This window comes from Ruditapes philippinarum, unplaced genomic scaffold (assembly GCF_026571515.1).
Source record: "Ruditapes philippinarum isolate M1 unplaced genomic scaffold, ASM2657151v2 ctg1409_1_1_1_1, whole genome shotgun sequence".
NCBI lineage: Eukaryota > Metazoa > Mollusca > Bivalvia > Venerida > Veneridae > Ruditapes > Ruditapes philippinarum.
Window position 1 is genome coordinate 48,863 of NW_026866658.1, and position 127,911 is coordinate 176,773.

Consider the following 127,911-nt stretch of genomic DNA (forward strand, 5'->3'; position numbering starts at 1 on the left):
TTAGACATAAAATGATGTATTCTTGTAATTATTTCGATGATACAATATTGCAACTCAGTCTGCTTTTAAAAAGTTACAATCTTAATACAAGAGCAAGATATCTGAAAAAAATTATAACAACAAAACATGTTACAGTAAATTAACAACAAATATTTTCCTTCCAATTTGGCATGGAGTGATTGAGAAAAAATTAAGTTTGCTTCATTTTTTTTAACAAAAAATATTTAGATAGTTTGTGATTTATATATTGATAATGAAATGTACCAAAACGTCAGATTGAAGAATAATTTTGCAGAATAACAGCATTTACTTTTTACTATAATATTTGTGGTAGTCATTAGTCATTTATATATATATTGCACCATTCAATTAAATCATTTATTAAGTTCAAAGACTTTATTCATAGCCTAAGTGTTTTAAAAAATTCACATGTGCTACAATATGCTTAGACTTAAAACAATGTCATGAACTTGACTAATTATGGATGTAGCTTATCATTGTGATAACTAATATTATCGTTAAATGAATTAAGCCTCATAATTTGTTCAACCTATAACCTGCTGTGTCCAAAAGTGATTAGCCATTGCTACCACGCACTCTTTCTGCTTTAATGCTAGTGCTAATGATAAGTGCTATTTGATTTTTTTTATTAGGTTGAGTTGGGTATATATATATTTTCTTTTCTTTTTCTTGTGATTATAATAGTATCATTGTGTTTAAACGTATTTATATCCCATTTCCTTCTGTTTATTCCACTGTATATGTTGAAAATTTTCACTATATTTTGTATGGCCTTTTCTATCAATTTTGCGTTTGTTTTCAACTTTAATTCCACACACCAATACTGTATACAGAATTACATTTATTTTCAGAGGAATACATTAGCAAATTAATTTTAATAAATGGTTTACAAACTTTAAACGAGTTTTAAAAATATTAATAATTTTGTAATTTACAATTGTTGGCTTTTCGATTACGTGATATTAAAGGAATAAAATAACCAATTATTTAATGATATATCGTTGACAGAAAACATTTTACTGCTATACTTAAAACAACGCATATATAAATATTTGAGTGTTCGCCCATGTATTTATTTTAATCCCATCAAATATTCAAATTTTATGTATCTGCTTGGCAGAAACTCATGTTTATGGTCTGTTTGATATAAGCAAACATTATATAAAATAGTCCTGCAGAATTAATATTTCTACTACTTTAGTATAAATATTTCTACCACAAAAATATTAAGGCCGAAAAAGAAAATATAAATGTCAATGGCTGAAAACATACAATTTAATTGTGAAACTCAATTCTAGAATTTAAAGTATAATTAGGTGTGGCAATAAAATTTAAAATATTAATTCCACAACTTCTAATACCAATGTATGTCAATATATACAAGATCCAGTGGATCGATCTTCTTCCTTTTTCATAAATAAAGAGCGTCTGACAAAACATACAAATTTGGGATTTGTCGAAACTCAATTCATGGAAATAGTATTAGGCTCAATCAAAATCTTCCCTTTTTCATACAAAGCAGAAAATAAAACGTCGCCAAAAATAGATTAACCACATTTTGTGGCATTCTGTTATAACGTCCTATCTTCAATACAAAATGGAAATGAGTATTAGGCTTTGGAAATAAAATAACAATAAAATTACTCTATTTTTTGCCTGTATAATTTGCTGAATTATGTTAACTTTGTCTCTTGTTTTCATGGGTATACAAAGAAATAATTTGCAATATAATAAGTGAAATACTTATATACTTTCTAAGAAGATTTATATGTCATCTTCCTTCTTTTTGTTCACTCCTTTTCATATTTATTTGCAAACATTTTTGTTTGGTTTATATTTGTTATATTTTACACTGGCAAGTTTTTTTGTGTGAGTGAACTGTTAACATAATGTGAGAATAATCAGGGCTGTATGTTGTTATCCTCTCAACAGTTTAGTCATTAACGTTGTGTAAAATTTATAAATTCATAAAAGGTCAAAAATCTTCATATTCTTAAGAAGTCATCGAACGTATTTATGTTAATTAGCCTGACACATTTACTAACGGTAATTCTTGTATTTGTTTGTATGCCATACTAAAATTAATTTGAATAATATAAGGACATAAAATATCTTTCTTCAGATGTGAAATGATTTCTGTTCAAGTTAATATTAAACAACGTTAACGTATAATACCTAAGCTATATACGACTTGTTTTATTGTACATGCTGATAGAAAACGTAATTGGTTCATTTTATTCTAATTACATGCTGGCCAAGTGTTTGTGCACGGAAACATCGTGCATTTCACCGCGACATGAATATATAATTCATATTAATAACCCACATGGTCACGTGCAAGGGGTGTTCGAAATATTTCACACTTTTGGCAATTACTGTAGTTTTGTCACGCAATTCGTATTTCTGTGTCGCATTCTTAACAATCATAAAATGTCGCATAGATCACGTGAGCAATGGCGGAACTGTCAGCGTCAACGGAACATGATACTTAGTCCACGGATATTCCTGACATTCAAGTCTTGACGACCATATGGTGTAGAAATTTTGTGTTTGGTGAGATAACTTCCTTAATTCATTGAATTGTCAGCATGTTCTTTGTAGGAGGGGCAGCGGAAACGAAGATTATCCGGTCTGTTTGATTATGAAAAAAGCAAATTAGATAAAGTGTCTGTTAATTTTAATTGAAAGTTATTTGATGATAGCGAGTTTATTAATTCGATTTTTTATTGTAATTGTGTTATGAAACCTACAAAAGCGACACTATTTTGTAAAATTTACAGAAATGCAAATCATGACATTTACGAAATGTTACTTTAGGGAGGCCATATAGATTTACATTTTCAACATTTACTTTTTTCGGCCATAGGCTCTTTGTTCTCAGTTTGGTTTTCGGTAACTATATTTTGTATATACATTTTAGAAGAGGTTAATAACCGCCTATTCACTATCCTTTTACTGTACCTGATTTTCCTTTGCATTGTATCATTTGCTAACCCTTAACCTGTGTTTTTGCGTTATTAATTTAGCCTGCCTTGAATTTGGATCAGATCACTTGAAATGTAGACGATTTACCAAAATACAACAAAAATTGAGCTTCCAACAGTATAAATTCTGTTTAAAATGATAGAAAATGCAAGCTTGTCTGGTTCTATACCGATGGCAAAAGTTGATCACTTTTGGTTCCAGCATATCAAGCGTTATCATAATTATTCGTTTAGTCATATATGATAAGTAATGTGTTATAATAACCGAATAATGTCTTTAAATAACAGAACAACTTATTCATTGTATTTCGTAGGGCAGTAAAATTGTTTATGTAGCTAAAATTTGAAGCATTATTTTGTGTATGAATGCGCAGTACTCAAATAAAAATCGTCGGCAAAATGAAACCAAACGAAACAATAACTAATTATATATAAATGATAACCTGTTAACTTCTGTAAAACTCAGATAACAAAAATCAAAACTTCTTGATTATAAAAGATATTGAAAATGATACAACTTCGACAAACAAATTCGTCATAAATAAAAAACATACATTTCTTATAGAATATTAAACATTTATCACCTTGCTTTACACATGGAAATATATAGCGTGTACATTTCAGTGCATTATCTAAAAATAACAAAGTATAACAAAACACGGAAAGGTGATAAAGTGCGAAAAATGTCGATGCAAACAATATTATCAGAACGCGATTTTGGACAGGGATGAAATAGTATGGAATATATTTCAGATGATTTAAAGCGTTTATTTGAATAGTAACAACTGTCTTATCTTCAATGAATTATTTCTTTCATGCCGATTTTATCAAACTTGATAGTGTCTCCGAAGAGAATTTTAAGTTAGGAACATTTTAAACGTAAATATGAATTGCTTCTGATATATATAAGCGTGGGCATAAAGAAACAAGTGATGCATTTTGTTTATTTGCCAATATATACTAATGGACGTGGCATAAAACTACGAAGGTTCAAACAGCTACAAGAGTAACAATTACGTAACAAAAGACAGTCTGAATATATGCCATAATTCTAATTAATAAAGGGGCTTTTGGGTTTTGTTTTTTATTTAAGAAGGTTTAAAACTCCCTAAATGATTTGTTTGATTAGTAACACGTGCTTGATCAATTGAAATATTATTACTTTCAAAATGCCACTTTAAACTTTATTGTTTAATGGCCAGAAAGAAGCATTTTGAAGTTTAGATTAAATTTAAAGTTTACATCCAAACTGTAATAATGAATTATGAGTTAAAATTACAGTTAACGAATTTTGACTTTTATTGATATATTATAACCCCTGACGGCGCATCAAAACTGAACGGTAGGTTTCACAACAGCTCACAAAGCTTAGTGAACATAGATTGACGTACTACAAACAGACTATTACATGAAATATCCCAAAAATTATTCTGTGAATTTCATATGTGTTGCTGCAGTGGTTTTGTAAAATAAAATATTTATTTTGACAGATTTATGTTGTTTATAAACAAGCAGAAAAGATATAACTATCTTGAAAACTGGATTGTGTATATATAATACACATAGAAAAGTTACTACAATGAAAAAAAGCAAATAAATTACTAATGAATTTAATTAAAGATTTATATACTGAATGTAACGTTACCATTTGAGCGGCAGAATAATTTGTGTGTTCCTGTAACAAAGTTGTATATGTATGTCTAACATACAACAAAATGTTTTGTCTTTTTTAATCAAGATCGATGAATGAATTGAAATATAATCAAATAAAGCATACATTACAAGCTTTCAAAATATAGACCCTGTAGACATGTAAACATGTTTTGTTTTCAATAGTACAGGGCAACCTTATAATCGTGTAAAATATTATATGCTTCAGGGGAAAATGGTATGTTTAATTCCTGAAAACTAGAAATAATAGAGACAGAAAAAAGAATACTTAGGCTTACATGTACAGCACAACGTCATAATTTTACGTTTATATGTACGAATATTAACATTTACATTGAATAAAATATGTCAACATTTGATTTTGATAGTAATCCAAGTAATCATAATGTCAATGTCAAAGTGACAATGACAGTATATAGGGTAACAGTATTTCACTAGGGGTGATATTTTTACTGTTACTCACAAACCCATGTGTTATTTATTTAATTACCCCGAAAAAATTATTTGAAAATTTCAACTAAATCTAACTGTAACAAAATTGAACCAAGAGTAACAAGAAGTCAACTATCCTTACCTTGCAAGCTGACAAAAAAACAACACGTGGTCAAATTTTTATACTGTTAAAATTACTGTTTCCCTGTAACAGTACACATGTCTTAGTCACATTGTACACTTGCTTTAACAGAATAACTCCTACTGGCCTATGGGAAATTACAAAAAAGTGATAATAATAATTCTGGATTGAAATTTAACAATGCAAATTTAACAACTTTAAACAATGAAATTTTGAAACATTTTCATGTCACACAATCCTTATATTAGAAACATATTTTAATGGAAATTTTAAGATCCAAGATACAATTTTCTTCTGTTGTCCCTATAAATGATTTGTTTGTTAAGTAAACGTTGCTTTTTTGTATTTTTTAGAAAGATCTGAAAGTTATATCGCTTACTTAATACTTTCTAAAACCACTTTTATTTATTTTGTTATCATCAAGCCAAAACGATAGGCATTTTGAGTAGTTTTCTAGATAATGTAACTAGTTGTAAAATTTAAAGTGAAAGTCCCATTATGGTCATAAGATAATAATATGTAAATGAATATATAAAAAGACATATTCAAAGATAGGTCTATAGGAATGTCATAGAAACTGTGGACCGAAGTAACGAATTTTTGCAGCATTTAATTGGTAATAGACACTTGGTAATAATGTGCTCTAGGTAATGGAAGGGTTATTAAAGCAAAAAATATAAATGCATCTTAACATAAGTTTTCATCTGGGTAGACAATAAGTTATCATTTCCCCCAATTTTCATATGCTGAATAACAAAGGTGGGTTTTGCATTAAACTATTTTATACAGTGAAATCAAACCTGAATAACTGACTGAATATAAATAAAGATGGAGATAAAATAACAATGCTGCGAAGAGAGAAGTGAATTGATTCATTTTCAAAATGATATTATTTTTAAAAATCGTATTTTGAAATGTACTTTCATTTCATATTAGTTCCTATTATTTCATATTTATAAGAATCTTTTTATCACAAAACGACAGGAAGTAATGCATTTTCAATCAGACTTGACAATCTCTATTCCTTTTAGAAATGAAAATGAAATCTATGGATGTATACGATGTCGGAGTGATATCTAACTGTCAGGAACAGTAAAGTTCCTTTAAACTTGAAAGATCAAACCACAGTGTACACGTGAGGTTGTAATTTGTAGTCTTTGTTGTGAGATATTTACCAACATTATTGACTCTTTAGTAAAGGTTGGCTGCCTTTGACGTTTGTATGAAAACATTGCAAACGTGTTCATCAATTCCTCACTAATTATTCCATCAAAAGTTATAAATTCCATTTCTCCACTTGTCTGCTCTTTCATACACTCGTTATACAGCGTGCTGGGATAGTTATTACTAATATTTTGTTAAAATTGATATGTGGTCCCGATGCGTTCGTAGGGGGCCGCTGCCGTAAAATGTAATCTCGCGCTGTGGTCCCCAACGACCCGTGAATTTGACGAGATTTCACTTGCCTATGAAAAGCATGGACGCTATGATAACTATCTCATCAAAAAGAGAAAATTAGTTAGCCGTACCTAAACACATGTAAATGTGAGAAATGAGTCGCATTCTGAAGGCATTAGCTTCTAGAATTCTAGATCGATTCTTGCAGTCAATGGTAAAGCTATTACAACGGAACGATTTAAAAACAATACCAAGTACCTGTTAATGCATTTTCTTGCAATCTTTTATCTAAATCTTATCAAAAGATGTAGCGATATTTCACATCGCCCGCGTCTCACGTTTCCTTGTTTTTGCAGTCATTTGTATCATAAGTGATTTTTTTCAGACAAGTAAAAAAGACTTGCTTATCTTTTCGCGTGTAAACATTTGTTTAAATGTTCAGGAAGAGATAACTATCTTATGATGGATTCGTTATCTCTAAACGAGGCGCAAAATACCTCATTACATTTTCTGCTTGATTTCTAAACTTTATGGGAACGTGTACGATATAATGAACGACCAAGAACCGTTTTATAATGACATTCTTTGTCATTGATTTGTATCTTATCAAAATATAAGACAGCTTATAATTCTTATAATTATATCTGATCAACAGTGTGATATAACCAATTTGTTTTTTTTGTATCATTACAGTTTACGGTCATGGGTCTGATTTCAACGAACTATTTTTTTCGGTTGAAGGAAAGATCTAAGCCCTTTTAGAACAAGCGAGCAATAATACCAGATCCAGTAAGATTTCCGGCGAGGGATCAACGTTTGAAGATGTAATTTTTATTTCAAGATCTAAAGACATTTATTTTTTAATGATCTTGTACTGAATCTGAAACATTGCCATGAACTATATATGCTATATATATGATTATAATCAAGCATACTACATTGTAACATAATCATAAAAACAATCATAAATTTGATATCTTTACTTACACAATTTTGTTATTTGCTTGTTATATGAAATCAATACTTAAAGATATATGACATTTGATATATGTTTTAACTGATTTTGTACCTTTGTTCTTGTTTATGGTTAAATGTTTGTCCAAAAATGCATACATAAAATGTAATACATTTTTCTCTTAATTGTTTGAGGTTATTATAGGACTGATGTTGCAATATAAATCTGGCATTATCAACGTCAGAATCACGAATTCCATCATCTATTCCGCTTAAAATTATCTTCAAAATTTGTTACTATAATGGAAAGGAATTTGATTGATTCGGAACTGTTTCGGTAAGAATCAAACGCAGCTAGCAGACGACAATGAAGCGCTATATGACAAAAACTTGATAATAATTCTTTACAATGAGAACTAGTGCCCGGATGATTGATGGACATGGCCTCATGGAAATCTTATTTTCTCCTAAATGTTCTGACAATTAGGGAAAATGTGCCAGGGTTTAGACCTAGAGATGTCGTTTGGGACTTCATTAGCCGCGGAAGCAGAAGAGCCGAATGTGCGACAGTGGAAGGTTAGTGATGCACCGGGGAGTTGACAATCGAATCATCCGCAACATTTATCAAGACAAAAAGTAGTTCGTGCCAATTTTGTTGCAGATTTATGATCTCCCTGTATGGCAGACCAGGACAGGAGTAAAATGCCAGAAAAAAGTTTGATATTAAGTAAAAGGTTCGCCTTAATAACATTTCAGCAAGGTAAAGTGTGATTACCCGAGTATTTAAAATAAACCATAGAATTGCGCCAATTTGTTTCGTCTATATTTTTTATTTCAAAATCAAACATCTGATTTCATTTCTACTGTCAATGGTCTAAGATATCTAAATTAACAATCACTTGAAGTGTCACTGGTGAAAGAAAACTGAAGACCGCTATGTTTCTGCATCGTCAAGTAAACTGTTGTATTAAAGCTGGATATACAAATTAGAGTATTTATATATGATTTGAACCACGGCTTATATAGCATTCTGAAATACAAATCTTTAAAAAAGAAATATTCAATAATTGATATAAATAACAGTTTTTGAAGTTCTATTTATAAAACAAGTAAATGGATATCCTTATATTTTTTTTCATTGGCCAAAGATGATTTTTTATGTATTTTTTATGTATGTTTCTGTTTTAATAGGACACGGAATAAAACTATTTAAGGCTAATTTATTATTTTCTTAAACACAGCTTAAAAGATGTAGAATTAAGAGTCAGGCTCATTTTACAGGCTTACACGACAATCATAAATTTTACCAGCCGTAATTACATGTCTAAATGCTTTCAGGGTTATCTTTCTACAAACAAGGATACGGTATTTGAAAACGAGAAAATAAGAGGTTATTTGTTTAAAATAACGGGGATACGATCTCAAGTCAATAAGTTACAAATCCTTCTTAAATCGGCTTAACCCCACGAGAGCGTAATGACGCGAGATCACGCGAGATCACACGATATCCAATGGCTACATTGGCCTTCCTCATTAAACAAGGCTTTTGTCTTAAGCAGAAATATTCAAATAAATCCCAAATGCCACCAGAATGAGATATATTTCACGTAGGAATTTAAAAATAATATGGGCCATAAAACCGAAGAATCAGAAACTTTGGCGTCTTAATAAGATCACGTGGGACTTTGGTTGTCATCGTCCACAAATGAAAGCTTCACGAGGGCACGTGCACAGGAATGTCGTCTGCGACAAAAAAATCTACAAATCAGAAACATTTTACAGAAATGAAAAAAAAGAATCAAATTAGTTATATATTTTCCGTACAATATTATCGTACCAAATCAAATATGTAATGAATATGGAAAAGTTATCTTTTTTGTACCAAAATCTTGAAGCATACTGTATATATAAAATAGTTTTACAATAATGATGGTTATTATTATTATTTTCAACACAAAAATATAGAAAACGTCTGTATGATAGACATATATCATTACATATAAAATTGCGCTACCAACGCAAAATCAAAGTCAGTTTAAATAGAACCAAACAAAATTCATGTCTATAGATACTGATAAGTCTGTAAAATATATCTAAATCAATATTTATTCTCCAGTAATATTGAGCGAACAGCCATAAAACATCTTTTCTAAGTTTCAGAAGTCAGTTATGAAATTGTGTGTATTGATTCATATTATGTTGCTATGGAAACGGAAATAGAATTCATAAAGGAAGTAAATTAAATTTCCTTTCTGAATTTTTCTTTCTAATTGTTAAAGGAGATAAATATCTGTGAGATAAAATTGAACTTGAACAGTCAATAAGTACAAATATTCATAAGTAACTCATATTTTAATATGTTTTCATATTCTTGTCAATGATAATCAAGATAAAACAGCACTTCTTAAAGAGTACATTTAATTATTTTTGGTTTGGTACAAGAATACGCTTATTGTCCATTTCATTAATAAGCAAACTGAAAAACCTTGTTTCAAAGTGGCATTCGAAAGATAGAAAGCAAACATTTTGTGTTTTTTGTTGTTGTTCTTTTGCATGGCGGAAGATTGGACAATACATATAAGTTATTAAATGATTTTAAATTATTAATTAATAAATTAATTAATTTAGAATTATTTTATAACTTAAAGGAATACTCCCATCTTCCGCCAATTAATTAATTAGTATTGTAAAATTATTTAAAAACTCATGTATGCTCCCAACTTCCGTCACGCAAAAATAACAATAAGAATAAAATAAAACAACACTAAATGTTTGCTTTTTATCATTCATTCATTTATTTATTTGTTTATATTTATTTATTGTTATCGTAACTGTGGGTAACATAACATCTCATTTTAACTATATTGTACAAATATAATATTTACATTTTACAACTATATGTTGGGAACAAAAAACATGTAATAATCAATTCCTCTTCAACTAATATAAATTTTCAAAATTGAGATACAAAGACTTTGCCTTAAAGAGACTAATAAAGGAATTGTCTGTGTTAATTGAATTACCTTTAGAGGGTCAAAGGTTATAAAATATATTTTCTGAGCTCAAACTCAGATCCCTGATATTTGATTGGTCATAAAACAGCACAGAATGTTTGATAACCAATGAAAACCCTGAGTTTTGAAATAGAACTAAGAAAAAGAAAAACGTTTTATAACACCGGGAAGGTCGAGGTTATTCATATCGGCAGCAAAATGTGTTACACGACGCATTTCTGAAATACAGTTAAAGACCTTCTGGAATATAAGTTGGCTTTCAACAACGGAGAGATCTAGCAAAACAACGTAAATCAGTTTGAAATCTCTGAGGACACTGTAACAGAAAAGAAGAGTAGCGGGTTCTATTGATCAACAAGAGCATGTTGAGCTATACACAGTAGACCTTTTATATAAGGTCCTCATTTAATGAACTAATTTTAACTCTGCAAACAAACCCTGCTTTCACTAACATTCTCAAACAGAGACAATTCTCAACTGATCTAATATTCTCACAAAGGCGACTAACCTGAGAAAATCCTTGTCTTTTCCTAACGTCATGAGCCAATATCATCAAGCTTCCCTCGAATCGCCCCTAGTTATGACTTAAAACGCAAGAGATTATTTTTCATATAATTTGTTGATAATTATGTTACACAGTTTGTGACTACACTGTCTCTATTACATTTCTTTTAGTTCCTCATTTACGTTGCCCAATACTACATAAGCATATACAAGGAATATGCGGACGAGAGAAAAATACAGAATTGCTTAAAATTTCTCCAGGCCTTATCATGTAATAGGCCTTATCATGTAGGTTTCTAAACAGGCATTATCAGATAAAATAACACGGAAATGTGCTTTTACTTGAGCTAGAGTTGTAACGGGTTGTAAGATAGGAAATTTTAGACAAACTCCTTAAAATTCATCGATTCTTTTTTAGATGGATTTAAAGAAACAAGTCAGATGTTGGCCAAAGTATGTATTCTATCTAGGTTTCTGCAATACGTTGATTATCTTCCATTGTATACACATTGGTGCGCAAGTCACGAGGACGAAGGACTGAGCCTTGATATGTTCCCATGTAGATGATTCAATTCGATACTGGACGCTTTGACGCCAAGAAGTCAGAAATAAGTGGAAAACAATTGAAGAAGTGATGCATTTACACCTAATAAAGAAAGCTTGATAAAATGACCATGATATCAGGTGCATTTAAATGACTTTGAAACATCGTAAAATACAACACTGGCCTTCTTTGCCTTCGTCAAGGGCATGACAACCATCATTGTAAAGGTAATTTACCATGGAATGACCTCTAATAAAATTGTTTGATACGGGGTACGCAAATTAAAATGACGAAGTGGTTATACAAATGAACATATCTTTCCATCAATTCTGTGATACAACTTATAACAATAAGATATGACGGTAATTTTCGGAGATATATGTATCCGAGTTTTAGAATAAAAATATAAATTCACCAGCAAGCTTCAAGGATAAATGTATTAAAGTAGGCGTTGAGGAGATTTGCTAAGCGGCTGTTACTTCTCGATTTGACTTATATTTTATAAGATCAGAGTCACATGTTTTCGAGAAGTCTATGGAAGTTTAAAAGTCAAGTACATCTTGTGGCGCAATGTAAATGTTTGATGTGACTGGTATTTTTGTTGCTGAAATTTGTTACTATATGTGTTGATTCGTTATCATCTACTTTTGATTTTTGGCTTATTTTATCAATGACATCAATAAATTCTACCTTTCATTAATCAGACAATGTAATGATATTGGTATGATTAGGTATTGTATTTTAGAATTGCATACTTGTTAATATTTGATACATTCATGTCATTCTTTAGAGTTGATGCTATTTAAATTGATGATTAGTTTTGTTTTGTTTTTTTTTGTCTTTAAGTTTACGTTTTATATTAAGTGCAGTTATATCGCTTTTATTTTTACATGGACCTTTTGAAAAGTACCAACTTACCTATGCAATTAAGGTATGAGCCCCCTAATGGGCACTAAAAGGAACTATAAAATTGACAAGGGTTGGAAACTACCATGATTGCATCTTTAGGGATTTTTTAAAAATGGTTCAATATCTAATACCGTATTCTAAATTATGAAAATTCATGCATAGCACATAATATAATAAATACAAATAGTAGAAATTATTACCTATAATAAGTTTGATAATCAGAACAACACACATCCAAAACTTTAATCATATGTAGTTGATTTAGTTATAAGGGAATTTACAAAACTGAAAACATTAATTAAAGCGGCAGAATAACACAAATAAGAATAAAGTTTAGAATAAAAATTTTCTCGTTTTTTATTTTTTTTAGTAAAAGGGAAGGGTGACAAACTTAAAAAGGGCATTCAAAAACCGCACGTGCATTTTTTTCTCTGATTTGCAAACTTTGGAAAACATCTTCGTTTTATCTTAGACCCCCCCGCAATCAGCTGTGAATGACAAAATCAATCAGGAATTGTCCAAAATTTAATAGTAGTTAAACAAAACAGATGACGTTTTCTCACAATCTGCCAACGGAAAAATTTAATTATTCTCCAAAACCCCTACACCCTTTCTTTTTCGTCTGATCATTGCTGATGAGGGAATGAAGAAAATAAAGAACATTCAATATCATAATTAGTCCCGTAATTCACGTGCATTCGATGCTGATACTAAAATCATGTCAACAAATCAAGTTATAGTTCCGCAGAAATACATCCTACACGTCATAGACACGTGTCTGTAATGAGAGGAAACGGTGAACATAAAAGACGACCGTCCATGAGAATTGCAAGGGTTTTTTGATTAATTTCTTTTTTATAATTGTCTTTTCCTGTTCAATTAGAAAAAAACATCAGACGAATAGTTATTATGCTAAAAGTCAAGATGAAGAATGGTAAATGATACATCTAACTATCTATCTGATCATAGGCTGATATGTCACGTGGTGTATCCTGAAATATTTACACTTTATATTATTTTACCTTATCTCTTGACATTTGACCCATGAAATAAAATATCTTTGTAGAGTTTCATCGTTCTATGTAATTTAAGACACTAAAACCCGCATTCTTACTCATTAAATATATCAATAAGTTACACTGCATATTCATCATCGTACTGTTCCAATACAATATACTGGTACATAACGAATGGTCTTATTATAATGACGCCACTATGGCGTATATGTTTAATTTACATATCTTAAAGATAACGTCAAATAATGAGTGTCAATAGTTTTTACCAATAAACACGCACAATTTCCCAGGAAAATTAGCCCTGAATTTTCTTATAGATCTATCATTTACTCAACTTCCTTATTTATTCACTACAATTTAAAATAAGCAAACTAGATTAAATACAAAATATGTTCTATTTAGAATAGTAAAGGAACTTAATTAAGCAATGAGCAAAATATTATTACAAAACGGGATTTCTTTTTCAAGGATGAATATGTGAAAAAGATAATAAAGAAATATACTCTAATTGGTGCAATTTTTATCTCAATTTGAGTAAAAAGCTTTTCATTTTAGGTCATTTTGCGCAATATCTAATACGATAATTATTTCCGAAAAAAGAAATGGAGTGACCGAATAATCTGAAATTTTTCACAAAGAACCACATCAAATGGTGTAAAAATCACGAAACATTATTTCCAGTTCCGTCATGTAAAAAAAAACACCCTCAATGGATTCCCATTTAATGTGACCAGTAAACGTGTACATCAACTAGCTGTTGCCATTGTACAGTTTAATGTGAATCAATAAAAAAAAATGGACAATTAAAATATCTTATACTTTTACGAATGAGCAAAAAAAGTGACGGATATCCAAGCTATGATTAAATGAAAATTTCATAAATCAAAGTCAAGATTTGATTAAAAAATATCATTTTATACTTTATAATGTTTGTTTTAAATATGCAAGTGTCAACAATAGAGAATATTCTAATATATTAGTAACGAAATTACTATTTGCTGAAAATGAATTATTTATTGTCCATTTTAAAAATAATTATAACAAAATGAGGACTTATTCCCCATTCACTGACAAATCAATTTTCTCAGCGCTTCAACGATCATTGTTTTAAACGATTATTCATTTCGTTATGACAAATTCATGTCATATTTCCATTTATTGTTTGACTCTAATATGGCCTGAGGTTATAATAAGTTATTAAGTAGATGATTTTCTTCAATATCGTGATGAATATACTGCTCTACAAAAGACTGTATCATCATTTGTGATCGTACTTTATCAGTTAAACTTCACAAAAACAAAGAAATATAAACAGTATTTTCTAGATGAATACGTAAATATTACAACACTTGCTTTTTATTGTCACACAGCATGCAAGCATGCTCAAAATATTTTGGTTTCAGGCGATACAATGAGGTTTGAATATTCATATGTCCAGGGTATTTTTGAGAAATTGAATGGTGAGTTTCCAATTTCGAGTTATGTTTGTTTGATATAAAATATTTTGGGAAACAAATCGAAATGTATTCGACTTTCCTTCATAAGTGGTCCATTTATATTTTTTATATTGGTGCAGTGTTCTTAATAAAATTATTATTGTCGTGGGTTTAGGCATGTCAAATACTAAACATGTTGATGAGGAAAATGCTATAAAACCTGCTTCTAAACACCAAACAATCAAGGAATCTCACCTCGCACAGGTCTAGAACATACATACACTCCTTTGTAGGATCATTTCTTAAGGTATCAGCGATGAAGAAAGAAAAGCTCAGTAAAAATCATTTAGTGTTCCATATATACGGTTCATATTCACTAAAAATACAATTTAATGGTCGAGAAATCTATGTGTAAAAATCACCACTAAAATATTTTACAGTTTCTTTTTTGTTCACATTACCTACCATACAAATATACTTGTACATATTATGTTATATAACACGAAAACTTATCTTAAAAACATGACAGCAGATTTAATCAACTGAATTATATTTGGAATAGTTAACTTTGATTAGTTTGATGAAGATAGCAATAAAAATATTTTGACAATAAATGCAGTTAGTAATATGCTCTAACTTAATTGACATTCACTTGAATTCAAAACACATAATCCTGTTATTTCTTGATATTATTTTTAATCATGCAACAGTAAAAAAAACTGTTACATTTGTGTGTGTGTGTTTGGGTTTGTTTACCCTCGCCACCGGAAAGAGACCATATGGGCGAGCATATACTTCATTTATAACCTTTTAAAAAGGGGGATCTGATGTTTATTTACTTGTTGTTATATCCGTACATGTGTTTATGTGCATACCATATCCCCCATGACAGGGTAGTCTCTACGTACAACCTCTGCCATGGGAGGAAGATGGGGCAATCCCATACTAAGTTTAAGAAATCTAAAATTTAATTAATAAAAAGCACTTATTTTAAAATTGGCCAAGACGTTTATAGTAGTTACCGTCTTTTATAACAGGTCCATTTAATATTTAATATAACTAAAAAATTTTAAAATATTACCTATAATTGTAGAGTTCGCATACTAACATGCGAAGAAGGCATGTCAGGAACGTTTTCTGACCAATTCATTGTGGGCTGACTGTTATTTATGTTGGTTTCTATTTGAATGTTATAAACCGTATATACATTGGGATGATATGATTAATTACATGTTTGTAATTAGCAAAGTTTTCTTTTAAATTTTTGTAAATTTTGTAAGTTCTACCGAACACCCCGCTTTATAAAGTTAATTTTGTTTGGGTTTAGAGAAGATTGCCTCCTTTTGTTCCTCATTGGTCTAAAATTTCTTCTTCGTAAATAAGGAGGTCAATCCGATTTTTTCTTGAAATTTCTGCAAGTTTTTCTGTTGACTATTTCGACAAGTTGTCGCGCGGACTGGATAGAAATTTTGCGTAGGTGCCCGTGCATTCCAATGTATACCAGTTTTTACAAACTTTATTTCTAAATTAAAACAAATATAATAATTAAAATGTGGTGGAAACGGCCTTATCTATTTATCACTGTCTCATGGTCGATAAATTATTATGCATCTAGATATCACACATAATAATTAATCTTCTATTACTTAAACAATTCATAGAAGAATAAGAAAAAATCTGAGTCCCGAATATGGCTAATAATGTTACATTTAAAGTTAACTGACTCATTTATACTCCAGGGTTATTTGTTAAACAATTCGTTATTACAAGATCATGTCACATTCTGCGACTGTGGATAGGACATAAATTGCTAAACATTTAAACTCCATAAAATTATGGTGACCGCATCCAGGTATGGACCAATGAATTAATTTTGACCTATAGGCTTATATCGTACGTTGCTGATTTCAAAGAAATGACAATATAAGGATTTATATGTTACAAATCATAACGGATGTTATATGTCTGATTTAGGACATTCTCCCCTGCATTCTGTTTAGTGCATATCCACGACAATAAGAATTTCTAAAGATGACAAATGACCCGAGAGGAGTATCTATCGTTAAATATAGAAAGGTTCAATAGTTTTTCATTTTTTTCTTCAACAGGTCTTTTCATTCAACTGAAATAACATGGAATCAGAACATATATAGATTTATCCCTCATATGTACAACAGACCTTCAACATAATTTAACCGAAGAATATTTTGGGCGATTACGTCAAGTGTGTAAATAATCTGCCGCGTTTGTTCAAATTGTGTGTCTGTTTACATCAGGAAAATATTTTATCTACTTGTCGTTCGTTATGCATGTGGGGAAGAATAGCTTTGCTGCATGATCAAAAGAATCACAGAAAGCGGAAAAAATCTAAATGCGATTGTTTGAAGGTCTGCTTTAATAATTAAATGTTTAATTTTCATTATCGCGTAATGGCTTCGATTGAATAAACAATAAAAACTGGAATAATTCGAACTGAGTGAGACAGCACAAGAATGAATGACAGTGGAAAGTTGTGTCGTTTGCATAGTAATCGGATAACGGGCGAATATGACTGAAATTTTTAAGCGTCTGCTGCCACTGAGATTTTTTGTGTCGTCTATCGATACGTCTTTCACTGATCTTTTTCTTTTCCTTTTTTTTTTGCTTAATTTTTATGTTTTTTAATGTTTTTGCTTTGTTTGTTTGTGAGTGTTTTTATTTGCTATAAAAATATTTTGAGTAAAGATTTAAATTCCAAATTATATGAATTAGAGAATTTCTCGACGTATGTTCGGTTACTTCCAAAAAGTGCTCTCGATAAATCTCATTTGCACGAATTTTATTGCAGGCATAAAACTTGAATGAACATATTTAAATTGAAAACTTAAAAAACTTAAGAAGATTTTTCGAGCTTATTTGTCAGATTTTTTAGTTTTTTAAATGATTTATCATTGGTATGATCAAGCTGTGTAAGCTTGGTATCTGAGGTTGGTACCAAAACGTACTTTGATAAAAAGAATTACATAAACAATGTAACATATGTAAATATACGCGTTTATTCTGTCACATATACCCGTTTATTCTGTCACATATACACGTTTATTCTGTCACATATACACGTTTATTCGGTCACATATACACGTTTATTCGGTCACATATACATGTTTATTTGGTCACATATACGCGTTTATTCGGTCACATATACACGTTTATTCTGTCACATATACCCGTTTATTCTGTCACATATACACGTTTATTCTGTCACATATACACGTTTATTCTGGTCACATATACACGTTTATTCTGTCACATATACCCGTTTATTCTGTCACATGTACGCGTTTATTCGGTCACATATACACGTTTATTCTGTCACATGTACACGTTTATTCTGTCACATATACACGTTTATTCTGTCACATATACGCTTTTATTTAGTCACATATACCCGTTTATTCTGTTACATATACCTGTTTATTCGATCACACATACCCGTTTATTCTGTCACATGTACGCGTTTATTCGGTCACATATAACCGTTTATTCTGTCACATAGACACGTTTATTCGATCACATATACCCGTTTATTCTGTCACATGTACGCGTTTATTCTGTCACATGTACGCGTTTATTCGGTCACATATGCGTGTTTATTCTGTCACACATACCCGTTTATTCTGTCACATATACACGTTTATTTAGTCGCTACTGTCACATATACCCGTTTATTCTGTCACATATACGCGTTTATTCTGTCACACGTTTTTTGTCAAATACGCGTTTATTTTTATTTGTCACAATACCGTTTATTCGGTCACATATACGCGTTTATTCGTCACATATACGCGTTTATTCGGTCACATATACCCGTTTATTCTGTCACATATACCCGTTTATTCGGTCACAAATACCCGTTTATTCGGTCACATATACGCGTTTATTCTGTCACATATACGCGTTTATTCGGTCACATATACCCGTTTATTCTGTCACATATACGCGTTTATTCGGTCAATATACACGTTTAACATATACCCGTTTATTCGGTCACATATACCCGTTTTATTCTGTCACATATACGCGTTTATTCGGTCACAAATACCCGTTTATTCGGTCACATAACGCGTTTATTCTGTCACATATACGCGTTTATTTGGTCACATCCGTTTATACCCGTTTATTCTGTCACATATACGCGTTTATTCGGTCACATATCGTTTTTCGGTACAATACCCGTTTATTGTCACATACCCGTTATTTCGGTCACATATACCCGTTTATTCGGTCACAATATACGCGTTTATTCGGTCACATATACCCGTTTATTCTGTCACATATACCCGTTTATTCGGTCACATATACCCGTTTATTCGTCACATATACGCGTTTATTCGGTCACATATACCGTTTATTGGTCACATATACCGTTTATTCGGTCACATATACCCGTTTATTCGGTCACATATACCCGTTTATTCTGTCACATATACGCGTTTATTCGGTCACATATACGCGTTTATTCGGTCACATATACCCGTTTATTCTGTCACATATACACGTTTATTTGGTCACATATACCCGTTTATTCGGTCACATAAACGCGTTTATTCGGTCACATATACCCGTTTATTTGGTCACATATGCGCGTTTATTCGGTCACATATACCCGTTTATTCGGTCACATATACGCGTTAATTCTGTCAGATATACCATTTTATTCTGTCACATATACCTGTTTATTTGGTCACATATGCGCGTTAATAAGTCACATAGGCGCGTATATTCGGTAACATATACCCGTTTATTCGGTCACATATGTGCGTTTATTCTGCCACATGTATGTTATCTCACAAAGCTAGATACGGATAATTTCGAACTAGGTATGGGATTGCTGAAACCTTCATCCAAAATTGCATTACACTATTTATGATTTTAGTTATGATATTTTCGTTCAAACAGCATTTAAAGTAAAAGATAAAGTTGTGAAAAATAAAATGCTTTCTGTAAGACTAGTAGTATCTTTTTTTCCAACTTGCATTCGTTCCTTGGAGGTAAAGTCTTGTCACAGACTGTCGCGTTTCGTGTGCAATATTTTCATGGTAAAATACAGTCAACAAGAGTACAAAACACAGACCAAAATGCGTTTACATTATACTACACCTCACTTTGTAGGTGAGAAAATGATAATTACAACTATTCATCTAAGGTTAGTCAGCAAACACCAGTCGTTTAACATTGATGTTATCATAATCTGAGTTTAACAGTATACATGTACAGTTGTGTAGGACAATTATTATCAATAATAGAAATTATATTTTACACACATTTCTAACAGACGGAAAACAACAACAAATTACTCATCAAAATCCATGTCTTAAATCAACCGTTGACTTTGGCCATCACTAAATTGTTAATGACACCATTCTTTGTAATTGGAGAAAAACTCCATTTGATGATTAGAAAATTCTTAGAAACTTAATGCTAGCATTTCTGTATTGACTTTCATTTTCTAATTTTCTAATATCGTAATAAAAACGGGAAATGATTAGTGGGAAATAGCAATTAAGAGGCACGTGTCGGAAATCATGGGAAACAGAAAACAAATGTTTCTAAACGTCTGCGTACATGGGTAAATGCTTTAAGCATTTGGAAAAATAGAGCTACGGAAAACGGAATTTCAGACGATTCACACGTTGTGCGCATGCGTCTGTTCACAGGACACGTGACCGACCGGCCTCGAATTTCATTAGACAGTAGGCAATTGGTCGGTATCACACTAAATTATCTGTACATTAGGACTAACATGCTGCTGGAATTATTCTTTTATTTGACTCACTCATTATCTTCCAATTATCACTGGTATCTTCAAGCTCTGTCAGCTTGGTATCTGCGGTTGGTACCAAAACCTTACCATACTTTACTTGATCATTTTCTTAGTTGACTGCCATATTTTGTATTGTTAAAAAATGGTCATCCCTTTCTATTTCCCGTCTGTTCATTTAAAGTACATGCACTTATTTTTTAGGTTAATTCTAATATTGCGCAATGACTAGAAGTACGGAAGCTGTATGTCGTCTGTTTTTACTAGATATTTCGCGTCTATTCCATTTAGATTTATGTTTTTAACTTTTTTATTTTTTATTAATATTATTTGAAGATGGGATTTTTGTTAATTTTAAATACATTTACGTCTTCTTTTTCATAATCCCAACTCCTAAAGATTTAAAAATATCGAAATTTCTGGCTGGCACGTGTGTTCCAGTCAGAGTAACCGGTAGGACCACTGTCTCGAACCCGATACCCTCGGAATATCGACTGAACTAGCCGGGCAGGTTACACATTCCTACATAAAGCATAAACAATCCAAATTATTTGATTAAATAAGCAAAGTTGACAGTATATGATTATTTTAGCCGCGTCACGACAAAACCAACATAATGGGTTTGCGACCAGCATGGATCCAGACCAGCCTGCGCATCCGCGCAGTCTGATCAGGATCCATGCTGTTCGCTATCAGTTTCTTACTTGTAATGGGTTTGTAAGCGAACCAGCATGGATCCTGATCAGACTGCGCGGATGCGCAAGGCTGGTCTTTGATCTATGATGCTGGTCGCAAACCCATTATGTTGATGTTGTCGTGACGCGGCTCATTTGAATTCACCCTGAAGTGTAATACTTTTTCAATAATTTAATATTTACGAAATAAACTGCTAAATAGTTCTTAATATGATAATTTTATACCTTTGACTAGATAACTAATATAAAATTAAAAACTGTTTGATAATTTCACATTGACAATTGCTTTTACAATATGCTTTCAAACTATTCTTTTAAATAAATTTTCCCTTGTGGGAAGCCACTCGTGAGAAAACTGATTTTGAAGGAAATGGAACTTTACCCTACACAAAAACAAACAAATCCTCTATATATTAGTATAAAAGGACATTGTCTAGCCAAATTATTGTACTTCAAATGGGTTATATAGGTATTGTAAACAAATTATAATTATGTACATTTTCTTGAAACATGTGACAAAATAGTTTCCATGAATGTTGGTGTACTAAAATAATAATATATGTTAAATGTTTAAGTTTAAATCACTCTTTTTCATTCGTTTTTGATTTTGATACATATATAAAAAATAAATGTCAACATTGCAAATACAGGAATATATAGAGTTTTATACTGAATGTTGTTGGGAAACTACAAAATTTAAATTAATTTAAAATTTAAAAGAATTGTTTTTATGTTTAAAATTATTTATTAAATCAATAAAAAAAAACCTCAAATTAAAACTATTTTAAAAAAAATTTTATTATTTATCATTTGGTTTTTTTACTAAATTAATTAAATTTTAATTTTTAAAAATAAATGATAATGTAATAAAAATGAATAACTAAAGCCCGTTCTCCACCATTGATTTTAAGTAAACCCGCTAGGGTCATTTTTGGAAAACTTTTCTTTTGAGAATGGCAAAAGGGCACCTGAGAAAATAAGTAAATTGTTATGAAATTTCCCAAGAATATATAATAAAATTAATGAAATTTTTTTCAAACTACCCCTGCGACCCAAAAATCCAAGTAACCTTACATGTCGTCATCATATGGTCTTACGTTTGCCCCGTCAGTCTTTAAATTAATTTATTTAATTTCACTAAAATGATAACTGGTTTTGTCCAGATTGAAAGATTTGGAAACTGAAAAACATCCATTTAAGATATTTAGTTCGTCACAGGTTAAACTAACATGCTTAAGTTAATCTCACAATTATCATGAATGAATATGGCGCATACATGTATGTAGAAGCGAATTATTTTCTTTCTTAATTGTGTCCTGTTCATTAGTTGCTTTGAGAAACATTAATTAAAACATATTGTCGATTACATCAAATACTTGATGGGTTGAATTTCAGTTTCTCTATGAGTCTTTAAATGTTTTCGCTTTTATAAAGTTAATCATGTATGAAATTAAGTCGTGAAACAATGGAACATTTTCCATTTATCTTCATTACAACTTCATTTGAAAAAATCGACATCAATATATAAGGAAAAGCTCAAGGGCATGCCGAATGGTGCGTCCATTAGCATTCGGATTCCGTTGGGTTATTACAATTGCAAACACACGGCTGAATTGCTTAAAGTATTCTATATGGAATTAGAAATCGAAATATCATTGGTCCATAATTCGCCATCTATAGTTTCAGAGATAACGAAATTGCCCTATACTGGCAGGCAATTCAATTTTGTATGAGACTACGTACAAGTTTCCCTAGTGAAAATATTGAGAGACGATTGGCAACCAGTTTGGAATTTGGCATAGACCGGTTTATAACTCTATAAGGAATGCTTATACAGGCTTATTCAGAATGGTTCCTTGTTTCTAACAAAAATACATTAGATTATAGAGATTAAAGAATATGATTCCTGTAAATGCTTGAGCTAAATTTATGTCTTCATTTCGAATATTTTTGAAAAACAAATATGTGTTCATAAAATGACATATAGAGAAACTGTTTAGCTTCAATTGTTGTTATTTGATTTCAGTTTAGTTTTTTGTTGAGTTTTATTTCATTTTTATCCATAATAAATAAATAGATCTTATAAATACAGCACATCTTTTCACTGATTTAACATTACATTATTTGTAGACAAGCTATATAAAGAATTACATTCTCACGCTAGAATGTACATAAAGAATTTTATGTTTTCCTGCATGAATATATAGAGGATATTCCAGTTTTTCTGTTTGTTATATACATATTTCTCTTTTTATACATTAAAATTTTTGAAAGACGTCCACTATAATTTTGTGTTATTGCTGAATTTACAAAAACGTAGTCCGGCAAGACACCAGTGAAAATACGGAAAATGTATTTTATGGCAGTGAAGCATATTTTTTTACATTTTTTTTTGAAAAAACGGAAAATGAGAATACACATTTTATTTTATCAATATTTCTCAATATTTCATTTACAAAAAGTATATAATAAATAAAAATATTGCAATGACCCCAGCTGGTATACAGTCTTTATGTTTTGAAGCAATTTTTAGCATTGATATTTTAATGTGAAAGTGAAGTTAGATTTATTTATTTCTTTCTTTATTTATTTTTATCTACATAAAAGCACGCTTCACTTGATACACACATTTAGTTTTTATGATGTTAAGTGTCTACAATGCTATCATTATACGCCAAACAAAAACATTTGAATACGTCGCATTTCATTGGATAATCGTGACATTTATTATCATTATTAGTCATAAAGATTTTTGACAGGTTACATGGTCCTATATAAACGGTTGTTTGGAAATATAACCCGAGCAGCTAGGCGAGGGTTATATTGCAAACAACCGTTTATAACGGCCATATAACCTGTCAGAAATATTTATAACGAATTTATAATGAAGCAAGCATCAGTTTTAGTGAGAAAGGGGAGATTTATTCATAAATCGACAGCAGCCGTGTATCAAATACTTATTCGTTTCCTCTTGTTAAGATTTCAACATTTTTGCTTAATATCTATCTGTTTCTTTAAAGATTGTTTCTTCGCTTCTTAAGTTTACCGATTTCCTTCACGGCTCCCATTTATATAAATTACTGTCTATTTGTCAACCTCACGACTCGTATTATTTCTGAAATCAAATTAGTCCACTTAACAGGTATAAAATCTGAAGAAAACATCGCCATATTCCCATTTCTGTGACAAACTTATGAAATTAAAGGTATTCCCAGCTGAGAAAGTCTCACAAATATGTTCCCATGGTGATACTTAGTGAAATAATTTTCCTCTTTCTGATACAATTATGGTGGGGGTCGGCCGAATTAACACCCGTGCACAATTTGACAAAAATGGTAAAACAAAGCCCTGGCACTGCAATATATCATATTATTAGTCAAATTTAGATTAATTGAAACTGGGAAATGAATTCCCTGCAGATTTGTTTTTGCTTCTTTTCAGCAAAATTTGTTTCCGATCTTTCTAGTAAGTTTTTTTCTCTGTCTCCAATCTAATAATATATTTGATTGTTTCGTCATTCAGACTTGTCAGGGAGCTGTGATGTTTTTATGACAAGGGACTAACAAAACCTGAAACATTTTATATCAAACTTTGATACGCAAAATGAAATGTGCGCGAAGTATAAAGCTGATAGAAAAGTTTTTTTTTACTAGACAGCTCTGATTTTAAGGATTATATACACATGCAAGCGTCACGAAAGGCACACTTGCAAGATTATTAAAAAAAAAACACTCTGAAAACAAAAAATAATTTACTGTTGATTACATATGTTGACCTTTTTTCATTGTTTTTTTTAGAATTATAATTATTAATATTTTTTCATAGCACTGAATCAATCATACACATTTATCTTTTTACATAGTATTGAGCATATCATGTACATTTTTTCGCAACACTGAAATAATCATATACATTTATCCTTTTTCGAAACACTGATTTAATTATATGCATTTTTCTTTTTCATAGCATTGAATCAATCATATACATCTATCTTTTTCAAATCATTGAATAAATCATAAACCTTTCCTTTCCTCATAGCATATAGTCGATCATTTACATTTGAGCCGTGCCATGACAAAACCAACATAATGGGTTTGCGACCAGCATGGATCCAGACCAGTCTGCGCATCCGCGCAGTCTGATCAGGATCCATGTTGTTCGCTATCAATTTCTCTATTGTTATAGGGTTTGTAAGCGAACAGCATCCTGATCAGACTGCGCGGATGCGCAGGCTGGTCTGGATCCATGCTGGTCGCAAACCCATTATGTTGGTTAATACATGCTGAACAAGCTAATAAAGCACTATTTGCATTACTGAGGAAAATTAAAACTTTGGCTTTACCATTTGACCTACAAATTGAATTATTTGAAAAAACTATCAAGCCTATTTTACTGTACTAAAGCGAAATTTGGGGATATGGAAATGTTAATGTTTTAGAGAGAATTCAGCTGAAATTTCTCAAATATATATTTAAATTTAAAAAGTTAACCCCGTCTTATATGATATATGGTGAAACAGGTGTCCTACCACTCAGTGTGCATATCAAACACAGAGTAATTACATTTTGGGCAAGACTTATTGAAAATATCAATAGTGATGAACCAACAAAATCATCTTCAAAGGTATATATTTTTTACATAAATTACATATAGATAAGAAAGTTAAATCATTGTGGATAGAAAATGTAAAACAATATCTATGTGAAACTGGTTTTTCTGGGATTTGGTACATAGAAAGTTTTAGCAAGAGTAAGTGGTTGATAAAAACAACATTTCAAAAGTTAAAAGATATTTACTCGCAAAATTGGCGTTCTGAACTAAATAACACTTCTGATACAAACGTTTACAAATATATCAAAAAGGATTTTTCGAGAAGCTGTTACATAGATAAACTACAAAGCAATTTAGCTAAGAAATTATTACTATTTTTAACAAGAAATCATCGCCTTCCAATTGAAATAGGACGATGGCAGAATATACCTATTCAAGACCGTAAATGTAATATATGTAACGATATTGGCGATGAATTTCATTATCTTTTTGTATGTCCAGAATTTGAAAACGATAGAAAAATATACATAGATAATGTTTACATAAATAGGCCTAGTATGTTTAAATTTGTAAGCCTGGTCACATCGGAAAATACAAATAAACTAAAGAATCTTAGTATTTTTTGTATGAAAATAATGCAACATTTTATTAGAACTTGATGTGTTTCACTAGACAATTTTAAATCATGTCTTAAATTACTATATGCGAAAGATAAGTTATGACCTTTTTTGTGTCTTTGATGATTGAATTTTGTAATATTTATTCTTTTCACTTACATATATATACCCAGCTCAATTTTATAGCTTAAATAAATATGAATGTGTTAGGCTCTGTTCTTGGAAATCTCAATAGCCGTTTTCTACTACATTATGTTATGTGATTCTATGTATGTATGTATGCATTTATGCATTTATGTACGTCGCAAGTTTGCTTATGTTTCCCGCTAATGTGGGACTTTTGCATATATTGAAAAATAAAATCTTGAATCTTGGTTTTGTCATGGCACGGCTCATTTATCTTTTATCATAACATAGAATTAATCAATTACATATGAAATGATTGTCTTAATGCTATAAAATGATAATTGTATAATTATGATTGATTCAAAAATAATTGTCTTTTTTCAAAGCATTTACATTAGTCAATCATATGCATTTATCATTTTTCTTTCGTTTGAATTTATCTTTTTAATTGTATTGATTCAGTCATATACATTTATCTTTTTAAAGTGTGTTTTTATAGCAATGAATCAATCATAATTATACATTTATCCTTTCTCATACAATAATCTTTTTCATAGCATTGAATCGATCTTACACAAAAACCACTGAACTAGTCACATACAATAATCTTTTGTCATAGCTTTGAATCAGTCACATACATTTAGAGGAATTTAAGTTCACAAATAGCCATAATTATGATAAAAATTCATGCTACAGTTAGTGAACTTCTATTATTATCTCATAGGCATGCGTGAATTTATCTTATCTTTAGTGGTTGGTAAGATATGATGGTTGTAAAATTTAAATCATAGTGTTACACAACATATAACCGACACCAGTGGTGAAAGGTTGTTTAGTGATGATACAAAATGAAAACTTTATTTATTACTACAGATGGAACTTAAACTTCTTCAGTATATTTATATTACAATTTTATTGCTTCAAACCTACTGTCCATTGACTGGAGATACTTTCAGATAAAAGTAGACTCGTTTCCAAATTTCATAATATATTTTGCGCTGGTTGAAAATGAAAGCTTCTGAAAATTTCGGGAAAATGATTGTATTTTTTATCTTATTTGTTTTTTGTTTGTTCATAAATCTCTTTTTTGCAATAAATGAAGAGATTTCGTGTTATATACATATACAATTACCACGTAAGGTAACGCATGCCAAACATTAACCCAGTTTGTCTTTTCTTGAGAATGTTACAGGCGTAACAAAATAATATTCAATACATTGCCTAGTTGACCGTTGTGACAGAAAGGCTCTGCAACATGGTAGTTTTGAATCTTTGTCGTGTAACTGGATGCACTTACCGCATGAACAACTTAAATATCTGAAGAAAATATAATTTAAGTTTATCGTTTCAAATTTAGAAAAAGTAAGCTAAGAATGAAAAATTGATAGCAAAGCGATCTTAATTTTTGGTCAGAATCTTAGCTACTATTAGATCTTTCTGCCATATTACACCGCATATAGTTCTCGGAGAGGGGTATCCGTTGCGTTATAACGCATATGGCTCTCTTCGCAAAGTATAAACGAAAAAAGCTCCCGGGAGCTTTATTCGTAAACAACATGTATCGATTTTAAAACTGATGCCTTGCTTCGACGAATAAAGCTCCCCGTAATGGTTTCGATGATGATGATGATGATGATGATGATAACTGTGATGATGACTTGATAATGTTGATGATTTTGATGATAAACTGTTGTCGATTATGATAATGCTGATTTCCTGGTGCTGACAATCTGATGATAATAATGATGATAATATACTGACGATGATAATGCTATTGATGATGATGTTATTGTTATTATGGATGTGATAATGATGATGATAACGATTAAAGTGATGATGATAATAATGCATGATGATTGATAACGATGTAGATTTATTAATATTGATGCTGCTGATGATATTTATAATGTCCTGACGATGATGATAACGATGATGATGAATTATATCTATGATGATGATGATGATGAAAATATTTGCATATAAGCTTAATCTCAGGCCTTCTGAAAAAAATATTTTTGACCATTTTTTTTTTCAAAATCCAATAACATGTTTCTTTTGAAAGCATATTTCTGTTTAAATTGTCATGAAATTGAAAATAAAAAATTAGTCTTGGGAATGCCGAAGTTCCAGTTAAAATCTACTTTGAAAAACAATCTTTTTTATTAGTTACAATTCATTATATATAGATATAAATTTTTGTAAATAGTATAGTGTTTTCTTTCAAATACTTGAATTTGTACATTTTTTCTTTCACATACTAAAATGATTCTTATTATTTACTTCAACTCGTTCAATAAAATCACTCATTCAATACCTGAATATTAAATAACTAGATAATATATGAAATGGAAATATGAAATATGTCCAAAATCACATTTATATGTTATAAAATATTGAATAAAACTGAATCCCGAAAGAACGCATAAAATGGCAAAATCAAAAAATGACGATAATGGTTATTGCAAGCTACCGTCCACGCACCTTAGCACCGGCTGAAGCAGAATTCAACATATAAACATGACAATGGTGAAATTTCGGATTTAGAAACATCCGCAGGTATGTTCATACGGCGGTTATCATGGAACCTTGAATGCACGTTCATGCCATTCCATGAAAAGCGGCGTATGGTCACCAAGTAAAAGAATGCGTGTACCATAAACGAGAAAACAAGGCGGAACTAAACAAAATAGAATTTTGTTAGGCGACAAGAGGTTATATCACAGAAAAATATGATAAACCAGATCAGCAAGGAAAGGCGGCGTTCAATGAACGCAACCCAACACGACCCAGGAACAAGACGTCAAAAGACAAATTTCAAAGGCATTCAACATATCCTTAGGATGATTCAACAATAGTCAAGTAGGAAAACTGGAACCAACCAACTAAGAACAAACTAAAAGTACCACAAATATACACAACAATGATGTCGTGCTGAACGATCTTTACTGTTTGAAAATATAACATCTTTTAAATGTAAGGGGATAGTTTTTTTTACAGCCGCCTCACGGAGCAAATAACACTGATGTGACCATAAAATAGAGAATAATGAAAACGTCCAAAACGGTTAAAGCAGGCTCGGTTTGGTTGAGTCTGTTCATGGACGGAAGTGGTAATTGCAAGCTACCGCACATGCCCCTAAATCCGGCGAAATGGAAACGGTGACATTTTGGATTTCCGCTAATGTTCATACGGAGGGAACCCAACACTGACTGGGTGGCGCTTTATGTTGTCTAATTAACTACTTCCCGGGTGTCACACCAGTGTACATTGTGGAAATCGACAGAGAATTCTATTACAAGTGGGATACCATTCCGCCAGCGCTAGGTTAGGAATCATATTTTCTGCTATATTCTATTTCAAATAACTTTGGGTTGGATTTACATGTATATAAAAACCATCATTTTAAATGTATTCATATTTATGTAAATATTACACATTATTAAGAATTGCTATGCAGCTCATTGTAACAACCAGGTTCAGTGTTTCTTTTATTTATTTTATGTTTTTATTTAATTTTTTTTCCTCAAAAAAGTAATTTTGTCTTATCAATCTTTGTTTCGGTCAATAATTCAATAATTAACTATCGTTTATTTTAATTAAAAATTCTTTATATTATTATTATATTATTATATATTATTATGGTTTGATCATTTTTATAGCATGATACAAAGCAAACCATTTTAAGAGTAAAATCCTAATACTAAATGAGAGAAAAGATGCCGCACATGCCTCCGAACGCCGGTTGTTTTGTATTTCTACAGTAAATTATTTATAATATGATATAAGACTATAATAAAACACTCACTCACTCACTCACTCACCCTTTTTTCTTCTTCATATTTTCAATGATACTGTGTTTACTTTCATAACAATTTCCACCATAATTGTTAAAAAGGTGCCTTTGTTAGGTACAGAACACACCATAGAAAATGAATATAAGCTTTTGATATATCTAAAATTATCATCTCTATTTTTCTACCTCGCTGGTATTTCGTTTATATTTTTCTGGACTAGCCTCTGGCTTCATTACTCTATGGGGTCATTAGGGATTTCCTTCAAGTGAGAACCCATTAGCCATATAACGGTCAAAAGATTAGTCGAATTTACCAGGACAAATAAAATAACGCCCTTACACTTTCTAGGATTGATTTCTTCTGAAAGAAATAACCATTTGTTTTTGTTCTACTGGTCAAGGAATTATAGAAAGTGTGATGACCTTGGTTGCACTGGGAATACTTTAATACAGGAAATATTGCCTTCCTTCTTCACAAGTTATGATAACCACAAATATAGAACCAACATTGTTTTACCGGATTTGACTCTAAAAGAATCACGACAAAATATAAAAAATATATATATTTCAAAATAGCAATTAACCAAATGTAAATGTACTTAACTCGACGTTTAACGTAACTACATGTAAGTAAATATTTTCATGTTATAATGACAACTGTGAGGTTTGAGCTCGGGAAAATTGCTGTCATTTCATGTATGAAAAATCTTTGAAGCGAACGAAACAACTTGTTCAATAGTACATGATGCCTTGGAAAACAACAATTTATATTTACCCCAAAAAGAATGGAAAACGTTTTTCCTCTTCTGGGGGGCACATTAATTTGGTAAAAAAATCATAAAAGCACAAACTATTGAAAAAAAATTTGAATTCAAAACTTTTCGTCCCGCGGTTTTTTAAAGATTGACTGACACATTAACGTGATATAATCTAACAGTAATTACCAACGAAGCAAGTCTTCATGTACGTTATTAAAATAATATTTTAATAATCCATGTTATGCTTTTGACTGACCAACATATTATTGTTTACATTTTTGTATTATAATTTTATTCTATTCCTTTTCTTCTCATTTTATTCAGTGCTTCACAGGTTGAGACGTGTTCAAACATTTTTATAGGTGATTTCTTTAATAATCTAATTCAAATGCTGCATCTTTGCTTCTCTAATTTCGACCTTAACTGAAACAGTTTTGGTACCCTCCTCGTCACTTAAGTGACTAGAAATACGTTCAATGGCTGTTTCCAATGCTGTGTCGTTTCTCTAGAAATGTTTCTAAACCACTTCAACATATCTGAGATATTTAAACCATTTTTGACTTATGGTTTAAAAGCTCTTGTCATTTTAAAACATTGCATCTTAAAAGATATTTCAAAGGGAATCATTCTTTATCTAAAGCAAATATAAAATCATTCCGCTCAACTCTGGATGATGTGGTAGGTGACAAATACAAACATGACCAAATATTTTTTGCAAATTTAGTTCCAAGAGCATACACTGGCTCAGGTTTAATCCTATTGCAAGGCTCAAGATATTCTGCAGTATTGTAGAGTGATAAGCAACATGATAGATTTCAAGTCTAGATTAAATTAAGAATTTCTTTTCTGACTTACTAGTCTATTGATTCATATTTTGGTAAGCATACATTTTCAACTACAAACAATATGTTTGGTTTTAAGTAACCAACCAATTCGGGAAAGTCTATGTACTCTTTGTCGCCTCCGAGATTGCCTCAACAGCTTGAAAGTCCCTTATCTTTCACCGAGTATAACGTCATTTGTACTTCTTTTATATTTGGTACCGCTTAGACCGGTGCTACGGGGCATGAGGGATGTTGCACCTTTTCATTATCCCTCATGTACAGACTCATTCAAACCGAGTCTGCAATTTTCATGTAATTTTGTCGATGAAGGATTATCATATTTTCAGATTTTTATACTTCACTCACAGCAACAGTTGTCAAGCGCCTTGTAGGGACGTGAGGGATGTTGCACTAATTCATTATCCCTCATCTACAGTCTCATTCAAATGGAGTATGCAGTTTTCATTAATTTTGTTGTTTTAATGCTTCTGAGAGATAATTTTCATTTCCAGATTTTGTTAATGTCTCCTGGATTAAAACGGTCTTGTGGTGGCTTCCGATTGTTCTTTGCCATAATCCACTTTCCTTTAAAACCTAGTATGTATAAATTTATAGAATTGAATCAGTCACGGAAAAAGTCTATTTTGTCAAATTTATGTACATTTATTTATTTCGCAAAAAGTAAAAGAAAGGATATGTTGATAAGCTTAGGTTACATACAAACATTTAATGTTAAAACGTTTTTCATAGACATTGTAAACGTTCATTAATGCTAGTTATTTTTATATCAAAATGATTTTATACTGATATAAATTTTGTACATTTACTTATAGCTAATCATTTTTTCTGTCTGCAATATACTGTAAATCTTTGAATTATATCATGTGTTTAGCTATTTATTATATTTGATATGTATAGTATAACAAGACACTGTATTGCATACGTTACAAAATAAAATATCTGTTTCTATTTTATTTCACCATGTTGTTTTCACTTTGATGTAGTTGTTTCATTATTGGTACCTGATAGGGTAAGGCCCTTGATAAAAATGGAATAACTATTGACCTTAGCCTTAAATATATATTGTGTAGAAATGTATCTTTATTATTGATGCAATATGATAAACAATGGTTTCATCAAAACAGATAAGAAGGATAAAAAGTAATTAATAAATATATTAGATAAGAAGGGATAAAAAGTAATTAATAAATGTATTAAGAAATATTAAGATTTGCAAAAAAGCGGAAAAGTACATTCGTTTTTGAACGTTAGACTATTTGTAATTTAAGAACGTGGTTTTCCAAATGGTACATGAAACATACTTTTTAGGCCTTCTTCCAATTTTATATAACTAAAATGTTTGTAGCTGTTGAAGCAATCTTGTGTCCAGAATAAGAGCTATACTATTCTAAAGAATTCTATAAAAATGGTCAATTGGTAAAATAATGAAGGGGTTTTGCTTATAAGTGAAATCTATAAGTCCCACCACAGAAGAATACAAACACTTGCCGTTAAAATGATACATATTTTACATTTGTTTTGTACTTTCCTACTGCTCTAGAGTTTGAAACATGTTTATACATTTTCTTTGTAACAAAATAAAGAAATAAGGTATCACTAACAAGCATCCAAAATAGAGAAAAACTGAATCCCTAAAGAACGCACACAACGGCAAAACTGAAAATGTTGCAGGCTCGGTTAGATTGAGATTATTCATGGACGGTACTGGAAAGTACAAGCTACGAAAAACCTCCAAGGCGTTCGTATGGAAGTTACCGTAAACAATAACTAAAGAAATGTGTGAAGGGAAATAACTGTAACAAAATGGTAAACAATTATATATAGCATTTATCTCTTAAATCAAATAAAATCACGCACAAGGGCAGCCGAGATACTTTTGAGAAACAGCTTACTAAATCAAGACCAAATTGAGTAAAAGTTCGCATATTTAATAGTTGCAAATAAAGACTTTATATAATAAAAATGGTATCACCTTCGTCAAAACATCATTGCTTTTTATTTCTTTGATGAAAAACTACAAAGATGATTTGAGACGAAATTGCACATGCATGTAAATGACATATTCAGTTTCTGAAGACAATTTGTTTTGAACGATAGTAGGTGAAAATTACTTACTTTGTCGTTTTTGTTATATTATTACATGCATGTGCAATGGTTAAAGCGCAGGGGCACTAATGCAAGGAAAAACGGGGTAACATAATCATACGAGTTGCTCCTCTTTTCCTACTCTTCTCAACTTGCGAGATAACATTGGGTTTTTTTTTTACAAATAAACGTTCAATCAATAAGTTTACTTTATATATGTACTATCTTGTGATCCTGTCTTGCTCATGTTTAAATTCTTGTTTTGGATTTGATTTTCGTTTCTGAATTTCTCATAATAATCGAAAACAACTGTTCAATTTAGTTAAGTAATGCCATAATTTGACATACACTTCATTATTTTGATTTAAACATAGTTCATTTCGATAACAATAAGTAATGTACACAATATAGACATGAATTGTTGAAAAAGGATTTGGTCCGAAAGTTGAGCTTATAAAGGCCTTTACAATGGATATAATACGGTATGACAGTAAATGTAACTTGCTTGATATATATCTAATATTACATCCTTATTTTCTAAGTATTTTATTTTTAAGTTTTTATTGTCATTTTAATGATACAATACTTTTTATCAAATATCCTTAATGAAACTACATATTCGCCATTTTGGTAAATAACTCTTATATCTGCACATACACTCACTTTCAATTTGATGCGATTTCAAATTTCATCTCTAAATCAAGTGAGTAAATGATTTAAATTATTATTGCAAGATAATTAAACTTGAAAATAAACTTTACGGGTGTTCGTCATACATTATTCCTTATTCTAACACGACTCGCATTTTTCCCTATTGAACATAGAAGAACCGAAAGTGTGTGTTATTATGCTATAAAATCACTGTTTGACGTTCTATATTTAGACATGTGACGTAATCATAATACACGTGACGTAACCACTTAAAATGTGACGCGCTGACAATAAGTACGGAAACAAATCAGGCGCAATTTAGCTACATATCAGGTACGGCAGCATTTATTTGTTGATGTCGTGTTAGAATCGAAATAATATATCCAAATCGGTGATTTTATTGCTTGATAACATCACTGTTTGTCGTTCAGATGCGAATCATTATATCACTCGGGCTACGCCCTCGTGATATAATTCCTCGCATCAGAACTCCAAACAGTGATGTTATTGAGCAATAAAATCACAGTTTGGGATATATTATTTCTTAACTTAAGCATGGTCATAAAAAATATCAATAACAACATGATTGAATCGATTACATAGATCATTTATCACAGGTTAAACAGGTTTTCTTTTGAAATTTAATCAATATCGTGGAAAAATAATGACTTTTGCATTTAAAAACAGACTGACAAAAGAAAAGCAAAAAGTTTCGCTAACAAGGAAGTAGATTTCTGTCATAACAATAATGGATTGAGAAGTAAAATATTTACATTCTAAAGGAATAAGGTAAATATAACTTAAATATTTCAACATAGACCACGTTAGTTATATTCGTTATAGAATAGAATTAAATTCCATGATAACCGCCGTAAGAATTGAGTGATCAGTATTTAAAGAGATATGTCCTTTTTTCACATGGAAAGTAAATCAAGGTTTTTTTAATACTAATCCTGCGCATTACATTGTATTTTTATGCAGGCATACTGCAGGTTTTTATTTCTAATATAAATAGATTGACGTGATGGAGAAACAGCACAGACCAGGAACATTAAAAACAAGGTCATGCGACTTAGTTCTCGAAAAGTTTTTTGATGAGTACGTTACAGTTTGGTATAGGGAACGCTGTATATCTCCCACCGTTTATGATAAAACTAGAAGAGAGATCGATTTTTTAAAAGACAAGACACATATCAAAAAGAAGAAAAATGCAGAAGTATGGAAATCTTTTTATTTCATGTTTAATGATATTTCTTTAGTTATAAGAGTGCGCATCGATATTTTATAAAGTTGAATTTATATAAATGTTGTTTACGTGTATAGTAAGTGCCATTTGCAATGTTTAAATTACTTTCTTTGTTCATTTAACAATTTTTCACTTTTAAATGTATTCCTTGAATCTGTAATGTGAAATGGTAAAAAACGTGCATCAGCATTAATCGGTTCTTACATTAACGTTACAAGCATTTATTTTCTTTTAGTATTCTATAGACGCTATTATTATTTGTATTAGACTTTCATTTTATATGTTAATTTCATAACTGTCTGTCATATGTGTTATGTTCATGAAAAAACGATTCCCAATGTGTTCGTTAATTCTTTTTTGAAGGAGAGATTTTTTTGCCCGGCTTTAAAATATCTCCATGTTGATAAGTGTGTCATCAATAAATACGCAGGTCACGCCTTTTACTGCGCATAGAACGTAGTTAAACAGTCGATAATTATTTACTTTCTCACTAAAAGAAGTAAAATTTATGTGTTACGATTCATTTGAATTACTACAATCCTATTAGACAAAAAATAATTTCAAACACTAATATACTGTCATGCACAAAAAAATCTATCATGCTAATGAAGAAATCATGTTGTGCTACACTAAGCGTAGAAGTAATTTTCCCGACGTCATTTGGTTATTGACATGATATCAAGAACAAGTACGTCATATGGCGTGTTAGGATTCCTTTTTAATGTTTGATAGGGGAATCGTGTGAACATGTGGGGCGTTTTCAATATACATTCTTTGCACGCTTGTGAATTTGTTAATATTCTGTAATTTAATTATTCTCTCATTCCACTAAACGCATATTTAAAAATTACTGTTTATTATGTTTACAAAATAACTATTGTGTGTTTTTTTTAAATCCGCGTTATCATCAAACATTTACAACTTTTCACTTGATAAAAATGATATTTCAGTGATTTCTTTTTGTTTATTAAGTAGAATGATTTGAACACTATAAAGGATGTCGACAGTAAACTTCAAAAGCTTGATTATTTTAACAGCCGGTATTAATCTGAAGTAATATGCTCTTTCTAAATTCTGTTCGATAATGATAAGATAACATAACATAACATAACATAACATAACATAACATAACATAACATAACATAACATAACATAACATAACATAACATAACATAACATAACATATATTTTATTAGTCTTGCACATTAACAGCTACGGAAACGTATAGCGACCACCCCTATATGTTAGTTAAAACAGAATTTTTGACAATTTATTTATTACATATTATATACCTAACCAATTTTTACAAACTTACTTGATCTGAAATATGTATCTAGTAATATCTACCGCCTCTGCATGTTAGTAAAAAAAATTTTAGACAATTTATTTAACACATGATATCTATTTGACCATTATTTTAATTGTTATTTGATATTGAATATATATTTTTTACTCAATCTGCTGTTAATATTTCTGAATTAAAATTTATGTGAGATTTTTTCTGTTCATTTATATGTATTAGTTATATATATTTGAGGTGTTTTTATTATAATATAACATATTTTACAGTTTATATTTGATAATGAGGACAGAACAATCCCACGCAATATATAAAGGAAGCAATTAAATCAAGTTATGTTGTAAATCATATATAATACGTATTTTTCGTAATCTATCGTACGTTTTTTATCTTATAATGCAAGATAAACTGCTTTTAACTTTCTGACATAATGAAAAAATGATACACTTACATCTTTTTAAATATGTATTTCTTTCCTCAAATCATATTTACATATAACAAACATACTATAATACTATAAAAAATGTCATTTGATATATATCATATAGGGGTGGTCGCTATACGTTTCCGTAAACAGCACATCGACATTTACATATGATATGACACGTATTTGTAGCATGCGTAATAACTTATATCATATTTATAGAAATAGACAGAAAAACACATACATTATACATTATATGATGTAAAGGCGTATCTGTAGAACGAGATACATAATTAAGTGATCTTTATGTACAGAGGTATGTCCTTTTTTACATGGAAAATAAATCAAAGTTTTTTTTTAAATACTAATCCTGAACATCATTTTTATGCATGCACATTTGCACATTTTTATTCCTTATATTTATAGATTGACGTGATGGAGAAACAACCCAGACTAGGATCATTTCAAACAAAGTCATACGACTTAATTCTCGAAAAGTTCTTTGATGAATACATTACAGTTTGGTATAAGGAACGCTGTATATCTGCCGCCGTTTTCGATAAAGCTAGAAGAGAGATCGACTTTTTTAAAGACAAGACACATGTCAAAATGGAGAAAAATGCAAAAGTATGAAAATATTTTTATTTCACGTTTAAAGTAATGCAATAGTTATAAATGTTCGAATCGATATTTTTATGTGTTGAGTTTATATAAAAAAGTATGACCGGTCTCAGCGGTTTGGCGATTTAAAACCGTGCGAAGGAATTTACGGCCTGTGCCGTTTATGGACGAAATCACGACGAATGTTAGAATCATAGATAATTTCCAAATCGAATCAAAGACGGTAATTAGAATTTATTACATGCTTTTCGGTGGTTTATAGAAATATACCAGTAATATAAAACTGGTAATTTCACTGTTTGAAACAGTGAAATTACCACTTTGATAATTTCACTGTTTTGAATTTAAGCCCCTTACGTTGTTTCAGTAATATACCAGCGTGCACAGTACTGGGAACCAACTTAATGACGCGACGTCGTAAATGACGTCACGCTGTATTATTATTTGGCGCGCTTTCCATTCAGTATTAGGTTTAATGTCTTTTTTAAAACGTTTCTTTGCATATAATAAAAAGAAAATTTGTTTAGTTTAGTGTAAAATCGAAATATATTTCACCTTGTGAACACCAAAAGTTCATATTTCACTCGTGGCTGCGCCACTCGTGAAATATACCTTTTAGTGCTCACTCGGTGAAATATATTCCGATCTTACACTGAACTAAACAAATATCCTCTATATCATTTTGTGACAAGTTTGCATCATTCAATTCTGTCATATGCGTGCATAATACAAATACTTGCCAATAAATGTTTTAAAATTCTTGACGGTCTTTTATTTTAAATGAACAGATAGGCTTTTACATGTATTTTATGCTTTTCAGTGGATTACTGATTTATCCGTGAAAATTATATTTGATAATTTCACAGTGAAAAATAAATCATCAAAATATGATTTAACACTTTTCAATAACGAAACTACTTTTTCAAGTTTTTCCCCAAGTGATACCTCAATTTTAATTTTGCTGACAACTCTGACATTGTCAGGGCTGTTTAGAGAAACGCGAAGTAATAAAAAGAAGAAACAAAAGAATGACTAACAAAACCAAATGATATCACTCGGAATCAAAAACAATTGTTTTCCTTCCGTGAAATACATAACTTTTAAAAATGGCGGCCGCCTACATTTCACAAGGCAACGTCTAATATAAATTCGCAGTAAGTAACGGAAATAAGGTAGGATGGTGTGACTTTTTCTTCTACTAGAATTGTTTGTTTTTATTATTAAAACAAGCGATCATTCATATTTTTTCAATAAAATGAATAATATCACCGCCATTTAACGTTGATTGTCGAACTTATTTTTCAGCCCAAGACTTCTTGTATTTTATGAGAAATTCGACTAATAGAGGCTCTCAGAGGGAGAAACAGATTTTAAATATTAAAGTTAATATTAAGGAAACTTCGTATTAACTTGTTTTAAGCATAAAATAAAAAGAAAATTTGTTTGTTGTGTAAGATGTAATTTTATTTCATCTCGTGAACTTTAAAAACAGAATAATGTTTTTAAAGCCCACTCGATGAAATAAAATTTCATCTTACCCACAAAACAAACAAATATTCTCTATATCATTTGTATGTGAAAAGGTAATACGCCAAAATATTTGAACTTATTTCAAAAACTAAAAGTTATTATTTCAAACTTCATGCATTGCCATTATTTCACACTTCATGCATTGCCACATGTTATTTCAATAGTTTATGTAAAGTTATGTCCATTTTGAAATCAAAGTTTAACGGACATTAGCATTAACTCATGTTTCAGAAGACGACAGAGGATAAACCTGACAATGAAATGTTGCCAAGTAGTCTACACAGCCGGGGATATGCTGAAATGCGCCCAGAGTTAGGAAGAGACAGAGATGTGTCTGTAGACGCTGAACGTCATTTACAGAGTTTGAAACTTCAAAATAAGGAGCTTGAAGAGAAAATAAAAGGTTTGAAACAAAAGCTGCATGAGGTGAGCGTCAGTGCACAGAATAAGTTAGAGGAGAAAAATGAAGAGATTGATAGACTTAAAAAACGACTTGAAAATACAAATAAACGGTACGTGTGCTGCTCTATAAAACATTGTCTTTTTTCTTCATATTACAAATACAATAGTTATAAAACCTACTGTACAGTACAGTAAATATCCATGATACAATGTTCAAATTAGGCAATATCTCTGATGTCATGCGGGAAGAATTCATTTAAGATATTAAAAGTGCAACTCAACACCACATTTTAAGCAGTCTATCTGTAGTATGCACATCTATGTTCTTATGGCGTTTCGTATAAATGCTTTCTGGAACACGTTCGGTTGCAACAAGAGGGCGTCCCTTACAGCGACCGACCTAAGTTCAAAGGCATGGAGTTTTTAATGAAAGTAAAACTAAAATTATACTTACGCTAAGGAAGGTTGCAGCTTTAGAGGCTTCTGTGTCATTTGTAAATATGACATGTGTTATGTGCAATGTAATATGTGGCCATCGTCCTTCCCCATTTTCAGAGATTATCGCAACAACAAAAGTTCGATAACACTTACCTTTGTTTTATCTTTGTGTAAGAGGGCAAATTTCAAGATGCGTATCTTTTATGAAATTGTTGTAGATCATCCTTTAAGACTGAAAAGAAATCATGTTAACCTCAATCGTGTTGATGATGGTGTTTTGCGTCTATCTTGTTCTGTTCTAATAAAGCATCTGTCACTTCTCTCTGTGTACATTAATGAGTTTTCCATTTTTTATTTATATGCTCTTACATCTGTCTTTTGATAAACGATTTCAACTATTGTTATCGCTTTTCTCTATTTGTTATTATATCGATTAAGGTTTATATTATGTAATATACGGTTTCCTTAATTTATAACTAGTTACTGATTGATTTACGCAGCAAAAAGTTGTCATGGAATGTAAAAAACTATTATTTCTTTCTGAGTGCAGTAAAGTTAGTATTCAAAATGACCAAAGTGGTCTGGTGGACAAGTTTATTGAATTATACGACAATAATTGGACAGATGCATACGACGAGCTATTGACCCTTAAGAAGGAAGAAAAACAAATTGCAGCTCTACATTGGATAATAATGGTATAAATCATTATAAACTGAACAATTTTTTAACATTTCCAGCTTATAAATGGTATTCTTAATAATAATTTAATATTAAACAAAATATCATAAACGTGTAAGATTATGGCGGCGTATTTCTGCCAACAGTTAAACACATAATTAGTGCGTTATCTATCTGACTTACTAGTTAGTTTTCGTGTTAACATGGAAAATAACAGATGTTTATCAGACTAACTATACAATGTAGTTATTCTTTTCTGCAAGACAAATAACTAATAAGTATCTACCTTTTAAAAAACACTAAAAAGTGCCCAGAACTACAAACACTTACCAGTTAAATAATAGATAATTATCTGTTTATCTATAAAACATTTGTGTTTCTTAACTTAAGTATCAGATAATTATCTGTTTTACTAGATAAATATTCAGTCAAACTGTGTAATAATCTTTGTTTTGTGGCTTTTTCTTGCAATATGTTGACATATGCATAAGGATTATTTAATTAAACATGTTTAGGACAAACTTAATGTATGGGTTCGTTTACCCAATTCAAAAATATTTCTTTCTGATTCCTCAAACAATCTTGCATCCTCTGTCCGTTGTTGTCAGGGTTTGTGATTTTCATAATTTTTCATAAAATTGCCACCCTTTGTTTCACTCACCCACCATCCCTTATGTTTTTGTTCTTTATTTATCAACATATCTAGTATAAATTGTATATGAAAATATATTTTAACTGCCCAACTCCTACATTTTTTAAGGATTAAAGCAAAGAAACATTTCACGGGCCTGCCGAAGTACGCTGGTGCATATTGTCAGTGCATTGTTTTTTAATTATTTATGCAAAATTATGACCCTTTGTTGTTGATTTTATATGTTACATAAAGAGTTTCTTTTTTGTTGTTCTTATTGTTGTTTTCATATGTCAGTCATAAAGGAATACTCTTATGTACACAAAATTATCTGGCATTTCTAAAATGCTCTACTTTTATTGGCGGAAAAACTGGTTTTGTGACAATTCCTGTTGTTTGTACGTTTTCCATTGCCTGAATTTTCAGTAAGTGATCGTAAAAAAAAATTTACATTTTACAAATTTTTTTCATCGATCTTCGATATTTACTTTTGAAATTACCTTTCCAGAATATTCATTTACATTATGCAAGGAAAAGATTGCAGAACAGATCGAAACGTTGAAAATTATGAAATCAGGTAATTTAAAAATCAGTTATTAAAAAGCGTTACATTCTCATTTATACAATAGTCGAAATGATTTTTGTCTTAAAATCATTTTGAATGACTTAGAAAATTTTATAAAACTATTTCATTCTACAGTCAAACCCTGAAAAATACTTATTTTACAATTGCGTAAACAAACATTTTCAGGCTTGAAGGGAACAAACTAAAGATGAAATCCGTTTAAAAAATTACAGAAGCCTAGATGGGATTAAGAATGCAACTGTCGACTGAAATAAGTCAAAGACATTGCACAGGTATTTGAAATTTCTAAGAAAAATAACACTGCTTAAAATTCATTAAAGTTAATTTCAAACTTTAATCTGTATGTTATTTTTGTATGTTTACTTAATTTATATGATGCTTACTACGGAACAGTAATTCTTCGACTTGAATAAGTTTCGCCTTACTTTGCTTAAGGTGACAACGGAGTCAATTATCACTGAAAATACCTAAAATGAGATTTTTTGCTTAGTATATTTATCAACCTTTTCTGAACACATTCGTGATTTAATTTTGGAAGCAGTTAGTCCAAAACATGTGTTTTTAAACGTTTTAAAACGGCACCTGTACCATTTTTATCTGCTATTCGCGTAACCTGTCAATTATCGATAACGCTCCGCCCCCTGTTGAGGCATCAATGAGGGAAATCGGTAGTTCCATATATGCGTGAATTACCGGTCAATACTGGTCCATACTACTCGTAATTCATGTATCGTACAAATACCGTACATGTTTTACGAAAATCTCAAAATTATATCGTCTACCTTTTATTAAGCCTTTTTTTATAGAATAAGAAATTGTCGGCCAATGTACGTAACATAATGAATTGTATGAAACATAAATAATTAAGCATAGCGGCAAATCGCACGACCACGGGGTTGATTAAAAATATAGTTGCTAAAATATCCATAATGTGTGAAAATAATTTGTCTGTCCCGTTAATCTGATAGATATTACATTGAGTTTATGGACTTTTGTACGGGTTCAAGGGCTTGCTTTACATTCAACCTCGTTTTCTAACAATGTCAAGTAAAACAACAACAAAAACAGACAACATTTTTTTATGTGAACGACTTGTGGTAAGGTGTCCCTGACAAATTTCTAAACCATTTTAGGTTGTCTAAGGATGATTATTTCTCTATGAATCAATACAAAAAGATAATAAAATATATTATCAGTGAATGCTTTGAATAAATTGTTTGCTAGTAAATCGGACACAGTACTAATAAACCTGGGACAAAGTATGGAATTTTATTGTATATCCCAGTAGAAACTGGATCTCTATGCCGTGCATAGATGATTTTCATGATAATAGAAGTCAAGAAGGTCAGATCATAATGATCGAGTGATACCTTTTATTTCTATTAAAATATGTGAAGCATTTATATCAATTTGGAGGAAAAAATATATAATATCCCGTTCTTATTTGTACATCTACCATGGACTTTAAAAGACTGTCAGAAGCTCAGTTTTTTATGATATTTTAATTTATATTTTAACGGAATTTCATACACGAATACACAGGCAAAGTGACACTGGTATAATATAATAATAATGCTGATGATAATAATAATAAACTTCAAAAGTGAAACAATTAAATACCCCGCTAGCGGTGCGCAAATACTTTCCATTTCCCCCCACCGAGTGCCTCAAATTTTACCGAAAGTCACGTGACATGTGCGACCGATACCAGACTGACGGTAAATCACGTTAAGATTTGAAGAAATTTCTGTTAGAAACTGATATTAATCAGCAACTTTTTAATTGGTCAGATGTCACTGGGTCATAAAATGTTGTTAGAGTATGTTACCGCAACCTGTGGCCCTCTCTGGTGCGATATTTGTGTATTATGCAATTATTTAGCGTGAAACGTAGGGGTCCGAGAGAGAACAGCCGATTTATGACACTTCGTTTGATGCAGGTCGGACTAACTTTGAATCGGCATAACTTTTTTAATTATTAAGTAATTAACATGCGGTTTAAAGCACATGAAAGGGAATTCATTTACGGAGGGAACCGTGTCAGGGATTTTTGTTTGCGCAATCAGCGACTTAATTATCATTAATTACGTAATATGTATGTTGAAAAAAGTCGCATAAAATGTTTGACGTTACGTAATTTTTTTTGAGAAAAGATAGAAAAAATTTGAGACAAGTTCCCCAGATATTATAAGTATGTTTATTTTCCAAAAGTTTGATGACAAAAAAATAAAAAATGACTTTGATATGACGATTTAAAATTTTAGGATTTTTATTAAAAATCAATCATTTACAAAGGCATTTTTTTCAAATATGTTATTTTTTATGATGATCAACGAAATTTAATGCACAAAGATTAAATAAATAACAATTATTACTAAAATAAGTTGGTTTAAATGACATTTATGTGAGTACCTCGGAAATTGTCTGTTGTCACCTTAACAAGCTACTTTTCTGATAACAATTATGTGAATTCCTTTTAATTTACCAGTTAAAGGTTTATTATGCACCAGAACTGCTTTTATTTCTCATCAGCCGTTTTGGGGGAGGGGGGTGTAGGTTTGTAGTTTTCAAACAAGTTACTCATTAGTCAATTACCTGAAACATCTCTTTCGATTGATGCTTTTTAGTAATTAGTACCGTTACAGTGATTTCGTATTTTGTATGGGAGTAAAAATAATAGTTGGCTTATATTTTTGGTACCTTTATGAGAATTAATTTCGTATTTCAAAGCATTACTTTCGTCAGGTAACAAGCATCTAACGTGTTCTAATGCTGTAAAACTCATGTTTGCCCTTTCATAATGACTGAAAGAAAAAAATGTTTCGTAGGCATAATCTGCCTTCAATGTGGTAAATAGAAAAGCGTGATGAACTAATATTTACTCTATAAATATATAGAAAATACAATACCCTCTGTATTTCCATACTGTAGGACTTTTCAACCCGTTCACTACAAGGTCTACATAGTATGTATGGCATCAAACTTGGTGGAGAAAACTCAGCCGTGCGACGGTATGCTGTTAAATGTGCCGAGATAAGCTGGCTGCTACTAGTTTACATTCAAAACGTTTCGGTCTCTCAAGACGAAGTGGATGTTCCATTTGATGAAAATATTTACAAAACATACACAAGAAAGGTCGCTGATTTTAAACAGCCATCAGTAGAATTTTGTGTATGGCCTGCGTTATTTCAAGACTCTAATATTCTGACAAAAGGTATTGCAGAACCAACAGGAGATAAAAGAAAGCCGTTGTATTTGCAAAGATAACTTGACCAAGAGTTTGAAACTGAATATCACCACAAGACATAGATAACTTTATTATTTGATATCACGAGTAAAATTTATCTTATTTTCAATTTTACTTTATCATTAAACGCGACATACATATCTTGCAAATCTTACAACATCATGTGTCATGAATTTCTCTATTAAACAACCAATGGAGAGTAAACATTCTCGATGTTAATCAATTTACATGTATAACCTTTTATATTTAGTATAGGAAATAGCATTTCTTCTTTCTTTTAATTTTTCTTATTAGATGTCTTTCATTTTTTCACAGGATCTTTAACGCACCCTTGATGACACATAACATTTGTACATGTGTAAATATTGTATAATACAAATTTTGCCTCTTAAAGTAATACAACACACTTTTAAAAGTGAGTATATGATAACTTGGAATGAAACTGAACCTTGATCTTTGCGTTGTTCAGAGAATTACTTTAAATGTTTAAATATACAGCTTAAAAAAAGATACTACAAAGGGATGAGGAACATCGAGGGCCCTTCCTCGAGAAGCTGAATAATACATCGCTTGATTTGTGTCCATGATGTTTGAAGTGTACTCTATATATTGTTAACATATGAAGCACTTTTTATCAGATATGGTATCTAGCAAAATTATGTATAAAATAAAGTTATGTAAATATCAAATATTTACTACGTCATTAAAATACAATATCAATTATTGCATGTGTTAGTGAACATACTTTTATTCATAGAAAAGGGAATTCTTAATCACTGTTTTCATGGCGTGTTTATTTTGGATAAAAGATATTAAAAAGTAAATGTTTTCACAACATTTTAATAAGAACATAACCTTTTTACCATTACATGTATTTCTTTTTTTCCTTCTTTGAACATATTATCCTTCACAATTTCTCTCTCACATTTGCTAGAACCCCATTTTGTTCTTCTTACAAAATCATTCATTAGTGTTAGGGTATATGTCATTAGTGACACTATGCTCATTTTATTGCTGAGATAAGCTAGTTGTATAATTCAAAAGATTGGCTATTTTGAGGGTGATTGAACAATAATTGATAGTTAAAAATGTAAATGAACTCGTTTGTAATCAACCGTGTGTCATATTTAAAACCAAACAAAACAAAAAAAATCCATATCACCAAAAGTGCATTGATAAATTTTATATAATTCAATGATATATTTAGCTTTTTAAATTTAATTCAATGACGAACTAGTATTTGTATGTTTTTTTTTTGTTCTTTATTGAATATGAATATATACACTTTAGTGTACAGCCGAGATAAATGATCTGCAAAGATAATCAGGTTACAAATCTGCAATGTCGTTAATGTTAATTGTATTAGATTAGGTGTTGTCAAAATGTCACATTTGATATAAAATGCAGTGGTGAACGGAGTGGGAATGACAATATTATATTATACACCAAAAGCTGTTATTTAGGCTAGGAAACATTTCCGAAAGTATTAAAATGAATTTAGTTAATAAATTTTCTAAAATCCAAGGGAGATAAGAGCAGCTTAATTGACACAAGATGTATAAATCATAATCTGTGTTTATGATAGAATATCTTTCATGAACCGGTAAACATAAATCATGAATGAAATAATAAAATTAAACTAAGAAGTATCCTACAAACTATCATGATTGTGTTTAAGGAACTCGATATCAAATCAGCCGATAAGATATTCACGCACCTGATGTGCGCGAATATAATAAACATAAACAACATGCCATATTTTGCTATCTATTTACGCATGCTTCATTGAAATGGACCGACTTGTGGTGGTGGTGGTGGTCATTGTCATTCCGGATCATGACAGTAAGCCACATTGAATCAATCTAAGCTCAGTTCAGCCACCACATCGTTTCTTGGCAGGCTGTCGTGCAGTTAACCAGTACTAGTTTTCGCTTTCGCGAGGAACTAATAACTTCTTACATGCCAGAGCAGAGGTACAGTGCGAATGATCAATTACAACGAAATTGACCTGAACCGTCAGGGAATACCGTGTCGCATTATTCACAGTCCAAAGATCTACCTGTTGGAGCGGCCGTTTTCTGTCTTATTGGTAATAAATAAACTCAAAGTGATAGAAATATCAATATAACATTAGCATATATGGTGGGAATGTTTCACATATTTACGTCTTCGCAAAATTACTAATAAGTTTCTTAATATACAAGACATATGTACATTTTTGGTATTCTTTCCTTATTATGTACTTGTTTGGAATTTTGCCATGCCTCTTTTTTTAAAGAGCACACTGAGCAACATAAATGAATAAGAAATTTTATTTCTTTTGAGAGAGCTAATATGTGTTTAAAATGTTTAATAATTGATTTAAAACAGGTGTCTGTCACATCATAAAAATACTGATTATGAAATATTTTGCAATAAAGGTAACAAAATGTAAATATCCATACAAACTGCTAAATAGAATAGGTAAAGCTGTTTTAGCTGCCAAAACGCAAAATGCAAAAAGCAGTAAAAAAAGGCCTTTAAAAGATGGTTCAGTTGTAAGGCTATTATTAACATTTTGGACACCAAAAGTAAAAGTTGTTTGAAAAAGATATAGTTGCACTGAATAGAACTCTAACCACAAATAAGTAATTTGCAAACACTTTCTTGACCACATTGTTTAATGCCCACCCGGTTAAAGCCGTTGTCGCATTTTGCATTTGTGTGCTCTTAAAAGCGTTTTTGTTACCTGATAAGATCATATGTTCATGTCATTTAACCCTGTGGTCCAATAGCGGTAGATTAATAATTGTTCTTCAAAGTAAGTAGCACCATTACAATACATGACATTCGGACGGCAAATCAGGATTTTTGTCTGTCATAATTGCATCTAGCCATCATTTTATACAGGTGTGTGTTCTATAGATTATATAAGATCTTCTTCTAAAAATGGTTTGTCCAAACAAAGTCAACCAAACTTAGCGGGATAAAGTTGTTCAAAGAATTTGATTCCATGCATTAATCTAGTTGTCATGGCAACAAAAATAAATTATAGGAAAAAAATAAAAAGATCTTCTTCTAAAGACCACAAGGCCTAGAGCTAAAATATTTTGCATAAGACATTGTACATTGGACCTCTACCAAGATTTTTCAAACTATAGCCCTGGGGAAAAAATTGGCCCCGCCCAGGGTTCAATGATTTTCATTATGATCATATACTAAAACTTGTTTTCCTTTTATGTAAAGAGTAAAAAAATCTCTCTTCTGAATTGACAATGGTTAGATGTTAGATAATTTGCATGAAACATTGTGTGGTTGACCTTTACCAAAATTGCCCCGGGGTCAAAATTTGACCCGCCTAGGAGGATCATTGATTTTCATTTATGTACATATAGTAACAACTTTAAATATCTTCTTGTCTGAAGGAAAACAACTCATATTGGAATTTTTTTATACATGTGCACATGATATGTAATTTTTCTCTAAAAAGATTTGAGTCTTAAGGTCATGACCTCTAGCAAGAGAAATGTTTGCTTTTCAGAGATATTTATGAAATGATTAGAGGTCATGAACTATAGCAAGCTTTGCAGGGATATTTAGGAAATAATATGAGCACATTATAGGATATAATGATTCACGCCATGTATATAGTGATGATTTTAAATCGTAAATGATTTTTTTATGTTATGTTTTTAGAAATTGGTAATGCTTAATAGAAAAAAATAGTATTTAAGAAATATAAATGTAACTCCATTTCATAGCGTAATACAGTTATGTAACACAGTAAATACCTAATTGTTGTTAAGTAAAAACTATTTTATTTTTGAATCAATTCTTGCTTTATGGCCTTTGTATCTTAACATTAGACACAAGTGCACATTGCCTTTTATTTGACATGCTGCAATATGACCTTCCCTAGGCACTACAGCAGTATGGTAGAGTTCAATTGCATAGAAAAAAAACTACTTCTGCTATATTAATGCTGTGTCATAGCAATTTTTTCACAAATGCAAAAATGCAATCTTGTTTCATTTTAGTTCATCGTTCTTGGATTCTTTCATTATGTAAATGAATAAGCTCTCCAATATATATATATTTATTTATTTCAGACCATAATATTTAAATAACAGTGGTTCCATAACTAATCCTTTAAATGGTTATATATTGTTTTTCTTTTCTTCTCTTTTTATAGTGTCACACAATTTTCTCAGAAACAGTTCTTGTTTTAAAAGAATGACATTATGTATATTTTAGTTGTTTCCCTTTTGTTATGTAAGGAAATGTGTGATATTCTTGATATACTTAAATATCTCTTCAAGAGTTGTTTCCCTTGCACTGTATCCAAAATTATTCCTTACAAAAATAATAGAAAGAAACCACATGCAAAGTTGATGGGTAGTTAATAAACTCAAATTCTAAGGAAAGAACACTTTAAATTTAATGTAAGATATTGTAAAGTGATAAAAAGTATGTATTGTCCATTCCTTTGCATGTCTTTATCATTTGTAGCAAATAGGAAATTGAAATGACAAGTATACTAGTACTTGAACTACAGTTTATAGTATCATTAAAGGGTAAGAACTAATGAAGAGATATTTGATGGATCTTATCTTATCTTGAACATTCGTGTGTTGTACTTTGATTCGAAAAAAGTCACTTGATATTTCCTCATTTTGTATTAAAATTTTGTAAGAAAAATTAACTTAGTAGCATGCAGTTATAATGGTATTTAAAGATTTATCTATTGGTATTGTGCTTAAGTTGTATACATTGTTTTCTTAACACTTGATACAGTGACTTAACTGGGAAAACGGATGAAAGTGTTTATATTTGTGCTGTTAATTTTGTTTTATATTCGGTCAAGAGACTGTACTGAGAAAAAGTGATGGTTTGTGTTAACTGGCAATGTTTAAAGCTATTAAATAAAAAATAAACCAAAATAATACTAATTATTATAATTTATTTCTTTTAATATAACATCACACAACATGATATATACTACAAGGAGGAAAAATATTATGATTAAACATATGCTTATGAATCATAATGAGAGGCCTTGCAATTTTAAATTTTCAGATTGGTATCATGTGCTTAAAGGATGTATGCATTACTTTATTATTTCTCGATCTGTGAACACACCGTGAAATATCTCGGCATGAAACCTTGTTAGGATCTTTTTATACAATATATGTCAATATTGTCACCTCCCTGGGGACCATTCGATTTATAAAGACTTATTTAGGAAAATAGTGCAGTCTATTGTATGAAACAAAAGTACAAAGAGAATAGATATTCGGCATCTGGTAATGTCTTGTTGACCTCAACAAGACTACCAAAGCATGTCACTAGGGTCAATATTTGCAACACCTTAGATGTTTGTTATGTAGCATCAATTTAAAGTCTTCTACAAAGTTATATTAACGATGACCCCGAGGTCAAAATTTGCCTTGCCCTGCGGTTCAAATGCCTTATGAAGACTGATGTACAACAAAATAAGGGAAGAGTAAAAAATGCACCCAATTGTATTGAGTATTGAGTACAAAAATAATTAAGATAAAACATATTTCGGTCAAGTGAATAACTATCTTCCCCTAATTAAAAGACAAGTTTTGATTAATTACTCAAACACATTTTCATTTGGGTGTGTATTGCCCCGCGTTATTTCTATAAAGTACATTTTTCTGTATTTGTTTGAACAAGAAACATCTAACCAACAAGAAACAATATAATATTGCTTTTGCTGACTATTTAAATTCCTGCTATTTTTTCTTGCAAGTAATTGAACTCCAGGTCAATCGAAAAATGAAATGACCGAATGATAAATATACACACAGCAATCCAAAGGAAATACCTCACGTATTATACATACTATTTAACAATGACTGTGATTTCACAGTTATATGTACGTGTGTGCAAGTTTATTGCTTTGATTTTCCTTCTCCTGGCTGGGCAACTCCTTTAGCGACTAAACTCCCTCCAAGATGAAGGCGAAGAGCTGGCCATATGGCTAATTTTAAAACTGGGTTTTTCAAATCCTTCATGGACCTGGTGTAAGGTTTATAGATGTTAAAGTCGTATGGGTTGCCAATTTTATCTTCGGATAAAGCCATTGGCGGATCACATACAGCCATCAACCAACATAGTTCAACACATTTCGCCGCATAAATGCGCAACGTTTTGTCGATTGCGTTTGGTTTAATCCCAAACCCGCTGACATACTGCCCAAGTGTCGGGGTGAATTGCTTAAATAAAAAAAATATATAGCACATGATTAAACATGGGCAAAAGCAAGAAGTGTCCTGGTGAATTGCTTAAAGTAAAATATATAGCTGATGACTGAACATGAGTAGAAGCAAGAAGACTTACAAAAAAACATGATTTAATCCATACAGGATTCTTAACAATGACATCATTATCTAAGAGATATTTTTTTAAATCGGCACCCCTCTAAATTTGTGTTGTGAAAACTCAAAGTTGTTCTAGTGAATAGAATTGTTGTACAATGTGATTTTACTTAAGGTAGACCTCTCTAATGCATTACCTGTACTTTGTAGGGTATTCAAATAGGCTAGAATAATTTGTGAATTGCATTGAAACTGAGGGGCGTGAATTCAAACCCCAGAAGGGGCAAGTTCTTTTTCTTTCTTTTTAACATTATCTATATATCTTCAAAGTTTAATCAATTTAAAACTACACGGTAAAATTATTTTATATTTTGCAAGATCAACCAATGTATTTTTAAGAAAACTTAGACAAACTGTGGGGAAAATCCCTTATTGTGATAAATTTTAGGGATATTTTTAATAAGTTTTTTTATATAGGGAAATGGTCAAATAAGTGTTTAAAGTGGCGTAGGGTAACATTTATACATATTAAAATCATTTCATTTAGAAATAATAATTAAACTCGTGTAATTTGTCACCTGAATGTTATCATTTTTTCTTAACAATGGGCAATAGGAAAACATTCATAATGATGATATAATGCATTATTTAGAGTTTCCTCATTTCCAAAAAAGGTCATTCTAATATCAAATTCTTAGAACAGTCAAATGTCCATAACTCAAAAACCACATGGTAAATGTTATTTAAATTTTGCATACAGGTGACCTATATGGCATAAAACAGTCCTATGTTGTCAAATTTACAGTGTTTCTAGTGCCAATTAGGAGTGGTCTACCCTAAAATACATATTTTTAGTAGAAATATCCCTAAATTGCCAAAGAAAACAGCATCTTGAATAACTCTGCAGTTAACGGGGTAAACAATGTAGTTGTAGTGTTGTGTAATTTGAATAGAAATATGAATAGACATATACTCTTTAAGAGAGAAAAAGTCATATTCATGCAATAGCAGTCTGAATAATTTAAAAGCATTTAAGAAATACACCAACTGATTTTTTCTTAAGATTTTAAGATGCAAAGTAATGAAAATAAGATATACTTGGGCTATATTTCCGGCTGTTTCCATCGCTAGTTCCTTTCTAACATTTTTCAATGTATCCTGAATGTTCGTAAAACGGACAGTTTTGTTACCCACTTGCGGACTTTGAGACTCATTATCAGGCCTATCATCCTGAAAGTAAAGAATTGTATTTCTTAATACTTTATGAAGGTTAGTGGTCACAGCGGTTGACTTTACCACTAGTATAAAGTGAAATTAGCCTAGATGTCCAAACCTGCTGACTAGAGATTTATTTGCTGCTCACTGCCAGTTTTTCTCTTCATTAAATCAAATAAGCTCATGTTAATAATATAAATGTTGACTTAAAAATCAAAGGAGCAAAAGTACATTACACAAATTGGCCATTACTATATATCAAAAGACAATGATTATACTAAACTATCTAAATAGAAAGAAACTATTCCAAGTCGTTTTAAATGATGTGTTAAAAACTTAAAATAACCTCTGTTGATTCCTGTTCCAAGCCTAGGAGGGTCGTCCGAACAGTCATCGTCTGCTCATTGAATTTTTTATCACAGAAATTAAAGGCCTTCTGAAAATGGTAAAAGTACAGCATAAATATTGTTGACATATTGAAATATTGGAGTAATCGAGGTAAGTTAAAGTAAAGAGTCTATGTCCATGTTGTACGATATGATATCTTCTTGTACCTGGGTGAATGAAAGATATTTTCTGTTCTATGCCAGGCGTCTTCAACATTGAGGTTGTTTACACTCTAGCAGTCACAGTTTTGTTTGGAGCATAATCAAACTTTGTCCGAATGTTTCTCTCAATGTTATACAGGGCAAGTTAGAATTGAGGTCGTCTCGGGTTAAAAGGTAGTCACATGAGCTAACAATAGAAAAATATTGTTAACAGTCTAGTGGCTAATGTTTTAATCTAAATATCATGGAAATTAGTCAAGTAGGTTATTTTTATGATTTCTAAGTCAAGTTTGAATATGGGTCACCTGGGGTTAAAACCTAGGCCATACAGCCCACATTTAAAAATACCTTGTGAACACTCAAGGGACTAGTGTTCCAGTCCAAATATCCTGAAAATTGGTCAGGAAGATTGTTTTAATCATTTCTAGTGGGCCACTTTGGATTAAAACTAGGTCAGATAGCCCAAATATTGAAAAACTATGTTAACACTTTAGAGGCTACTGTTTTGATCCAAATATCCTGCAGTCAGAAATGTGGCTTTGATCATTTCTAAGTCAGATTTGAATATGGGTCACTTGGAATCAAAATATAGGTCACATAGCCCAAATATGGAAAAACCTTGTTAACACTCTAGAGGTTACTGTTTTTATCAAATATTCTGCAAATTTGTCAGAAAGGGAATCTATATGATTTCTAGGTCAACCTTATGTATTGGTCACCTGAGGTCAAAAACTAGGTCACACTGCCCGAATATGGAAAACCCTTATTAACACTCTAGAGGCTACTGCTTTAATTTAAATATCCTTGGAATTGATCAGAAAAGTTGTTTTGGTGATTCCTAGATCAAGTTCGAATAAGGGGCACTGAGGTTTAAAAACAAGGCCAGACAGCCCAAATATTGAAAAACATTGTTAACACTTTAGATGCTACTGTTTTGATATAAGTTTTTGGAAATTGGTCACAAAGATTGTTGTGATAATTTCAAGGTCAAGTTTGAATATCGGTCACCATCGGTCAAAAACTAGGTTACCCAGCCCAAATATTGGAAAACCTTATTTACACTCCAAGGGCTTTGCAACTTGGTCAGACAAGTTGTTTTGTTGATTTCTAGGTTAAGTTCAAATATGGGTCAAGTGGAGTTAAAAAAATTAAAACACACAACCTAAATATGGAAGAAAAAAACCTTGTTAACACTCCAATGGCTACTTTTTTATCCTAATATCCTGGAAATATGAAGGCTGTTAGATATGTATCCGGAAAGGTTTCTTAATTTTTTCATTTACAAACATATCTACATAAAATATTCAACACTCTTACTTTGGCGATTTATGCGTATGATCCTGTTGAAAAAGTCACCATTTGCATTAATTCACATTCTACAGTATCTATTGTAGCGTAGGGCTACGTTGAGCGGGGAAAATTACTTCTGTATTGAATACAGCGTCAGGAAAATCGGTCACACGCCTCTAAAAATCACACATTTTTCTCCGTTACAGGATACACACTTATCCCATCTATGAATCCGCTTGTCAAAGCAGGACTTTAACCGATCTTGGGGAATTTTACCTGCCGGTACCGCATGGCTCAGAATCACGCCTCTGGCATCCAGGAAAACGAACATGAGTCTCCTTGCTAAGCGGTTCACCAAGGTCTTTACTGGGGAAGGACAGTCTGGATATTTCCACCCGCACGAATCTTGCTTATTTTCAAGGTAAAAACACTAATCCATGTTTCGTCCGCTGTGATAATTGAGCTCATGAAACGTTTGCCATGGATACGATACTGTCTGGGAAATGACTTGGCATCTGCTACTCTTTGCAGTTTCTGTTCTAGTGTCAAAATACGAGGGATTCAGCGAGCACATACCTTGGACATGCCGACCTCTTTAGTAACAACTGAATGAACTGAAAATGTCTTAGGCCCGACCTTAGCAGCACTGTCTCGCACTTTTAGCCTTCTATCACTCCGGAACAGTTTTCTAATTTCTGTTGTTTTCACCGACGTGGTGTTGGGTCGTCAAGATATTTGGCGGTCGGCGTAGAATCGTTTTTAAATATGATGTACCAATCATATATGCTTGATTTCTTCATATATCTTTTGCATAAGATATTCATTATCACAGAGATCGTCTCTGATTTTTTTCCCATTGGCACGCAAAACTATAATACTGCTGCTCTAGCGTCATAATTGCATTAACAGTAAAGCGATGCGTTCTGTTGTTTACGGAAATGACGTCATATTACAGCCAATGACATTACGATTGTCAAGATAAAAGTTCGCAAAAACGTCACTTCGGTCAACTTTTGAAGTCTGAAATACAACTTTTGATCTCTTTAGAAACAGTTAAATTTGTGATCGTTTACCCAATTTAACGACGAAGTTGCAACAATCGACATCACCTGACGTTGCCATAGTGACTGTAGGTAACACATAAGTATAAATATTTTACTTTTATCTGCCGGGTCATAAGCATAATTCTCGAACGTATCAGTGTTGAATATTTCATCACGATTAGTGCACAAATGAAAATAAAAAAGAAACCTTTCCGGATACTTTTCTAACAGCCGTCGTAGGTCAGAAAGATTGATATAATGATTTCTAGGTCGAGTTTGAAAATGGGTCACCTGGGGTCAAAAACTTTGTCATACAGCCAAATTATGGAATAACCTTGTTAGATTGTAGAGGTTACTCTTTTTTATTTAAATATCTTAGAAATTGGTTAAAAAAATTGTTTTGATGGTATCTAGGTCAAGTTAAAATATGGGCCATCTGTGTTCCAGAACTAATACACACAGCGCAAAAATAGAACAAGAGGGCCATGATGGCCCTAGATCGCTCCCCTTACCCATCAATCACATTCACACCATGTTTTAGACAGGCAGCCGGACCACGTTTGATGACAATTTAGTCAAAAATGTGACCTCTAGTGTGTTAACAAGGTTATCCGTAGGTGTGACCTAGCTTTTGACCCCAGGTGATCAATATTCAAACTTGACCTAGAAATCACCAAAACAAACTTGCAGAAAAATTTCCAGGATATTTGGATAACAACAATAGCCACTAGAGAGTTCACAAGATTTTCTATTTTTAGCTCCTGTGACCTACTTTTTCATCAGAAATACCCATAGTCAAACTCCTCCAAACAATTAACTAGACAACCATCCTGACCAACCAGTGTGACCTTGTTTTTGACCCCAGGTGATACATAATCAAACTTGACCTAAAAATCATCATAACAAACTTCCTGATCAATTTCAAGAATATTTGGATCAAAACTGCAGCCACTAGAGTGCTAACAAGATTTTTCTATTTTAGCCCCTGTGACCTAGTTTTTCACAGGAGATGATCCATATTTGAACTTGACCTAGAAATCATCAAAACATCCTTTCTGACACATTTCCAGAATATTTGGATCAAAACTGATTTTGGGATCAAAAGGTCAAATGTCAAGGTCACTATAACCTTAAAACTGAAAATGGTTTCCGGAGCTTAACTTAAGTTCCAATTGACCCACAGTATTCAAACTTCATACGATGATTGTCCATATTGGGTAGAAGACTCCTATTGATTTTGAGGTAACAAGGTCAAAGGTCAAGTTCACTATTATCCTCACACTGAAAATGGTTTCCGGAGCATAACTTAAGTTCTATTTGGCCCACAGTATTTTAACTTCATAGGATGATTGCCCATCTTAGGTAGAAGGACCCTTTTGATTTTGAAGTCACAAGATCAAAGGTCAATGTCACTATTACCCGAACACTGAAAATGGTTTCTGGAGCATAACTTAAGTTCTATTTGGCTCACAGTATTTAAACTTTATAGGATGATTGTCCATATTGGGTAAAATACCCCTATTGACTTTGGGGTAACAAGATCAAAGGTCAAGGTCACTATTACCTTAACACTGAAAATGGTTTCTGGAGCATAACTTAAGTTCTTAAGTATTAATCAACCTACAGCTGTAAAATTTTATAGGATGAGCAGCCATGTCCAATACATGACGCCTATTGATTTTAGGGTCATAAGGTCAAAGGTCAGGGTTTCAATGATCTTTACACTGAAAGTTGTGGTTTCTGGAGCATAACTACAATTTGATGGTGGTGCTTTGAAAACAGCAACTGTACATATATAGGTTCTTCAGCTATGAAGGAGGATTTTGAATTTTTAATTCCCATGTCTTACAAATGTTTCATCCTTACTAACAAAAGAAAAAACACTTTCGGGCATATAATGCTCCGCCTAGCAGTGCTCTTGTTTAGCTCCTGTGACCTATTTTTTTAACTCGAGATGACTCATATTCGAACTTGACCTGTATTTCATTAAGACAAACATTCTGACAAATTTTGATGATCCAATCAAAACTGTGACTGCTAGAGTGTTAAAATTCCAATTGTTGACGACGCACGAAGATGGACGCGGACATAGCCCCATCACTATACCTCAACTTGACCACTTCGTGGTCAGGTGAGCTAAAAACGATATGAACACACTACGGTCCACTGTTTTGATACAGTTTTCCTGGAAATTGATGTGAAAGCGTATATGATGAGTTGAAGGTCAAATTCGAAAATTGGTAACCTGGGGTCAGTCACAAAGTCCCAATATGGAAAAATCCTGTTTACACTCTAGGGGATACTGTTCCAGTTCAAATATCATGGAAATTGGGATTAAGCCTTCATAATCAGGTGAGAGATATAAAGGCCATCATGGCCCTCTTGCTAAAAGCTTAAAAGCAATAAATTGATGTTGGAGCCCTCTTGTGTTAAAGTTATCTGAAACATCTTTAAATATTATACATTATGCAGTTGGGAAGGCAAACAATAACACTATTGATACCTACTGCGATCACATTATAATATAAAAATGTTTTTAATTTGGTCCTACTTTTAAATAGTTCATCTTTGAAAAAGGATAAATAAATGAAACAATAAAACCATGCAAAAAATTTCATTTTCACCCCGCCACGTGCCCTTAGTGCTTTATGTACTTAAATTATTATCGTCACATGAATTCAAGCAGTTAACTAGAAAAAAAAACTACATACGTCTCTTTCTGTTGTCATTGAATAATAGTATATGGAATTATGCCATCTTTTATAATAAATTTCAAAATTTTCATAATTTTATATGGCGACTAAAGCACAATAGATGAACATGACAGATAAGATTTCTTACCGTCACTATTCCATGAAGAATTCCAACTTTTTTGTCTTCGTCCATTCTAGAGATATTCTCATAAGCATCTGACCATTCATTGTCATAAACTTCAGAAAACATTTTGCCTATTTCTGTTGGTCTATAGCGGTCACTTAACTCGGCTAGATCGGGGTTTCCTTGTCGCCTTTCGTCCCCAGAGAGATTGCTTAATCTGTTGTGAGATTAGAAATTTTCATAAATGAACAATTCCGTTCATGATTTCGACAAATATCTAGCAAAGTTAATCATGACATATTTTTTTCTATTGTTCAAAATTTCTTACCAGATAACAAATAACAAATTACTATCAAAACTTTTATACATATACATTTTTGAAAGTAATATTATGTGTAAAATGCTTTACTGATCAGATCATATTTTCAAAAAAAAAATCATGACTCTAAACATAAACATATAAAATAATTCATTTGTCAATTGGAAGAAAGAAATGCTATTGAGAAGAAAACCTGCCGTTTTGACAAATCCTTGTTCTGTTCTCTTAAATTTTCAAGATGTTTCTTTAGTTTCTCAATCTGGTCATCTTTCTCTTTCAAATCATAGTGTGCAGAAGCTCGGATTTCATGCACCTTCTCTTTCAAATGGTTTACTTTTTGTAAGAGTTCTTTATTTTGAAGCTGTAAATCATACTCAAGTCCACTTTCAAGATGTTTCTTTAGTTTGCCAATCTGGTCATCTTTCTCTTTCAAATCATAGTGTGCAGAAGCTCGGATTTCATGCACCTTCTCTTTCAAATGGTTTACTTTTTGCAAGAGTTCTTTATTTTGAAGCTGTAAATCATACTCAAGTCCACTTTCAAGATGTTTCTTTAGTTTGACAATCTGGTCATCTTTCTCTTTCAAATCATAGTGTGCAGAAGCTCGGATCTCATGCACCTTGTCTTTCAAATGTTCTACTTTTTGTACGAGTTCTTTATTTTGAAGCTGTAAATCATGCTCAAGTCTACTTTCAACGTTTTTACTTCTGTCACTAGTCCATTTGTTTGCTGAATTAAAGTCTGCAGGCACACCTTTACGTTTTCCCGACTGAAGATCACTCTGACTGTGTAAACTACTTGGTGGTAAACGCTTAACTGTAGATGTATCGTAAACATTTTTCTAAAATAACAATATTATGAGATGATGTCAATTGACGATTCATCTTGGCCTAAATATGCTTACGAATTTTACACAGAATATTTAAAATAAGTCAAATACAGTTATGATGCTTAATTACTGAATTACATAGAATAAGGGATTATGAAGTCTAAGCACACCCTCGCAAAATTCTAATATCCACTGCTATATGACTTCTTACATTTAATTTAAAATAAATCTTACCTCTACCATTTTTTTTGTCTTATTAGTTTTCTTATCTTTCAATATGTCAATCTCTCGTCTAGCTTTATCATAAACGTTAGCATCTATGATTCTTTCCCGATACCAAACTGTAACAAATTCATCAAAAAACTTCTCCAGGACCAATTCGTGAAATGTTGTTTTAAGTGATCCTGGTTTTGGCCTTTCGTCCATGCCTGATGGTGAAATGAATTGAGAATCAACAAACATATAAATATGTACATATTTAGAAATCAACGACTTTATTTTTTATTGTAATACAAAGTTTTCTCATTGTTTACATACAGTAAGATGTTTAGATAATTCGGCTGTAACTTTGTAACTGGCATTCATGCAAGTTCGAAATTATTATTTCATCAAGTCTTATATCTGTAATACATCCATAATTACAAATGACAACAAATACAAATGTGCCTACGATCTGTTGGCATTTGTTTCGTTCGCTGCACTTCTCTTATGCTTGTCGTCTTATACATTTCATAGTTAAGAGTCTATAGTTTTTTCGAACGAGTATTATTTGAAAGTTAATAAAAGTATCCCGTATTTTCTTTGTCTTTACTTCATTAAATAAATCAAAACTTCATTTTGGGAGCATATATAAATAGTATATGAAAATGTATGTAGAACATATCCAGTACTAAACTTTATATGCCTCTGCATTTTTTTTCAATGAAGACCTATAGCTAATTCAATACGAGAACCTCAATTGTAATCTGAGAGGTTTTACTCATAAACATTTTGCAAGTTGAGCTATAAGTTGTTTTTGAACAGAACTGAACAGAATACACAAGATGCTTGAAATGTTTGCCACCGTAAAATTCGTTTATGCATGGTCATTTTCTTTGAAGACAGGAGCTGTCTTTTACGCACGCTCTAATAACAACACTATTGTAAACAGGTTCTCCTTTGATGTAGTTCAAGTCCATAGAAATCTACAATTAACACATTAACTAGAGATTTTTTCAAAAGAAGAAAAGTACATAAATCTCCTCTTATAGTCCAAGAAATCCGTGCATAAAATAGGGTGAATTGTGCACCTCTTGTGAAAAGCATGAAACTTGGCATGGTGGCAGGAAATAGTATTTCAATTCATTTCAGCCTGGGATCAACTTTTTAAAAATCCAATATGGCCGCCAAAATCCAAGATGGCCGCCATGTATCAAAATTTTCATAATATTTTGGTATTTCAGCAGTAGTCATACCTAAGGGAATAAGTATAAAAAAAAGCATCTTGCCATTATTACATAACCAGATTAATTTATTTCAAGACTCTGATCCAAGTTGTGCAAATCTAAAATGGCAGCCAAAATCCAAGATGGCCGCCATTTATTATTTTTTCAAAATATTAAGGTTTTTCAGCTGTATTCTTTACAGGACAGTATGAAATAGCGCCACTTTATTTTATTACACATTTATTTATATTCAAGCCTCGGATCCAGGTTGTGCAAATCCAAGATGTCTGCTAAAATCCAATTTTAAATTATGGTATTACATATTTATTTATATTCAAGCATCCGATCTAGGTTTTGCATATCCAACATGACTTCCAAAATCCAAGATGGCCACCATGTTGAAATTTTCAGATAATGTTAGCTGTAATCATTTTCGCAAAATGTTAGACAAAAGAGACAAATACTTTTAAATTAATTTTCTTTAAACATATCAACATAAAAGAAAATTTTTGGGAAATATATTGTTATTTGCCTTCGCCGTCTGTCCGTTTCCGTTTCGGCCGCAATTAAAATTGTCCGTCCTTCAAGGGCAAACTATAATGGGTGGGAATTTTCAAAAAAAATTTAATAATCAGTAACCCAATCCAAGTTGTGGACATCAAACCGTTAACGTTCTGCTTTGGCTGCACACAATGGCCCGCCAGAGCTAAAAAATAGAAAATAATTCTACCCGGCTTCACTGGTCAAAACTACTGGGTTGTAATAGCAAACCCAAACCTTTACCGGAGTGAGCAGTAACCAAGCCCTAGTTTGCACACAATCATTGCACATACAAAATTGTCACATGAAATGAGCTATAAATAAAACAATCTTGTCCGGCTTTTTAAGGTAAAGCTACTGGTGGGATTTCAATGAAACTTCACATGAGTGACCATACATAGTTTTGGGAGACATATGTTTTTGTACAAAAACCCTTTTAGTTATGCAAACTGATTCAAAACATCCGATTCATATTGAAACATGCTCATAATTAAATTGCTTCAGATTTATTTCAAAAAGCATTCTTTACTTGATTTACGAAAACGCAAAAGGAAACAAAAGAATTTTTAAAACAAAAATGGAAGTAAAACCATCTCATAATTTCATTATTTGCCCTTGAAATAAGAATCTCTTTGCTAGTCTTTAGGTAACTTCAAGGGCAAGTAACTTGAAATCAAACTAAGCTTGAGCCTTATTCCAATGATATAAGTATGTAGCTGACCTCTATTGGGTCCATTGTCAAGTGTAAAAGGATTGGTATAGAACCTTTCGTATATTCTTAACCAACAGCTATGTAATTTTTCCCAAAGGAAAACACTTCATATAAATAATTTCAGAGAATTCTAGACTATGTAAATTTGTATTTTGATAAAATAAAAAAGTTTTAACGTAACCCAACTACTTAAAGTAGTTTATGTTCTGAGTCAAAAGTGACCAGTTTCTAAAAAATATTTTTTCTGCGATACTAGGCTGAATAAATTGCTGCAAAAGTTAGAAAATATTGATATTTCAACATTTTGTACATCACGGTCGTTTTATACTAACTTTAAGCAAGGTAATGTTTTAAAGTGTTATCAACTAATAAAATCAGTATAAAAAGAAAACTTTAGTCAATTATTTATAATAAACACCTATTGATCTAGTACTGAATGTCTGTCAAGTTAAGGTCAATTGTTCATTGTTATTGTGATTCTAATTTCTAGAAGGGTAAATAAAAAAAAAACGCTGAACAATGAACAATTAAACAACTTTATGAAATTAAGCTAAATGCGGCAGTGATTCCAACTAGTCTTGTGTACAGTCCCTTTTATGAACATGTTCGTGGAAAGAAGTAAACAAACAGAAATTATTTAATCTAAGTAAACAACAACAGCATTTAGATTTATAAATTGTTAAAGTTTTTCAATTGCTTTTAAAATGCAAAAAAACAACAACACTGAGATTATAAATCAACTATTATTACCGTAATATAGAAAAAGACAAATGCTCATGTGAGGCTTTATCTGGCATTTCAACTGCTTTAAGAAATATAAAAAGGGAAAAATTTAACAAGAAATTTAAGAGCGTTTGCCCCTAGAATGCAGCCCCCGAAATTCGCAGTAAGTCAGTAAGTTAGCAGCTCAATCTTACAATTGGAATCTTATATCAAAATATCAAATAGAAAGAGCTGCAAAAGTCTAAACTTTATCTCATATAAAGCAACGAATGACTAATTCTAAATAATGCCAAAACACTTAAGTTTTGATTAAAGAAAAACCCAAGATATTTTTTTGTTCAAGAATATCTTTCTGTTTTTCTTGTTTTTATTATCAAGACCTTGCCAAATAATGACATAATAAAGGTCTGATTCCGTTATCTAATGACACAAAATATGCTGCTTAAATTACTCAATGAAAAAGAACTCACAGCTGCAGTAAAGGCCTCTAACAGACCGGAAGGATACTGAAGTACAACACCAATCTAAAACTAAGATGTACAGGCAAATCTTAACGTGCGGAAGGCTACTATTTTTGAATTCGAAACCTTAAGTCTAGATGTAAGGGAATAGGAAGTTCTATTTTGACAAATCTTGTCGTACAGATTTCTACAAGACCTCCTACAATGACAAGTAACAGTATTACTGAAATTATCTCCTGATAAATGGGTGTATATGAAATAAAATTCCAGAACAATTAGGGTTAAAAAGTAAAACATAGTAGTACAAGACTGGTGGTAAAAATGATGTTGAAAAACTCTTCAGGAGACCAAATTTTGTGTTATGTTCGAATCCTATATTATTTCGAAAATGATTATGTCACGGGTATTGAACTGTTTTCTAATTAGCGGGAGGGAGGTAGAATATAGGCGGCCGATAGCTTAGTCAGCACAGCCGCAGTACGGTATTCCGAGGTCCCAGGTTGGAGTCTCGGTCGGCTTTCCAATCAATTTTTTTTTTTAATGAAGGTGTTTCAACCATTACTTCATGGCGAACAAGTATTTAAAGTGAGTAAAGTATGTAAAGGATCAATTGGAGGAGTCTTTTTTAGGGAAACCTCAGATGATTCCTACAGTGTAGAATTGTCATCTGAATGCCAGTGTTGTATTGCTTTTGAAAATTGTACATCTGATCTCTAATTTTGTGCTGAACAACCCCTAAATCCTATCGCTTGTTGAGGCCTTAAGACGATCACAAGGTTGAATGCAAGACTAAAAACTAAAAAAATGACAAGAGCTATCGGTAGGACATCAATAGAGTGCTCGACTGTTCTCGGTGCTTATAACTAAAACAAGAACCGCTACGATTTATGAGAAGTTCCTTATATTTAAAAGGGGCACAAAATTCTGTCCAAAATCCATGATAGAGTTTTGAGCCCTTTAACGGGTGACCTTCTTTATTCTCAAAAAAAAATTGTATAAAAGTGTTAAACGTATTCCATTCATGTAAATTTTAACAAAACCCAACTTGGCAATGAAAAACCTAGCCAAACTGTAAAGCTCACGCCTTTTGGTGTACAATTCGCTCCCCTAATTCTTTAAAATGTCAAAGCTAAATAATGTGCTCTCCTGGTTTTAATCCATAAAATGCAAGTTTTTTTTTTGTAAATTTTTATCTGTTGGGCCCAAATTTTTTTGCAGGAAAAGCTAATTTTTTATGTGTTATATGTTTTTTAAAAAATTGATGATAAAAAATTACTTTTTTATAGAAATTTGGGCAAAAATAAACATTTTTTGGGGCCATATGGATTTTGGGAAGCCCTATTTAATTTTTTAATCAAGCTAAATGAACATTTTTCCCAAAAATTACATTTTGACCTTTTAATGTCAAAATTTTATCCCTTTCCCAGCATAAATAAAAAATTTGTCAGGAAAACCCGGGACTTTTACATTTTGGCGGGATCTTGGGGTTTTTAGGGCCATCTTGGGTTTTTTAAAAATGGGTCCCCAGGCTGAAATAATTGAAAACCAATTTTTTACACCAAAGCCAAAGTTTTAAAGCTTTTTAAAAAAGGGCACAATTTTTTTAATTTTCTTTTACTAATTAAAATGTTTTAAAAAGGAAAAAAGGGAAAAACTTAAAAATCCTTTTACCACACAGAGTTTTAGATTAAGCGGAAACTTCATAAAAATTACTCGTTTGTCACATAGAAGAATTATCTTTTACTTTTTTTGCTCTTTTTGGCAAAATTGGTAAAATTTAGTGAATTATATTTTGGGAGGAAGTCAAAATAAACTATTTTTTACATTTTGGGTAGTTTTTACCCCGTTTCCTAGTTTGCCGGGTACTTTTTTTCAAATTTAAAAAATCTAACATGCCTAAATCATTTCTAAAACAATTAAAAATATGTTTGGGCATTTTTTAACAAATCCAAAAAAATAAATTTTGGAGGATAATTAAAAATATAGAATCCTTCAAAGGGAATGTGAAGCCATCGCCTTTTAAACCCAAAAAATTAACTTAAATCTAAAAGAATTTGGGGGAGATTTCCAAAAGTTTTCAAAAAAATTAGGGGGATTAGTAAATTTTAAAATACAAAAAACAAATTTAAACCGGGTAGGTTTTTATTTACTTTGACTTTTTAAAATTTAGGTAAAAAATTTGTTTCAAAAAAAATTGTATTTTTTTCCAATAAATACCTATATTTCTTATTTAATTAAACTTTTAACAATGTAATGTTTACAGAAAAAAAGAAACTAGACCTTGCTTTGGCTTGAACCCACGACCCAGGTGACAGTAGTATGAGAATAGTATAATCCCTGAACAAAATTGTCTTCTGAAAATTCTAAAACCATAAAAAGAACGTTAAACGTTAATATTAAATATAAACATGTTTGGCAAATTCAAAAAAACTTTTTTTTATATTTAGCATCAATAATTTTATTACATAAATTTTAATCAAGACATTCACGTATAAACGTTAATATGACTAGATAAATTTACATACCTTATTCTTTGTAACTAAGCAGTAAACAATTTTGCTTTTTTTTCAATTTACTTCCTTGATCAGAAAAAATACTTTCGGTTTGAAATAATACCCCTTGGTCTGGTCATTAACATGGTCATTTCTCTACTTATGTGATTGAATTTAAAGTATTTAACTAATAATATACATGTATATTTACGAAAATATTAAACTGTTTAAGATACTTAAGATATTACCTTTCCGCGTACTGTCTGGATTTCCACGTATAAAATGAAGTTCCTTTTTCAAACAAATTAGTTCTAAAAATAAACGCATATCAAGAGCGTATTGATTTTCATAATGTAAATAAAGTTAAATTATACTACTGTTCCATTTTAATGTTCGAAAGTAAAGAATGTTTTTTTTTGTAAGTATAAAAGTTAGAAAATACTCATATTAAATTTTGTAAAACTATTTTTGACGAAAATCTACGATTAACGTTAAATAATTAAATCTACTATTATGTTTGCTTTACTACTAAACCGACAGTTTTAGAAACTGGATTTACCTTTTTCTTTTGGTCGACGGTTCTCTAACGGAAGTGTCGAGGGCTCTAATTTAAATAGATCACCAAAATGTGAAAGAGCCACCGTTTGGTAGGGGTGTTCAGGTCCAAACAAATGAAACATTTTTTACTTGTGTAGAGAAGCATGCATTAGCCGCCATCATCTTTCATTCATGTCATTGTTTAGTTAGTTTCATTCATCCACTTAATATCATGTTGACTTTCATGCCATTGTACTTTTCATGTCATTATATGTATGCTTGTATATGTATAATCACCAGAAACTTGTAGTTTAACAGATAAATAAACGTTCTTCTTCTTCTTCATAATTACATGGACTGATTTGACTCGATAACTGTTGACTTAATTCATCGATAATGAGATATGATCAGATTACCTGAACATTTTAAAACCAAATAAAAAAAATCAGATAATATTACTAGTCTATAATTTTCCTCTTACTAATAATTAATTAGGGTGAACCTGATTGTTATTTAAAAATGTACACACACGCACACACAAATGCACGTACACACAAGCATATACGCATACACATAAATTATAGACTAGTAGTCTGATTTTTTTTATTTCGTTTTAACATGTTCAGTTTAAGGTTTATTTACTCGTATCTGTTAAACTAGAAGGTTCTCATGATTAACATATATACACTTAACGAAACTTATAAGTACTCCGATTTCAAACTTGCAGGAAAACTTTCAAAATATATACTAAACTTGAAGGTATTTGATTTTTTTACAATGGTGATCTCAGTTACTGATTTTCTGTTAAGTTTGAGTTATTGTAAAATGCATTTACTATTATAAAATGATGATACTATGATTAAAGTTTATACAGTATCGACTTAGGCTAGTACCCAATATAATAAAAAACTGGTCGGAGTACTTAAAAGTTTCGTTAAGTGTACAAGCATACATATAATGACATGAAACATAAAATGGCATTTAAGGTGTTAACATAATATTAAGTGGATGGTCGAAACTAAATAAACAATGACATGATGAAAAGATGATGGCTAATACATGCTTTCCTATACACAGTAAAATAGGACGTGAACACCCCTACCAAACGGTGGCTCTCTCACATTTGGTGATCTGTTTAAATTAGAGCCCTCGACACTTCCGTTAGAGAACCGTCAACCAGAAGAACGCTGAAACCTAAATAAATGTCGGTTTAGTAGTGTAAAGCAAACATAATAGTAGATTTAATTATTTAACGTTAATCGTAGATTTTCGTCAAAAAAAGGTTTACAAAATTTGATATGAGTATTTTCTAACTTTTATACTTACATACATAAAAATCATTCTTTACTTTCAAACATTAAAATGGAACCAACAAATTATGCAGAAGTATAATTTAACTTTATTCACATAGTAAAAATCAATACGCTCTTGATATGCGTTTATTTTTAGAACTAATTTGTTTGAAAAAGGAACTTCATTTTATACGTGGAAATCCAGACAGAACGCGGAAAGGTAGTATCTTAACTATCTTAAACCGTTTAATATTTTCGTAAATATGTATAATTAGTTTAATACTTTAAAATTAATGTCATAAGTAGACGAAATGACCATGATAATGACCAGATCACCGTGTTTTGTTTCAAACCGAAAGTAGATTTTTCTTTATCAAGGAAGTGAATTGTAAAAACAAAAGTGTTCACTGCATAGTTACAAATTGACATTGATATAGAAAAGAATAAGGTATGTAAATTTATCTTGTCATATTTACGTTTATACGTGAATGTCTTGATTAAAAGTAATGTAATAAAATTACTGATACTAAATACAAAGAAAGTATTTGATTTGCTAACATGTTTATATTTAACATTAACGTTTAACCTTCTTGTTATGGTTTTGTGAATTCAGAAGACTATTTTGTTCAGGGATATTATACTATACTCATCACCTGGGTCGTGGGTTCAAGCCAAAGCAAGGTCTAGTTTCTTTTTTCTGTAAACATTACATTGTTTAAAGTTTAATTAAATAAGAAATATAGGTATTTATTGGAAAAAATACTATATTTGATAACAAATATGTTACCTGATAATTTTAAAGTCTAAGTAAATCAAAACTAGACGGTTAATGTATTGTATTATAGAATTCAAACAATATATTTTTTGAGTAACCTTTGGCAAACTTTGAAAAATGCCCCTAAATTCTTTAGAACCCAGCGATATTTTTACAGTGCATGTTGGCGGCATTCACACTGCCTATATTCTTTTATAATTGAAATAAAGACGCATCTTATTAACACATTTTTCCTGACGAAAATAAAGCTAAAATGTTGATAACACGACAATGGCATCTTTCACAAACTTTAATAGTTTTGACTTTACCCTACAAGGACGAAAACGTGTGAATTTATAGCAACAACACCGTAGACATATTATCTCATCAGCTTTATGTTAGATTGTATTTTATGGCATATTGTCTCTGACTTACTTTTGTAAACAGCTTTAATATGCGATTTATGTATTTTTGTTCACTTGAACAAATCTCTAGTTCATCTTTTGTAGATTCTTAAGGACTTGAACTATATCAAAAGAGTGCCTATTTACAATATTGTAGTTATTAAAGCGCATTTTGGTTAAGGTAATTTTAAGAAAGCTCCTGTCTTCAAAGAATGGCAAACATTGCGAGCATGTCGTATATTCCGTTCAGTTCTGTTTAAAAACATCTATAACTGCTCAAAATGTTTACGAGCGTGTTATCCGTATTGAAAGCTCTCAAATTAAAATGAAGGTACTCGTATTGAATTAGCTATAGGTCAACAGCGCACCGACAAATGGAAAAAAAATAGAAGCGGCATATAAAGTTTAGTATTTATATATTATTTCGTATATGATCCCAAAATGATTATTTTTTGTTCGACAAAGAAATACGTGATACTTTAATTTACTCTAATAATACTCGTACAAAACAAACTATGAAATGGAAAAGAGGCCAAGCACAAGAGAACTGCAGTGAACCAGATCGTAGGTTCATTTTTATGTCGTGGCATTTATAATTGTTTGTGTATTTAAAATAAGAGACTCGGCGAATTATTGTTTGGTTTTATTAACCTGTCAATTACATACTGATTACACGGTCGATGCACACATTATATTAATCTTCGGTAGATTTTCGGTAAATTCCGTGAACGATGGAACTTAATTTAATTTGTATCTCTAAACTAAGTGTACTCAGCGTTATAGCGCAATAGGGTAAAGCACGAGTTTATAATCTGAGTGCCACACGTATTTTAAGTTGGAGACCGCGTTGGTCCATGTTTTTTTCTTATTAATACTTTCAACATTATTGCAGCTATATATGATTATTTTATGTTGTTCGTTTTGTTTTACATTGTATAATGTTTCACTTTATTTTGATATGTATATACTCTTTTTAAATAACATGTTTTAAAAATTCATGCTTAAAATTAAAACGGTTTAAAATCAATAAATGACTTTTAAATGCAGTAAAACACTACAAATCCATTAAAATATATTGTAAAAATAAAGAAAGAGTACTAAAACAATGGCAACAGTAAGGATCGAACCACAGACCTCTCAATTATCAGGCATTCTCTTAACCTACTGTACTATTGTATATTAATGAAAACCTTAACATTAAGCTGGCGTGACTTTCAATCCATTACTAATATATTGTCCGATTTTATTGACCTGTCAATTATGAATATATTATAGCACTCATTTGAATATTCGACCCCACTTCGGTTTGGTCCGTGTAGTTTACGAGAATTAATGTGGAGTATATAAGTCATGTTTTGAAAGTGAGGCCAGCTTAATGTGAAGGTTTTCGTTAATTTGCAATAGTGCAGTCGGTTAAGAGAATGCCTGATAATTGAGAGGTCGGTGGTTCGATCCTTACTGATGAAATTCTTTTAGGCTTTACTCTCTTTATTTTGCAGTATATTTTAATGGAACCGATTTGAAGTGTGTTTTACGGCATTGAAGGCATTAATTGGTTTTAATCCGTTTTAATTTTAAACATGAATTCTTAAAACATGTTATTTAAAAAGAGTATAGTCTTTACAAAATTAAGCAAAACATAATAAAACAAAACGAACAACATAAAAAATAATCACGTGTAGATTTAATAATGTTGAAAGTATTAATAAGAAAGAAAAAAAACATGGACCAACGCGGTCTCGAACTTAAAACATCTATGACACTTAGAATATTAACTCGTGCTTTATCCCTATTGCGCTATAACGATCAGTACACTTCATTCATAGATAGAAATTAAATTAAATTCCATCGTACAACGTACATCTCACGGAACTTTCCGAAAATCTGCCGAAGATTAATATATTGTGTGCATCGACCGTGTAATCAGTATGTAATTGACAGGTTAATAAAACCAAACAATACTCCACATTAATTCTCGTAAACTACACGGACCTAACCGAAGTGGGATCGAATATTTAAATGAGTCCTATAATGTATTCATGATTGACAGGTCAATAAAATCAGACTATAATAACTTCGAAAATGCCAGCTACAAAGTTAAAAACGTGAACAATTAGATAACCCTGTTTAACTACGGAAACGTTAAAGGACCTTCATTTAGTGCGATCACGAGGTGTAAGACGACTGATATTTGTTCGATCAGATATTTTAACACAAATCAATTCATTTTATTCACAAAGACTATACCATTTTTTTGTCATTCCTAGTAACTTTTCTCAAAATGCTTGAAGTTTTTTGTCAAGGCCAATTTTTGTCATAAAGACAAATGCTTTTCAAAAGACTATACATGTATTAAGATACCTTTTTGCCGAGACAAAAACTTCAAGCATACCAAGAAAAGGTTCCGCGAAATAAACAGTTTTTTTATCTTTGTTAAAACGTCTAATTAAATCTAATTAAAATCATTCGACTTTCACATCATGATCATTTTAACGTTTCCTTATATAACAATAAAAAGAAAGTTGTTGATCTCTAAATATGTACATATATATATTTGAAGGTTCTCAATTCATTTCGCCATCAGGTTAATGCCATGGACGAAAAGCCAAAACCGGGATCACTTAAAACAAAATCTTTCGAATTTGTTCTGGAGAAGTTTTTTGATGAATTTATAACAGTTTGGTATCGGGAAAGAATCGTAGGTGCTACCGTTTATGATAAAGCTAGACGAGAGATTGACATATTGAAAGATAAGAATACTAAATTAACAAAGAAAAAAGGAGAGGTAAGATTTTAATTTAATTTAAAGTAAGAATACACATAGCAGTGGATATTCGAATATTGCCAGGGGTGTGCTACATGTTTTGCGAATCGGAGTAAGACTCTTGCGTTTAACACTCATTCTCACTTAAGGAACTGAAAAATGAACATTCTTGAATCTATCTATCTATCTATCTATCTATCTATCTATCTATCTATCTATCTATCTATCTATCTATCTATCTATCTATCTATCTATCTATCTATCTATCTATCTATCTATCTATCTATCTATCTATCTATCTATCTATCTATCTATCTATCTATCTATCTATCTATCTATCTATCTATCTATCTATCTATCTATCTATCTATCTATCTATCTATCTATCTATCTATCTATCTATCTATCTATCTATCTATCTATCTATCTATCTATCTATCTATCTATCTATCTATCTATCTATCTATCTATCTATCTATCTATCTATCTATCTATCTATCTATCTATCTATCTATCTATCTATCTATCTATCTATCTATCTATCTATCTATCTATCTATCTATCTATCTATCTATCTATCTATCTATCTATCTATCTATCTATCTATCTATCTATCTATCTATCTATCTATCTATCTATCTATCTATCTATCTATCTATCTATCTATCTATCTATCTATCTATCTATCTATCTATCTATCTATCTATCTATCTATCATTCAATTGTCAAATGTGAAATAATTTACGTCATCTCATATATTGACAATTAATTAAGGACTCGTAAATGATTTTTAGCTCACCTGAGCTTGCTCAGGGTGAGCTTTTAGGGTCGGTGAATGTCCGTCGTCCGTCCGTCCGTCCGTCGTACGTCCACAATTGCTTGTGAACACTCTAGCGGTCGCATTTTTGCCTCAATCATCATCAAACTTGGTCAGGATGCTTATCTAGTTGAAAGCTCGGATGAGTTCGAACATGGCTCATCTCGGATGAAAAACTAGGTCACAAGAGCTAAAAATAGAAAAAACCTTGTGAACACTCTAGAGGTCACATTTTTGACCCAATCATCATCAAACTTGATCAGGATGTTTGTCTAGGTGATAGCTCGGATGAGTTCGAACATGGGTCATCTCGGATGAAAAAGTAGGTCACCGGAGCTAAAAATAGAAAAACCTTTTTTGAACCAATCATCATCAAACTTGGTCAGATTGCTTGTCTAGTCAATTGCTTGGATGGGTTCGAACATGGCTCATCTCTGATGAAAAACTAGGTCACAGAAGCTAAAAATAGAAAAACCTTGTGAACACTCTAGTGGTCACATTTTTGACCCAATCATCATCAAACTTTGCCAGGATGCTTGTTTAGATAATAGCTCGGATGAGTTCCAATATGGGTCATCTCGGATGAAAAACTAGGTCACCGGAGCTATAAATAGAAAAACCTTGTTAACACTCTAGCGGTCACATTTTTGCATCAATCATCATCAAACTTGGTCAGGATGCTTATCTAGTTGATAGCTTAGATGAGTTCGAACATTGGTCATCTCGGATGAAAAAGTAGGTCACCGGAGCTAAAAATAGAAAAACATTGTTAACACTCTAGCGGTCACATTTTTGCATCAATCATCATCAAACTTGGTCAAGATGCTTTTCTTGGTGATAGCTCGGATGAGTTTGAACATGGGTCATCTCGGATGAAAAAGTAGGTCACCGGAGCTAAAAATAGAAAAACCTTGTTAACACTCTAGTGGTCACATTTTTGCATCAGTCATCATCAAACTTTGTCAAGATGTTTGTCTAGGTGATAGCTCGGATGAGTTTGAACATGGGTCATCTCGGATGAAAAAGTAGGTCACCGGAGCTAAAAATAGAAAAACCTTGTTAACACTCTAGCGGTCACATTTTTGCATCAATCATCATCAATCTTGATCAAGATGCTTGTCTTGGTGATAGCTCGGATGAGTTCGAACATGGGTCATCTCGGATGAAAAACTAGGTCACAGGAGCTAAAAATAGAAAAACCTTGTTAACACTCTAGTGGTCACAATTTTGACTTAATTGTCATCAAACTTGGTCAGGAAACTTGTCTAGGTCATGGCTGGGAATTAATCGAACATGGGATATCTCGGATGAAAAATTAGGTCACAGGAGCTAAAAATAGAAAAATCTTGTTAACACTCTAGTGGCTACTGTTGTGATCCAAATATTCTGTTAATTGGTCCGAAAGTTTGTTTTGATGATTTGTAAGTCAAGATCGAACATGAGTCATCTTGGATGAAAAACTAGGTCACACCGCCCAAATATGGAAAAACCTTGTTAACGTTCTAGTGGTCACATTTTCGACTCAATTATCATCAAACTTGGTCAGGATGCTTGTCTAGGTAATTGCTTGGATGAGTTCGAAATCGCATGTGAAACTAGGTCACCGGAGCTAAAATAGAAAAAATCTTGTTAACACTCTAGTTGCTACTGTTTTGATCCAAGTATCCGGGAAATTGGTCTGAAAGTTTGTTTTGATGATTTCTAGGTCAAGTTTGAATATGTGTCACCTGGGTAAAAAACTAGGTCGCACTGCTAAAATATGGATAATCCTTGTTAATACTGTAGTGGTCACATTTTTGACTCACCTGTCATGAGACTTGGTCAGAATGCTTGTCTAGGTAATTGTTTGGATGAGTTTGATAAGTCAGGTGAGCGATCTAGGGCCATCATGGCCCTCTTGTTCAATTGTCCCGTAAGTGACACAGTCTCCAGATGCTATGGATTGACAGAAAGAAATGTTAAAACTCTTTGAGTTATACATGTATCTCAATAATGATTGTAGATTAACTTATATTTATTTATGAAATGGAGCAGATATTCTTTTGGCAAGGTTGGGCCATATTAACAATAATTAAACAATTGAACTGAAAATAGTAAAGAAAATAGTAAAAGATCGTATAAATGGTCTTAGAAGTTCAACAAAATTGCTAGATTTGCATATAAATCCAAGTTAGTGTAAACGAAAACAATAGTACAAATCAAAGCAAATAATTTCTCTCATAGAAATATAACTTTCATTGGGAAAATCACTGTTTTATAATTTTCTTTCGCTCTGGTCGTTTACGGGACAAATCAATCTTATTACTATTATCTTATAATTGAACTGCAAAAAAATGTACAGAATGTTTGTTTAAATCTAAATAAACTAAAATATTTTATATCAAGATGCATGAAAAGTCATATTCCATTTAACTGAAACATCTATGAAAATGTTATAAAGTTTTCAGAATGTATTTATTTAAGGACAAATACTCGGTAGTTCTCACCATATCTGCTCCAAAGAAACTTCTATCTTACAATTAATACAACTTGAAGATACTCCAATATTATTGCGTTTAAATCGATAAACGTGAACTCAAAAATTTTTATTACTCGAATGAATATTCCAAAATTAATTTTACCATTTACGGGACAGTTCAGCCAGATACGGGACACGCCTGTTTTCATGTTTACTTCATTTTTGTGATTGACGTATTTATAAGTTTAAATGTATTCGTTTATAAAAGTATCCATTGAACTCTATAATAGTCAAAACGTCTGAATACCAATTACAATGTCAAAATTATGATTTTTAGAAGCTATCTGCAAGTGAAAAACACATTTCAAATGCGTATGTTTAAAAAACATGGATACTTCTTTGTTTTTTTTGTGGATAAATACTATTCCTACACTACCAACGTCCATTAACAAGTTGAAATAATTCAACTAATCTAGCAGAATAATTCACAAGAGAATGTGAAAGAGGGTGAGTCCCGTAAATGATAGGCTCGTAAATGTTGAAAATTTCTGTTTGACAAGGGAAATTTATGAGAAATTGTTGAATGGTTTACATGAATGACAGAATATATGCAAGACAAATATCCGCTCTAGATATCTGAAGTATAATAACATTGAATTATTGAAAATATATTGCAAAACGCATGGTATTGATGAGCCTCGTAAATGATTTTGTAAAAATTACGCTTGTAAAATCCAAAATAACGTGAAATCCTTAACAAAATGGTTGCACAGATACACTAAATCTTCATATTTTATGTTTACTATATTACTGTAGACTTAATATTGCTATTGAAATAACCATTTATACGTTACCATGTATGATTAACATTGTTTTGCAATTAAGACTCGTAAATGATTTCGACCTTGAAATTAATTTTCGTAAGATCAAAAACAGTTTTATATGTCAAAATCTGCAATAGAATAACGAAAATAAGATGTGTTTACTGTTAACCACGACTTTTTGCAATGAAACATACTTCGATTAAGTTGAAGACATACTGCTTTTCGTACCCCTTCCTTGCAAAAGCAATTGTCACTAGCAAAATCAAACCAATAGGCTAGTAAACTTGCGCTCAAATTAAATATTTGACGCAGTACCAATTGTAAATTCATTTTACAAGAATGTTCGGGCTTATATATCTCCATAAATTTTCATAGAACATTGAAGACATGGAATGTCGTACTTAAGTGAGAATGAGTGCTAAGTCACATCGACACAGTGGAAGAAGTCTTTATGTTCCCTTTCGGGCATTATCTTAGGTCATTCGGTAAATAAGCATCATAATTTAATTTGACTCATTTTAAATCTTCAGTGTAAAACTCGAATACATATTTAGGTTAAAATGATACTCAGTTGCCATCATCTCATGATTTTATCGTTATTTCAGAAAACGGGTGACGATGCATCTACAGGTAGGCGTTTACCATCTGCAGGTAGTTCACGCAGCCAGAGTGATCCTAAGCCGGGAAAGCGTAAAGGTCCGCCTGCAGACGTTAATGCAGCAAACAGATTGACTAGTGAAGGAAGTAGAAACGTTGAAAGTAGACTTGAGCATGATGTTCAGCTTCAAAATAAAGAACTCGTACAAAAAGTAAACCATTTGAAACAGAAGGTGCATGAAATTCGCGCTGATGCACACTATGAGTTGAAAGAGAAAGATGGCCAGATTGAAAAACTAAAGAAATATCTTGAAAATTTGAGAGAACAGAATAATGATTTGTCAAAACGGCAAGTTTTCTTCTCAATAGTATTTCTTTCTTCCAATTGACAAATGAATTATCTTATATGTTTAGAGTCATGATTTTTTTTTGAAAATATGATCTGATCAGTAAAGCATTTTACACATAATATTACTTTCAAAAATGTATATGTATAAAAGTTTTTATAGTAATTTGTTATTTGTAATCTGGTAAGAAATTTTGAACAATCGTGAAAAATTATTTTATAGAAAACTTGGTCTGATCAGGTGAAACATTTTACACACTGGAAAACATCAGCTTGCTGAAATATTGCTTTTAAAGACATACATGTATAATGGCTTTTTTAGAAATAAGTCGATCAGAGCATGTTGTTTGTTTTCTGGGTTTTTTTTTGAATAATCGAGAACAAAAGGTTATGATACATATACATTATATGCTAGATATTTGCCGAAGTCGTGAACAGAATGTTTTATTTATGAAATTATTTAATCTCACAACAGATTAAGCAAACTAGCTGGGGACAAATTGCGACAAGGAAATCCCGATCTAGCCGACTTAAGTGACCGCTACAGACCAACAGAAATAGGCAAAATGTTTTCTGAAGTTTATGACAATGAATGGTCAGATGCTTATGAGAATATATCTAAAATGGACGAAGACAAAAAAGTTGGAATTCTTCATGGGATAGTGACAGTAAGGAATTTTATCTGTCATGTTCATCTATTGGGCTTAAGTCATCTATAAAATAATGAATATTTTGAAACATACTAAAACAAATTCAGAATTTCAATTAAAACGCCGTTTTGGCTAACATTGCCCATGTTCTATTAATCAATAATGACAGAAAGAGCCGAGTGTAGTTTTTTTCCTAGTTCACAGCTTGAATTCATGTGACAGTCGTAATTTAAGTACATTGTGCACGAAGGGGTCGTGGCGGGCTAAAATTGAAAATGTGCTTGGTTTCATTTTATTTATTTATTCTTTTTCAATTATGAAATATTTAAAAGTAGGACCAAATCAAAATATATGTTTATTCCTCCCTAACTATATACAAGGTATAATAAAAAAGTTCTCGGCCCGATATACTTCTAGCCACTGCACTGACATTTACACACGATACGTCGATACCGATATCTTATTGAAGATTACTGACCGAGAGGTTATACATTCTTTAGTACAATCTAGCATATGTTTATATTTAAAGTCATTCAAAGTCAACCTTAAATGGCACACTAAAATAAAGAGTAGAAGTGAACAAGCTTAAAGCCATGAAGATTGAAGCTAAAAGAATGTCACCTGATTAACATTTTGATCATTTAACGTCACAATTCAATATCATATATAAATAATTGTCTCTAATCCAAATTCACATGTGTTATTCAGTATGTACGAAGCATAAATTATAATACTTTTGTAAAGGTCCGTTAGGCAATGCTGCCGCAGATAATATTATTCCACAAGAAGATTCAAATATATTTTCCTATACTCGTCTATGTAAACTCAGTGACGCTGGGACTTTGACCGGCCCAATGATCATGATTGATATTACTTTTGTAAAGATGCACAAGCCATATTACACGCCAAATATCCAAACCTTTTACATTGACGTTTCACACAAGATCATTTTTAATGTGCGGGACCAATTTAGCCATAGAAGCAGGATTTATATAATCTTTGTAGAGATTACAATGCGGAGCTAAGTGTCAAATATCTAAGCTCTCCGTATTGTAGTTTTTGAGTACAAGATCAGGCTGTGCTACATGCCGAACATATCTAGGATTTATGTGATTTATGACAAGTAATTTAAGAGAAATGCTTTTAAATGCCTTTTTCCTATAAAGTCAATGTAAACTAAGTGTCCGGCATGGGCAGAGCAATGTTTGATTCCAGGATAATGATTTATGCCACTTTTGTAGTGGTCCACAAGGCATTGTTACTACATGTGTGTAGTTAAATATCTGAGCTTTGGGCATACTTGCTTCACACTAGATGTTTAAAATGTGTTTCCTATGAAATAATACGTAAACTAAGTGACCCATGATAATTGTGTCACCCATAACGCCAATGACATGATTTATATAACTTGTGTAGAAGTCAATAAGGTGATACTTTATGCCAAATAACTAGGTTCTAGGCAGTATAGTATCTGACTAAAGGATTTTAAAGATTGCGATATTTTTGTAAAGGTAGCGCACCTCTGTTGGACATTGTTTTCACCGTGTGACTCAGATGTTGTGGTTCAAATGTTATTTAAGGCAATTATGAATAAAGCCTTGCAACAGACGATGAAAATCATGTTTTCACAAAGCAACCTCTTAACACTTTGTGTTTAGGGGAGCTGAACCAAAAAATAGATATGGATAAATGAAATACATTTTATATCATCATGTAATAAGCAGTCGAATTTGATTTAGCAGTACAATTATGGTCAGAATATATATGTTATACATTTTAATAGAAGCAGAAAAATAGTCCATGCTTAACAGTACTTTATGTACAATATATATGCAGTAACTTTACCATTTTCAGAAGGCCTTTAATTTCTGTGATAAAAAATTCAATGAGCAGACGATGACTGTTCGGACAACCCTCCTAGGCTTGGAACAGGAATCAGCAGAGGTTATTTTAACACATCATTTAAAACGACTTGGAATAGTTTCTATTTAGATAGTTTAGTATAATCATTGTCTTATAGTAATGGCCTATTTTTGAAACGTACTTTTGCTCTTTTGATTTTTAAGTGTACATGTATATCATTAACATGAGCTAAATTGATTTAATGAAGAGAAAAACTGGTAGTGAACAGCAAACAAATCTCTAGTCAGCAGGTTTGGACATCTAGGCTAACTTCACTTTATTAACCGCTGTGGCCAATAACATTCATAAAGTATTAAGCAATATAATACTTTACTTTCAGGATAATAGGCCTGATAATGAGTCTCAAGGTCCGCAAGTGGGTAACAAAACTGAACGTTTTACGAATATTCAGAATATATTGAAAGATGTTAGAAAGGAACTAGCGATGGAAACTGCCGGAAATGTAGCTCAAGTATATCTTATTTTCAATACTTTGCATCTTAAAATCTTTAGATAAAACTTATTTTTTTGTATTTCTTAAATGTTTTAAATTATTCAGACTGCTAATGGTCTGTCCCGCTTTAATATTGAAGAGCATTACGTTGCATTTCCCTGTATTTACTCGTCCTTTTGAAAGAGTATAATTATGTTTATTTTTATTACCTTTAACTATTGTATTTCTTTTGAAATTAAATTAGGAAAATGCAGACAGGAACGAACTGAAGGCTATAAACTTAAAACTTAAAACGGCATGACTCCAGATAAATCATATATGTCTTCATAAAATCAAAACCTAAGAAAAATAGTTTATTGATTATGAATGTGATAGATATTCACAATAAATATAAAATTGAATATATTATGAAAAATGTGGCAGAGTTTATTTTTTCCACTACAACTACATTGTTTACCGCGTTAACTACAGAGTAATTAAAGAAGCTGCTTGCTTTTGCAATTTTAGGTAATTTCTATTGGAAGTATGTACCTTAAGTAAAACTACGTAATGCGTACATTTTTCAAGATATTTATTCATTTTAGAGGAGTGCCGATTAAAAAAAATGCCTTAGATAATAATGTTTTTGTCAAAAAAAATCATGTTTTAGTACGTTTTCTTGCTTTTGCCCTTGTTTAATCATGTGCTATATATTTTTTTATTTAAGCAATTCACCCCGACACTTGGGCAGTATGTCAGTGGGTTTGGCATTAAACCAAACGAAATCGACAAAACGTTGCGCATTTATGCGGCGAAATGTGTTGAACTATGTTGGTTGATGGCTGTATGTGATCCGCCAATGGCTTTATCCGAAGATAAAATTGGCAACCCATACGATACTAACATCTATAAACCTTACACCAGGTCCATGAAGGATTTGAAAAACCCAGTTTTAGAATTAGCTATATGGCCAGCTCTTCGCCTTCATCTTGGAGGGAGTTTAGTTGCTAAAGGAGTTGCCCAGCCAGGAGAAGGAAAATCAAAGAAATAAACTTGTCCACAACTACATATAACTGTGAAAACTCAGTGTGGCATTTCCATTGGATTGCTGTGTGTGTAATTATCATTCAGTCATTTCATTTTTCGATTGACCTGGAGTTCAATTTCTTACAACAAAAAGTAACAGGAATTTATATAGTCGGTTAAAACAACATAAATATTGTTTCTTGTTGGTTAGATGAAATTCTCTTTATTCATGTAAATTACAAATAAAAAAGACTGCTTTACAGAAATATTCAAACAAGAGCACCGCTATCGCACACCCAAATGAAAATGTGTTTGAGTAATCAAAACTTGTCTTTAATTAGGGGAAGATATTCAAAATGTAAATGATATACCAAAAAATGTTCTTAATACTCAATGACCCATAGGTGGAAGCTTTTTTACCCTAATTGCATGATTCATATAACTTTTGTAGAGGTCTACCAGGCAATGCTACATGCCAAATATATAAGCCCTGAGCATTGTAGCTTTTCACAAAGAGATTAGATTTGTTTTGTTGTACATCAAGTCTACATAAGGCATTTGAACCGCAGGGCAAGGTAAATTTTGAACCCGGGGCTATTGTTAATATAATTTTTGTAGACGATTTCATATTGATGCTTCATAACAAATATCTAAGTTCTGGACTTTTATAAATTAGAAGTAAACAATTTCAAGATATGCTTATTATACAATTGTGGCACCAATTTGGGGCCATTGTTTACCTTATGAAACTTTTGTAGAAGTCATTTTAGCAGTGCTAAATGCCAACTATCTAGGTCCTGTGTATATTCATACAATAAGACTTAAAATGTTTTTTTCATATAGAAATATTACATTAATATTACATATCGCTCTCACAGAATAAGGCTTAAATTCATTTTCCGATTAAGTCTGTAGAAATCAAGTGACCCCAGGGAGGTTACATAACTAGCCCAAGGGGCATGGTGTCCACAAGGCAATGCCAAATATCTTAGCTTTGTTCATTGTTGTTTCACACAATAAGATTCAAGTATCTTTATCCTATGTAAGTCTATATACCCTAAGAGAGGGCAAGGAGCATGATGTCCACAAGGCAATGATAAATGCCGAATATCTTAGCTCTGTTCATTGTAGTTTCACACAATAAGATTCAAGTATCTTTATCCTATGTAAGTCTATACCCTAAGAGAGGGCAAGGGGCATGATGTCCACAAGGCAATGCCAAATATCTTAGCTCTGTTCATTGTAGTTTCACACAATAAGATTCAAGTATCTTTATCCTATGCAAGTCTATACCCTAAGAGAGGGCAAGGGGCATGATGTCCACAAGGCAATGCCACATGCCAAATATCTTAGCTCTGTTTATTGTAGTTTCACACAATAAGATTCTTTATCCCATGTTAAGTCTATATAAATGAAGTGACCCTAAGGGCGGGGCAAATATTGACCCAAAAGACATGATTAAGGTGAGGTCCACAAGACAATGCTAGATGCCAAATATCTAAGCCCTTAGTATCTTTTTTCATACAGACTGAACTGTTTTTCCTATACAGGTTTATACCAGGGAGGGGACAATATTGACCAAAAAACTTTTTTCGTAAGGATATTACAGCTTATTAAGAGTTCCCTTAATTCTGAAAAAAAACCCATCTAATATCCAAGCTTTAGTGTCCACAACTAGTTAACCATAATGTAAATTTTATTTTAGTTTTGCATGCAGATGTCCTTATATAAAATGACCTGTGTTGTCAATTTTTCAATCATAAAGGTGATCATAACTTAGATCATTTTTGTAAAAGTCCGCATTGCAATGGGACAAGCCAAATATCAAAGCTTTGGACATAATTAGTCTATATACATCAATTGACCCCAGGACAGGGCCATTGTTGATTTGAGGAAACCAACCTGCACATCGTCTTATTATTAGTATTATTTCTACCAAATAGTTTCAATTTCCGTCTATTCGTTCAGAAGATATTGAGCACACGAAATTTTGAAATTCATATGTAATAACTAAGTGTGACCTTGCCCTGGGGTAGGTCTTACCTGTGCTCTGCACATCGTTTCATTATGGTTAACATTTCTGCCAAGTAGTTTCATTTTTCCGACATCGTTTCAAAAGATACAGAACCAACGCCTAATTGCTACAGATTGCCAGGTGCATAACAATATACGCCAACATTTTTTTCAGAGCTACAAAAAGATCCTAACAAGGTTTCATGCAGAAATATTTCTTCGTGTGTTCGGAGTGTTCACAGATCGAGGAATAATAAAATAAAATATAGAAACTTTAAGAACATGACGACATTCTGAAAATTTAAAATTGCATTGCCTCTCATTATGATTCATGATCATATGTTTATAATATTATTTCATCCACCTTGTAGTATGTATCCTGTTGTGTGATGCTATAATTAAAGAAAGAAACTATCATAATTAGTATTATATTGGTTTATTTAATAGCATTAAACATTGCCAGTTAACACACACCATCACTATTTCTCAGTACAGTCTCTTGACCGAATAGAAAACAAAATTAACAGCACAATTATCTAATAATTTGACAAACACTTTCATCTGTGTATTCCATGTTTAGTCACTGTATCCTACCGTATTTACGTAATCTTACACACAATACCAATAAATAAATCTTTAATTGCAATTGTAACTGCATGCTACTTAGTTAATACAACTTAAAAAAATTTCAATACAAATGAGGAAATATGAATTTTTGAAGATTTAACTACTAAGATTAAGATAAGAAAGATAACTTTGCTATGAAGATGAATTCCATTCAATATTATTTATAAGTAGAAACATGAAATAAATAAAGCTTAAACAACATCTTGTCTTGATAACTGTAAGTATACATATGTATTATGCAATTTAAAAGTTGAATGTTTATATATAATTATGAAGATTCCCTGTGATATGCAGTCACCTTTATTGACAGTACACTAATGTAGAAGATAAGAATTTTATTTAAAATGTATATTTGTTCTATACATGTATATTTTGAGTTATAAGCATAAAAATGTTTGTCAAATTATTAACTGTAAAGGTTCCATCAATGCTGAATATCTCTCCATTAGTTGTTACCCTTTAATGATACTATAAACTGTAGTTCAAGTACTAGTATAATTGTCATTTCAAATTCCTATATGCTATAAATGGTAAAGACATGCAAAGGAATGGAAAATACATACTTATTTATCATGTAACAATATCTTGCATTAAATTTAAAGAGTTCTTTCTAAACAACTTCAGTTTTATTAACTTCCCATTAACAATGCACATGGTTTCTTAGTACTAGTATCATTTTTCTTAGGATCCATGTAATAGAAAGAGCACCGAAACACGAGGCTATCTGATTTGTACGAGGGGGCGTAGCCCCCGAGTATAAATCAGATTGCCGAGTGTTTTGGTGTTCTTTCTCTTTTGTATCATAGTCAAACATGACAGCACGTTCCCTGTTGTCATAATATGAAACCCCAGAAAAAATTAAACAATGAACGAGCATTTGAATATGATAGTTCTGCCCCTTTCCCTTTCTCTGCCGTCACAATATGTAAACCCGGCAAAAATGAACCAATCCACGGGCATTATCTGGAGTGCGGGTAACTGATACCTGCACTCCAGTTACCGCACTGTGCATGTATATGTATACCATTTAACTCTGACACTTTTTCAACAGAAAGGTCCCCAAACTATGATACAACAGTTTAATACAGTGCAAGGGAAACAACTCTTGAAGAGATATTCAACTATATCAAGAATATCACACATTTCCTAACATAACAAAAGGAAAACAACTAAAATATACATAATGTAGTTCTTTTAAAACAAGAACTGTTTCTGAGAAAATTGTGTGACACTATAAAAAGAGAAAAAAAAACAATATATAACCATTTAATGGATAAGTTATGGAACCACTGTTATTTAAATATTATGGTGTGAAATCAAAAAGAAAAAAATATATATATATAAAGAGAAATAATATAAATCTTACAATCAATAACTGACAGAGCCGTCAGTTGAAATAAAATAGTCTCTTTATAACAATGTAAAAATATTTATATGTCAAGAATTGTAGCTAAACAAAGCACAGGTGTATATCACCTGCTTTATAATCATTATATCGCTTTGATTGCGAAATTATTCAAGAAAGTATTATAAGGAAATGCTTATGCAGACAGAAGGTCTATGTAACAAAGATAAATGTTTCAGTGATGTCAGTGTTTGTTGAGTCAACAGTGAAAAAATCCAGTCATTCAACATTTTAGTAGTTTAAACACTGAAGATGTGTTGAAATGAAAAAATATCTTATCATTTTGATCGACTAAAATGTCTCAGTTATGCTAATATCTAATATCCCTATGCCAATTCAGAGAGTTATGAAAACAATTGTTGGAGGAATAAAGAACACACTTATTTGTTCTCAGTTGGAGAAACCTTTGCTCTTTAAGAGACATTAACTATCAAATATTGTGTAGTATTTCTTGCATTCATCCAATAATATCAAACTAGTGAAATACATATTGGTAAACAATTTTTTTTTTTTTCAAAATGATTTAATCGTGAGTGAATAACAATGAAGTTATATAATATTTATCACCATGGCACAACACTACAGTCTCTGAATACAACAAGTTTGTACCAGCAATGCTTCACAGTACAGTCTAAACTGACATATTAGTTTGTCTAAAAAACAGAAAAGCTCACGTTATTATTATATATTACATAGAAGGCAGCTAAAGAACCAGTTTAAAGCAACTTGTACAGCTTACAGTAGAATAATCTAAAACATAAACAACTAATTGGAGAACTGTCATACTTCATATACTTGTCTTCAAGAAACATGTTGTGACAGATGATCCAATTAGCACTAATTAAAGATACATCATACAGATATGTTATACAGAGAACTGGTGACATTACATATATTTCTTGTTATATATATGCACCATGCATACACTGTCACGTCAACATGTTTTATGTAATACAGCCTTCATATATATGTAACTATCACATATCAGTAACAGTTTGTTATACATGGTAATGACAATATTTCAACAGCTCAAGATATAAATATCAAAGGGTCATACTCATTCTTAGCTTCCGAGTAACTGATTTGTCCGTAATTGTAACAAAAAAAATAGGTTTTAAATTGTACACAAGTATGAACAAGATGTTTCATCAATTAACATGTGTAATGTACAGAGTGAGTTAAGGGACAATAACATGATGTAATATATAGGGTAGGTTGGATTCTTGTTTCTTTACAACATTAACTAGTATTATATTATAATGAACTTATCTAGCTTTAAATCTGGGCTGGTCCATTGCTAACATCAAGGTTTTCCGATTAAATATATTGGTATAGCTGGTAGAGAGAAGAGACTTGTCAAGCTACAAGAATGTGCAGGACAGGGGTTACAAGCTTGCCTTTGTTGAAACCGAATTAATTCAAACTGATTTTTACTTGAAAGAATTTATACTGAATAGCTATTTTTTAGAACATGCATTCATACAAAAGCTGTAATCATTAACCACAAAGAAAATACAATTATACATACAAAGACACTCTCTTTTAAATACAGTGTACTTAGAAAAGTCGAGTTTAAATCATGCATTATGACAAAATTTTAAGACTAACTTGTAACAATGAAGCATGAATAAAAAGAGTACAGGCAATAACTTCAATCAACTAGTCACCACATCAGGTTACAATGTCAATAATAAGAATGACAACTCTCAGATTTAATGGTTAGTAAGATTTCAATTTTAATTAAAATCACTCGCAAATATTTTGGCAGAAAATTTTTACATAGCAATTTCAAGTCTAAAATACAAGATCTTACTATCAGATGTTCAAAATAGGATATATGTTGTATATTCGTAACTTTGCCAACAATGACAATTAAATGATTTGAAGTTTTAAGATCATAAAGTCAACATAATGGTAGGAGTAAAGTATCCAATCAACACCTAAACTCTTACATACCAAAAGGAGAGTCTTACACCAAAATGACATTGTAATAACACATATGCATGAATTTCAAAATACTTTTTAGGTAAAAAATATATCTATTATTTAAAATAGCATGAGAAAAGGATAAATTAGCTCAATTTTAAAATTTTCTAACTATTGCTTGGTTCAATACTGCACTGTCGGTTAATCATATATTATTCATTAAGAAATCTACAAGTTTCTGATAATGACTGTACCAATAATAATTGTGACCTTTAAACAGTACAAATATATTATTTTAATGAATTTAAGAAAGAGTACTTCCTAACGATGATTTATGGCAATGGGTAAATCCCAACAGATTAAAAATTTTCTGGGAGATAAAATATTATTGTCCACATTACACTGTACAAACCATGTACATACATAAGCAAACAATTAAGAATATTTGGGTATATTTCATACAAGAAAATGTAACTTCAAAAAAAAAAAAAAAAATTATCAAGACAAATGATAATTAGGATATGCATTTGTAAAAGTGGATGCACATGTTATCTAAATACCTGCTTAAATATATCAAGTGAAGATGGAAAATGTATGAAAAAATATCCCAGAATTAAGTTAAAACAATGGAAGAGAAATGTAGTAACATGTGTGCACATAAATTCATCATAAAAAAAAGTTTTAATGAAAAATGATCCTTATTTATATTACACATTGTCTTTTAATTCAACTTTAACGCCTCTCATACATAGAAAAAATAAATTAAGTATTGTTAGTTGTTTGCAATGTAAACATACAGGTTTGTTTAGAATTCAGTTTAGTTATTTACTCTTTAAATTGGCTATGATGATGTATATAATGTTGAGCACGATTGTACCAAGTACCTTTATCCTATTGTAATCACTATCATAGCAGCCATATGGTGTTCCATAGGTGTAAATTAGAAAGATCCTCACAAGGTGAGGCAGGCATATTAACCATTCTTACCCTATCATCTTGCTTTAATATTTGTTTGCAAAACTTATCAGAAATTCCTGCTCATCAACAAGTCAAAGGTACAAATGAACCCTGACAAGAGTTTATAAACGATAAAAGTGAAATAAAAAGAACTTTAAACATCAAGTAAAATCAACTTGAAAGAATTATTTTGACATATCAAAACTGTTCACGAACAATATAACATTCACAAATTATAGTTAAAACAACGTTACCATTATTTGTTAAAGATTTAATAGGTGTAAATTTTTGGTGTGCCTTTTCGTGCTAAAATGCTTTCCAAACATTGCAGGAATATATATCTCTACTATGATACTATCACATGCTGCAGTATTGCACATGCTATTATTTTTTACTTCTAAACAAATAACAAGTGTTCAAAGAAAAAATTAAAGAAACTTCAAATAATGATTATAAAGAATTAATCAAACTTGGTATCTCCTAATAACATTGTCTTATGATTAGAGAGTAAAAAGTAACACATGATTTAATCTATAATAACATAAAATATGAAAATTATAGTAAAACCCGACTTCACGGGAATTTTGCCTCTTTCTCTATACTAAGAATCCAGCCTACCCCCTGTGAAATAAAGTGAGCAAGCAATGAAAGCACATGGCTGAAGTTTAAAGTCTTGTGCACAAAGTCAGTTTGAATATATCCTTACAATCACAAAGAGTCCAAAATCTAAATATGCACCCAAGTGTTATTCCTAAAGGTCAATAAATAAATTGATCATATAAATCCACAATACATTTAAAGGGAAAACAAATTCAACTATACATAATTTTGTTTATAAATCAGTGTTTTTTTTATGTCTCTATACGTTTTGTTTTCAGTGAGGTGGTGGCTCCCGGTCCGATGCTTTTGTAGCGGGTAAATGCTTCACCATATTTCTCTTTGCAGTAGGTGGGTTAATACGCCCATCTCTATCTCTCCCAGCGGACCCTGGTCTCCCTGGTAACGGCTGTGGGTTGTCTGCTGTATCGTACCCAGAACCACCACCCCTACCTACATTTAATGATAAATTATTTGACAAATCTACAGCATTTTGCATCATCGCACCTTGCCGCATACTGTGCAAGGTTTGACTGTGTCGATCCCGTTCACCCTGGCTTTGGTAATGAAGAGAGCTTTGCCTTACCCCTCGATTTGACTGACTCCCCGTTGCCCCCTTTCCATTTTGAGGTGTGAAACTGCTTGAAGCTTTTTGTTTAGTACCAGCTTTATCAACTGTCTTAACTCCTATAGTTTTACTACTTACACCCGTCGCTCCCCCGTTGTTTTGACTAACAGACTCTAATGAAATTTTTGTAGTAACCACTGCACTTTCTTTTGCCGATGACTCTGACCCTTCGGAAGGGGCAGAAGAACCACTATTTACTTTTTCACTTCCGTCTGATAATGATGTGGAGGCAATTGTTTCTGTGAGTTTATCAATATTTTCTAACGTATTATCATTGATTTGTAATTGTTCTGTTAGAGTAGACAGAAGCAGCTCCTGAACAAACAAGCTACGGTTGGATCGTTCTTGTTGTATTTCTGTAGAACTTTCATCTATCACAGGTTCTGTACATCTATAATGAATGACATTTTACATTTATAATTACCTTTATATAGACCATAGTACATATTTTTATTTTTTGAAAGAACAAATGTTATAAGTAAATTAAACAAGATTATTATATTCTTATGAGCAAAAAGAAAAATGGTTTTGTTTGCTGCCTAAGAACCACATTATCACATTTTTCAGTCTGACATTTACTATGAGGCAACTGCAAACCTTTTTAAATTCTGTATTAGTACTTTATTGTACTAAATAATAAATACTCATAATAAATGCAAACATACAAACAATTTGTAGACAAATGTATTTAGCTGACAAATTCCTTCTTCTTTTTTTTTATAACAAAAGGGTCATGATGGCCCTGAGATTGCTCACCTGTATATAGGCCCCCGGAGCGGGGCCAGTTTAAACCCCAGGGCTTTTATTTGAGCAAAATTGGAAGACACCCATTAGAAGATGTTTCATGATGTTAAGTTTTTACTACACACATATAATGAAAAACAATGACCTCCACCCCCCCCCCCCCCCCCCCCCTTTGGCAGGGCCAATTTAAACCCAAGGGCTTTTATTTGGACAAACTTGGTAGACACCAACAAAAAGATGTTTCCTGCTTAAAATCTAACCTCTAGCTCATTAAGTTTTTAAAAGAAGATTTTTTAAGTTTTTACTATACACATATAGTTAAAAACAATGACACCTCTTGAGCGGGGCCAGTTTTAACCCCAGGGCTTTTATTTGAACAAACTTTGTAGACACTTACTAGAAGATGTTTCATTCTTAATATCTAAACTCTAGCTATTTGGGTTTTTTCAAAGAAGATTTTAAGTTTTTGCCATACACATATAAGGAAAATCAATGACCCCCGGGGCGGGGCCAATTTTGACCCCAGTGCTTTTATTTGAACAAACTTTGTAGACACCCATTAGAACATGTTTCATGCTAAATATTTTAGCTCTAGCTCTTTGGGTTCTTTAAAAGAAGATTTTTTAAGTTTTTAATATATGCATATAGGGAAAATCAATGACCCCCTGGGGCGGGGCCAATTTTGACCCCAGGGCTTTTATTTGAACAAACTTGGTAGACACTCACTAGAAGATGTTTCATGCTTAATATCTAAACTCTAGCTATTTGGGTTTTTTCAAAGAAGATTTTTTAAGTTTTTGCTATATGCATATAGGGAAAATCAATGACCCCCTTGGGCGGGGCCAATTTAAACCCCAGAGCTTTATTTTGAACAAACTTTGTAGACACCCATTAGAACATGTTTCATGCTAAATATCTTAGCTCTAGCTCTTTGGGTTCTTTAAAAGAAGATTTTTTAAGTTTTTACTATATCCATATAGGGAAAATCAATGACCCCCTGGGGCGGGGCGGGCCAATTTTGACCCAAGGGCTTTTATTTGAACAAACTTGGTAGACACCCATTAGAACATGTTTCATGCTAAATATCTTAGCTCTATGGGTTCTTTTAACAGGTTTCCCACTCTTAGATATTTTGAAAATTTAAGGACTTTTCCAGGACTTATCAAGGACCTTTTTTGATTTTTTAAGGACTTTTTAGAAGATTAAATTTCAAGCTACATGTATTTGATTTTTTTGTCCTATGAATATGTTCATGGTAATGTTTAGAACAACATTTAATAACACCAATATAATACATGTAGTTCATGACATAAATCTAATTCTATCTAAGAAATACATTCAGTGTCTATAATAATGAAATGTACTTTGTGACAGCAACTGTTTTTGTTCATGTAATTTTGCTGTTTTTAATGCTTCCAAGGGATCACTTTTTTACCAGATATTCATAGTAATTTAATAAGTAACCTCACATTTGACCTCAGTCCACTAAGGCTTCATAGAATGGCAAAAGCATGTCACACTGAAGGGTATATGAAAACTGCCTGCAGGTGTTTCTACATTCAAAATTTCACGACTTTCATGTTAAAATATTGTATTCTGCTTAAGCCAGTGCTACGGGCAGCACTTTCCAGTACCATATATGAACATATATCAAGTCCTAGTCTACAACATTTTCAATTTTGCCGTTTTGGATGTTATTTAGGGATTCTTTTTTGTATTTCAATGACATATCTTTTGATTTGATCTTACAATTTTTTAAACCATCTACAAAATATAGCGGCAGCATGAAATACCCAAATATACCCAAACACACTAAATTATAGCAATATTCATTTGGTTTGTATACAATATTGATTTTAATGAGAAAATGAATTGATATTTACAAAATAATATGACTTAGCCAACTATACTTTCGATCATTCCATTGAAATTGGCAGTTCAGATGTTGTAAGAAAAAAAATGTGACATTTGCTTATCTAACTGTTAGGTTCATTAATGAATAGGCAAATGTACTTGCAAGATATGATAATATTTGTTGTCTACATTTAAATTTGTAGGGTATAATTTTGTTGAAATTTCATACAAGTTCATTCGTATTATTTTTTTAATTTAATAGCTTTAATGGAGTATACTGTATTTGGGTATATTTTGGTTCAAAAATGTATATAATTTGCCAAAGGAAACAACCATTTACCCTGTATGTCAATGCCCCAGAGTAGGTTATGTACAGTATTGGAAGAAGAAGAAGAAGAAGAAGAACCAGACCTGTGAGCTTTCATCTTAGCACGGGCCAATCAAGCTGTTTGTTTGTTTGTTTGTTTTACGCCTTTTTCAACAGTATTTCAGTCATATAGGCGGGTAGTTTCCTAACCATCGTTCCTGGAGAGTTACACCAGTACTAGACTACCTTCCTCCGCGCTAAACTACCAAAGCATCTCCCGGGGATCGAACCCACGCCAGAGAGGTAACTGTATTAGAAGTCATTGACTCTAACCCCTCGACCACGGAGGCGGCAAACTTGTGGTTGATTTGTGACTGTCTTCCTAGATTTTCCAAACAAAACCGCCATAGTAACCAGAAAATAAATGATAAATCTCATAAATGTCAAACTTGGCCTCCCAAAACAGTTGTAAATCGAAAATCATCAACATTCAAGATGCGGAAGTCAATATACTGTGCAAAGACCGCCATTTTGGTTTCTTTGATTTACCTCCCCTTTTCCAGACTAATTCCCGTACCTTCCCGGACTTTTTTTATGTAGCAACACTAATTCCCGGACTTTTCAAGGCCGGGAGCTCCTGTTTTCAAATTCACGGACATTTCCCGTTTTCCCGGACAGCGTGGGAACCCTGTTTTAAAGAAGATTTTTTAAGTTTTTACTATATGCATATAGGGAAAATCAATGACCCCCTGGGGCGGGGCCAATTTTGACCCCAGGGCTTTTATTTGAACAAACTTGGTAGACACTCACTAGAAGATGTTTCATGCCAAATATCTAAGCTCTAGCTCTTTGGGTTTTTTAAAAGAAGATATTTAAAGTTTTTTCTTTTGGTTGCCATGGCAACCAGAGTTCTGCATGGAATTAAATTCTTTGAACAATTTTTAAAGGTGACCACCAAAGGAACATTCCTGTGAAGTTTGGATGAAATTGGCTTAGTGGTTTATGAGGAGATGTCATTTAAAGTAAAAGTTTACGGACGGACGCCGGACGAAAAGCGATCACAAAAGCTCACCCTGTCACTTTGTGACAGGTGAGCTAAAAATGCAGCCTTGTCTCAACAGCCAACATTCAGCACTAAGCATAAAGTTATACATCTATTAATAAAATTAAAACATAGTATTCTAGAAAACTTACCTTGAAAGAAGATACAAGGAATTTGAACTAGAATTGTTATTGTTTCCAGTGCTTGCAGCAGCCTGGCTATCAGCATTAGCTGTTACCCCAGCAGCTGCTGTTGTTTTGGCCGCATCTGCCTGTCTCCTCGGAGTACGCTCCAACTGTTGCCTGAAAATCAAAGGAACACTGTGATTGCTCACATTATCAATTATTGAAACAAAAACATAAAATTGTAATCAAATTTTCACTTTGATATTTCATCATGTATTTGTTGAAAGTAAACAGTTGAAGTATTCTTTAACCAGACAAATATCTTACTTTTATGATACTTAAGTATTTTTTTTATTCCTGATTTTTTTTTATTCAAGATGCAGTTGTTCATATTTTTGAGACAAATTTATGTAAATAATAAAGTTTTCTAAAAGATTTACTATTAAAACATTTATCAGTTACACACATGCTAAATCAAGTCAGGAAATAAAGATCTCAGTTTTGTAGAGGATCATCTGTGAATCAATGTGATTTAAGAAATGCTGTTTAAAGTGAATTGGTCATGACAGTTAGGAAAATTTCGGTTTCTTAATCGGAAAAAAATCATAATCGATCACCGAAAATAATCGAACAACCCTTTTCGATCAATCATCGATTATATAATCGAAATATTTACAATAACAAAGTTAATATGTACAATGTACATATCATGCTTTAATATTTATTAGAATTCCATTAATATTCTATATTTTGTGTAACTACAACTTTATCAACTGAAATAAACTAGTTTACAGATATACTATGCTCATCCTTGAGTAAAATATTTTAATCAAATAAATTCATTAAAATCTATAAAATTATTATGTCTCAATTTCAATAAAGGAATGAATAAACTATGTATGGGAACAAGTTAAGTTGGTTCTTTCAAAACTGTCAGGTTTTTTTTAATGACACTATATATTGATATTGTAACTACCTTTAGTGTGTAAAATAATTTTATACATAACATATCTTCTTTGTGTGAAGTCAAAACATGTTTATTTTATATTTACAAATAGACTGTGTAGCAATTCTAAATATTTTCTAATGTCAAATTTGAGCATAGTATATCTTTAAACTTGAATGCCTCACTGTCGACTATTAACTCCATGGTCACCAGTATGCTTTCATATTCAATTGAATGCAAATTATTGTTTCAACCAAAGCTGGCTTTAATTTAGAGTGTTGTTATAATACAGTGAGTCACTTAAGTAACAGCAAAAAAATAAATTACCGATGATCGATTATTAAACCTTGTAATCGATCATCGCCGATCGGTCCTTTAAACAATCAATTTTCGATTATACTCGATCATCGTTTAATCCCTAAAACATCGTTTAATCCCTAAAAAATGCTGCATATATTTTCCTAATTTAAACAGGGCTTCCGTAAATAAAAGTTTGTGGGTCATTTACTCCTTGATTTTGGCTTGTGACTTCCAAAATCTAATACTTTCCTTCTTTACCTATATAATGTGACTTCCAATATCAGAGATTTTGCAGTCTCTGACTTCCAAATTTTGAAACTTAATGAAGACCTGTTTAAAGCACGGGACTGATTATTTTTCTGACTGGGGATATTTAAATCTTTTTATATTCTTAAAGGCCCAACTGGACTATAAAAGCCAGCAGATGGCGCTAGGGCAGGTTTCTTATTAATTGCATGCTTCACTTCAGGGACCCTTTTTCAAAGATTTAAGATTAATTACCAAATGCATTAAAACAACACTTGGCATGTTTGTAGGCATAGATATTTTTGATAAAGATTGACCAAAATTATTCAAAATATAACTTTGTTAAGTGTATTTCTGGAAAAAAATACTGGCTGTCTAATTTGAAATTTGAATTTCCCTGGGAGGAGCCATGTGATCATTACAGGTCATGAACCTTCAGTAGTAAACAGAAGCACGTGGCAGTGTTTATTTGTAGCAGACGATGTATATTTCAGGGAGGGAGATTTTCAGCAGACGACACATTGGAATGCTGAATAAAACAATAACTTTTACTGACTTGCTTTATCAAATCCAACAAATTTACAATAATCCATTAATCTATGATTTTTTTTTAAATTTCAAAGTACTGATTTAACTTGTATTTGAATGGTTTAAACTTCATGAAAACAGTAAAGTAACTTCCAGGTATATTTCATTTACACTATATTTTGTTGTAAATATTTTGTAGTCAAAAAGTACATTTCACAAATGTTAATCAAACTAAATGTTGCATATGCATAAAATTTTTATACATTTACAGTTTAAAAATATTTTAAATTCCTGTCAAGAACATTTTTAGCAGGTTGTTCCTAAAAGAAATGCCCCATGTAAGGCACATCTTTTGGATTTTGATATGATTGTCTGACTTGATGAAGGACACATACAGCATTCCAGTGAAAAAAAAAGAAAAACAACTGACTTCAAAAATAATATCTGGACAAGATGACTTGATAATGTCTTTAATTAATCTTTGAGTTATATAAAACATCCATTAAACCTCTCCTGTGTAAAATCAGCTGTTTTTGTTTACATTCTCTCTGCAGGTTAACACTGCATGCTATTTATAGTTCAGGGTTTATAACAGACAGTTTTACATCACTGATTAGTCACACCCACAAATACTCGCTGCCGCGGCAGCGAATGTTGCCCCTTTAAGATGAACACCTTGAATTATAAGATACAAACCAAATCAATATATTGGGAGAAGTTAACTGTTTTAAGGACAAGCAAATTACCTGGTTGTCTGCAGCTGCATCTCAAGCTGTTGTAACTGTGATGTGACACTTTGGGCCGCTGCAGCCCGGCTCCGTACACTCGAAAGTTGTGATAATAACTCTGCTATTGGGTCCATTGCTTCCCGCCCACTTGGAGACAACCCTGTCAAGGTATTCCCACCAGAGGAAAAGTGCATATTTGTTGCACGCCTTGTTCGTGTACCGCTCACACCCCGACCTGGATGTGGAATTCTTCTCACATGACGAATACCAGTTGGTTCCTCGTACACAAAGTTAAGGTCAAACATTTGTTAATGGTTCACTGGCTAATTCTTTTACAATACACTTCACACTTATAGAGTGGACACAAAACATTTAAACCTTAAGGGTCACCTTGTCCTTCAGAGGGCATAGAGCCACACTGGTTTAGCAAATCATCTTGTTGAGGCGAACATAAACCAAAGTTGAAAAAAATCTTATTGCGATACAGGATTTATAATGCAGACACAAAATTATCTGACATTTGACTTTGTTCAAAGAGCAAATGCCACAAGTTATAAGTAATAGTTTACAAGGTTTTTATTTTAGTTTGATTGTGGAGGAAGCCAATAGCTTATAATAGTTATAAACTCACTATGGAATCCTATCCTGGACCTAACCAGTACTGAGCAATTAATGTAAAGCTTCTTGCTCAAAGAAACAAAGGCTTGCTCCTGATAGGGTTTCGAACCACACTGAAAGCGATTCTTTGATTACTAGTCCAAAGTGTTAGCTACTTGGCAATGCCACCCCTTATTCTATTGTTTCTTAACAAATCTAACTGTATTTCTAACATTATGTTGTGGGGGCTATAATAAAGATCAATGACCATACATTTACTAAGAAGCCAAAGTTCTACCTTTAAATAAAATATATAAGCATACTGAAGTTAATCAATGTATTATAATTAGACAAATCAACAGGCTCTTGCATGGGCATTTCTTATTAAGCAATACTTTCTTTCAATAACATTATTATTTTCAATTTTCAAAACAACCTGTGGCTTTCCAAAGTGAAAAATATAGCAAGATAAATCTGAATAAAAGGGGGAAAACCTGAAATCCAACACCACAGAGAATGGAATTTACCCACACATTCTATAAAAAGTTTCTTTTGTTTGATTGTGTCATTTTACGCCTTTTCCCAACAGTATTTCAGTCATATAGGCGGGTAGTTTCCTAAAAATCATTCCTTGAGAGTTACACCAGTACTAGACTACCTTCCTCCGTGCTAAACTACCAAAGCATCTCCCAGGCATCGAACCCACGCCAGAGAGGTAACTGGATTAGAAGTCATCAACTCTAACCCTTCGACCACGGAGGCAGTTTTATATAATAAGTTTTAATTTCAATTGAATTTAACATGCATCTAGTAAATACCAGAGGCTATACATAGGAACACCTTTTGGTTTATTCAGATGAAGTATATTGGGGAAGAAATCAGCGATTTTGTTTATGTGAAAGGATATGAATTCTCTTGGAGCTCTATGCTCTAACGTCAGATGTGCAGCAAAGTCATCTGTAACATGATTAGGATCACCACCAGGTAAAGAAGCACATATAGGACAAACCTGCAATAAATTATGTCAAAATAAACAAGCCTTACAAGAATATTATAGGCAACACACGACATGGCTTCCATTAGTGGAAGTAAGCGAGTCATTAACTCCTTGATTTTGGCTTGTGGCATCCAAAATGTAATGCATTTCCTACTTTACCTATTTTAGCCTCTACAACATTTTATTGTAACAACTGCATGCTTTATCAATTGCATTACCTGGTGACTAAGTATCAAATAATTATTCTATTAAGTAAGAAAATTATCCCTAGCCTCAAATGCCTAAACCTCATTGACTTGACTTTAAAAGACAAGAGGTCTATGCAAAGTAACTAATCATCAAAATTCTAATATTCTCTAAAAGTAAAAGTAGAGAATATTATCTTTTTGTCCTCAGTGACCCATTACTTTCAAACCTAATCCTAGGGAAGAGTTCAATGCAGAGAAATCCTAGAAAAATATCACCAGACCTTTGATTTATGATTGGACCATGTGTGAAACAGTGTCTCTATGAAGTTAACATTTGTGCCACATTTATTTGAAAATCTCTCAATCTGTAGCAAATTTTTAGCTGAGGCAAAATCATTCACCTAACAATAATTGTAACACCTAGGACAATTCAACTGCAAGTGGGCTTCACAAAAAAATAAGTGTTTTGAGAAACGACACACCAGAATTTTATGTTAAAATCATGAAATTAAAATTTTTTGACTACCTTTAAATGCTGTGAATAGGGCTGAATTTTGTTTCAGGAAAACAAAGCCCTGTTTGGTAATAATTTGATCACTGAATGATAATTAAAGCAAAGAATAGTATTAACAATACTTACCACTTCTACTGAAGTATCAGCATGTTCTGCTGTTACATGTTCCTGTAATAAAGCCTCAGTATACCCCATTTTAGAACAATATGGACAAGAAAAAGCCTGTGGTTGCTCAGCAGTTAAAGCTTCACCACCATAAAATATATCTGTAAAAAATATATACACATATATATATCAACCATACTTTTATTATCTAGTCATGATAAATCATTCATTCCTTAAAGACATTTTCATATCAATTCAGTTATATGAGCATTGGTGAAAGATTTTACTTACTTAAAAGAAAAATCATACATAAAAGTTTTGTTTGGTTTCTATTTTATAAAAATACTTCAAAGCTTCAACAGCTACAAAAATTAATGATATTCAAAATGTAAAGAAGGTGACATTTGATGATTTTGTCTACATTAAGAAATAAAATTATAAATGTGGTATGTTTATTACTATACTAACTACAGTGACTTACCGAAATCTGATCTAGTGATGATACATTGTACAGGATGATCAGTTGTGTGGCGAGTAGTGGTTGCACCGGCCTCGTAACATGTTGCACACAAGTCGTAATCATAACATATCAAACATTTGTATCTCTTCCCTCGGAAATTACTTTTCAAACAGGAATCACAGCTAACACCTGTAATTCAGCAGGGCAATCAAAGTAAGTCTAAAGTTTAAAACCAGTCAATCAATAACAATGTCTATCAAATGAACATTGCATATAATTAACAATTCAGAAAAGATAAAGTTTATTTGAACACTCATCATTCTGTGTATTAAGGAAACAGTAACTTAACCTGTAGGAGAGGGAATTGTTTTAGGTATTTTCCCTTGGAGGGGAATCTCAGACAATTTTTTTGCTGCACATACATACAATTTGGCAATACTCGAGGTGTATCAACATTTTATTTTGCAAAAGGCAAATTGCAAGATTTTCTTAAGGGTCTCCTGTTATATATTGCATTCTTTGAATGATTTTACAGCAAACTTAAATTTCAGAACCAAAAAATATATTTTAAAAAGTGAAGTTTGAGCCGTAAATAGCTCAAATCACCGTGTAAAGCAACAAGAGCTGTCGGTAGGACAGCAACGCTCGACTATTCTTAGTGCTTGATATTAAAAAAATGCTTGATACAATTACCTCCTCCTGTCTACAGGTTGGGGTCATGATGGTGAACAAGTGTGCAAAGTTTCAAAGCCATATGTCAATGGACTTTGAAAATATTTGAACTATTACAAAAACTTTAACGTAAATTCTAAGTCGAAAAAGGGGCATAATTCTGTCAAAATGCTTGATACAGTTACCTCCTCCTGTCTACAGGTTGGGGTCATGATGGTGAACAAGTGTGCAAAGTTTCAAAGCCATATGTCAATGGACTTTGAAAATATTTGAACTATTACAAAAACTTTAACTAAATTCTAAGTCGAAAAAGGGGCATAATTCTGTCAAAATGCTTGATACAGTTACCTCCTCCTGTCTACAGGTTGGGGTCATGATGGTGAACAAGTGTGCAAAGTTTCAAAGCCATATGTCAATGGACTTTGAAAATATTCGAACTATTACAAAAACTTTAACATAAATTCTAAGTCGAAAAAGGGGCATAATTCTGTCAAAATGCTTGATACAGTTACCTCCTCCTGTCTACAGGTTTGGGTCATGATGGTGAACAAGTGTGCAAAGTTTCAAAGCCATATGTCAATGGACTTTGAAAATATTTGAACTATTACAAAAACTTTAACATAAGTGGTTACGCCGACGCGGACACCAACGCCGACGCTCGGGTGACTACAATAGCTCTACTTATTCTTATCGAATAGTCGAGCTAAAAATAAGATCGGGTCTACGAAAATAAGATTTATCTTTTATAATGTATTAAAACGTATTTTTGTTGTTATTAAATGATTTGTATTAATGAAATAATAAAGGATGAAATGTTTTGTAATGAAATATCAAATGTTTGTGCAGCAAATATGGTGAATATCCCAAATAGTATAGAATGGCGTCTACGAAAATAAGATTTACATGGTTCATAACTTATATATCAAATTAATAAAATTATTTTGGTATATACCATAATTTCGTACATACCCTATTTTTGTATGTACATCATATTCATACATTTTTTATTTCCATACAGATGTTATTTTCGTAGCATACTGCATAGATTTTATTTTCTTACATATCCTAATTTTTATGTACGGTAGATCTTATTCTTGTAATTGTTGATTGTGGTTATTTTTGCACTAGTTAGTTCTTGCTTTTATTTTGATTCTTTTTACCACAAACCTTTCTTGACTTAAAATAGAAGATTATATTCTAACAAGCATATTTGCAATTAATACGATTTTGATAAATGTTATGAACCATGTTTACAAATCTTATTTTTGTAGTCGCCACCTGGAGTTATTTTTGCATGCGTTCTTTCTATACTATTTATATTAACCGAACACACTTCTAATATTTCATTTTAAGTCATTTCATTCCTTATTATTTCATTCATGCAAATCATTTAATACCAACAAAAAAATGCGTTTTTAAAAATAAATATTACTTTCGCTATACACAGCGATTTGAGCTATTTTCGTAGGTAGCTATTTTTGGCCCAAACTTCACATTTTTAGTTGTTTGTTTTTTTGGTTACATGAAAATTTAATTTGCTGTAAAATCATTCAAACAATGGATAGATACATAATTAATTAAACAGATCAATGCACTATTCCAAAAATAAATCTTATTTTCCTAGACGGGTTCTTATTTTCGTTATCCATCTATACCCTTTTAATTTATGCTCTTTCTTCTCTCACATTTGTATCTCGGCCACTTTCAGTTTCTCAAAGTCAAATCTATTCTTCATTTCTATGCTAATATGCAAATGTGTTTGCTGTCTCGTGAACATAATTCACTGTCCCTTTATTATTATGCTCTTATGTTAATGACAGGCCTTATAACTTAAATAAGAGAATAAAAAGGAAGTGAAAGTAGGGAGTACAATTTCCAATCCATTTACATAATCCACGCAATGATAAGCACGGACTACTCTTTCAGAACACAAGTCTTGATTGACAATTAACTTCACGTTACGGTCAATGAACATGTCACTGTGGTCAAGACTTTAAAAGAAACTAAGTGTCAAGCACTGTACGTTCAGAAAATACTGCCAGCCATTTTGATTGAAGCACCTTGAACTGCACTCACCCTCATGACGGGACATTCTAGCCAAACGGCTTCACAGAATTGATATATTCTTCTATAATGAATTATCTACAATATGTCTAGAAGTCATATATGGAAGTAAGTTAGCTTCTATGCTAGCCTGTTGTGCGATTTATTGGTTAGGTTTCTTGTTGTGGTTGGATTTTCTCATCTTATGGTGGAAAAAATGACGTCACGGATAATCACGCCGAAAGAACGAGAAAAAGATTATTTGTATTTTTTTTTTGCATAAGTAACCATAAGTAAATCTTAATACTGGTCATAAGCTTAATTTTATGTTTTATCGTTAAATTATTTATAATTAAAAAAATATTTTCATTTAAACTTGTAAAATACGCAAGGACATGTAAAAACGGTTGGGTATAACTTACGGAACGAATTTACTACCGAAATGAACTGTAGACTGATCTATCTCCTACACAGTGGTCCTCATTTGCTTTGCTGCACATCGTAGCTCTGTCAATCAACTCACTGTGAGGAGTTTTAGAAAGACTACAATTTCATTAGTTGCGATTATTCGACGTCACCGAAAATTCAACCACTGTGAGTAATTATTGCTTTTTATACACGGCTCTAAACAATTTAAAGTCAAACCTAATTTCTATTTTTGATATCTTATACACATTTTATTTTCAATATGTACATATAATATTTCTATAAATATGATAAAATAATGATGTCTTGAAAATGTAGTCTCACAATTTGTTTGTATAGAATATCAAAGAAATTCTGTGATTAATTATAATTTATTTCACAAACAAATGTGATAAGTAAGACTTTGTGATATGTCTATATGATTAAATTTCTTCTTGGAATATCTTATTTCATTAATTTCATGTACTTCTAAACTTGATGCATTGTGTGTTTTAAACTTGATGTGGTATTTTTGTCCCAGACAAAAATATTTTGTTTCCTTTTTTAAAAGATCATTAAATATTTTATGGGCAACATCATGAACATGCACCTTGCACAATGTCGCTGGTATTTCATGTGATTTATGACTATCACAAACACCTATGGTGCAAATGTGAAAAGTTGATATACAATTTAAGCATCAATCAGTTAGATAAACACTAACCCGCCAATAAACAACTTGACACTATAAATTCTACAGTCGATATTGTTTTATAATGTTAAAACATGATAATCAACATATATAAGTATATAAGGAAGACCCCATGCTTGCGAGAGGTCACACTTTTTCCACATTTTTATACTTCACAACAACAGGTGTCAAGAGCCATGTAGCAGCTATCCAAAAGTTGCCCGATCTTAACTTTGTGTTGTTTTATTTTTTCTGTTCTTCGGGATCATTGATTCCACCACTTAAAGTCTTGAAGATTGAGCACGGATCAAGCCGGTGCTTGAGGGCTTTAGGAATCTTGCACTCTTTCATTATCCCTCATGTACTGACAGTACTGAATCTGCAATTTTCATGTTATTATGTTGTGATTAATGCTATTGAGGATCACAATGTTTCTAGATTTTTTTATCTTATTTAAATCTTCAATAGATGTATTTTCCTGCACACTTGATATCCTTTACGTAAAAAGAGATTAATGAAAAAGTAAACACAATAAATCAAAATACAAAAAAAATGGTTAAAAAAGTCTTAGTTCATTAAAATCATTATTAGAAAGAAGCATTCAAAGAAGCAATATTTCCTTTGTTTTCTGTTATTTTGACCACTTATTAGAGTATACCGCTGAAAATGCAAAAGAATATCGTCTGCTTTATAAAACAATACAGTACACTTTATTCATTGTAAATCTTACGAACTTAAACAATATAACTATCAAAAAATCATCCATGAAAATAAAGTTTATATAAAACAGAAAGCACAACAGGTGGAGTCATTCCAGAAAAAAAAAGAAAAATATATAAGATATTTACAACCATAAATAATTGATATCTGATCAATATTTGAAATTCTAAACAAATATCATAATTTACCAAATAAGAATGTACAAACTGATTATTTAAAACTATTTTTACATATAGTTACCATGGGGGGGGGGGGCTTTTGTCCTATGTGTAAATTTCATGGGGGGGGGGGGGCTTTTTCCACCTTGTCATTTTTAGATGGAGGGGAGGCTTTCGTCCGGGGGGGGGGGGGCTTTTGTCCTACACTCCAATAAAAAGCTGATGCAGTATTCAATCTCAAATATAAGTACATTTACACATAAAGGTATATTTTAACTACTATAGATAAACTCTTGAAAATACTCATTCTACCCAAGGACTTTACATCAATGGACCCTAAACAACCAGGCAGAAGGTACGAAGTACGATAGGTACAGTACGTACGAAGAATCCATTGCCGTCATGCCATTCTAAAAATACCATAAAAATATAGACATCTTTGTTCAAAGTTTTAAATAGAACATTATATTTTTTTTGTACAGACAGCAAATTTCAAAATTTATTTATTTATTCAGCTAATTCATTTTGACTACATATTAAACGAAAAGACACTTGTTTAACATTCCGCTCTTTTCGGTTTTCTTTTCCTTTTATCACAGGTCAAGGTCGAGAAGATGGCTTTATCGGGAAGAATTTTAGTTTATGGTGGAAAGGGAGCATTAGGATCAGTTATAGTGAATTATTTCAAGAAGGAAAACTATGTAAGTATTCATTGTATTGATTGTAAATGTTGGCAACAGCTGTCATTATCTCATTATTAGCACATTAGCATATATCGATCGCCATCTGTTGGTCAACTTGGAGGGTGGGGTACTGCCGTAAAGTGGTTAACATAATAGGCATAGCTGTAAGTACCAGATTGGACATATTTAGAGGTGTATTCCATCAGACTCTGTAATTCTTAATAAAATAACACATTTTTCAGTTTATTGCAATATAGGGACTGATGAATTTGCCCCTTTTCTGGCCTAAGTCTAAAACATGATAATCAGATAATAATCACTGGGTGTTAGACCTCGAGGGGGTTATAAGAGATTTCTGATCTCGCGACCCTACGCTGGATAAAGTAAAGTAAAGTAAAGTAAGTAGGGCTTACAGACACTTCATCCCCCAGACACTTCACCCTAGGCTCTTTATTGCAGACACTTCACCCCTCAGACAGTTCATCCCTCATTTTTAGAAATTTGATTGAGACACTTCACCCCTCATTTTTTTTTGTGTTTAACAATTATTTATGTAGAAAATGTTAAATGCATTCAATAGTGATTGAGTATGCTTATTGTTTTAACATATTTTGTCATTATTTTATCATTAACTGACCAAAGACAATGGATATATTGTTGTTTTTGCCCAACAAAAATGGCTCATATGACAAAGTTAATAGTAGAAAGTAATTTTTTTAATTTTTTATATATTTTATACTAATTTCAATTCAAGTACAAGTGATATAACTAATAGAATAATCTTTCTAGTGTAGTGTGTGAACCTTTGTATGAATATTCCTTTGATATATATAATAAGTATATATATAATCTCTCTCACACTTACTTTGTGGCTTTAATTAACAGTATCTTGTTTAATGGATTGAAAGCAAAAACAGGAAAACAAAGCTGTTAATTAGCTGTAATGAATTATGATTATTGAATTAATTACAAAAATGTATCATGTATTAATAGTTTAAGCAACTCATATTCTTTTAATGTTACTGAATAATTTTCTTTAATTAGCTCATATTTTTGAGTAATCATAACAGCAGAATAGCTTCAAGTTTATTTGCATCATCAGCAAATCAATTGCTAAATGGCCATTTACAAAGAAAACACATGAAGTATGGCAAAAATAATATAAGACTTACTAGTAATAACAATACAAACTCATACAAAGACTTTCAAGTAATTTTAAGTATAACCCATTGTCTAATAAAATTTGAGTTGATTTAATTTTTGAAGTTTTGGTGACAATTTGTGCCAAAATTTTTGCTTAATTTACATAACTAGTGCTATTTATTTGTTTAATAAATGACAATAGGAATGATCTTTGTATTAAATGCAGGATAATTGTGTCTGATAATGATGATAAATAATTTATGTTTACTATATTTTATAAAGCAACGATTCATTCATTCATATTCATTTTATTCATTTATTCAATATTATAAATAAATTTAATTTTCATACAATAATACCATTTTAATTCAATTATCTAATCAATTATGAGATTACTGTTGAATAAACAACCAATCAACATGTTGAATAAACAAGGTGACATGCAATAAAAACTTAATGGATGAAAGTGCTTTGTATATCATTTGGCAATTATAAATTAACTTGACTTATTTATTTTATAGAAAAAAATTGGATGAGGGGTGAAGTGTCTTACTGATTTTGGGGGGTGAAGTGTCTTAAGGAGTGAAGTGTCTTCAAAATTTGAGGGGTGAAGTGTCTGGGGGGTGAAGTGTCTTGCTACCATCAGTAGACAGTACACTGATAAACAGTTTCCTAATTAGCAGACAACAGGCAATCCTTATCAGTTGGGTTAGGTTACCGGATCTTGCACAAGACTGTTTAGAAACGGTTTTGCACACTTTCCCATTTACTGTTGTTGTTGTTGTTGTTCTTGGGTAGACACTTGATGTGTGGAGCTCTAAATGCCTTTAGTTAAAAATCCAAATAAAATGTATATTTGACAATCCCAGCACATGTACTGATCATATATATCTCAAGAAAATCTAAATATAAGCCATTTTGAAAAAAATTCTTATTTCAATGTCTATATATAATACACAAGATAAAAAGGTTCGCCGGAAAAAATCACCTAGCTACCGTCAATATAACCATGTAGATCTATTTTATTCTATTTTTAATATTTTCACATAATACTTTTGTCCATTGACAAAAAAGATATGATTCTGCACGATGATGCCCATTTTTAAACGTCAATATCAATATAAACAATGCAACATGCGAAATAAACATCAAGATTATCGCTGTTTTACACCATTTACTCCCAGCTTTTAGGCCATTCTTAAAAAAAATGTTTGTTTGCAGTAACGCGACCGACTCACAAAATTTGCCCCTTCTCAAATTTTCATGGTCTGGATAAAAAAAAAATTTTTTTTGAATCAGAAAATTATGCCTTGTGCTTTGTTTTCGTTCTTTTAAAGGTTAATAGAAGAAATAAAATGTAGGTCTTATTAAATTAGAATTCAGTTATCAATTTATTAATTGTTACCAGATTATCAAAGCATATATTGTCCAGCATTTTGAAATTCCATGTTTATTTGGGAGTACAGTTCAATAAAAAAAAAAATCGACCTACCTACCCACCTTGAAAATTCTGGGTCGGGTTACTGCAAACAAACATTTTTTTAAGGATGGCCTTATCGTATTCAAAAGCGCCGTGCTTTAAAGATGAGAACCAGTATGGCTATGGTTGGAGCCATTTGGTAATATGTTGGTTCCCATATAATTATTCAAAGCGTGGTGTATTTGAATACGGCTAAGCTCGAGAGCCAATTTCAATTTGAAAATGGAGTAAAACGGCAATAATCTAGATGTAGTGGCATTATAAATATTATAGAGATGTTTTCTGTGTAAACTTCTGATAGAACTATAGAAATAGTTCTTGTTTTTGTTGACAAAGTAGTTAAATAATTAATGTTTACATTTTAACAATAGATTGAGCCTTACTATTAATTTTTACCGAATCAATCAAAACAACAATAACAAATTGTGCAACCATTTTCATTGTGATATTTGTAAGTTTTATGTTACTTATTCAATAACTGGTTGAAGGCACATTTGTGAATGAATTGTAATAGCTGAATATTAGATGTCAAAAGGTGCCATACTTAAACATCGAAAGTTGAACAGGTACGTGTAGCCACAATAAATGCTGTATTGGAACCAAATTGCAGTTTTGAAAGAACAGTGAAATGTGTTCTTTTGAACTCTGAGAATCTGTGCAAATTTGAGAGATCAGTAGTTCAATCAAACCAAGGTTGAAGTATTATCATATTTTATAGACTATTAGAGGACATAGACCTGAAGTTTTTCAAGCATACATAGGTGAAATGATAAATATGTCTATAAAAATTATAATAAGTGCATCAGTTTGTCAGAATGAGATACATCTTTTTTTTTCTAAATATGAATTATTGTCAAAAGAATACATACCTTTGATTCCGATGAGTATTAACTGCCGGGTACACTGTGTTAATCTATATTCTAACACATTTCGCATTTTTCTCTATTGAACATAGAAGAACAGAAAGTGTGTATTACTATGCAATAATATCACTGTTGACGTTCTATATTTAGACATGTGACATATCATTATACATGTGACATAACCGCTGAAAATGTTACGCACTGAAAATAAGTATGGAATCAAGTCAGGGGCAATTTTGCTTAAAATCAAGAACGGCAGCATTCATTTGTTGATGTCGTGTTCGAATCGAAATAATATATTCAAATCGGTGATTTCATCGCTTAAAAAAATCACTGTTTGCTGATTCGATGCAATTCATTCACTGTTTGGGATATATTATTTCTTAATTCATGCATATTATAATTAGTTTCATTTGATTTGGCAGTCATTTTCCAAAGTTGTTGAACAACAAAGTTCAAAATATATTTATATGTTAATTTTGGGATAAATATTATTTTAAATAGATTAACAAATCATTTTACAGCAGCGTCTATTTGTAGTCATTTACTAACATAAACACATACAAATACCACTCTATATAAAATAATCAACAACAAGGTTACAATAGATATTACATGAACATTCACCGAGTAAATGTCATTTATTGACTTGTGCCTATTTCATTTCTTTGGCAAGGTATTTTCTTTGTATATTTAATAAAGACAGCAAAATTTAATATACAATTATATTTTAACAAAAAATTGGTTGTATTGACACCTCTAATTTTGTATCAATTAACCTTAATTGCCTTTATCACAATCACAAGGTGTAAAAAACCTGAAGCTGATTGTCACTTATTCACAACATGTCAGCCTGTAACTTTTGTTGTCTTTTGTGTTCCACCAAAAAGGTGACTTTCACTATATTTCTGCCAAAGGGACCAGAGATCAGGTTTGAGTGTCCAATCGATTGGTGTTAGAGTGATCCGAGGTAGAACAATATATATTATATAGGAATTTTATCTAGACTGGCCGGTAAGTTCAAGTGAAGGATTCAGGTACTTGAGCAATCCAAGTTCAAGCAAATGAAGTATAACTGTATAAGACTCAAACACATGTTATGTAAAGTGAGAATTGTTTTTTCTTATTTTTTTTTGAAGACGTAATATAGATAAGAAAAGAAACAGTGAAATTACATTTCAGATCTTTCGGGCACCACAGGTAAATTTAAAGGCACATTATGCCTTAGAATCAATATTATTATTTTTTAATTCTTTGAAAATGTCAAACAATTTAGAGGTGTTTACTGGTATTCAATATAAATCGAATACGGGGATTATAAGTTAGATTGTTACATCGTATATACCAATATATATATATTAAATGTTTCCATATCGATCAATATATCCAACAACAAAAAATACTTTATTTTGACATTTTTGGTGAATTGTGTGTTATTCACACCTTTACTAGTAAATATTTAATTTCACACAGCAGAACGTGTAGCAGAAATTAGTAGCTGATTTAAATTAGATTGATTCATGGTTATAAATCAATACAGTTTTTGAAATATTAAAAATATTACAAATTTTTAAAGAAAAACAAACAAAAAACACTGTTTCTTATGCACATATTTTTTTACATAATTTGTAATATAACAAAATATCAAATATCGTATCAATCATTCTGACTTATACACAGCCCTACTAAGTATGTGTTTAATAATGTTTCAATAATGGATTTTAAGAGGGTGTTAGATATTCAACAACTGAAAAAAGTAGTGCTGAACATACAGTAATGTGTCATAAAGGTTGCAAAATGTAAACAAAGTAGTATTTTGACTTCCATATAAAATACATGTACTAATTCACTAAATATACCATTACTATTTTGAAAACATAGCAAAAACAGCAAAAGATGGTTTATGTATATGGCAAATGATTTGGATACTAACAAGGTGTGATAAGATACCAAAGATAGAAAGTTTTTGAGAAATAAAAATTGTTGCATTTCTAAGGCATAATGGGCCTTTGTTGAACAAACAGTTTTATTGGCAACTGTATTCATTTAGCTTATGTGCAATGTATTTATTTAGCTTATATATGCATAATAATTTATATTTAACATAAAGTTTGAAGCCACATCTGTATGGAAAAATCAATGTGTTTACGCCCCCTGGCATATAGCAAGTCATATGTGTTTACGCCACCTCCCAGCCACAAAAGCAGCCCCCCACTTCACAAGAGTCCCCTACTTTTAATATGCTTCTTCTGGACTTTAATAGAACTTTTATAACCAGCACCTGTGCTTCAGCTGAAGTACTAGGGACTTCAAGTGTACTTGCTTCAACTGCAGCTGTACTTCATCTGAAGCCCCATCCAGCTTCTAATGAGCTTATGAGTTTGTGAATGTGTGCTTCAGTTGAAGCACCAGGGCTTTTTAAGTGCTTCATTTTGATAGTATTTTGTACTAGAGACTTATTTGCTACTTCTCAGACTTTGACTATTTGTTTGAAAGTTATTTTGATACAAAATGTATACTTAAGTTGGGCTTTTGAAACTTAGCAATGCAGGACTTGTTTTGAGGGGGCTTCAAAAATGCTTTTAAAACTTGTATTTTTGTAGTTCTCTGATATGATTATCAGCTTGGAAAATATTCATAAAGTCAATGAAAATGCATGTATAAAAAAGAAAATAACAGTAAAATCAATATTTTAGTTTGATAAGGATTTAACATTCTACAGATCATGGTGGTGAAAAATATATTTGTAAAAAAATATGTACATCTAGATAATCCCCTGGTCATCTTACGAGATACCCTTATATCTGTTCCATAATAAAAATGTTTATATGCATTTCCCTCATATATGTTCTTTCAGAACTACAGTGTTTATACACCTTAAAGACCAGATAATCCTTCTTCATATATATTCCATCACTACTAATGTATATCTACATCTAGATGATTCCCTGAAGTTTAAAGCCTGTTTCCATTTTTTAGACATATGCATATACTTATTAGGAGGATTAAGCATATGCATTATTTCAGTGACGCTCATGATTTCCATAGATTAAGTCTATTTTAATCAGGATGATAACGCTTTATCAGAAATTCGTGCTTAATTTATAGGCGGGGCTAAATATGCAAATTGTACTCTCACTCGATCCCTTTTTCCGTTTACCATTCATTATTTACTTTGGGATGTCTTGTAATTTTAGGTAGAGTTATTGTGATATCCCACTGTCCTTTTTCCAGCAAATCAAATGGTTCTAGTCTTCTGAACAAGATGGCTGACAGTGATAAAAATAGAAAATCCTTTAACCCATTACCAGATATACACGCCTTTTTCATCCCCCCCCCCCCTTTTTGTGGTCTCAAATAGTGAAAAAATGCCTTATTTAGGCCCCAACTCTTGTTTTTCTTTGAGAAATGTTGTTCAAAAAAGTAACCACTTTTTCAGTGCCTTCCCCTTTCCAAAAGATACATCAGGGGGTTGCCAGAAGGGGGATGTGCCCCTTTCTGTTTTTGGGGTTTGAAGGGGGGGCTTGTGAGAGGCGGAAATAGCCAAAATGGTTCTAGTCTGCTGATCAAGATAGCCGCCAGAGCTAAAAATAAATAGTTGTGAAAATTCAAGTCACCATTTAAAAGTTTTGTTCTGTGTGAATATATTTTGTGTAGAGTCCATTGAGAAGGGTATCAATTAAACAAATTTATTCTTTCAATACACCAACCTCAGTGCACACTGTAATATTTACCAATGTCTTGCAGTCTTGTTCCATCTACTCAGGCGAGTGATCAAAGGCCATCATGGCCCTCCTGTTTAACTAAGTCAGATATTAATAAATGATATTCATTAGTGACCATTAAGGTCAAGGGTTAAATTATCAAGTCCTCATATTACTTGATTAGTTTATGCAATGATCTTAAAATATATTTAAACATAAGATATACATATGATGATACATCACATGACATTGTAATTTTCCAGTGATTTTTCTTCCTGAATTTTACAGCCGAATAAAGGCTGTTTCCTCTAACCTAATATAGGTATGTTTTACCCAAAAATGCTAATATTTTCCCCTTAAATGCTCTGTGCACATTCTTCACCAGAACCATGACTTAACAGCAGCTAGAAGACTATAGATAGCCTCTGCTATGTACAATGCATGTTAAATTGAATTAAAATTGAAAATTTATAAAATGTGTGGGTAAATTCCATTATAACAATTTGATTCCCCCCTTTTCTGATTTTTCACGCTTTATTTTCCCCTTCAGAAAGCCACAGGTTGTTTTGAAAATTGAAAAAAAAACACAGTTGTGTTTCGTTTCACTTGCCTGATAAATATCTACTTATGTTTATATTTGACATTTGTCTGTGTTTAGTTGATATAAACATTCAAATGTTAAACAAGTAAAAGTTTTGTTCTTTTTTACAGTTTACTACTTATACCAAAGGAAGTTAGTGATATACATTTTTTGTACATGTATGTGGTGGCATGGCATTTCTCACAAATGTAGTATTGTTTCTGAATAAAATATTTACCTGAAATAAACTTCATATAATTATACAATGATATTACAATTTATTATATACTTATAAATGAAATATTGAGAAATATTGATGAAATAAAATGCTTATTTTCATTTTCCGTATTTTCACTGTAAAAATTTATTTTTCACTGGAGTGAAACATATTTTCCGTATTTTCACTGGTGTCTTGCCGGACTACTTTCTTTTTAATACTGCCGTACTGGCAAAATATAAGGGAAAGTCTTTCAAATTTTATCGCAAAAAAAGAGAAAAATGTATATAATAAACAGAAAATTCAAGTTTTTTCTATAAATACATGATTTATTTTCATCTTGTGGCATGAAAATTACCATATTTCACTCGTGGCTACCGCCACTCATGAAATATTTATTTTCATACCACTCGATGAAAATAAATCATGTATTTATAGAAAAAACTTGAATATCCTCTATTTAGCAATAACACAGGTCACTTTGTGGAATTTGTGTTGAAGGCTGTACCATGAAAGATTAGTCAGTAGAAAGTTATGGATGTTATTTTGACTTTTTTTCCTTGGAGCAAAATCATTCCATTGATTATATAGTTTAAAATTTAAGATTAAAGTTTAATAAGTTTAAAATAAGGATATATATGCTTTGCCTTAAAAAGATTGATCTCAGGATAGTAATTTAAGAAAGTATAATTATGAAAATAGGTGGCAATATCAAAAGAATGCATATCTATTTGTCCCAGAGATATGGAATGTAACTCGAATGATTTTCTAATTTTGCTGTTTTGTTTGGTTTATTTGTTTAGTTTATTTGTTTGGTTCATTTTATAATTTGTTGCTTGTTATTGTTTTTTGTTGTTGTTTTTAGCTTGACTATTCACAGAATATTGAGCTAATGCAGTCACCCATTTGTCAACGTTGGCATCCCTGTGGTTAAGTTTTTAATGTGAAAGCTGGTATCTCTATTTTCTTATTATACCCCCGCACAACGAAGTTGTAAGGGGGGTATACTGGAATCAGCTTGTCCGCCTGGCTGTCGCCCCGTCTGGCCGTCCGGCCGTCCGGCGGTTTTTCCTTGTCCGCCCAAAAACTTAAGATTCCTTTGACCCACAGTCTTCATATTTGGTATTTAGATTGGTCATGGTAAGTAGATGATCCCTATTGATTTTGAGGTCACTGGGTCAAAGGTCAAGGTCACAGGGGCCTTGACTTCTAAAAGCTTATCCGCCCAATAACTTAAGATTCCTTTGACCCACAGTCTTCATATTTGGTATTTAGATTGGTCATGGTTAGTAGATGGTCCCTATTGATTTTGAGGTCACTGGGTCAAAGGTCAAGGTCACAGAGGCCTTGACTTTAAAAAGCTTGTCCGCCCAAAAACTTAAGATTCCTTTTACCCACAGTCTTCATATTTGGTATTTAGATTGGTCATGGTTAGTAGATGATCCCTATTGATTTTGAGGTCACTGGGTCAAAGGTCAAGGTCACAGGGGCCTTGACTTCTAAAAGCTTGTCCGCCCAATAACTTAAGATTCCTTTGACCCACAGTCTTCATATTTGGTATTTAGATTGGTCATGGTTAGTAGATGATCCCTATTGATTTTGAGGTCACTGGGTCAAAGGTCAAGGTCACAGGGGCCTTGACTTCTAAAAGCTTGTCCGCCCAATAACTTAAGATTCCTTTGACCCACAGTTTTCATATTTGGTATTTAGATTGGTCATGGTTTGTAGATGATCCCTATTGATTTTGAGGTCAAAGGTCAAGGTCACAGGGGCCTTGACTTCAAAAAGCTTTTCCACCCAATAACTTAAGATTCCTTTGACCTACAGTGTTCATATTTGGTATTTAGATTGGTCATGGTTAGTAGATGATCCTTATTGATTTTGACGTCACTGGGTCAAAGGTCAAGGTAACAGGGGCCTTGACTTCTAAAAGCTTGTCCGCCCAATAACTTAAGATTCCTTTGACCCACAGTCTTGAAAATTGGTATTTAGATTGATCATGGTTAGTAGATGATCCCTATTAATTTTGAGGTCACTGGGTCAAAGGTCAAGGTCACAGGGGCCTTGACTAAAAAAGCTTGTCCGCTTTGGTCAACATTCTTCATATTTAGTATTGAGGTTATTTATGACTAGTAGATGACCCCTTTTGATTTTAAGGTGACTATGTCAAAAGTCAAGGTCACAGGGATTTTAATATAATAAGCTTGTCTGCTCAAATGCTTAAGAATGCCTGTCCGCAGTGTATTGATTTTCACATTTTAAGCATGTAGAATACATAACTTAGCAATGCACTGGCTTAGTAACCTCAGATTTGGCAGGGAGGTTGTCCTTGAGCTTTAAATGGCCACTGTTGATTCTGACAAAGTGGTATGCGGGGGTATTCACGCCATGGCAGTGGCAGTTCTAGTTTTTTTTTAAATTTGACCACGTTTTTTTTTCTTTGTATTTATGTTTCAAAATTATAGTATATCCAACACACGTGATTCGAAAATTCTTTTCGGTGTTTAATATGATTGTAAAAGAAAAGGGATTGCCTTAAAAGACAACATACAACAGTGTAGTGACACATCATCAATTTATAACTTGTATATTTTCAACTGACACAGACTGAGAGAAGAGTTTTATTAGTCCCCTACCGGTTTAACCGGAGGGGACGTTAGGTTTACCCTCCATCTGTCTGTCTGTCTGTCTGTCAGTCCGTCCGTCCACAAAACTGGATCCCGCGATAACACAAAAAGTACTTAAAATATTTTCATGAAACTTGATATATGAATAGATGGCAGTATGGAGATTATGCACGTCTTTTTTTTTTCTTCCTATGTTGAAAATTCTGGTTGCTATGGCAACAAATAGTCTGAAAATATGGCAAATTTAACACATAAACTGGATCCAGTGATAACTCAAAAAGTACTGAAAATATTTTTATGAAACTTGAAATATGGGTAGATGGCAGTCTGGAGATTATGCACATCTTTTTCTTTTCTTCCTATGTTGAAAATTCTGGTTGCTATGGCAACAAATAGCCTGAATTTCAAGATTTCTGATTTAAATTTTTCAGCTTTTTCACTATAAGTTCTTTATTTCTTAAGGTGTTTACTTCAAACTTTAAATACAAGTTTCTGGCCATCAACCACATCATATGTGACATGGTTTACAACTCTAGTACAAAAATGATCACTATTACCTCCCTTGAACTTAGAATTTTTATGAAAAAAAATGTTGTCTTTTTTAAATAACTTCTATATTTCCTAATGTATCTACTTCAAACTTCATATATATGTTTCTTATTATCACTTAACATTTTTGAGAAGGTTAAATACTCTAGCAAGACTATTTCCAGAATTATCTCCCCCTTGAACTTACATTTTTTTCGAGAAATTGGTATTTTTCACTCCAACTTCTTCATTCCTTATAGGATTTACTTTAAAATCCCACATCATAATAATATGACAAGGTTGTCTAAACATAATTTCCTTACTAGGCAGGGAAACTTAACACATTACTGTGATATAGACAAACTTAGAACTCAAAAGATTTAAGTTCATTCATGTCATTCATCCACTGGTAAAATTGAATGGCCAATGGCCTATCAAAATGTTGCTGGGGTTCTAACTGGTAGGGGACTTATGGATTGCTTGCAATACTATGATAATTGCTTGTTCAACACTACTTTGACATTTATTAATACATTTCAGTGGGTTGGCTCTATTGACCTGGTACCTAATGAGCAAGCTGATGGTAATGTGATAGTGAAGCCCAATGAGAGCTGGACAGAACAACATGAAAGTATCACACAGAATGTTGAAACTTTACTTGGAGAAAATAAAGTTGATGCTATTCTCTGTGTAGCTGGGGGATGGGCCGGAGGCAATGCTGCTAACAAAGGTATGAAGTACTGTAATTTTAGGCTCTCGGTATTGTATTTATTAATGGAAGGGGAGAGGTGGCCTAATGGTTAAAGGGGAGAAGTGACCTAGTGGTTAAGGTGTCTGCCTCTCAACCCTCGGATCATGGGTTCAAGCCCTACTTTGGTCACAATCAAGACCAGTACTGGTTGGTTCCAGGAAGCTGACACAAAAGTGATTAATATAAGTTGCAAAAACTTTTTTTGCAATGAGACTGAAATAAATATGTTTAAACTTAACTAAAACTATGAATGAAATGGGGGAATATTAGTCTTATGGGAATTTGGATTCCAGCCATCTATATTCCTCATATGGCACCAGTATTGGTTAAGTGCAGGAAGAAGTTTTCAGGGTTGTCATGAAGCGGCACTCTATTGTATTTTAGCCACCTCAGAAAACAGTCTTTGTTGTCTGAGGTTAAACACAAAATGACTGCTGGAAATTTCAAAACAAACCTTAGAAAGATTTTAATTCAGGTGTGCAAGAACATGTTAATTGCGCTGTAATACATGTAAATATATTTGTTTGTTTTAACTAAATCAAATAGATATTGATATATGATTTATCTACTTGATGAATATTTCAGAACAGTGGTATCTGACATCTCTAAGTTGAAATGTAATAATGTGCAGGTGATTGGTTCAAATTAGGTCCTGGCTCATACGTTAATAATTTTAGAGGGCAGCCTTTGGAAAAATTAAAGATGTTATGTTAACCTGTTTTGATGTAGGAAGTGTACCTAGCACTTCAAAAGAATTATATAGAATAAACAACTGAAGATACTCTCTAAATAAGATTTTGATTTAATTTCTTTCCTTGTTATATCTTGACAAATTTAACACTGCAGATTCCTGAATTTATCTATTTTCAGATTTTATAAAGAATGCAGATATGATGTGGAAGCAGAGCGTAGTGTCATCATCAATTGCTGCAAGTTTAGCAGCTAAATTCCTTAAAGAGGGGGGACTACTCACACTGCCAGGTGCCCAGCCAGCTCTAGAGGGAACTGCAGGTAATTAGAAGGAAGATAACTCACTTCATCCTTGTCTTTGTGGAACTTGCAAAAAGAAATAACTATTGTGATTAAATTTAGAAAGTAAAAGGCTTCTAAGACGGGTACAGTTCAGTCAAAGATAGTTACATGTATTTACATTGTTGTACAACACTTTTTTTAAAAAGGCAAATTCATTGGGCAGAGAAAATATCATTCCAGGTCCCAATTTGGACAATTTTAATTTAATTTATGAAAAAGGCTCTCTATTTCAGACAGAAAAGGGACAATTCAGCCTTATACTTCATGTATGCTAAGACTAAATTGAAATTAAAAAATTAATCTAGACGATTCATTTATATACCATATTGACACTATTTATTTCATTCAAATGCTTTGCATCCAAACATTGTTCTATCCACTTAACTTTATGTTAAACTTTATGTGAAACGTGATAATAACTGAGGTGTCAAAAACACATGTAATTACTGTTATCATCCAAGTTTTAGATTACTTTAGCCAATAGCAAGCAATGATGTGATTTTTTACTCCAAACCTTATTATGAAATCAGCAGTAATATTGTCCAACTAATACTGTATAACCCAAATAATAATTATATTAATGATTTAGATTACATACTGAATTGGGATACTGCAGTTAATTTGAAATCAGTATATTTATGAGATAATAGATTTTCATGATTGTATCACCTTTATCTGTATAAAACACTATTTGATTATTGTTCTGCTTAATTTGCATGATGTTCCCCAACGCCGGCTTTGAATTTAGAATTGTTATTTTGAGAGTGACACTGTTGAAATGATATGTTTGTATCTAACAGAATAATGGCTGGTTATGGACTTGGCAGATATGTTTTTTCAACCTGACTATATTATTGGTAGTATAGGTGTGTTGTTACTGTTGCTTGTGGACAGTGGGGTTAAATATTGATGTAAAATGTTTTAAATGTTATAATTTATTTTCCAGGAATGATAGGGTATGGTATGGCAAAGGCAGCAATTCATCAACTTGTGAAAAGTTTAGCAGCACCAAATAGTGGCCTTCCAAATAATTCTACTGCAGTAGCTATATTGCCGTAAGTATTTTAAAAGTGTTTTTGTATGCTTCTTGTCTGTTTCTCCTCCATCATCATTATTCCTTAATGCTCATCTTCTTTTTCTATTCATTTACTCCTCCATGCTCCTCAACATTTTCACCGCCATGCTCTTCAACATTTTCACACTCCTGCTCCTATCCATGGTCCTCAACATTTTCACCTCCATGCTCTTCAACATTTTCACCTCCATGTTCCTCAACATTTTCACCACCATGCTCCTCGATATTTCATCTCCAGCCTCCTCAACATTTTCACATTCATGCTTCAGTCCATGCTCCTCAACATTTTCACCCCTATGCTCCTCAACATATTCACCTCCATGTTCCTCAACGTTTTCACGTTCATGCTCCTCAATATTTCACCTCCATGCTCCTTCCAACCTAGTTAAAAGTGATAGTTATAAGTGATTTTCATAACAACAGTTCAATGAATCAAGTTATTATGTGTTTCAGGTTATGACTTCTAGATAATACATACTTAAAGCTATATTGAAACATTGTCTTTCTTTATAAATACATTTTTGTATAGAAATAAGAGAATTCAGATAATTACTCCTACAAGCATAAGCTACATTGAAATCTGTTGTTTTTTATGGATAATAAAATCAACAACAACATATGAATATAACTTCATTGATTTTACTTATCAACATTGTGGCTTACACACCCATGAATGTTATTCAAATGTTCAATCTCATGTTATTAGTATTATATTATAGTAATTCAACTTAATGAAATAATTCAAATAACATTGATTTGAATAATGATTTAATTTCAAGCCTTTGTATCATGTCTTACTGTCTATATCATTTCATCAATAACTGGAAAATTAGCTGATTCCAAAAATAATTTCAGTTATTCTGTTTTATAATGTTGAATTTCTGTATTATGTAATATAGGGTAACCCTGGATACACCAATGAACAGAAAATGGATGCCAAATGCTGACCAAACAACATGGACCTCACTAGAATTTATTGCTGAGTATGTTTAATCTAACTTTATAATTCAATTTTCAGAACATTTTATCAATACATTTTATTCTGTGTGATATCTTAAAAACGAAACTAAAGAATTGAAAATGTATATGGTAGTTCTAGTTGTTCTTGCAGTCATTTGTCAATTTATCTTATTTTTATTTCAAATATTTTGCCATTTACTGCTATGGTTTCTGATTAGACTTTTGATTGCTTGCTAAGTACAATAGGGAGAGCATCTTATAAGAAATGCAGCAGTTGATGGTTCCATCCTTGGTAGAGGAGAAATTTCTTTGGGACAATTGATTGTGAAAATGGAGTCTTATTGTCGTTTGTCTCTCACAGCTTATTCAGAAATTAATTGAGATTAGTAGTTGGTCACTTGCAGAAATATTAGTAATTGCTGGCTAGTGATCTGTGAGTGCTGGTTTGGTGAGTCATCCATCTAGATATATGACAGATTGGTAAAATCAAAGTAAAAACCAGAAAAACAAATTGGGTTATGAAAGGTGTGTCATATATATCTTTATCACACACCCGCCCTGATTTTGCGACTGTAAAATGGTATTGCATGGTCTTCCATATATTTTGATGCAACATCATTTGTGTTATACAAACAAAGTGTAAAGACGTTATAAATGTTAGCCTTACAATGTATAATGATGCTTTTGCACTTTAAACAGTCTTTTTGGGAGTATGTATGGAACTTTATGAATAAGCTAATTTTTTGCTCACAATAGGCTCGCATAATATAATTTTATTCAACTTGTTCAATAAATTCAGTATTGAACTTCATCTTCTATATGTGCCTGTGCAAGAGTGTAGGGATTTATCCACAAACAAGAGTTGGATATAGTCCTATAATCTTAACAATGTGGGCTTTATGTAAAATATAGAACATTCCTAGAATGTAAGAACTGTATGTTAATTACCATAATTTTCATCAGCAAGTATCTTATGGTGTTTTGGGCATTTTTGTGTTTTTATAGACAATAATTATTTATTTTTTTGAACCTTTTTTTTCAGAATGTTTGCTAAGTGGACAAAGAATGAAGAGAGGCCTGCAAGTGGAAGTCTTGTACAGTTGATAACTAAAGACAGTAAAACAGATCTTGTCTTAGCTTGATATACTTCATTCAGGGCTGTGATTGTTGTAAAATGTGTATTTTTAGAACTAACAGATATATCTATAGTCAATAATGCAGCATTTACTGCCAGTAATGGCACTGAGTTCAGATTTTTATACTTTATAAATGATAACTATTTGAGATTGAAAGAAGTCTTTGGTTTATTTTCTGTTGATGTTTGAACATGATGCATTCCAAAACTTTCCTTTTTGTTTCATTGTGAATGATTGTAATTTTAAAGGACCTCTTTACTGTGTACAGTTTTGTTTTCTTACAAAACTTGCCAATTAGCTATCCATTAGAACTCTCCAGTGTTTTCATTACTATTCAAATTGGCTGACTGGCTATCAAAATATTACACTTGGTTAACACATGGTTTATCGATTGACATGGTTTAAACAAAATAACACATGGTTTTGTTTGTAATACAGTTTGTGAGCAATTGATCTAGCAATGAAAAGAAAAGACAGAGTTTAATTTGTTAACTGCTAAAAACAGGAAAGGTCTATTCATTTTGATGTTGAATTTTTTTTTATAATTCTGCAATATCAATTTTGTTAAAGTCATAATAAGTAATGCTCTACTATTTTACTCAAGGTATTGTAGAATTTTTAATTGTTAATGAACAGGTGGTATTAACTTTTACCCTGCTCTATCCTGGAGCCAGGAGTACAATCTGTGCAGTCTGATAGGGAGCTGACCAACTTCAAATTTTCATCCCTAAAATTAATAATGTACAGTACCAGATATGGAAGTCAGACTAGTCCATTAAAGTAATTTAGCAGGATATAACTGCAATAGTATTGATGAAGGTCTGTTATAAATGCATTTATGAGTTATACTATAAGGTGAAGGTGTTGTTCATGACATAAATTTATTATTGTGGTAGCTACAATACATTCAGGGTAGAATACCTGTTGTCATTTTGTTGTAAACATAGATATAATGTCAGTTTAATGACCATTTGTCAACTTATACAGCATTTATTGAAAATATTACCAATTTATAAACCTAGTCAAATTATTATTCAAGTTTATATTATGATTAATGAATATGGGAGCATGCCCAGTACATCAACATTACTCAGAATTTGCTTAAAGCATGATATATATTTTATCAACATTTAGAAATTAGTCCTTGAATAAAATTTGTAGTAGATAATTATGATCTATATAGATCTGCTAGTTACAAGAAATGTCTTAGAACAGATACTATGTACACATATTATATTTGTTGCCATTTTATGAGAGACTTTTAACTAAACTAAGTACATGTACTTAAATTTTATCAATTATGAAATATAACTGCATTTATAGAAAATTCAGTCAAAATGGTGACATTTTCATAATATTTTGTATCAATTTGAACTAAAAGATTTGGTTGGTACTGATGACATGTGACATGTTTATACTAGTGTATAAGGTAAACTGGGCCCATTCAATCATATATGTATTTACTGTGATCTAAAAATATAAACCATTCCAACCATCCTTTTTACTGGCCATGAGATAATTGGTGCACACTATTCTAAGTATATTAAGTGAAATTGACAATGATTTGATCATATAAATGTACATCAAATGGTAAATATGCACCTTTCATGATAATCACAGTTGAAGCAAATTCTTATGCAATACTGATTACATTTTACTTACTTTAATCTTTATTTTATCATTTTATTTTGCTTTCTCTATATATTTTGCCATATATAATAAGCCCACCATACATATGTTTTGCTTTTTTAACACAGAAAAGATTTTCATTTTCTTGTATTGATCCATGACTACTTTTTGTTACTAGCTCACCTGTCACAAAGTGACAGGGTGAGCTTTTGTGATCGCTTTTCGTCCGGCGTCCGGCCGTCCGTCCGGCGTCCGTCCGTAAACTTTTGCTTTACATGACATCTCCTCATAAACCACTGAGCCAATTTCATCCAAACTTCACAGGAATGTTCCTTTAGTGGTCACCTTAAAAAATTGTTCAAAGAATTTAATTCCATGCAGATCTCTGGTTGCCATGGCAACCGAAAGAAAAATCTTTAAATATCTTCTTTTAAACAACCCTAAGAGCTAGAGCTTAGATATTTGGCATGAAACATCTTCTAGTGAGTGTTTACCAAGTTTGTTCAAATAAAAGCCCTGGGGTCAAAATTGGCCCCGCCCCAGGGGGTCATTGATTTTCCCTATATGCATATAGTAAAAACTTAAAAAATCTTCTTTTAAAGAACCAAAAGAGCTAGAGCTAAGATATTTGGCATGAAACATCTTCTAGTGAGTGTTCTACCAAGTTTGTTCAAATAAAAGCCCTGGGTCAAAATTGGCCCCGCCCCGGGGGGTCATTGATTTTCCCTATATGCATATAGTAAAAACTTAAAAAATCTTCTTTTAAAGAACCGTAAAGAGCTAGAGCTTAGATATTAAGCATGAAACATCTTCTAGTGAATGTCTACCAAGTTTTGTTCAAATAAAAGCCCTGGGGTCAAAATTGGCCCCGCCCCAGGGGGTCATTGATTTTCCCTATATGCATATAGTAAAAACTTAAAAAATCTTCTTTTAAAGAAACCAAAGAGCTAGAGCTAAGATATTAAGCATGAAACATCTTCTAGTGAGTGTCTACCAAGTTCGTTCAAATTAAAGCCCTGTGGTCAAAATTGGCCCCACCCCGGGGGGCCATTGATTTTCCCTATATGCATATAGTAAAAACTTAAAAAATCTTCTTTTAAAGAACCATAAGAGCTAGAGCTTAGATATTTGGCATGAAACATCTTCTGGTGAATGTCTACCAAGTTTGTTCAAATAAAAGCCCTGGGGTCAAAATTGACCCCGCCCCAGGGGGTCATAGATTTTCCCTATATGCATATAGTAAAAACTTATAAAATCTTCTTTTAAAGAACCCAAAGAGCTAGAGCTAAGATATTTAGCATGAAACATCTTCTAATGAGTGTCTACCAAGTTTGTTCAAATAAAAGCCCTGGGGTCAAAATTGGCCCTGCCCCAGGGGGTCATTGATTTTCCCTATATGCATATAGTAAAAACTTAAAAAATCTTCTTTTAAAGAACTCAAAGAGCTAGAGCTAAGATATTTAGCATGAAACATGTTCTAATGGGTGTCTATCAAGTATGTTCAAATAAAAGCCCTGGGGTCAAAACTGGCCCCGCCCGGGGGGGGGGTCATTGATTTTCCTTATATGTGTATAGCAAAAACTTAAAAATCTTCTTTTAAAAAACCCAATGAGCTAGAACTTAGATGTTTAGCATGAAACATCTTCTTATGGGTGTCTACCAAGTCTGTTCAAATAAACAAATAAAAGCCCTTGAGTAAAAATTGGCCCGGGGGTGGGGGGGCCTATATACAGGTGAGCGACCTCAGGGCCATCATGGCCCTCTTGTTTTTTTTTTTGCCAACATTTTTCATGTAAACCTTGCCAAAATTCGAGTATTTCTTTCTTAAACTCTCATCTCTATTTTTTGTTTATTCAATATGTTTGGATGGTGCATATTTAAATAAAAAATCATCTTGCTTAAAGTGTAATGAACAGATTACTAGTATATCATAAAGTGACTACGTTTTTTATATACATGTTTTATCATTGTTTTGAGATTACTTTATGGGATTGACTTTTTTGTAGACTTAAACTGCTGATACTCTTGGTTACAATTCGTCACCATAGTGCAAGAAGGGGTTAACTTCTATTAATTAACCCGTTACTGCACTAAGGTGACGATATGAATTTGTTGTTGTTGTTTTCTCTAACATTTTTGTATTAGTTATTTGATAACACTGTTTTATTTTGGTATAGATTCTAACTGGGATATACGATAACTTATCGTATGTCCCAGATTCTAATCAAAGTATTGTGTTTTAATCAAAATAAGTCCAGTATCTTTGTTGAAAAATTGGTTTTTTAATCTATTTTTAAATTGGTTGTTTTTGGCTTTTTTTCCATAAGATACATGTTTATTCCAATAATAAATTCCATTTTACATCAAAATATGACAATAGTATACTAGTACTTAGATAAACAATACTGGAAGTAAACATGGTATAAAGTTACTGGATACAATATTAGAATGTTGTTAACATACTGTAAAATTGTTGTGGTGATCTCAAATAAAATCTTATATCAACGCGTTTACAGGAGTTAGTGGTTGTTTCTGTGACTTCAACCAGGCATCTATTATATCCAGAATTATATAACGGTAATATTTGCACGATTTGTGAAACACTGTTATGAGAGTGGTTATATTTTCCATCGAAGGAGGCATATAGTGTTACCCGCTGTACAAATGTGATGTGCGTGCATACGTGAGTACGTCTGTTCGAATGTCATGTCTGGCGGCCCTTGTAACTCTGTAATGCATCAAGGGGTTTTGAAATAGCTTGGCAGAAATATGTGTCGTGTGCAAAAGCTTGATACCTAGCTTTAAGGTCAAGGTCGCACTTACAGATCAGTCTTGGAAAATTCGGTCCACACCATTACTTTCATGCATCAAAGGATTTTAAAATAACTAGTCACAAGTGTGTTGCATGTTGAGACAGTGTTCCATGCGCAAGACCGAAACCGCTTACTTCAAGGTCATGGTCACACGAAGAGGTCAAAGGTCAGCAGTTAGAAAATCTTGCCCGGGTTATAACTCTGTCATGCATTAAGGGATTTTGAAGTCAGTTTGATGATCAGAATTTTCGTTTTTTTATTAAAAAAAATATTTTTTATTGAAATATGCTTACTTAAACTGACGCCTAAACCCCTGCAAAACCTGTATTTGATCACAAGTACCGTGCCTACCTAAAGCTTTCAGTGTGGTACAAGACTAGATGTTTAATACCTCAGTGTTTTATTATGTACCATGTAAAATAATGTCAGTGATGTATGAATATACAATATATATATTTTCTATCTTTCTACATGCTACAATTTAAATGATAAAACTCATTTAAAATAAAACTTCATTTAGAAAATCACGAAATAACAGCATATATGTATATAATACATTCAAGAACTTGACACTTGATTTTTACAGTCATACGGGTTTTATGAAAATCCTAATACACCTCGATGGTGTCATTTATATCTTTCAACATTATTTTATGCGTATATTAAGATATAAACACAACAGGGTTAGTTCCAAACTATTCCAGTAGGGTTGTTCTCCCCTTCAGCTCTTTGGATGATTAATGATTAAATTCAGTCAAATATATTACCAATGGATAAATAATGATTACAATTTAGTTTAAACACATGTTCACGTCAATTTAGCGCTATAAATGTCAATTATTCAATTTCCTCGACAAATCCTCGTACGGCAAACACGTGAACATAATAAACTAGCACCGTTCCATTATAGCAGTCAAACTGAGGAAAAGAATGCATATCCAGTTTATAGTAAATGAATAATAACACAACACCGACCACACCAACGTTAGAGCGCAAAAAATCCAGTTCCAAACATAAAACATACCACAACGGTACCTGCAATATAAATATTTATATTAACAAACATTTTTTATGTATGTACTTCGTATCATATTGAAGGCTCATCCCAAATAATGTTGTTATTAAAAAGCTGTTTGATTTTGGTGTTCTTTAATAGTTTCCAAAAAAATGGTTATTATTAGCCTTATAGCTGAATCTTTTGCTCTTTTGGCCAGAAGAAAAGTTAAATTGATTTTGTATGGAAGACAAAATACCATTCTTGTTTCGTTTTTGCTACTTTTTACGAGTCAACGCTACCTTCTTCAAGTGATTAGCATCTGCTATGATTAATAACATACTTTCCTCATGGACAAATATTCTGATGCTGGTGTGTTTAGGCATGGCAGACACACTATATTAAGACTCTCTTAAATAACAAAAATACCAAATTATCGGTTAAAAGGTGGGGGTGCCTTTTGATCCTAAAGACTGTTGGTTTAATCCTTACTCGGATCGAGATCATGTTCCTTCACATTGCACCAGTACTGCCCTTTAGTTTCTAACGTATTTTTATATTTGCAATCACGGCTAATATAAATATGTTATAAACTTTTCAAACATGTGCATTCATCCTTATATATAACAGGCATTGTAAAAACATTTCTATACATTAAACACACCGATATTTATACTTGGAGAAGTAAATTCATTAAGTCAAATAAAATTTTTAAGCAATTTATTTGCATGTACCAACCTTTTTTCCACGCAACAATTAAACAATTTTATACAGAAAACTGTCTTTTTTTCGCCAAGGTAATTATAACTAGAAAACACGTCTTTACTAGAACTGGTTCAAGACACTTAACCACGAGCGCAATATATCAACTGTAATAGAGAAATGATGATGTTTTTGCTAGAATAAATTAAGTATACAATTGACAATCATTCATGAAGTATTATTCCAACACAAAAACAAGAAGACAAAATTAGTTTTAATGATTTTATCTAAGGCTTGGCGAAATTTAAAAAAATAAACCACGATAATTGAGCCAACCGATAGGCCCATTTTTGGATGGAATCAAATTGAACTGTATATTGTCGTATTTTTCCATGTTTAAATATTGTATCATATGAGACTTACTAATATTGTATTAGATAATAGATAATCTCTACATAAAATAAAAGGTTGAAGTAATTTACGCGTATAGATTATTTTGAAGATCTGACGTGAATTGATAACATTTCTCCAAAAAAAGATACATTTGCTTAAAACTATGCCTCAACTTTACGAGATTGAAGTCTAGTCAAACTGGAAAAACAATAAACAGTAATTTTTATTGATTATAGATGGTATAATTTGTATACTTACACTATGTATGACAAATGCAGCAAATGGTATATATATATCCATAAAGCAGACAGTTCCGGCATCTCTGGTAGAAACTCGGTGTACCAATAGATCGACACTTCCTTCGGATACCATCGAGCTCTTCAATATTATATATTTATAAATAATTTTATGTCAAAGGAAAATAATATATTGCACTATTACTGTAATGTCTTAAACTTAAGAATAAACTATAATAAGATTGTCAATAATT

The 127,911-nt window shown here is 31.8% G+C and overlaps 6 protein-coding genes across 8 annotated transcripts; 3 read left to right on the forward strand and 3 right to left on the reverse strand.

Moving 5' to 3' along the window:
* The first annotated feature begins 35,610 nt into the window (after positions 1-35,610).
* On the forward strand, positions 35,611-46,068 carry LOC132733251 (uncharacterized). The gene is made up of 6 exons (XM_060719856.1): positions 35,611-35,735; positions 35,962-36,162; positions 38,343-38,543; positions 40,299-40,579; positions 41,458-41,602; positions 45,733-46,068. Exons 2-6 carry the CDS (start codon positions 35,971-35,973, stop codon positions 46,066-46,068), a joined length of 1,155 nt encoding a protein of 384 aa, XP_060575839.1. The 5' UTR covers positions 35,611-35,735; positions 35,962-35,970.
* A 4,930-nt stretch (positions 46,069-50,998) lies between these two features.
* LOC132733254 (uncharacterized) lies at positions 50,999-53,877 on the reverse strand. Its single transcript, XM_060719858.1, has 2 exons — positions 53,470-53,877; positions 50,999-52,269 (listed from the first exon to the last, which is right to left on the reverse strand). Exons 1-2 carry the CDS (start codon positions 53,494-53,496, stop codon positions 51,946-51,948), a joined length of 351 nt encoding a protein of 116 aa, XP_060575841.1. The 5' UTR covers positions 53,497-53,877; the 3' UTR covers positions 50,999-51,945.
* Positions 53,878-59,760: 5,883 nt separating this feature from the next.
* On the reverse strand, positions 59,761-67,464 carry LOC132733255 (uncharacterized). Its single transcript, XM_060719859.1, has 4 exons — positions 67,344-67,464; positions 67,033-67,095; positions 60,667-60,860; positions 59,761-60,444 (listed from the first exon to the last, which is right to left on the reverse strand). The coding sequence occupies exons 1-4, from the start codon at positions 67,462-67,464 to the stop codon at positions 59,761-59,763; spliced, it is 1,062 nt and encodes a 353-aa protein (XP_060575842.1).
* A 1,306-nt stretch (positions 67,465-68,770) lies between these two features.
* Positions 68,771-84,204, forward strand: LOC132733250 (uncharacterized). Its single transcript, XM_060719855.1, has 7 exons — positions 68,771-68,833; positions 72,356-72,556; positions 77,240-77,580; positions 78,053-78,245; positions 80,082-80,171; positions 80,470-80,601; positions 81,290-84,204. The coding sequence occupies exons 2-7, from the start codon at positions 72,365-72,367 to the stop codon at positions 81,611-81,613; spliced, it is 1,272 nt and encodes a 423-aa protein (XP_060575838.1). The 5' UTR covers positions 68,771-68,833; positions 72,356-72,364; the 3' UTR covers positions 81,614-84,204.
* A 1,089-nt stretch (positions 84,205-85,293) lies between these two features.
* On the reverse strand, positions 85,294-102,382 carry LOC132733249 (E3 ubiquitin-protein ligase KCMF1-like). Of its 2 annotated transcripts, none has more exons than XM_060719854.1 (7): positions 102,171-102,382; positions 99,444-99,611; positions 98,984-99,123; positions 98,066-98,167; positions 96,580-96,842; positions 93,841-93,990; positions 85,294-90,132 (listed from the first exon to the last, which is right to left on the reverse strand). In XM_060719854.1, the coding sequence occupies exons 1-7, from the start codon at positions 102,184-102,186 to the stop codon at positions 89,391-89,393; spliced, it is 1,581 nt and encodes a 526-aa protein (XP_060575837.1). In that variant the 5' UTR covers positions 102,187-102,382; the 3' UTR covers positions 85,294-89,390. The 2 variants fall into 2 exon arrangements, with proteins under 2 accessions (XP_060575837.1, XP_060575836.1); XM_060719853.1 differs by having other exon boundaries at positions 93,841-94,008.
* A 2,280-nt stretch (positions 102,383-104,662) lies between these two features.
* LOC132733248 (dihydropteridine reductase-like) lies at positions 104,663-121,097 on the forward strand. Of its 2 annotated transcripts, XM_060719851.1 has the most exons (7): positions 104,692-104,812; positions 109,463-109,480; positions 116,477-116,666; positions 117,558-117,698; positions 118,666-118,774; positions 119,694-119,777; positions 120,797-121,097. In XM_060719851.1, the coding sequence occupies exons 1-7, from the start codon at positions 104,726-104,728 to the stop codon at positions 120,894-120,896; spliced, it is 729 nt and encodes a 242-aa protein (XP_060575834.1). In that variant the 5' UTR covers positions 104,692-104,725; the 3' UTR covers positions 120,897-121,097. The 2 variants fall into 2 exon arrangements, with proteins under 2 accessions (XP_060575835.1, XP_060575834.1); XM_060719852.1 differs by lacking the exon at positions 109,463-109,480 and having other exon boundaries at positions 104,663-104,812.
* The last annotated feature ends 6,814 nt before the right edge of the window (positions 121,098-127,911 follow it).

Bases quoted from the DNA above. Each gene is read 5' to 3' on its own strand.
- LOC132733251 (XM_060719856.1), top strand. From the start codon at position 35,971: ATGGAGAAACAGCACAGACCAGGAACATTAAAAACAAGGTCATGCGAC. The intron at 40,580-41,457 runs GTACGTGTGCTG...TTCTGAGTGCAG, and splicing joins CTTGAAAATACAAATAAACG to TAAAGTTAGTATTCAAAATG. The intron at 41,603-45,732 runs GTATAAATCATT...TCCATACTGTAG, and splicing joins CTCTACATTGGATAATAATG to GACTTTTCAACCCGTTCACT.
- LOC132733254 (XM_060719858.1), bottom strand. From the start codon at position 53,496: ATGGAAACAGCCGGAAATATAGCCCAA. The intron at 52,270-53,469 runs GTATATCTTATT...TTTTTATTTAAG, and splicing joins CAGCCGGAAATATAGCCCAA to CAATTCACCCCGACACTTGG.
- LOC132733255 (XM_060719859.1), bottom strand. From the start codon at position 67,464: ATGTTTCATTTGTTTGGACCTGAACACCCCTACCAAACGGTGGCTCTT. The intron at 67,096-67,343 runs GTAAATCCAGTT...GTTTATTTTTAG, and splicing joins CCGTCGACCAAAAGAAAAAG to AACTAATTTGTTTGAAAAAG. The intron at 60,445-60,666 runs GTAAGATTTATT...TTGTTATTTTAG, and splicing joins AGACAAAAAAAATGGTAGAG to AAAAATGTTTACGATACATC.
- LOC132733250 (XM_060719855.1), top strand. From the start codon at position 72,365: ATGGACGAAAAGCCAAAACCGGGATCACTTAAAACAAAATCTTTCGAA. The intron at 72,557-77,239 runs GTAAGATTTTAA...TCGTTATTTCAG, and splicing joins TAACAAAGAAAAAAGGAGAG to AAAACGGGTGACGATGCATC. The intron at 78,246-80,081 runs GTAAGGAATTTT...TACCATTTTCAG, and splicing joins TTCTTCATGGGATAGTGACA to AAGGCCTTTAATTTCTGTGA.
- LOC132733249 (XM_060719853.1), bottom strand. The intron at 96,843-98,065 runs ATATCCTTTCAC...AACTTTGTGTAC, and splicing joins ATAGAGCTCCAAGAGAATTC to GAGGAACCAACTGGTATTCG. The intron at 90,133-93,840 runs GTAAGTTTTCTA...CATTCATTATAG, and splicing joins TCCTTGTATCTTCTTTCAAG to ATGTACAGAACCTGTGATAG.
- LOC132733248 (XM_060719851.1), top strand. From the start codon at position 104,726: ATGGCTTTATCGGGAAGAATTTTAGTTTATGGTGGAAAGGGAGCATTA. The intron at 116,667-117,557 runs GTATGAAGTACT...ATCTATTTTCAG, and splicing joins AGGCAATGCTGCTAACAAAG to ATTTTATAAAGAATGCAGAT. The intron at 118,775-119,693 runs GTAAGTATTTTA...TATGTAATATAG, and splicing joins ACTGCAGTAGCTATATTGCC to GGTAACCCTGGATACACCAA.